Genomic DNA, 144,179 nt, shown 5'->3' with positions numbered 1-144,179 from the left:
TTCATCAGCACTATGTAAATGCTTATCAGTGCCATCCCCCAAAACCCGAATGTTATCCAGGTTGCTGTTCGTTATCATCGCAGCATTACAAATTTTATTTCCCTGCATTGACAATATATTTCTGTCCCATCTCTATTAAAGTCATGATGTTGGTACAGGTATCCACGAAAAGAAAGAAGTGGCTTACCCTTCTGTGATGGCACTAACTGAGGATTTCGTTCCATCTTCAAAAATTTCAGTTCTGGTTAAATCTGTACTGTTATTTAAAGTTATCTTGAACCTCCTGAGCGGGGACAGAGGGAAGGAAGCGCGTAACGCAGGTGGAGCCAACTGAATTGTTTGCGCATGCTCCGCAGCATAATCTCTTGTCAAGAAACATAGAACTATTTCCTTCACTGCGTACCAGTAGTGTTACCATGGAGCAACAACCACAGGGTAGTAATTATGGTGAAATCACACCACCGCGGAGGAAAAGTGACGCTGTTATCCACAGCGGAGAAAGAGAAATTATCGCAAATATAGGCCTAATTAAGTGTTGCGAGGAGGAAAAATTAAACAAATATTTGCTGGAACATCTTGCTAAGGAATATGAAAGAGCGGCTAAATACTCTGGCAAAAGTATTAGTTCCGTGAAGAGAATTAAGAATAATATTGAATTACAACCGAATGAACCTCACACTACTCCGGGAAAGAATAGGTATGTAATGTTTAGAAATTATTGCTATAATAGTTATGTACAATAGTGTGTGTATTGAGAGCGACATAATGAATTGCTGTTGCAAATTATTATTTTCTTATAGTTCTACTAAACATATTATTTCATTCCAGAATTAGACTTGTGTAAAGTTGAAGTGGACGACTTCGATCAACATGTCATTCGGGATCCAATCGAAGAATTCTATCGTGTTCAGAAAGTAGTACCTACGATTAAGAAGATAATTCCAAATGGATGATGCCATTGGCGAAATAATTAATTTTGGAACATGCGATGATGGCAGCAATGATAGGGATATGGATTGTGTATAATTGTAAATTAATGTAAATTCAAATAATAATCCTGTAAAATATTGTTATAAGAATATGTACATATCAGCTGAAGGTGTGAGTCATGCAGGCCTATATAATGTACAGAAGTAACTGTAGTAACCCCTCCATTGCCGGTTCCCAGCCCGGATGAGAGAGGAGTGTACACACGATTATATTTAAATAGTTACTCATTACAGAGTAATTAAAGCTTGCTACGAAACTATGTTATCCTCTCAAAACCGGAGTATCGAGAGGAGATGATGTCTGTATTGAACCAAGTTCTTTTACAGTAGAGAGCCGTAAGGTAAAAGAACCAACGTTTTTTGAAAAGAGTCACGTTACCCGAGGGAGGGGCATCCTTGCCGTGCCGTTACGTTGATGAGTACATGCCGTACCGAGCAGTTCGAAAGACAGACTTAGGGGATGTAAGGTTCAAGATAACTTGCAATGACAGTACTTGAAAAGTTTTACATAGATTGCTATAACTACCTTGAACAATAGATATAGTGTACATCATAGAGCTATGGACATTATAACTCTGGACATCAGAGTGAAGTGGACATTATAGAACTATGGACATTTTGACTCTGGACATCACAGTGAAGTGGACATTACACTACTATGGACATTTTGACTCTGGACATCAGAGTGAAGTGGACATTACACTACTATGGACATTTTGACTCTGGACATCAGAGTGAAGTGGACATTACACTACTATGGACATTTTGACTCTGGACATCAGAGTGAAGTGGACATTACACTACTATGGACATTTTGACTCTGGACATCAGAGTGAAGAGGACATTATACTACTATGGACATTTTGACTCTGGACATCAGAGTGAAGTGGGCATTATAGAACTATGGACATTTTGACTCTGGACATCAGAGTGAAGAGGACATTATACTACTATGGACATTTTGACTCTGGACATCAGAGTGAAGAGGACATTATACTACTATGGACATTTTGACTCTGGACATCAGAGTGAAGTGGACATTATAGAACTATGGACATTTTTACTCTGGACATCAGAGTGAAGAGGACATTATACTACTATGGACATTTTGACTCTGGACATCAGAGTGAAGTGGACATTATACTACTATGGACATTTTGACTCTGGACATCAGAGTGAAGTGGACATTATACTACTATGGACATTTTGACTCTGGACATCAGAGTGAAGTGGACATTATACTACTATGGACATTTTGACTCTGGACATCAGAGTGAAGTGGACATTATACTACTATGGACATTTTGACTCTGGACATCAGAGTGAAGTGGACATTATACTACTATGGACATTTTGACTCTGGACATCAGAGTGAAGAGGACATTATACTACTATGGACATTTTGACTCTGGACATCAGAGTGAAGTGGACATTATAGAACTATGGACATTTTGACTCTGGACATCAGAGTGAAGAGGACATTATACTACTATGGACATTTTGACTCTGGACATCAGAGTGAAGTGGACATTATACTACTATGGACATTTTGACTCTGGACATCAGAGTGAAGTGGAATTATACTACTATGGACATTTTGACTCTGGACATCAGAGTGAAGTGGACATTATACTACTATGGACATTTTGACTCTGGACATCAAGTGAAGTGGACATTATACTACTATGGACATTTTGACTCTGGACATCAGAGTGAAGTGGACATTATACTACTATGGACATTTTGACTCTGGACATCAGAGTGAAGAGGACATTATACTACTATGGACATTTTGACTCTGGACATCAGAGTGAAGTGGACATTATAGAACTATGGACATTTTTACTCTGGACATCAGAGTGAAGAGGACATTATACTACTATGGACATTTTGACTCTGGACATCAGAGTGAAGTGGACATTATACTACTATGGACATTTTGACTCTGGACATCAGAGTGAAGTGGACATTATACTACTATGGACATTTTGACTCAGGACATCAGAGTGAAGTGGACATTATACTACTATGGACATTTTGACTCTGGACATCAGAGTGAAGTGGACATTATACTACTATGGACATTTTGACTCTGGACATCAGAGTGAAGTGGACATTATACTACTATGGACATTTTGACTCTGGACATCAGAGTGAAGAGGACATTATACTACTATGGACATTTTGACTCTGGACATCAGAGTGAAGTGGACATTATAGAACTATGGACATTTTGACTCTGGACATCAGAGTGAAGAGGACATTATACTACTATGGACATTTTGACTCTGGACATCAGAGTGAAGTGGACATTATACTACTATGGACATTTTGACTCTGGACATCAGAGTGAAGTGGAATTATACTACTATGGACATTTTGACTCTGGACATCAGAGTGAAGTGGACATTATACTACTATGGACATTTTGACTCTGGACATCAAGTGAAGTGGACATTATACTACTATGGACATTTTGACTCTGGACATCAGAGTGAAGTGGACATTATACTACTATGGACATTTTGACTCTGGACATCAGAGTGAAGTGGACATTATACTACTATGGACATTTTGACTCTGGACATCACAGTGAAGTGGACATTATACTACTATGGACATTTTGACTCTGGACATCAGAGTGAAGTGGACATTATACTACTATGGACATTTTGACTCTGGACATCAGAGTGAAGTGGACATTATACTACTATGGACATTTTGACTCTGGACATCAGAGTGAAGTGGACATTATAGAACTATGGACATTTTGACTCTGGACATCAGAGTGAAGAGGACATTATACTACTATGGACATTTTGACTCTGGACATCAGAGTGAAGTGGCCATTATAGAACTATGAACATTTTGACTCTGGACATCAGAGTGAAGAGGACATTATACTACTATGGACATTTTGACTCTGGACATCAGAGTGGAATGGACATTATACTACTATGGACATTTTGACTCTGGACATCAGAGTGAAGTGGACATTATACTACTATGGACATTTTGACTCTGGACATCAGAGTGAAGTGGACATTATACTACTATGGACATTTTGACTCTGGACATCAGAGTGAAGTGGACATTATACTACTATGGACATTTTGACTCTGGACATCAGAGTGAAGTGGACATTATAGAACTATGGACATTTTGACTCTGGACATCAGAGTGAAGTGGACATTACACTAGTATGGACATTTTGACTCTGGACATCAGAGTGAAGTGGGCATTATAGAACTATGGACATTTTGACTCTGGGCGATTTAACATGTGCATTTTCAACGTGGACATTATTCCATGGACATTTTGACGTATGGACATTATAATCCTGGATTTTATGTCTGGTAACACATGTGTGGGACAATCTTGGTAGGCGAATTCGGAGACGAGAAGCACCTCTGGAAACTCTGGAAGATCTCCGAGAAGCTCTCATATCAAAATAGAGGAATATCGATCAAGAAGAGATTGCTGTCGTCATCCGCAGCATGTCTCGTCGCTTGGGAGACGTTATAAGAGCCCGAGAAGGAAATACACGATATTGAAAATAAAAATCGGAAGGAAAAGACGACACCAAAAAAAAAATAATAAAGGCATAAACAACGTTAATTTGATGTAATTTGGTTATCAAATAATTTAAAACAAAAACAAATGAAAATGTCTGTACTTATTCTTTCGTTTTCTACGTACTCATAGTTGTGTACGTAAAACGTTGTGTATAAAGTGCAAATTAAAATTAGGGTGACATTTAACCATAAAATTTACTTAGTCTTACGTTAAGAAGTGTTAAAATTGTTTAAAAAAAAAGGTATATACCTTCGACAGACGGCCCGTTTCGACGCTATGTCACGTCATCCTTAGTGTCTCTTGAACAGTGTGTGGTTCAAGAGACACTGAGGATGACGTGACATAGCGTCGAAACGGGCCGTCTGTCGAAGGTATATACGAGTACCTTTTTTAACAATTTTAACACTTTTTAACGTAAGACTAAGTAAATTTTATGGTTTTAACAAAGTGTTAACGAGAACTTTAATCAATGACATTTAACATTTAATTTTTTAAGGTGACATGTATTTATTTAGCCTGACGAGTTACTCCCTTCGTTTGAATTGTAAATTATTTAAAAATAGCGTATAAGAGGGCCTTAGACTAGAAATGTTTAGCTTAAATGTAGTTCTGTTTATAAGTATGCATAAGGATGTAATTATTTGTCTTATTTGAACTGTTGTATCAGTGAAGCGAGGTGAGTCAGTGAAGTTATGGTTTTACAGTGCAGTGAATAGTTCCGATCAGTGATAATTTATAGCGTCAATGAAATCTGTTCTATAGTGTCAGTGAAATGTGTCCTATAGTGTCAGTGAAATGCGTCATAGTTACAATGTTACAAGTTACAGTGAGTGAGATGAGAGTAAAGTGAAAGACTATTGAAACTTATGTACGGCCTATACATATGTAGGTTGTATTGTAAAATTAGGTTATTTTATGTTTTATTATTAATTGTAATTATTGTGTTAAATTATATAGCGTATTCTTATTGTATTGTGTATTGTATAATTGTATTGTGTACTGTAATTTTATTGTGTATTGTTGATATTGTGTTTTCCACTGCCACCGGGTGCTTGCCCACTTGCAGTGTAAATAAATAAATACATACATACATACATACATACATACATACATACATACATAGCTAATGATTCATTATGCCATATCAAAATTCCATATTCGAAGCGTAAAATACAGTTGAGACCGAAAATATGAGGTGTCCGGTTTTTCTGACCAGTAGCGTATTATGTGAAAGCAGACACCAACAGGAAGCACGTGTCCCAGGTGTTGTTCAGTTGTGTCAAAGAGAGTAGTCTGTTATCAAAGTAACCGGAAGTACGACTCCCGTCAGCTCTGGGAGATGTGTTGGTGGACGAAACAGCCGTGGAGCATGTTTCCTATCACAACTTCAACTCCCATCATTCCTCTACTGGTCCATTGTCATCACCATATCTTCAACAACCTTTGCTGCTGTTCAAAAGTATCTGCTCAATGAATTCCTGAAGTGAATGTGTCACAAACCAGCCATTGCATTCGTTCAATTTAACAGAAAGTGACTTGTGTATGTAATCAACAAAAAAGATAAAAGAATGAATGCTGGATCTTCCAGGACATCAAGGTCTTTGAAATGTCCAGAACCCACTTTCACGCGATTAAAAATAAGACGTTTGAAGATTCACAAGTGCAGCTACAAGTTACAGATGTAATAATAATAATAATAATAATAATAATAATAATAATAATAATAATAATAATGTTATTATTCGGTTGAGAAGCCTTTGTCATGTAGTCCACTTTAAAAAAAAACTTTAAGTTAGAATTTATAAAACAGTTATATTACCGGTTGTTCTGTATGGTTGTGAAACTTAGACTCTCACTTTGAGAGATGAACAGATGTTAAGGGTCTTCGAAATAAGATGTTTAGGGAAATATTTGGGGTTAAGAGGGATGAAGTTACAGAAGAATGGAGAAAGTTACACAACGCAGAGCTGCACGCATTGTATTCTTCACCTGACATAATTAGGAACATTAAATCCAGACGTTTGAGATGGGCAGAGCATGTAGTACGTACGGGTGAATTCAGAAATGCATATACATTGTTAGTGAGAAGGCCTAAAGGAAAAGACCTTTGGGGAGGCTGAGACGTAGATGGGAGGCTAATATTAAAATGGATTTGAGGTACAGAAGTGTGAAAATTATTAGAATAATCTTAGTTTTAAAGGTTTTTTAATAGTTCCTTCACAAATATTCATTGAATTGATGAATATTTGTATATAATATTACTATACCGATGTAGGATATATTTACTACTAACAATGCCGGAAAGCATTGTTGTACATTGGTATTTTTCTTATTTTACAATTGTTATGGGAATTCAGAAATTATTATATTATGTTGGCGGAATTGGAAACATAAAAAATTAATTAAGAAATGCTTTAAACAAATTGTTCTTTGCGTTTACATTGTTGTGAAGGTTCAAATGAACGTATACATCTGTTTTGTGCATATAATTTTTTATGTTTCCAATTCCGCCAACATAATATAATAATTTCTGAATTCCCATAACAATTGTAAAATAAGAAAAATACCAATGTACAACAATGCTTTCCGGCATTGTTAGTAGTAAATATATCCTACATCAGTATAGTAATATATACCAATATTCATCAATTCGATTAATATTTGTGAGGGAACTATTAAAAAACTTTTAAAATTAAGATTATTCTAATAATTTTCACACCTCTGTAGTTGGGATATGATGGTAGAGACTGGATTAATCTTGCTCAGGATAGGAACCGATGATGGACTTATGTGAAGGTGGCAATGAACCTCTGTGTTCCTTAAAAGTAATTTGTGAGTAATTAATAAAAATAAAAAAAATGAATGATTCTCCCTCTATACTTGTGAAAATACATATCGTGTATTCATTTCAAAACCTCCAACCTTGAATAAGATAAGGAACATGATTCTGAAGAAAAATACGTCGATTTAGTTTTCGAAGGAGAATTTCAAAACCATTGTTGATTGAATTTTCTTTCCACCCGTTCACTTCCACGTTTAAATTTTTTAAATTGCACCCCCTATCTTCAGACACATCATTTTAAAGGAGATTCTTTTTACTTAGTTATTTAACGACGCTGTATCAACTACTGGGTTATTTAGCGTCGATGGAATTGGTGATGGCGAGATGGTATTTGGCGAGATGAGGCCGAGGATTCGTCAGATTACCTGACATTCGCCGTACCTTGGAAAAAACCAACCAGGTAATCAGCTCAAGCGGGAATCGAATTCAGCGCAACTCGAGATCAGCAGGCAAACGCGCTATCGCCTGAGTTACGCCGGTGGCTTAAAGGAGATGTTAAACCCCAGCCATCTACCATAAAATTAATTTGGTCCATCCATTTCTGAGATAGAGGCAGAAATGTATCATTTTAATGAATTAAAGTTTAGTTGATATTAAACCGTATTATGAAGATACTGTGCTATTGCTGTGTGTACTAGAAAACAAATTATTGTTTGCCTGGAGTTCCTGTTGTCGTGGACGCGTCCGGTGGATTTTTTGAAGTTTATTTATACACTCTTAAAATCTTAATTCAAATTGTGTTCAGAATTTTTGGATATTTATCAGCATGCCGTAGGGGAAAAGTGGGTACAGTGAGACAGGGAGAACAGTGAGACATTTTTATTAGATGGTAAATTTTGATGTTGAGATGTTGGTAACAGTGGAGTTGTATGTTGTTTGAGTAAAGTAACAGTATTTTCATACACGATTTGATTCTAGTTATAAAGGTGAGCGATGAAAAAATAATTCATAATTTTTCACTCTAGAAGTAAAATTTTGGCTTGTGTTTAATGAAGGTTATATTGGATATACAAATGAGATATAAATATGAATGTTTTGTTACCTAATACTATGGTATTTGAGATTGTGTTTGGCAAAGTTTCGTCTTTCTTGTTTTAATTTTGAAGTGATGGCGTCATTTTTAAATTAACTATGCTTAAAGGGAACAGTGAGACATGCCACTGAAGGGTACACTGAGACGTCTCACTGTTCCCATGTACCAATGATTTGCAAAAACAAACTGTAATTATATTACATTTACCGGTAACTAACATTAAAAATGAACATAGTAGTAACCAATTTAGGAACTGTAGCTTAAAATAATGGATACATTACATTTTAATGGTTTCATAAATAAAAAATTATTCACAAAATTTAAGAAAATGTTAAAAAAATAATAAAGAATTACATTAAATTCTTATAATTATAAGCTTTGTTGTCACCAAAAATTAATTTCATTTTTTCGCAAAAATTTGAAATGTCGTAGAAAATTCACTTTTCCAAATGTTCCAGATGTTTCAATGGTTTCGAAGTCAGACATCAAAATGATTCTAAATAAGCCTACAGAACATGTCAAGATAAAGAGACAGCAAGTTTTTGTTTTCTTTTGAAATAAATGTATTTTCTTTTGAAATAAATGTAAATCATTTCAATGTTCGTTAATACAGTAGACACTGTGGTGTCTTACTGTACCCTCCTGAATGGGAACAGCGAGACATTTGCATTTTTTCTACAAACACGTATTGTATATTATGTCCTTTATCTATTAACATTTTTGTTTATATATTATTATACTCCATGTTTTAATGTCTATTTCTATTGCACTTGATTTTAAAAATACTTGAATTATCACTTGCATACATATGTCTTAATATTTTGTGTCTCATTGTATCCACTACTCCACTACACTATTCTTCACATTCTGTTTCTATTGTCATTTGTTATAAATGTCTTGCATTGATTCTAACCCCTGTAATCGTATTAAAATTGCTATTCATTAAACGATACGTTTTTGACTTTATTTCAGGAATGGACTGACCGAATTATTATTTGTTTTATTGACGGGTAGGATTTTTTCACCCCCTTTTAAGTATCTGAAGATAGGGATCCATTCTGAAATTCAAAGTGCGAGTTGGGGGAGTGAAGTGCTGGAAGAGAAAATTCAATCGGCAATGGTGCTGAACTTCTCCCCTCCAAAATTTTTACGACGTGTCTGCACATCTAAAATTATCCAAGGAGGGAAGTTTTGAGATGATCAAACGGTGTAACATTGAAGTGATTCCTCACCAAGTGATGTTTTGTCGATATCAAATTGTAGAATCACGAAGAGTTCCCATGAGCCGAACCAAGAATGCGTGTGCAAATTGTGCAAGAACCCTTGTGAACGATACCACGTCGAAAAGTGCGCTGAAAGACGTTCATCGCTTAATAAGTTTTGCTCAGACTAATAACTCACCTTATGCACATTTGTGCGCATTTAATCTCATTCAAATTGTAGAATCACTCAAGGCTAAATGGTCAATTACTCGTATTAGGAAAATTTTAACACAGCTGATGGATCCACCGCTGTGGAGTAGCGGTTAGCATGGCTGACCATGAAAACGAGCGGGTCCGGGTTCAAATGCTGGTTGGGACAAGTTACCTGGTTGAGGTTTTTCCCCGGGGTTTTCCTAAACCCATCAAGAGCAAATGCTGGGTAACTTTCGGTGCTGGACCCTGGATTCATCTCACTAGCATTATCACCTTCATCTCACTCAGATGCTACATAACTATAGCAGTTGATGAATGGTCGTAAAATAACTAGAAAACATAGCAGATGTATTTCTTGCACAGATAACTGTGTGAACACAAAGAACTAAATTCGCGAACTCCAACTGCATGATATTGTAAAGCCACATAAATATGCAATTTCTAGCTTATTATTAATATATACTAGTGGCTTATGCAGCAAATGCTGCTGCAAACTAAGTTCGTTAGACGTTCAAATAAATTTTTTTCAGATTTATTTTCAATGAAGAATACTTGTCTTTTTAGTAGTTATTTGCTTCCATAATAATGAACATACTCCCTCTGAATGGATTTTTTTAGGCCAAAGACTTTCTCTTGAACCTATCCACCTTCAGTTTTTGAGTTTCAACGCGAAAACGCAAGTATCAATGTCAGGACGATAGCAGTAGCTATTTCAGGTCATTGTGGATTGTAGGCGAAAGTTAAAAAAATGTCAGGTTTGCTAAGCTTTCGAACAATAGCATTTTCGTATAGCTGCTTCATGTAGAACTTGAAATGTAGAGCGTAAAATCATTTTATCCTACTAAGAGATCTTGCTGAAATGATCTGGAGACTACAAAATTTTCTAGGCCTCTTGTTTTATCAGTAAGTAATACCTTTTGATCTTTCCTTAGGAACTGTAATTTTTGCGCTCTCTCGAGCCAATACTGAAGGCAATGACACATATCAATATCTACACTACCCCGCCATTAAGTATATGAAAAAGACCCAACCCCACTGGGCTAATAAGTATAAAAATATTTGATTTTTAATAACAATATTATCTTACTTAAGTTTTGTAGTTATATACAGCAGCCACTCAGTAAATTATAGAAATGACGATCTAAATTAAGATATTCTCTACATTTACTTACATAACCTCAAAACGTTTCACTTTCATGTCATCAATATAGCATCAATATTATGCACAATTAATGAAAAATAGATCCATCATGATATTAACTGTAATAATATTTAATTTCTAATGATAATAATGTCATCAAACCACCTCAAGTTTCGTAGATTTGAATATCCAATACACAGCAGTACTCAGAAAATTGTTATACACTGCAGAATCAGTTTTTAATAACAAATTGAATTGAGCTCTAAATATGTCGGCAATCCTGCAGGTCATGGCCTTCGTGTAATAGCCTATTGTTTATTGTAGTTTGTGTTTTGTTCTGAAATTCAATCAAGTCGGCCGTGATTCGATAAAATTAGTTCTCAAAACTGACAACAGATGGATTTTGGAAAATAGGAAAATTATGTAGGAAAATTGACATTTCACTGAAAACTACTACTTTTCCGAAAAACTTTGGGTTCCAAGCTTCAAAATGAGGGGCCATTTATTAAAATCCGTTCAGCCGTTTTCCCGTAATTTCCGTATATATCGCGAGCTTGGTTTGACAAGGTTCTGACAAAATCGGTGAAATTGAGATTGTGTACTCATAACCTTCCATTCAATCAGATCTTTATAGGAAACTGACTTTTATCGTTATCTGTTGACAAACAAAGAAATTAGTACTGTGCCATAGTTCTATCTGCAATGAAATTGGTTATTTTTTTAATTTGACAAGGTTGTAACTACAAAACCATAGCTCATATTTTTGTTCTGCTGTGTTGGCGGTTTAAAAGCACATTCCTGTTACTGAAACGTTCTTTGTTATCTACTCATTGTTGGATACTCGTATAAATAATTTTTCCTGAAGTGACTTTATTTATAATCTGTTAGATTGAATCTTATAATACAGTCATGAGTGAAAATAAATCCGAGCAAGATATTTTCTCGAACAGTGATTCAGATGATTTCGTCCCACCTACTTCTACCGAGACCAACCAGTAGTGATGAAAATACTGCTAAGTAATAAATTGAATTATTTCTGTAACTACAGTGTGTCCAAAAAATCGAACCAGTTAACAATATTCGCAAGAATTAAATTTGTATGAGTATCATAGTTATCCATTAGACATTGTTGTCACATACCACATTCCGGAATTAGTTTTTTTTTAGAGTAACCTTTATTATGAACCCTTTCTGCCATATCGCATAATATTATAATTGTGTTATTTAAAATTTTGTATACACAATGAGCTCAATTAATTATTTTTATTACTATTTTCTGTTGCTGTTATAAATGTGTTACTTCTTGGCTAACAGGAACATAAAACTCAGAAAGTCTGTGGGCCTATAAAGTAAGTAATTTATAATGTTATTTTAAACATTAGAGGAAGAACGTAAAAAAGAGTTCATGACGTAAAAAAACTAAAATTTCCTACATTATGTGAAGATCTATTCCTCAACCATCGAATATTTATTGTGCGACAGCAACAGCAGAATATAAAAGTAACATTACAACAAACAGTTTTAAAACGGATGTTGATGAAAATTAAGTAGAAAGAGGGAGTACGATTGGAATTGAAACTAATTCAAATCGTGAACCACTTCAAAATACACCAAAGAAGAAGAATGTACGGAATGTTATGGCCAAGCCAGTATCGTGTAAATGTAATATGCGGGAGAAAGAACATCAGGAAGGTAAGGTGTAGACTATGTGAAACGTAGAGAGGAAAATCTGTTTCATAAGAAACTGTAAATATACCAAAAATGTCAGACAAAAAGCAAATATAAACGTAGCCAAAAATACTCACAAAGAACAAGTAGAGTTTCATAGAAGCTATTATTTTCTGCAGTCTGCTACTCTCCAATAGATCTAATAAGACTGTTAAAGCAGGTGAACAGTCGTAACTTTTATCGGGTAATACAAATGAGAGCAGAAGATATCAAGGATTTTTCAGTAACTGTAAAGCTATTAAATAAGGACCTACAAGACTGTTCTATTCTCCCAAGATACTGTGAAGTTCAAAAACACATATGCCTTATCATGAAATCAAATACAAATTAACCCATGAGGCAGATGAACAAAAGAAGTAGCTAATATCAATTTTAATGAACACAGAGGAGTGTTGAACCCTGTTCCACAGCATCAATACGTATTTTGAATATCAAACCAAAAATTCAAAATAAGAAAATTGAACTCTCACATTTGAAAAAGGACATAAAGCAGCTATCTCTTTCATGGCTCTGCAAGACAAGTTAGTACTCAGCGACCCACTTAGTATAGACTAAATACATTTTTGTTTGAAATAGTGTCACAATCCAATATTGTTTTATAGTTGATACCATAATGTTCTTTTTTCAACATAGATTTACGGTATTTAAATTTTTTTGTCCCTATAATCTGGAGTTGTAACCAACACATTTTTTGAATAGTGATTGAAAAGTTAGTTTGACAAGGTTCTATGTGCACTTACACCTTTGTAACTTTCCTGAAGCGTCAAATTTCAAGTGACAAGGTTCTAACTGCATTTTCGCTACCTCAGATTCTACGATTTAAAAAGAAATTTTTTGAAGAGAACTCATTAAAACTAGTTTCCATTGATATCTAAGAAGGTATATAAAATTATTAGGAAAAATATTCATAAATAAAAAAGTTATAGTATAATGAAACTTTAAACTCAATTTTCTCAGAATAATGGTTTTTGCAGTTAGAACCTTGTCAAACCAAGCTAGCGTTATATAATTTGAACTGGTAATGGAAATTACGGGAAAACGGCTGAACGGAGTTTAATAAATGATTCCTCATTTTGAAGCTTGGAACCCAAAGTTTTTTAGAAAACTAGTAGTTTTTAGTGGAATGTCAATTTTTCTACATCATTTTCCTATTTTCCAAAATCCATCTGTCGTCAGTTTTGAGAAATATGGCTTTCAGAATAAAACAAAACACACACTACAATAAACAATACTACCCGAAGGCCATGATCTGCAGGATTACTGGCATATTTAGAGTTCAGATGGCGTATAAAAATAATTTACAGGTCTGATTCTCTAGTCTGTAGATTTCCGAGTACAGCTGTGTATTGGGTATTAAGAACTACAAAACTTAAGAATGTTTGATGAGATTATTACCATTAAAAATGAAATATTATTATAGTTAATGCAATATTATGTGAGTAGACCTATTTGCCACTAATTACCAGACATCGGATTCTAGGGCAAATGCCTATTTTGTTTCTTTAGGAGAAAAGTAAAAATAATTATTAATATTTGTGTTTCGTGGAAATTGAAAGGTATTCAAAGAGTTTTATAGTGCCCTAAAATGCCCTAAAACGGTTATTAGAGCCTAATTTGTTAATATTCGCCTAAAAATGCCTAACTCACTGTAAAGTTTCGCATTTTACTCTTACTTTTTATAATTTATACATGCATTCACTGCGAAATTTAAGGCATTTAAAAAGTGGAAAGTTTGCTTCACACCGGCCATGAAACCATTGATAAAGGAAACAAAATGTTTTGAATCTCACGACACTCGCAATAGATTTCACCGAATTTAACATGTTTGGAGGCATAAATGCCGACAAAGAACCAACCTTAGTTTTGAAGCAGGCAACAATCACAACATGTGCTGCTACCGATTCAGAGATATACTATACTATAAAAATGACTGTTTTCGGTCTGAAACCGATTAGCTGTACTGCCCTTCAGAGTGTCATAAAATCACAATTTTTGGAGAAAGAGTGTTTTTGAAATATTTATGAAAAGTCGTAAAACTGCGAATTAGTAGGGTAAACCGTTACAAAATATTTAAAAGAATGGCCCTCCTAGTGTTAACACTACCAGGAAATGCAACAATAAGTGGAACTTTGTATTTTTGTCCAATTGAATCTCAATAACAACGGTTCATTTGAATGCTCGTTAACAATTGCTCTTTCCCTCACCTTATTTGTGTTGAGAAGTTTTGAGCGGTAGGACGTTTTCCTGTGAAGTTTAACGCGATAATGCCGAAAAATATAAGTGCAAAATCTACATTGATCTGGCAATAGCTAACAGAATATTCAGAATTCACTTATGATGGAAAAATAATATTCTGCAAGATTTGTAGCAAACAGGTATGTAACAATAGTTGAAATATATAAATTCTATTAATTTTAATGAGTAGGCCTATACATTGACTGAGCTATCCTGAGGTATAATTCTTTTTAAGACCACTACACTTTAACCTTTTAAATTCCGATAGTTAAAGTATTTGCAGGTCATTAAAATTTTGATTGTTCGAACCCACTAACTTTGTGATAGAAATACGGCAATACAACAATTAGGATTTTATTTTAATTCAGTTTACTTTACATTTTTAGATTTCGCAAGAAAAGAAGTGCCACCTAAAGCAGCACGTGCAAGGAGCGGCTCATAAGGCTAAAGCTCAGCAGAAAAATCAATTGCAACAAACTTTACTAACACAGCCTACTTCATCCAATCTCAGCAGCAATTTCTATGCTGATTTAACCAGAGCGTTTGTTGCTGCTAACATTCCCTGGAATGCAATTGAAAATCCGGTTTTAAGACAGTTTTTACAAAAATACTGCAAACAAAATACCCCATCTGAGTCGACCCTAAGAAAAAATTACTTAGACAGAATATACAATGAAACTTTAGCTTCCATTCGGGAGGATATAGGTGATTCTTACATATGGGTCTCTGTGGATGAAACCTCAGATCCTATGAATAGGTATATAGCAAATATGGTAGTAGGAAAACTTAGTCCTGATGGACCTTCGATTCCACACCTCGTATGTGTTAAGGAACTTTCGAAAGTGAATAGCCAAGCCATTGCTTATTTTGTAAATAAAGGCCTACAGTCTTTATACTCAGGTAATATAGACGATTCTAAAGTTCTGTTGTTTTGTACTGATGCTGCCTCATACATGGTTGCTGCAGCTCCACTTCTTAAAACATTTTATCCTAACCTCACGCATGTAACCTGTCTAGCACATGGCCTTCACAGGGTTTCTCAAACAATCCGGAATGAATTTCCTCTTGTCAATTCGTTTATTTCTAACACAAAAAAATGTTTTTGTAAAGCCCCATCCAGGATTTCAATATTCAGAGAGAACTTTCCAGATATCCCACTCCCACCTCAGCCAGTTGTTACACGATGGGGAACCTGGATTCAGTCAGTGGTGTATTATTCTAAGTATTTTAAAGAAGTGGTCACAGTTATTGATAAATTACCTGAAACTGATAGTGCAGCGTGTGTGAAAGCAGTGAAAGATTGTCTGAATGACTCACGAGTGAAAAACGATATTGCCTACATAACATCAAACTTTTCTTTCATACCTGCTAGCATTGAACAATTAGAACGTGAAAAACAATCTCTTTGTAGCCAAATAGCAATAGTAAAGGAAGCTCAAGTGAACATACATTGTGCTTTGGGCGAAACTGGGAAAAAAGTTAAAAATAAGTGGGACAACGTATTAAATAAGAATGTAGGATTTTCATTGTTGGAAAAAGTATCAAGAGTGATATCGGGGGAAAGTGTAAATGTTCCAGTAAGTATTGATGTTTCTATTGTACCTAATTTAAAATTTGCGCCTCTCACATCAGTTTCGGTTGAAAGAAGTTTTTCTCCTTTCAAAATGATTCTCAGTGACAAAAGGCAAAGGTTAACTGTGGAGAATTTAGAAAAAATTCTGGTGGTGTACTGTGCAGATAATTATAATAAAGTCTGAGCATGGAACTGAATTTCAGTAACTTAAAATGAGTAATCTTGATATCAATAATCATTATTTCATTAGTTTCAATATATTAAATTTGTGCAGCTCTGTTTATAAATATAATATAGTATTCTTTTTTAATGTTTAAACATACTTTTTTGTGCGTATTTTAGTGTATAACTAAAAATTTCAGTGAAAGAAATAAGTATGAGACCTTGATGTGCCTAAAATGCCTATTTTCATTAAAATAGAGCCTAATTTTACAAATTTTGAGCTTATTTTAGGCGCCTAAAACTGCAATTTTTAGTGCCTAAAAGTCCGATGTCTACTAATTACACACATTAATGCTATATTGATGATATGAAAGTGAAACCTTTTGAGGTTTTATATAAGTAGACGCAGAGAAAGAATATTTTAAATTAGATCTTTATTTCTAAAATTTACTGAGTTACAGCTATTATATATATATTGTTACTGAAAACTATAAAACTTACGTAAGGTAACAATATTGTTATTAAAAATGAAATATTTTTATAGTTATTAGTCAAGTGATGTGGGTTTTTTAATATATTTAATGGCAGTGTGATGTAGATATTTATATGTGTGATTATCTAATTTTCCTAGGTAGTAATGAGTCATGCTTCCTATTTTAGCTGCGTCTTAAAACTAAATCAAAATTAATTTCACATTTATTTGGTTTAATCAAACCTGAAATTTTCTTAACTCTCACCTATAATCCGCAATGACCTGAAATAGCTACTGCATTACTCCCACATGAAAAATTCCCTGATCGTCCTAACATTGTTACTTGCGTTTTCGCATTGAAACTCAAGAACTGAAGATAGATGGGTTCAAGGAAATGTATTTGGCATAAAAAGCATTCAGAGGGAGTATGTTTCACTATTATGGAAGCAAATAACTTTCAAAATGTCTGCTATTCTTCATTGGAAATAAATTTGAAAAATTTTAATTTGAACTTCTAATGAACTTAGTTTGCAGCATTTGCTGCACAAGCCACTAGTTATAATATATTCGTGAAATAGCCTAAACAAATACCACCCGGGCTGATAAATCAGCTGCTCGTGAATTTATCGCCGAATGAAATGCACTCGTGACTACCTATGATAATAATATTATCTCAAAGCTTGACTGCTGCACTTTCAAGGTCAGTGCAACAAAAGTACTACATTCTGAGAGGATTATAATTCATTTTCTACGTGAAAACTGACTTGCCGTTTTGATAATGAGGCAAAAACGTGTATACTGATAGCTTGCAGTTCTGTTCCTTTTCATAGTCTGTTATCGAACTGTGCTGACGTATTAAAAAGACATTTCTTGCAGACGTAGTCAACTCGTCAAAAATGTTGTTTTCCTACACTAACGCTGTTCACTAGTTATTATTCTACAATTACGGTTCTAATTCTTAATATGTCCTTCCTTGCACTCGCTAAAGTTCAGGTTTTAAGGTATATGTACATCTTTACATACAAAAAATTTCGTTTTGTATAATTTTGCTCTGTAAAGTTTTTATACAATTGAGAATGGTACCAGAAAGAGAATGAAGTGAACAGATCCCTTGAAATTATGTCTAAATTGTTTTTAAAAATTATTTTGTTTATAATTTTGACATACAACTTGAAACATGATAGCTCATGCAGGTTTTAAGATAGAGCCACAGTTTTTTCACTGTTTTATAGCTAAAACTATTCTTTAGTGCCTGACATAGAGCTATTTTTTATTTTTATTTACATTAATTAAATATTACCATTTATGTAACTCACAATAATATTTTACGTTGCATAAATCATGTAAAAAATCCATAGAGTAGGTTATTTTACGACGCTTTATCAACAGCTTCGGTTATTTAGCGTCTGAATGAGATGAAGATGATAATGCTGGTGAAATGAGTCCGAGGTCCAACACCGAAAGTTACCCATTATTTGCTCATATTGGGCTGAGGGAAAACCCCGGAAAAAACCTCAACCAGGTAACTTGCCCCGACCGGGAATCGAACCCGGGCCACCTGGTTTCGCGGCTAGACGCTCTAACCGTTACTCCACAGGTGTGGACAAATCCATAGATAATGATTAATTATATTAATGTTATTTTACTCATTGTCAGGCACTGGGGGACATTTCAAGCTTCAAAATGACGCCAATATCTTCTTGGTATCACCATATTTGGCTGAGATATGATTTTTGAAAGAATTAAATATTCTAAAATTACTATTTACAGGAAATGAGCCACAAAGTTTCAGAGCCTAGAAGACTCCATCATCATATGTCACCCTTTAAGCAGCTTCATGTCGGTCCAGTTTCAGCTTCTTTCTGCCTCTCAAATACCTCCGCCTTGTTTTAACTTCAGGTGTTGAATTTTTTTTTTTTTTTTTTTTGGCATTTTTGTCCCTGCTTCCATTGATGCAACAAATCCTGCGATGGTGTTTGTCCCAGGGTTTATGCCCATTCTCCTCAGAATTGTAATTTCTACTTTTGGACTCATTAAAATGACGTACAACATCACTGACACACAAATTTACAGTTTTATGACTAACAGTAAAAGATTATAAATTACTTCATTTTGTAAAGAAGTTTTTTCAATCTAATGATCATGCCCAGATATCTATGCATCTATTTCGGGACTAGAAAGAAGTTTATTTTACAAGCAATGCTGGACGAGGGGATTGACTGCTACGAAGATCACTCCAAAAGTAAGTGACCGTGGCTGATGACGCAGCATTTTGGAAAATGGGACTTATCTGAAAAACCATAAGGCATAAATCGAAAATTCTTATATCAAATTAAAGAGGAGAAAATTCTCTATTAAAATAGTTATATTTTGAAAATTCTAATTTTTCATCATTTTTTGCGTTTTGTGGGTGTACATATACCTTAAGTTGCTTGTACAGATCAAATTTTTCTTTCACTTCAGTACTTTAGAACAGCGGTGACCAAAACTGGAATGGCAGTGATTACAGCCGAGAGACAGTCTAAGAAGTAAGGAGACGGGGGAGAGGTACTTGGCATGAAAACTACAACCATTGGTGGTTCGTGCACTAACACTGAGTTCATCAACCCCGCGAATAAAAATCGCAAGCTCTGCTGTATCAGTAATGTCATTACTATCATCAAGAACCAATTTAAAATGTATACAAATTTTGTTTTTAATATTTATAAAAAACAGAAACAGAAAAATATAAACATAACAATACTGTTTTTCTTGTTCAGGAAATCATTCCAACATTAAGTTTTTTATTTAATAAAACACTTATAAAGTATGTCATTGGACTTATGTTTGGTGCGCGAGGAACAATTCCCAAATTTACATTGGAGACCCTCAGAAAATTAAAGGTTCCTGATAAGACTCTTCAGACAATTGCATCAACCATTTTAAAATCTTCACTGAACATCATCAATCACCATCTCTATTCATCTTTATAATATTCAATGTATATTATTTATTTTCAATAAATTTGTATCGTTTTGATTGCTACCACATCTTGTCGCAGAATATTCTTTTTTAAAATTTCATTACATATTTTTTATCATTAATTTACATTTTATTTTTTGTTCATTTGAATTGATTAGGATGCCGATATTTTAAATCCAAGATTTGGACGGCTATCATTTCGATGATATTCTCTCTTTGTACAGTTGATAAAATGAATGAAGCATGATTTCATATACTTTTTCTCAATTAATGTGTGTACATATAAAATGTTCTGCAAAAAGTGGATATGTCCAATTTTTTTCTTCCAAGAAATCATATAAAAGAGAACAGTGAAACTTTTTACCGAAGTTGGTAGATGTATGAGATATGTATATAAAATGTCAGATTATTATATTGCATTAGAAACGTGAGGGACAGTTTTCTTTGTTTTCTGAAAAATTAATATTTTGGACTTGTCCGGTTTTTACTATATTTATGAAACTACAGTACATCATTTACCTTCTTATATGATTTCTAACAAGACAGCACTTCAGATGATGTTAAGAATAATATCAAAATATAAAATTCAGTCACAATGGACATCCCCCATTCCATTTCTCCATTATATTCTCCGTATGTCATAAAAGGATGAAATATGTTCAGTGATTATACGCATAATGGAACACTTGACTGACGCTTTACAAATCCAAATATGCAGCCCAACCCATCCTTGGCCGCCTGCAAGGTTAGTCATTTAACCCTACCTGGCAGGATATTCACTCCCCCCCCCTCCCTGTTGTCTGTAGCCCTTGTTTGTGTATAATTGACAAACTGAATTCTGCCAACCGATACATGGAGTCAGCCTGTCTCTCAGAAGTCAACGTGCTGTGCGTATGCTGGGAGCGTGGTCTCATGCCCCGTGTAAATCAATACATTAGTCAAATTGTTCCACTAAATACGTGGGGTAACAGAACGCGCTTACATCGTCAACTGTTCATTATTACGTTCACGTTACCCGAGGTAAAAGGAAAACTATTGTGACGTCGTACAAGTTTTCGGCATCTCTGATACGAAAAAACGGTTTTCAGTATGTCGTTAATTTACCTGCGTGTAAGAGTTTCTCGCTGCTTGTCTATGCGGATGACGTGAATATGTTAGGAGAAAATCCACAAACGATTAGGGAAAATACGGGAATTTTACTGGAAGCAAGTAAAGAGATAGGTTTGGAAGTAAATCCCGAAAGGACAAAGACTATATGATCATGTCTCGTGACGGAAATATTGTACGAAATGGAAATATAAAAATTGGAAATTTATCTTTTGAAGAGATCGAGAAGTTCAAATATCTGGGAGCAACAGTAACAAATATAAATGATACTCGGGAGGAAATTAAACACAGATTAAATTTATGGAAAATGCCCGTTATTATTCGGTTCAGAAGCTTTTATCATCCAGTCTGCTGTCAAAAAATGTGAAAGTTAGAATTTATAAAACAGTTATATTACCGGTTGTTCTTTATGGTTGTGAAACTTGGACTCTCACTTTGAGAGAGGAACATGGTTAAGGGTGTCTGAGAATAAGGTGCTTAGGAAAATATTTGGGGCTAAGAGGCATGAAGTTACAGGAGAATGGAGAAAGTTACACAACACAGAACTGCACGCATTGTATTCTTCACCTGACATAATTAGGAACATTAAATCCAGACGTTTGAGAAGCTTTTATCATCCAGTCTGCTGTCAAAAAATCTGAAAGTTAGAATTTATAAAACAGTTATATTACCGGTTGTTCTTTATGGTTGTGAAACTTGGACTCTCACTTTGAGAGAGGAACATAGGTTAAGGGTGTCTGAGAATAAGGTTCTTAGAAAAATATTTGGGGCTAAGAGGGATGAAGTTACAGGAGAATGGAGAAAGTTACACAACACAGAACTGCACGCATTGTATTCTTCACCTGACATAATTAGGAACATTAAATCCAGACGTTTGAGAAGCTTTTATCATCCAGTCTGCTGTCAAAAAATCTGAAAGTTAGAATTTATAAAACAGTTATATTACCGGTTGTTCTTTATGGTTGTGAAACTTGGACTCTCACTTTGAGAGAGGAACATAGGTTAAGGGTGTCTGAGAATAAGGTTCTTAGAAAAATATTTGGGGCTAAGAGGGATGAAGTTACAGGAGAATGGAGAAAGTTACACAACACAGAACTGCACGCATTGTATTCTTCACCTGACATAATTAGGAACATTAAATCCAGACGTTTGAGATGGGCAGGGCATGTAGCACATATGGGCGAATCCAGAAATGCATATAGAGTGTTAGTTGGGAGGCCGGAGGGAAAAAGACTTTTAGGGAGGCCGAAACGTAGATGGGAAGATAATATTAAAATGGATTTGAGGGAGGTGGGATATGATGATGGAGAATGGATTAATCTTGCTCAGGATAGGGACCAATGGCGGGCTTATGTGAGGGCGACAATGAACCTCCGGATTCCTTAAAAGGCAGTAAGTAAGTAAGTAGGTAGGTAAATATTATTATTATATTCCTTATCTTCACATACGAAGGTTGGAACATAAAACATGGAAACTATTGTTTACTTACTTATGGCTTTTAAGGAACCCGGAGGTTCATTGCCGCCCTCACATAAGCCCGCCATCGGTCCCTATCCTGAGAAAGATTAATCCAATCTCTACAATCATATCCCACCTCCCTCAAATCCATGGCAAATTATTAGAGGAGACGGCCTCCAGATATGGAGGATAGCTGCGAATATATTGAATAAGCAATCGCGGAGAGCCGATGAGGGGTGGTCCTCTAGTTGGGGGTTGGGCGAAAGGCTAACAACCCATCATCGTAAAAAAAACAGCTCGTTACGAAACCCCAAAATAAGCCTCGAAAACTATTGTTTACTTTTTAAAAAGTTAAACGATATCATGAGGTGTATATCGTATGGTATCCATATGTCGTTACATCACTACATAGCAGTATGATGTATGATTATTGCCAGAGCGCAATATGAATTCAGTTGTGAGTCGACCGCCGGGCCGTGCATGCATAGTACGAGTATGTGGTCGCATCATTACGAAGATGGCAGTGTGATGTGGCTATGGCACAGAAAGCGACGTTACGTGTAATGCGCAAGGCAGTTATGAGTCGACCGCCATGCACAATAAATGAAACCCCATTAGTTTTTAAGATGGATGTGTGTGCTGTGATGCTATTCCAACTGCCGTAATAAATATGAGTAGCATGATGATGTGTCGTTTATGAATGTTTGATCCCTACCCTAACCCACTAGTACACATACTTTCCTTTCAAATAGCACATGCACGTAATTACCCTGTCTTCTCAAGTAGCATGATGCTGTGACACTACTAAGATTTATTTAAAATCATCCGTCCTCAAGTGAGGTTGACCACTGGGATCCGGAATTAACAAACAAAAGATAAAGGGAAATGAAACGAGCAAAATAATGATTTGATTTGTATGTTAAAATAAAAATTTACGTGTTAACATATAGATGATGGTGTAGAATTTGAAGAGAGGCCTTCATAATTTCCATTACAATCTTCTGACCCTCATAAAAGGGAATTTGAAAGGATTTAAGGATATTACATGTAAATTTTGGTAAACAACCCCTCGCTCCAAATAGTAAACCTGGAACATCCCAGTTGTAAAGCGAAATGCTATATTTTTCACTGAGGTATGGAAGACAAGGTACATATTTAGCTCGCTTGTCATCATTTATCTGCAGTGCTTGATTCGTGTCTCGTTCAAAGCAAATCGTAGGGTCTAAGACCATCGCTTTCTGGGTTCTTCTATTGATAGCAATTATATCGACTCTTCTATGAGAATCATCTTCAGACACACAATGAATCTCCTCATGTACTTCCCATCCTCTGTTTCTTAGCAGGTTGGCAATTGCTGTACGGGCACGATGATGTCTGTTGTTACGTAGTAGCTCTCCCTTCTTACAGAACCCCAGTACGTGGCCAAGTGTTTCAGTCTCGCTGCAGCCGGGATGGCGACAACGGCTAGTACTGAAGGTTCTGCCAGGGACAGATCTCACTGCGGTGACGTTGCAAGACATCTTGATGGTATTGATGTTTTCCGAGGACGAAAGACACTTGATCTTTACCCTACTGGTACACATACCCTGCCCTTTCATTTTCACAATTCAAAATTTCGAACCGCGCCCGCATTATGCCCCAGCCCTCGTATATTCATGTGGGAATTTTGCACATTTAATATATGTACAGGGATGAACGGGCATTATCTGGGAGGGAGGAAGGCACAAAATAGCGATATATAGGGTGAGGCAGAAATATCTCCCCATTTTCAACTGCACATAAAATTGAAAATATTGCAGTCAAATATCAAACAATAATATAAATTTATTCCTTATGGTATTCCATTTAATCCTTCAGTTCAGTTCCGCACACACTTTCAGATTCCACGTCAAGAACGTGTTCCTAGCCGCAAGACCATAAAATTGTGGATTGCGTCATTTCGGAATACGGCTTCATTGTTCTATATACACTTTTACCACTTATATAATCACCAGGCTCCGGTCCTGGGCACAGAAACGCATGAAGTTCAGAACGCACGAACGATAGTGTTGTGTTGGTCGAGTGGAGTGGGAGATGGAGCGCGCCGTTACTACGTGTCTTAACATGTAAACAGTCCGTCACAGTACGGCACAAAATATATTTCACCCTGTACAGATGCAGTACATACAGTACCGCAGCCAAGCAGCAATATGTCTACAACAACGGACCCACCTGTGCTGCTGTTGTCAGGTGACTGCACACGGGTCATGACGTCATTTATACTGCGTGTACTCTAAACCTCATACTGGTTACTCTGTGTCCCTTGGCCGAAGCCTGATAATCACTGATTAACTTTACAACTTCTTTACTATGTTAAATTTTTAGGAAATTACTTGTTTGACTAGTTTCGAAGTGATAGTCGTCATTGTCCGAAGCCTAGTGAAGATCCCGCGCTATCTTCTGGTTTCCTTTTGTGTGGAGTGTGTTCATGATTTTGTCGAAAACGGTGTCTGTTTTGAAATTGAGTTTGAGTATATACGTGATCAGGGGTTCTACGTATTGGTCATAATTTAATCGTCCATTGTAACTTATTTTGTACAAGCCGATCTCTATTACAAAGACGGTACGGGAAACATTCTACAATAACAAACAGTAAATAAAAATAAAACAAAAGTGATGAAGTGTGTTCGTGTAGTTATAACTGCAGTTCTCTATTTTAATTCTCTCTTCAACCAAAAAATGCTATTCATTGACGATAAAATTAAACGATGGTAGAATTAAATTGTAAAAATCATACCACACACGTGTTTTGTTCATTATTATTAATTTCTAGCGCAATAATTAACAATAGATCCCTATTGAAAACAACAACAACCAAATTTCTTGGCTTAAAAATCGATGTGTTAAATTGGAAAAATCATATTAAAGAAATTACCCCCAAACTAAATTCAGCTTGTTTTGCTATTAGATCTGTGCAAAAGATAGTAAATATCAATACCTTAAAAACAATATACTTTGTGCGAGATCGTGCTTGGTTTCCGCACAAAACCAATCCGCGGAAAGTCTAAAATTCCACATTCAGTATTCCCAATCTAACACACATAACAATTTCCCTCTTCTTACCGCTTAAGTGACATATTGATTTTACTGCTTTAGGCTTTTAACATATTATTTTTAAAGACGTTCAATATAGTAATAATTATAAATTGGAAACTTACCACTACAATTTCACCTAAATTCCACTATTAATTATTGTTTTTAAATATTTGCAAAAATTAAGTAAACTCTACAATCCCACTAAAGTTACTGCATTCGTGATGCAAGTAACATTAAGGAACCCCTGAAAAAATCAACAAGATTTCAGACTCATCATAGACGGGCGGGGGGGGAGAGAGACGTATATATAACAATGTTGAAGATAGATATTTTTGTTTTGCAAATTTGCCGTCATTGAACAGAAACCAAGATGGAGATTTCATTGCAACTAATTAGAAATTCCTCTTTCAGGTATGTAATAAACGATCTTCGCACAAAATAATGTACGATACACGAGCGGTATGTTTTCTTTCAATTCTCGGAAATTAAAAAGCTCAACTACGTTTCGCTTTTTCAAACTTTTCCTCGAACATGAAAACTTCAACATACCGCTCTTGTAACGCATATTACTATTACAATACTTCCACTCGGTAATGAGTTTTGTAATAATATTCTGGGGAAATTCCACAGATAGTAACAGTATATTTCTATTACAAAAAAGAGTAATTAGAATAATAATAGGTGCCAAATGTAGGGAATCTGTAGGACTATTTTAAAAAAAACTACAAATAATGCCCATGACTTGTCAGTATATCTTTTCACTAATAATCTTCCTCGTTTGTAATCGTGAAAACTTTGTAACTAATTCAACAGTTCATAGCATAAATACACGTCAAAAAAATTACTTTCATACTCCATCGGCAAGTCTATCGTGCTATCAAAAAGGAGTGCGTTATATGGCAGTAACAATTTTTAATAGCCTCCCTATCGATATAAAAAATAAAACTCAAAACATAAGATTATTTAGGGCCAAATTAAAGACGTACCTAATTTCTCACGCCTTCTATTCTGTAGGTGAATTCATGACATGAAATTGATACTAAAACTTCGTGTTGTACTAGTAGACTATATTGTAAATCTCGTCTGTATATATTTCATCTAGACTGTTACTATAAATTAAGACTTTATAATAGTATTAAGTTTTTTGACTTGTTCCATATTCTAGCTGTAAAGCAATATATGAATACCATGGAATGTTAATAAATACAATACAATCGTATAGAAATATCAGGACTCAAATGTTGGTGTTTTTGGTGAATGGCTTGTCAGATGCCTGACCTACGGCTACGCTATTTATCATCAAATTTTACCTCACATATTTTCACATATATTCTTAAAATTATGGTGCGTCGTATGTTTTAATATTAGGATATAAGTAGACAGGTGAACTACCTAGTCTTTTTGTGTCCTTTGAATCAGGTGACATGCCATCGATTTTTTAAGCTCACAGACCCATTCATTCACTGTCGCGGAAAAAAATTATAAATGTGTTCATAGAAATGTTCAATGTCCTCTCATACAGTTACAGAAAAAAAAAAGTAAGTTGTTATGCCATGAATTAATGATGTACTATAAAGAGGTGCAGTAACCTAATCACATCAGGTCAAATTACAGTTATTAAAACACTTCCCGACAGTTTCTTAATTTGGAACAGTTCATGGTAAAACAGACATGAATCTATAAAAGTTGTTTGGTAGCGGTCATTGGTGACCATTAAAATAAGGCGATATTTACACGGATTTTATAGCAAATTGGAATGGATCAGGAATATAAAATGGCTGCTTACTGAAGTGGTAATTTCGCCCGGTTTACTGTAAACATAGCTTAATTTGATGGTCAAAACAACTTGAGGTTAAACATCTGGATTAATAACAATTTTACTTCCAATAAACCATAATTTTTTATCCTTTAATAGGATATGAAAATGAAGTAAGAAAAGACGTATGACTGCAGTCTGAAATTTTCAGACTGCCCTTGGGAGGGGGGACACTATTCGAGTGGAGGGAGAGGCTGGGCGACCAGCCTTATTATGTTATATCTTTAGGGGAAGGAGGACACAAAATATTCACAAAACTTCTTTCAACATGAAAGAAGAATTCTGTTAAATCATATACCTACATATTATTAGAGTTGTAAAGCTGCGGTATACTACCATAGAATAGGGTTCCCAGACATATTGGAAAAAAATATGGGACACTTATCAGTTATCACTGAGTAAGTTTAGTATGCGCACCCATCAAATATGCCAATCTTTCAAAGTATGTGTGTGGTAAAGTTTACTACACAAACACTTTACTAAGGGTAGCCTAAGCAACAAATAGTAAACAAAATTGTTAGGAAGCATATTTGCATTAAGTTTAAGCTTCTTTATGTAAGCTGCCTTCAAATTGCTTTTACCAAGTTATTACAGAAATAGCTACAAAATACTCTATTCAAGTGGAAATTACGGGAAAACGGCTGGACGGATTTTAATAAATGACCCCTCATTTTGAAACTTGGAACTCAAAAGTTCTTCGGAAAAATAGTAGTTTTCAGTGAAATGTCAATTTTTAAACATAATTTTCCTATTTTCCAAAATCCATCTGTCGTCAGTTTTGAGAAATAGCTAATTGCATTCACGGCCGACTTGATATTACCTTCGCTTTTTTTGTAAAGGAGAAGCGAAGCGAGCATCAAGTCGGCCGTGTTGCATTTCAGAATAAAACAAAACACACACTACAGTAAACAATATTACACGAAGGCCATGATCTGCAAGAATTCTGACATATTTAGAGCTCAAAACTTAACTTACTAAAAATAATTTACAGGTTCGATTCTGTGGTGTGTAATTTTCTGGGTACAGCTGTGTATTGGCTATTAAAAACTACAAAACTTGAGGTGGTTTGATGACATTATTACCATTAGAAATGAAATATTATTGTAGTTAATGCCATGATGTGACTATTTTTCATTAATTATACATATTAATGCTATATTGATATGAAAGTGAAACTTTTTGGGGTTATATAAGTAGATGTAGAGAATAACTTAAATTAGATTTTGATTTCTATATTTTACTGAGTGGCGGCTATATATTATATATAGTATATGTTACTGAAAGCTATAAAACTTACGTAAGATAATAATATCATTAAAAATCAAATATTTTTATAATTATTAATGAAGTGGGGTTGGGTCTTTTTCATATATTTAATGGCGGTGTGTTGTAGATATTTATATGCGTGGTTCTCTTCAGTATTGGCTCGAGAGAGAGTATCTTTCATTGTTATGGAAGCAAATAACTTTCCGAATGTCTGGTATTCTTCACTGAAAATAAATCTAAAAAACGTTTATTTGAACGTCTAATGAACTTAGTTCGCAACATTTGCTGCACAAGCCACTAGTATTCTTATAAATCAATCTGCCTTGGTGTTGCAATATTTCTCTGAAGAATGAATTTCACTTAACAATTGTTTATTTCGAAGAATCACGTCATGAAAAGCAACACAATCCTCACTCAAGAATGATTTTACAACAAGCATTAATTTTACTGTTTTTACAGACAATTTATTTTTCTCATCATCCATAATGCGTTCATGCGTGAAAATAATCTTTCGACACACGCATTTGTTCCAGGGATACACATAATGAACTCCACTGCCCTCTTCAAATTTGAGAGTTCTTCTTCAGTACTTTTAAAAAGATCCACCCAGACTTCACCTACACAATTGGTGTTGCCATTACGCCTTGAGGAATTAATAACTCACAATAATATTCTTTCATAATAGCCCATCTACATTCTACAGCCACCTGCACTGATGAAGTGCGACATTTGGAATTTGTAAATAAATATTGTAACGTTTCCGTTTTTTTCTCAGTTTAGAACTCTAACATTTAAAATTATGATGTATTTAACTATGCTCGCAATTGCAGAGGTTATATCAGCGTCGCCGATGTGCCGGAATTTTGTCCCGCAGGAGTTCTTTTACATGCCAGTAAATCTACTGACATGAGCCTGCCCCATTTAATCACACTTGAATACCATAGACCTGGGCCGGGATCGAACCCGCAGCCTCGAGCATAGAAGGCCAGCGCTATACCAGCTACGCTAGCGAGGCCAACAACTCTAAAATATGGGACCGAAAGCTGACCCAAAGTCTTTTCTCGGGACAACGGGACGCATTACAGAAAAACGCGGCGATCCCATAGAATACCTAATGTCAGTGTAGATTGTAAAATACGGCAGTGTTTTCTTAGTACTATCTGGAGTAGCTTTCATAGAATACAATGCAACTTTAGATACATCAAGGCTCTGCTAGTTGCATAAACAACAGGCGATGTTATCCATCAATGCTGTTAAAATGACGATATAATAAGCAGATTCTAAAGCATGTCATACCGCTTCATGATCTAGCTGCCACCCACCATTCGTGATTACAAATCATGAGATTCCGGGTTCGATTCTCGTTCTGAGCATGGACATTTGTCCTTAATGATACTATTTAGTTCTTCCACTGGTAAAAATCTGTAAGCTGGGTGTATACCCATATAAAGAGTTTCTGTAGGCAGGATCACCTCAGTGTTCAAATAAAGATTCTAAAAGTGCGTCGCAGCTCTAAAGTGTAGGAACTGTACGATAGGCTACAAAAACGATCAACAAGAAGAAAGGCAAATGCAAATATTGCGTATTGATTTACCATAATACAGTGGCAACTGAACACTTACAAATTATTACTTCAAAAATATGTATTATTATTATTATTATTATTCTGGTGGTGTTAAGGCCATCAGGCCTTTTCTTCCACGTCACCAGAAATATGTATAGGCCTACAGCAGAAAAACAAATTAGGTAATAATGTTGTTGTTTTCTAATGCCAGGCATTTGACAATAAAGTCATTTGACCTCTTGCACTCCAATATTTTTCAAAGATATTGTCATTATCAGCCATTGAAGCATAGATTTGAGGTGTTAATAACGTTCATTCAAATAAAACCAAAACGTTTACAATGACAATAACACAAAACAAAAAAAGATAATGCAAAAACATTAAAAATTTTGAATTTGTATAAGTACTGTTAAAGAAAGCTTAAGATCTATATTAATATTATTCATCTAAACAAACGAGAAAGGGCAATTGATAATGTAAATAAGAAACACAATAATAAGTGAATATCTGTAATCGACATATCTAGTAAATTATTAATAATAAATTTCGTTAGACAAAAAATATGGATGAAATGGAATTTTGCCAATATTTCTATTTAATTCAATTGAAATATTTCATGCTGATTAATTTCTATGAAAGTTCTCATTTATTTTACTATGCTGTGGTATTTGTAACGTCAAGTGTTTCATAAAAGTTGTTCTACAGTATAGTGGAATTATTTCTTGATAATGCTGTATTAAAGAGAAGGGCAGAATGCCATAAATGATCTGTAATTTCTTAAAAATTCACAATGGGAAATACTAAGACAACGTATTATTCGTACGCTTGAATGTGTCGTCCTAAATCAGATCTCAGATTACAATTTTATCATTGATATAGATGGTAGATTTTAGCAAATTAAAAATTAAAATTTAGCACTTTAAAAATCATATTTAGTATTTTATAGTACTTTTAATGTTGAGATTTAGGCCTAGCATTTTGTCGCGTTTTGGGATGGATAATTTGTTTATGGAAAGTTTGGTGGTAGAAATTCAATGTCATTCATGTGTTAACAGGTGCAATTTCTAGAGATTCCGGTTTAAATTATTGAAAATAATAAATTTGCAAAGGAACATAAAATTACAGTGAAAGTGTGAATTTTAAGAATTATGCCAAAAGATATGGTGTGATTTTCCCAATCCATCTTGTTACTTGATCGTAGTTAACTTATTTCTGTTTGAACACAGGACCTAAAGAGATACTATAGGCAGCCAGTATTCTACCACCAGCACCAGACAGATTGATTTACAACTCAAGATAATGGTACAGTTAACATCAAAGAGGGTATCAGGTAGGTCACATTCCTGTGCTATCCATAGTGTAAAAACTAACATGGAGGAGTGATCAAAGCGTTTGAAAAAAAAATTGTAAGAACCTATAGTGGCGGAGCCTTTTGGTAGATTCCGATTATTTCTTTTACAAAAAAAGAAAAACAACAAATGCCTAATAAAATGTAATTTCGCTTTTATTTCGCAGAAACACGTACATTTCGCGGATTAAAAAACTACTTAACATATTTTTAAACATAAAAATAAGCTACTACTTTTTGACAGCATTTGGGCAGATTTCGCATTTATCGTAATTGCCGAAAATCTATCATCTGTAATTATTAAGGTATATTAAAATCATTTTATTTTATTGGATCCTATTTAACATATAAGTTAGGCCTAACAGAGGTGAACATGACATGGTGCCTATCTGGAAATCAACATATTACAACTTCCTGAAAATCAGACACACGTTTATTTTATCTTAAAATGTAAGTATTAATAGTTTCGCTATGCGTTTCAATTTGCCATGGTCCTTCTAGCAAGTAAATAATAAATTGTGTGGCCTAAGAAATAATTTTACATATTAAAAAGTAGCCTAGGCTAATCGATGTGCATGTTCCGAGTGTTTCAAGGCTTCTAGTAATTTCTTTTGCAGATCTAGGTACAGTATGAGGGCATGAGTATATATCTGTGTAATAATAAACTATTTAAACATAAAGAAAATGTAATCCCTCCTCTTTTTTAGTGGCAAAAAAGCTATGATCTGGCTGCAAAAACTGATGGCAACCACCAGAGAACATCAATCTTATTGTACACAAACTTCTTGACAGACCACTGCATTTACTGTAAGTTTGCCAATACTCATAAGGTACACTGCATGAGTAACAGAATTTGGATCAGTACCTCTTTTGCATAACTCGATCAAAATTTATGTAATACCTCTGCTAGGTTACATAGAAAAAAAAACATATGCAAATTGTACTAGCACGAAATGGAAGCAGTACATACGAGGTCGATCTTTTAACATTTCATTATGATATTCCATACAATATTTCATGAACGACAACTTATATGTGTAAAACTAATGATCTATCATGAAGTATCTTGTCACAATAGGCATACCTCTTCTATTGAAAGGCCGTACTCGCACTGCAACTTTTATTTTATCAGTCGCCATTTTGCTCCACAGTAAAAGAGTTCAATAACTAAAGTAAAAATATATACACCAATACATTAACACAATATCCTTGATAGTTTCACATATTCACCCCATCTCAAAACTGAATAGACACGAAAATTTCACCATACACAGCCCGCATATAACAAGACACAATTCGCCATCTTGAAACTGTACCGACTGTAGCCGAAAAATCAGATGAGTAGTCGACTACGTCATAGCATGAGCCTTGTTTACCAACTGAAAGTCCGACCAGGGTATCCAAGTAAAAGTTAGACAATTTGCCACCAGGAGCTCTGTCAACATTGTGGCACTGTCGGTAAAATAGGAAGGCACTCGACTAACAGTAACAGATGTTCAATACACCCTGCACCGAACAAACTCCGTCTAAAATATAACCCTGTGCATTAAATAAAATGTAATGAAATAAATGTTGAAATCAACGGACCTTAATAATATCTCTTAACATAATAAAAAAAAAAGAGAGTACTAAAACAATAAAAGATGGTTTATTTATTTTGCCTTCTCTCTGTACTCTAAAGACACATACTGAATGATAACTATACAACTAAAAAAGAAAAGACTAAAACAGTAAAAGGTAATTCGCCATCATTAGGCCTGAGAAATATATGCCATTATACTACCAGTGCACTTCGTGTGCCTCTAACTTTGAGTACCGGTACGTCTCAGAGTTGGGGTGAGTTAATGCAGTGTCTTTCATTCGTTTGAACTCATGCTTATCACGGTAAGTCAGTCCTCAGCATTTGGGTGGTTGAAAGCCACTCCTTTGACTGCGATGCACAACTATCTGCTAAAGAAAAATTTAAAGACATCATTTTCTTTGTTAAAGAAAAATTGCACTATTTTAAAGACATTTTATTTTCTGTCTGTAGAAAATACACCTAATATAACATTGACAACTATCAGTCTTATTATTTCACTATGTTAATATGATAGTGTATTACGTTTTTGTTTTACATAATTTTTCATTTCATATATTGTTGTAATGAATAACAAACCACATTTTCAAATTTTCAAAGGAGAATGATTGCCTGTTGCTAGAAAACGCAGCCTTACAGCTAGAAAAATTTCGTTCCACATCAGCAGAAACAATGAAGACATATTTGAAATATTTTACACAAGCATTATCTATCTCAAAATCTGTATCATTATTATAAATTTCCTCATTTGAAATTGTCACAAATTATACATAAGGTACATATCCATAATGTTTATCCAGTATTTTTTCACCTTGTTTGCTACATTTTTTCCTATTTCGTGTTCCAACTATTCAGTTTCGTCACAATATCATTGACTACATGCTATTTTATGTCTGTAGAAAATATACCTAATATAACATTGACAAGTATCAGTCTTATTATTTCACTATGTTAATATGATGGTGTATTACGTTTTTGTTTTACATAATTTTTCATTTCATATATTGTTGCAGTGAATAACAAACCACATTTTCAAAGGAGAATGATTGCCTGTTGCTAGAAAACACAGCCTTATATCTAGAGAAATTTCGTTCCACTTCTGGGGGAGTATTTGAAATATTTTACACAAGCATTATTTATCTCAAAATCTGTATCATTATTACAAATTTCATCATTTGAAATTCTCACAAATTTCGCAATGTAACGGCATGCAATTCTTAACGCTAGTCATCACTCTTTACTCTGAAGACACAGACTGAATAATAATAATAATAATAATAATAATAATAATAATAATAATAATAATAATAATAATATTAATATTAATATTTTATATTATTTATTTATTTCGAATATTAATGTGCAAAACAACAGCATAAGGCGAATTACAGTTTAGCACAAAATAAAAAACAAAACAGAACAAATGATTATGAGAATGAATGACAGAAAATGGCAGTGAGATAAAATAGAATCATCTAATAGTCAACATTAATCATTCACCAAATGCAACAAAATAAATGACAGTATCTAATAATAATAATAATAATAATAATAATAATAATAATAATAATAATAATAATAATAATAATAATAATAGTAATAATAATAGTAGTAATAATAATAGTAGTAAAAATAATAGTAGTAATAATAATAGTAGTAATAATAATAGTAGTAATAATAATAATAATAATAATAATAATAATAATAATAATAATAGTATTAGTGGTAATAACAGTAATAATAATAGTAGTAGTAGTAATAATAGTAAAGGTAAAGGTAAAAAAGGTAAAGGTATCCCCGTAACATGCCATGAAGGCACTTGGGGGGCATAGAGGTAGAGCCCCATGCTTTCCATGACCTCGGCACTAGAATGAGGTGGTGTGGTCGGCACCACGCTCTGACCGGGAAAGACCCGGTACTCAATTTTATAGAAGGCTGAGTGAACCTTGGGGCCGTTCTGAAAGTTTGGCAACGAGAAAAAATCCTGTCACCACCTGGGATCGAACCCCGGACCTTCCAGTCCGTAGCCAGCTGCTCTACCAACTGAGCTACCCGGCCGCCAGTAATAATAATAGTAATAATAATAGTAATAGTAATAGTAATAATAATAATAATAATAATAATAATAATAATAATAGTAATAATAATAATAGTAATAATAATAATAGTAATAATAATAATAATAATAGTAGTAATAATAATATTAGTGGTAATAATAATAGTAGTAATAATAATAATAATTCAGGATAGGGACCAATGGCGGGCTTATGTGAGGGCAGCAATGTACCTCCAGGTTCCTTAAAAGCCAGTAAGTAGTAGTAGTAGTAATAATAATAATTTATTTATTTATTTATTTAGAATATTAACGTGCAAAAACAACAGCACAAGGCCAATTACAGTTTTGCACGATACAAAACAGAACAAAACAACAAATGATGATGAGAATGAATGATAGAAAATGGCAATGAGATGAAATACAAACAATATAATGGTCTACATCAATCATTGATCAAATAATAATTATAAAATTATAAAATTAGTACAATGAGAATTGAAATAATGGAATGGTCTACATGAATCAATAGACCAAATGCAAGAAATATATGGACAAATAATTATTAAAATTAGATCAGTGAGTTAAAACTCAAAGATATACTACACATTAAATGGATCCAAGTTGAATCCATGCAAATTAGCATATTTAATGCATCTGCAGACCGGAGAGAGAGATTTAGGATTCTTATTATAAAACAATTTATGAAATCTTAAACCATTAGCAGGAATACGAAGACTGATATTGCTTATGAAAGATTCACAATCAATATCACCCTTAATGACTTTGCAAAAAAATAAATAATCAAGATCCTGACGTCTGGTGAACAAACTACCGCAATTGAAATAATTGCATTTAATCTCATAGTTATAATCGGAATTTGGTAAAAATCTATAAGAACACAAGGAAATAAATTTTCTTTGGATATTCTCCAATTTAGCCGAGTCAGTGGAAGTAATGGAGTTCCATACAACAGATGCATATTCAAGCTTGGATCTAACCAACGTATAGTATAAAATTAATAAACACATAGGAGTGGAAAAAGAATAAGTTATAGACCTAATTAGACCAAGCATTCTTAACGAATGGGTATAAATATATTGCACATGATCATGGAAATATAATTTTGAATCAAGTAGGACACCAATAATAATAATAATAATAATAATAATAATAATAATAATAATAATAATAATAATAATAATAATAATAATAATAATAATAATAATAATAATAATAATAACAACAACAATAATAATAATAATTAGAATCGAGGGCTTGAGTTCCAGATGGTAGCATACTCTTCATATGTATTGCACCATGTTGCTTTCTGAAAGGAAAATAAAAACTTACCTCCTCTTTATATGTGGTGTGTCTTCTGATCCATACTTGCCTTGTGCTGTTTAACCTGTTGCTATGCGTCACTAACTATATAGCTGAGAAGCTCCAGTATCTGTTTTTAGGATGGATTCACAACTCTCACAAGGACAGAAGACAGAATAAGCCAGAAAGAAGATGGTGTAAAGTAACGTCAAACAGGATGAAGAAAGTACTAACAGAATTCCATTTCAAGTCTGCAACAGAGTTGAAGAATCTCCATTGCCATTGCATGAGGGTTAGTTACATGACTGTCGAAACAGTTTTCATGTTAAAAATTTGAAGGTCATCATCATACGTAAGCTGAACCTATGTCTCAAAGGACCTTATACACAGGGCTTTCACTTCAGAACTTCCCAGTCTAAATAACTATTTATTTCAATTAAATTTAATTTACACAAAAACACCTCAATTTAGATACTGAGGCGAAAGTTTAAAACCAATATTAATTCTATTTTAGATTCACCCCCTCACCCTCTACTCGCTTTGAAAATTCAAATGGCACCCCTATATTGTAATTGTATTTTTAATCTTAATGTTGTAATTAATTGATGAACTAGTGGACTTACTCGCGTTAAATATGTAATATTTGTCAGGCTTACAGCTGTTTCAGTGCTTCACGCACCATCATCAGAGCCTACTAGATCGTGGCGTCATCTCGAACTTCTCTGCCTATTAGGAGGGCGTGTTTTATTGTTGGAAGGTGTTGGAGTGTGGAGTCGAATAGTGTGTGTGTACTGAAATTCATCTGTGTGTTCAGAATTTGATCAGGGTGTGTTTTGGTGTGTTTGTATATTTCGTATTGTTCTAGTGTGTTGAGTTTTTGGTTCTTGGGTTGTATGTGTAGGATTTCCATGTCCGCATTTATGTTATTGTATGTATGGTTAGTATTGGTTATGTGATCGGCGTATGTAGATGTATTGTGTCCTCTGGTTATAGCTTTAATATGTTCTTTGTAGCGTGTTTGGAATGATCTGCCTGTCTGTCCTATGTAGAACTTGTCGCAACTATTACATTTGAGTTTGTATACACCTGTGTGGCCGTATTTATTTGTTTGTGTTTTTTGTGTGTTGAGATGTCTTTGTAGTGTGTTTTCTGTTCTGTATGTTATGTTGTATTTCTGTTTTCTGAATGAAGATGCGATCTTATGTGTGCTTTTGTTTTCATATGTTAGTGTGATGTATTTCTTGTGTTCTTGTGTTTGTGTTGTGTTTTGTGTATTTTTGTGTTTGTTGAGTTTTTGTTTTGTCTTCCTTATGATGTTGTCTATTATGTTTGGATTGTATCTGTTTTCTTGTGCTATGAATTTGATTGTGTTCACTTCTTCATTGTAGTGTTGTTGGTTCATGGGTATGTTGAGTAATCTGTGTACCATTGTCCTGAATGCAGCATGTTTGTGTTGTATGGGGTGGTTAGATGTGTTGTGTATGTGTGTGGTGATGGTGGTTGGTTTTCTGTATATTTTGAAGGTGTGTTTGTTGTCGATTTTTGTTATGGTGATGTCTAGGATATTTATGGAGTTGTTGTTTTCAAGTTCTAGTGTGTATTGAAGTTTTGGGTGTAATTTGTTTATGTATTGGTGTAGTTTGTGTATTTGTCTTTTGTTTCCTTTGTATAGTATGAGTATGTCATCTACATATCTGTGCCAGTATATTATGTTGTCTGCATACTTGTTGTGTTCATTGTTGAGTATGTATGTTTGTTCTATGTTGTGTAAAAATATCATACTCAACAATGAACACAACAAATATGCAGACAACATAATATACTGGCACAGATATGTAGATGACATACTCATACTATACAAAGGAAACAAAAGACAAATACACAAACTACACCAATACATAAACAAATTACACCCAAAACTTCAATACACACTAGAACTTGAAAACAACAACTCCATAAATATCCTAGACATCACCATAACAAAAATCGACAACAAACACACCTTCAAAATATACAGAAAACCAACCACCACCACCACACACATACACAACACATCTAACCACCCCATACAACACAAACATGCTGCATTCAGGACAATGGTACACAGATTACTCAACATACCCATGAACCAACAACACTACAATGAAGAAGTGAACACAATCAAATACATTGCACAAGAAAACGGTTACAATCCAAACATAATAGACAACACCATAAGGAAGACAAAACAAAAACTTAACAAACACAAAAATACACAAAACACAACACAAACACAAGAACACAAGAAATACATCACACTAACATATGAAAACAAAAGCACACATAAGATCGCATCTTCATTCAGAAAACAGAAATACAACATAGCATACAGAACAGAAAACACACTACAAAGATATCTCAACACACAAAAAACACAAACAAATAAATACGACCACACAGGTGTATACAAACTCAAATGTAATAGTTGCGACAAGTTCTACATAGGACAGACAGGCAGATCATTTCAAACACGCTACAAAGAACATATTAAAGCTATAACCAGAGGACACAATACATCTACATACGCCGATCACATAACCAATACTAACCATACATACAATAACATAAATGCGGACATGGAAATCCTACACATACAACCCAAGAACCAAAAACTCAACACACTAGAACAATACGAAATATACAAACACACCAAAACACACCCAGATCAAATCCTCAACACACAGATGAATTTCAGTACACACACACTATTCGACTCCACGCTCCAACACCTTCCAACAATAAAACACGTCCTCCTAACAGGCAGAGAAGTTCGAGATGATGCCACGATCTAGTAGGCTCTGATGATGGTGCGTGAAGCACTGAAACAGCTGTAAGCCTGACAAATATTACATATTTAACACGAGTAAGTCCACTAGTTCATCAATTAATTATATTCAAGTGTTAAAAGTGGTGTACGCAAGATTCAAAATGGATTAATGTTGTAGTTGTAATCCCCTGGTAGAGAGGAAGAGAAGGCCTGATGGCTTTATCTCTACCAAGAAATACTAAATATTAATAATATTATGATACTTAAATTTGAAAGGGTATATATTCAATTGAAGCAAGTAAAGCGATCGGTTTGGAAGTAAATCCCGAAAAGACAAAGTATATGATTATGTCTCGTGACCAGAATATTGTACGAAATGGAAATATAAAAATTGGAGATTTATCCTTCGAAGGGGTGGAAAAATTCAAATATCTTGGAGCAACAGTAACAAATATAAATGACACTTGGGAGGAAATTAAACGCAGAATAAATATGGGAAATGCGTGTTATTATTCGGTTGAGAAGCTTTTATCATCTAGTCTGCTGTCAAAAAATCTGAAAGTTAGGATTTATAAAACAGTTATATTACCGGTTGTTCTGTATGGTTGTGAAACTTGGACTCTCACTCTGAGAGAGGAACATAGGTTAAGGGTGTTTGAGAATAAGGTGCTTAGGAAAATATTTGGGGCTAAGCGGGATGAAGTTACAGGAGAATGGAGAAAGTTACACAACGCAGAACTGCATGCATTGTATTCTTCACCTGATATAATTAGGAACATTAAATCCAGACGTTTGAAATGGGCAGGGCATGTAGCACGTATGGGCGAATCAAGAAATGCATATAGAGTGTTAGTTGGGAGACCGGAGGGAAAAAGACCTTTGGGGAGGCCGAGACGTAGATGGGAGGATAATATTAAAATGGATTTGAGGGAGGTGGGATATGATGATAGAGACTGGATTAATCTTGCACAGGATAGGGACCGATGGCGGGCTTATGTGAGGGCGGCAATGAACCTTCGGGTTCCTTAAAAGCCATTTGTAAGTAAGTAAGTAAGTATATATTCAATTGTATATACATCCCATTCATTTGTTTTCTATTGCCACCTGGCAACCTGGATTGTTATTATTGTTGGTTACAGCTGAAGAGAATGAAACTACAGCTTATTTCAGGTAATAACACAAACTAATATTAAGGAATATTATCGTTGTGTATTATGAATCTATTCTTTAAAAATTTTAAACAGAATAGAGGATAATTGAAACCGAAGTCTAGATTTATATTATTTGTGGTTTTAAGATTATTTCAATGCACAATGTACAGGAATTCCGAAATAGGCTATATTACTGTCTAGCCAACAATGGAACACATTTTGAACATTTTAGTAAATGTAATTACATTTAGGGAAGTAATCAAAATAAATTGTGTTTTCAACCTACAAACAATTAACAATAACACCAATCCAGATTGCCAGGATACAATAGAAAATAAAAGATGTGAGAACAAATGAATGAGATGTATAAACAATTGAATATTCTTTCAAATTTAAGTATCATATAGGAGTGTCCTTTGAAATTTCAAATTAACATGTTCTTTTTTATTAAATAAAATGTTGTTGTTTTCTAATGCCAGGCGTTTGACAATAAAGTCATTTGACCTCTTGCACTCCAATATTTTTCAAAGATATTATCATGACCAGCCATTGAAGCACAGATTTTGAGGTGTTCCGAATCCATTTCTTGGTTTGAGTTGCACAATGGGCAGTTAGGGGACTGATATATTCCAATTCTATGCAGGTGTTTAGCCAAACAATCATGGCCTGTTGCCAATCTAAATGCAGCTACAGACGATTTTTGTGGTAAATCGGGAATTAACTGTGGATTTTGATGCAGAGAGTTCCATTTTTTCTCTTGGGATTGTGTTATCAAATTTTGTTTGTTGAAGTCTAAGTATGTAGATTTAATAAATCCCTTCACAGAGTAATACGTAGATTTAGTAACAGGTCTGTAAGTAGCAGTGCTGCCCTTCTTTGCTAAAGCATCCGCATTCTCGTTTCCCAGGATTCCACAATGGGATGGTATCCATTGGAATACAATTCTTTTATTGAATAAATAATTAAATAAATTAAATAAAATAAATAGTTATTTAGACTGGAAAGTTTTGAAATGAAAGCTCTGTATAATCAAACTTGCAATAGCGTATATTTTATCTTTGTCAGATAGCTTGGATAGCTTGCATTCCATACTAAAATTATGAAGTTGATAAAAAGGCAGAGTCAAAAAATAAATTCATTCTGTGGGGTAAGAAAACTGAATATGTTTTAACTAAACTTAATTTAAATTAAACTTAAAGGATTAATAAAATTATCTGCTTAAGTTAATGAGATGGATGCTAAATGGACTCGTCTAATAGCAGTCACTATTTAAAAATCAAATTTTAGACTGTGACTTCTTATAAAAGATGCCTCAAATATACTAGTGCAGGGCGGAATTCATAGTCGTCACTTATAAATGAGTGAACCCTTAAGTGGTTACTTATACTCATTTCTAATTCATAGTTGTCCCTCATTCACATAATGAGTGATTACTTAAGTGATTACTTAAGTGAGCTGAACTGTACCCTTAAGTGACCACTCATTTTCAAAATGTATACTGAGAATGATTTTAAGGATTTTGTGGAGTTTGTTGAACGAAATGAGGAAAATATGTGTCCCAAAAAGGTATATTAGAGACATGGAGAATCCTCTGGAAATGTATAGTGAACTGAAATTTAAGAAGCGATATTGTTTTCAGATCAATTCGAAGTTCTTGCTCTAGCCAAATTGATCGTTATTCATTCATTCATTCATTCATTCATTCATTCATCATTTATTTATTTATATAACAGGGCAAAGCCCCAATTACAATAGACAGTACAGATATTTGTTAAAAAAAACATAGAATTGCATATAACATGAAAAGAAGAGATAAAGCAGATACAAGGTTAATTACAAATTAAAAATTAAAAAAAAAACAAGTAGACACTACCTAAATAAAAGACACAGATCTAGATATAAATGAAAAATACTAAATAAAAATAAATTAAAAGGGGTTAAGTATAGATATCATAGCCAAAAATGTAAAATGTAGCTATAATTGGCAAATTATAGAGTAAATATAACACTATGTTAATAAATTCAATATACAGTATTATATAGTAGGCCTAATAGGCTTAATTAATTTATTTAAAAAATTCACTACTACAGAACACGTGTTCCAATTAGTAGGATATCTGATTATAACTATGACTAACACGCAACTAGAATTTAACATATCATGAAACTATTGCTGTATATAACTTATTCAGTACAATAATATTGATAACTCGTTGTTATAGCAACTCCACATGCAGAGCTGCTTTCGATTAGTTCAATGAGAGTCAGCTTTTGTTATGACGTCATGTCCGGCAGCTATAAGTGAGCACTCATTACGTGAAAATAAGTGTTGTCTATGAATTCGGAATTGACATAAGGGTTCCCTTATTATAAGCAAACACTTATTACTTAAGGGTTCACTCATTTTTTAAGTGACGACTATGAATTCCACCCTAAGTATACACAGTCTTATATGCTGCCCATATGTTTCTGAGAGCTATAAAAGCTATATGTTACAATGGTCCATTCTTAACAAATAGAAAGATAGTTGAAGAAACTAAATAATGGGAAAGCAAGAATGGAGTTTAAATCAAAAATTGGCCTTGGGAAAAACTAACTACATATCCTGCTTTTTGTTTTATATATCCAGACAAGGAAGAAACAATCTGAAAATAAAATTTGAACAATTGAATTCTCCAATGTTAAAAGGAACTAAGTCAAAAAATACAACTTCTCAGGAGAGACAAAAAACATTGCCATTTTGAGTTTATTTGGTAAAACAAAGTATTGTTTTGTTATTTTATTAGAGGCCTATTAAACACATTTTTTGACTACCCTACCTGTTAAACACCCCTAATGTTTCCGAACTTACATAACATTTTAAAACCATGAGAAAAGTGAAAAATGCATTATTTTGACCTAGTTCCTTTTAACATTGGAAGATTCAATTATTAGTGTTAACGTAAGGAATGGTGTGAATCTTTCTTGGCAACTAAGGCTGACAAATGCTTCACGTGGAAAACGATTTAGGCAAGACTGAACTCAAGTGAAAAATCCAATGCATCTTTAAAACATAAAATAAGACATCAATAAAATTAATTTGATATTGACTTGAACAAATAAAAAAGTTAGTTGTAGTCAAATTTAATTTATATGTACAGTTAAGCACCAAATTTTTATTTATTTTGTGAATTAGATTTTGCTATATGTGAACCAAATAGTATGATAGTAATAAAAATAGCAGGCATAACTATACAGTAATAATTAAAAGAAAAATTGAGCAAGTACACACTTGATCCAGATGAAATATTACACCTCGTCCACCTATTTTTTTCTTTTTAATTTCACTTCAAGTCGTAACATTTTTTAATTGGTCATTTTACGACGCTTTATCAACTGCTAAGGTTATCCAGTGTCTGAATGAGAAGAAGGCGATAATGTCAACGAAATGAGTCCAGGGTTCAGTACCTAAATTTACCCAGCATTTGCTCTTATGGATTGAGAGAAAACCTCGGAATAAACCTCAATCAGGTAACTTGTCCCAACCAGGATTTGAACCCAGACCCGCTAGTTTTAGTCAAGCATGCTGTTACTCCACAGCAGTGGTCCCAACTCGTAACTATATCGTACATTAACTACTTCTTTTATTTCGAGAAAGTTCCAGTTTTCCCATAGAATAATATTCCCCCCCCCCCCAAAAGGTTGTCTTTCGACATTTCTGGTCTTCTCTCCTGGCCGTGACTTAGTTGTAACCCACTTCTGAAATTGGGGCGCCTGGAAGGCAGAGTTACATTACCCCGATGATGTGTTAGGATGATTATGATAATGTAGTGCCAGGAGAGTCTTAAATCTAAACTTAACCTAAATTCCAGACCATAGACGAACACAGGAATAATCCCCTTTAAGGAAAAATTCCTGTGCTCTAACCGGGAATCGAACCCGGGATCTCATGAACTATAGCCAGAAGCTCTGACCACTAGACCATGAGGCTGGTCCCATAGAATCATGTGATTATTAATAATTAAACCATCTATCTTCCCAAATTCAGTTGGGTTTCCATCTGTTTCCAGCAGGCGTTAGTCCATTGTTGTGACGTCTTCCTTAACCCTTTCCACTCGAATGAGTCCATTTCGTATCCTCAGAAGTAGTTTCGTTCTTTACCAATAGAGTGCAGCATCCTCCAGTTCCTTGGCCAGCTGTTATTAGGAAGAGAATTGCTTTGTTTTTTTCGTTTCTCCATGATGTCCCTATGACCTTATGCACCCATAATTGTGGAAAATCAAAAACAAATTCACGTCAGAAAGGGTTAAAGAGGGTGCATATAGGTGAATCCAAAATTCCGTTATGTAAAATGGTCTGCGAGTTGATCATGTCCCGCTAGAAATTCCCTGCACTTCACAAAACTATTCGGAATCAAAACATTAAGAAATGTGGAATTACAATATCAGATGCTAGGAATGGCAAGGGACGCCCTCTGAGCTCGAGATAGATTTAGTGATCAATTGTAGAATACAGAATCATTCTATCCAAACTAATGAACAAGTGTACTGAATCTCTAACAATTCAGAATGTTGCTAATAAATTAATAATGGTATTGTCTCTCGGGGGACATATTCTTCACTGCATTATATCAGAATACACTGTATTTCGTACTTTGTTATATTGGGCTTCTACTGTATTATAATTTCCTGTACATTTCAAATTGCATTGTTAATTTATCTGTTTTGCGTCCCATCCATTAAATAAAATACTCCTCTTGAACCTCAATTATTTTATTATGCATATTAAGATAACATATGTAAGTAATCTTATTATATTAGGTACACAGAGTAGATGAAACGAAATGCCACTGTGGTTCAAGGAAACGAGTTGTCTGTGAGCCTGTACCTACTCATGGGTTTTATGGTAACCCTACCTCAGTTCAACATTCAACTAAATAATTATTGGAATTACAACAGGACAAAACCTGTGTAGTCCATCAGCATTGCTCCCAGATATTGTCGCTAGGATAAAGAAAACATTCAACAGTGAAAATGAACTAGGCCTATAGAAAGTGTCCGGGAATGTGCTGAACAGATGTGACACATACCTGAATGCAGGCGACCACCATTTCGAGCATTTACAATAACAATGTATGCTCTTTTATTTCAGTTTATCTTGAGCCAAATTACGATCACATTTTGTGGAAGGCAGGCTATCCCTAAAGCATGCGGTAGAGTGGTGGCATTTCGTCTCAACCACCTAGTACTTCACAGCATATCATTGCATTACAAGGTTGGTGATACAAATTTACATGAACATGTCGTCATAGTCACGTGATGTGGATTAGATGCTCCAAATCTGATCCTGGATGATCTCTTCTCCAACCAATACCTGGAGAACCAAATATGGATCAAAACAAGCATCTGGAAGAAAGAAAAAAAGAAACAGTTCAATATCTATAATGACCTTATAACAAGGTGATAGATATATATGAGGAGGTCTGTTACAACCATATTAAGGGGAGAGGACGGTACTTTTTAAAACTTTTTTCCTATTTGGTGTAAAATATTAATTTTTTGTATGTAGAGAGCTCATGGCTATAGCAACTCATCCAAATATAAATATTTTGAAAAAAAAAAATTATTTGGGAGCCAAATTTGAAAAAAAATATATAGGCCTACACAATGCAGGATTTTACTAAAATCGATATATCTAAGCCATTTTTAAAGATAAATTCAAACAGTTTGTTACAATTTATTTGTAAAAGCATGCTCTACAAACTGTTTGTAACAGAATTTTGATATTATTCCCTACATTTGTAAAATGTAGGGACTGGCCCCGATAACATTCATTCCGAATTTTTTAAGCATCTGGGGGAAAAGCCAAGTCTGTACTTTTATCCATTTTCAATTTATCATGGAACACCTCAGTTCCTGCAGCTTGGAAAAAAGCAATCATTGTACCAATTCACAAAAAAAGGGAAACCTGCTCATGATGTTAATAGTTATCGACCAATAGCACTATTAAGCATGATAGCAAAAACCATGGAATCCATGATCTCCAACAGATTAACTTGGTATTTAGAATCCCAAAATCTTTTATCACCAAGACAAGCCGGCATTCGACAACTACACTCTACCAATGAACAAGTTATACGCCTTGGCCAAGAAATAAAAGACAGTTTTAACAAGAAAGAAGATAGGTACCTTGGCAATATTTATTGACTTTCAGCTAGCATATGACTCTGTTTGGAGAAATAAATTATTACTAAAACTCCAGAAATTAGGTATCTCCGGCAATATGTTCAGATGGATATCAGAATTCCTTAGTCAACGATTCATTGCCACTAAATTCAATAACTCACTTTCTAGTTACAGACAAACATATCGAGGTCTACCTCAGGGCGCTGTCCTCAGCACAACTTTATTCAATATTTATACAAATGACTTACCCTCCCTATTAGAGGAATCAAACATGAAAACAGCACTATTTGCAGATGATATAGTTTTGTGGACTTCCGGATCTTACAGACATAGAGACAAAATTCAAAATTCTGCTCTTAAAGCTCTAAATCAACTACATGAATGGAATACATCAAATTTGATGACACTCAATTTAAGCAAAAGTAACTACCAAATATTTTCACTTGGTAAAAAAGAAAGAGAATTCAATATCCAATACAATGGCCAACACCTTCCTAGGACTTATGAATCCAAATATCTTGGAGTTATTTTCGATAGTAAGTTAACATGGAGCAACCATTTGAAATGCATTTCTGAAAAAGCTCGTAAAAGATTCTCCATTCTAAAAAGACTAGCAGGAAAGAAATGGGGATGCTCTAGGAATACTTTGAACATACATACAAAATGTTTATACAGCCAGTGCTGACATACTGCGGAGAAATTTTAATTACTTCACCTTTCATAAACGACATAGAATATGTTCAAAACCAAGCTCTCAGACTCATTACTGGTGGAATTAAAACAACTCCAATAGATTCTATGAGATTCCTCACTAATATTAACAGCATCAAAATGACAATAGAAGAAAAAGCACTGATTCAATATGAAAAACTTATCAGATTACCAGGAAACAATTGGCATTCATACAGCCCTCTCTGTAGATTGAAAACTCAAAAAAGTTTCATATCCATTGTTCAAGAATTAAAACAGAAAATCAATATCCCGAATTTAAAAGAAAACTTACAAATTAAACCAAACCCTTTAACTCTATTAAATATGGAATATAATCTAAATTTAACAGAAGAAATACTGAAATCAGAAGTAAACACTGAAATACTGAAACAATTGTCTTTAGAGACAATTAATATTAGATACCCTCCACAAAACTGGCTTCATTTATACACTGAAGGATCCTTGATCTCCAGAGAACAAAATGCCGGTGCAGGTGTTACGTGCTGTCTCTTCTCACTTTATAGATCTCTTGGGTATGGAACAACAAGTTTTGATGGAGAAATCATTGCAATAAGTGAAAGTCTCAGGAATCTTCTATGCCACATCAGTAAATTTAAAAATGCAGTTATATTGTCAGACTCCAAAGCAGCTATTCTATCAATAGTCTCTAAACACACACCTTCATCTCAAACAGCAGAAATAACTAAAATGCTCTCTCAATTAATATCACTCAATAAAAGAACTGTATTCCAATGGATACCATCCCACTGTGGAATCCTGGGAAACGAGAATGCGGATGCTTTAGCAAAGAAGGGCAGCACTGCTACTTACAGACCTGTTACTAAATCTACGTATTACTCTGTGAAAAGATTTATTAAATCTACATACTTAGACTTCAACAAACAAAATTTGATAACACAATCCCATGGGAAAAAATGGAACTCTCTGCATCAAAATCCACAGTTAATTCCCGATTTACCACGAAAATCGTCTGTAGCTGCATTTAGATTGGCAACAGGCCATGATTGTTTGGCTAAACACCTGCATAGAATTGGAATATATCAGTCCCCTAACTGTCCATTGTGCAATTCAAACCAAGAAATGGATTCGGAACATCTCAAAATCTGTGCTTCAGTGGCTGGTCATGATAATATCTTTGAAAAATATTGGAGTGCAAGAGGTCAAATGACTTTATTGTCAAACGCCTGCCATTAGAAAACAACAACAACAACATCATTTGTAAAATAAACAATTAAAATTTAATAACATTTTTTTTTTCTTTGTTGCAAACAGACAAATTTATTTTTAAAATGAAATCAATTAGGAAAATTCTGTTACAGAGAAAAGTTTCCTAGTAGTCTAGAGAATGTGTATTCTAAATTTCATGCATGTATCTTGAACAGTTCAGAAATTATATCGATTTTTGTCTGGCAATGTAGCAAAAGAATGAAGTTTCAGAAACAGCAATCAAAGGGGGTGTGATTTAATAATCCACAGCGCACGAACTTTAAAAATGGCGTCTCAACATCCAATAAGAGCACTGATACCCACAAAATGTTATACAACGTATTCCACAAACATCACAGAGTATTTTAAAGAAAAATTTGGTTTTGAAAAAAAAAAAAAAAAAACTGAAGTTCTGGAAACAACAATCAAAGGGCGGTGTGATTTAAAAATCCAGAGTGCAGGAAGTTTAACAATGGCGTCTCAACATCCAATAAGGGCACAAATACCCACAAGATATTTTACAATGTATTCTACACATATCACAGAGTATTTTAAGGAAAAAATGTTATTTTTTTTAAATTCACTCATTTTTCACCAAAAATACCATCCTCTTCCCTTAAGTCCACTGATGTCATTTTTCAGGAGAGAAGAAAAACTGCAAATCAAGATTTTCAGGTATAACTCCCTGTAAAGTTGATTTGAATAATTTCGAGGGAAAAATTGTTCCGGAGCCGGGTATCGAAATTGGTCCCGGGTTCGATACCCGGCTCCGGAACAATTTTTCCCTCGAAATTATTCAGAAGAAAAACTGTTTATGTGCCAACTATGGGAGATATATTAAAATACTAAAAATATGAATTACTGGAAGAACTTAATTTGTCAGAATCAATTATATTTGAAATCACTTTTACATCAAACTGTCCTGAAATTCAGGAAATATCATGGACATAAAAAAAAAAAAGTAATTTTTTCCTCTATATTTGTAAAAATTCAACCAAAGTAATTATGTAAGTAACAGGTAACATTCTTTGATTACTCCTATGTAATATTGAATCACAAAGGTAACATTCATTAATGTTAACGATCTTGATCAGCTTTCTTTTTTTGTTCAGTAAAACCCTTTCCTTGACCCTACTTACTGTATATCATGTGTGGGAATTGCACAACAGTGACACCAACTTTCCCTACGCTGGCACGGTGGTTCGAACAGTGTTAAATTAGGATCCTTATCAATGTTTCTCCAGATTGAAACAAGAATGCCCTCTTGTACATTACATGATTATTGTAGAAAACAGTTTTTTTAATGAAAATAAGCATCCTAACGCCTATTAATTAAAAATATAGTAAAAATCATCATACCGAAGTTCACTTCCTTGCTGTCGTGCTGTTTTCTTCTTTATTCTCTTCCTGCTTCCTCTGCTAGTCTCGCCTATAGGCACTTCTTCCTCCATTTTCACGGATATCATATCCACAACTGGACTCCAGCGGCACTGAACTGATACAAAGATCGACAATAAGTCAATACTGTATATTGGCACTAGTGTTTCTCAATGCAGGAAACTTGACACGCATACTTACAATGAAAAATATTACAGTAAAACCCCAATAAGACACTATTCAAGGGACTGGATGTACAACACGTATTAACCGGGACCGCGTATTAGGCAGGTATACTAATTTTGACTTATATACAGTATCTATTAGCATTTTTCTTTAAATAATTGATTAAATAGCGATCTTACTCGTGTTAATTATGTAAGCATGTGCAGCTTACAGCTGTTTCGGTGCTACTTGACACCATCCTCAGAGCCTACTAGATCTCGGCGCTATCTCAACTTCACTGCCTGTTGTGTGGGTGCGTTCGTGTGATGAAGAGTTGTGTCAAATAGTGTGTGTGTTCTGAAATTGATCTGTGTGTTGAGCGATAGTGCCGAGATGTAGTAGGCTGAGGATGGTGTCAAGTAGCACCGAAACAGCTGTAAGCCGCACATGCTTACATAATTAACACGAGTAAGATAGTCATTTAATCAATTATTTATATTCAAGTGTTAAAAGTAGTGTACGAAAGATTCAACATGGATTATCATGACATTTTTCTTTATTGAAATACATGATTCATGAAAGGTAATACAGTATTACTTCATTATGTAATTTCTGTACTGTACATCAAAGACATTTACAATATGTACTGTACTTAATTCTTTCGAAAAAAAGAAAGCCATTTATAGTTGTTTGCCATGTGCGTGTTCTCCAAGTCCTCATGTTTACCACACTTCAGTTTCCTGTGATTACATCCTCCCGACGTTGTAGCTGTAGTGATTGAGTCGCGATTTTTTATTATTGTTCTTAAAGTCGATGATGAGATTCCTAATGAATCAGAGAGTAAGATTTCCAATTTTTCCGACACAGAAAGGGCTTTTTGTTTAACACTCATTGTAATCACATTCACAGACACTTCAATACACAAAAGGACAACAAACTGTCCAGCAAAAATTTCCAGAATTTTATTACGGCTGAGTGAGGAATGCTGTTTGAGAGAGAGAGGGTTAGCAAGGGGTGAGGTATTGTAACTGTATGTAGGCTTTAACCACGCAGATAAGGAGTCGAATAAGATATCATAACAAGAGGGTGGGGTATGCTAAGGTATGAAGTATGAAGGTTTAAATGTGCAGGTAAAGGGTCGAATACCAATACTTTTCAGGTTAATGTCACCAGTGAGTTCAATGACCAAGATGTTTCATTGCTGTTACAGTACATTGCTGAAAATTACATCGAAAATATTCCACAAAAACAGCGTATTATGCAGGACTTGAGCGCAACAAACGGGGTGTTTTATAAAGGCGTAATAAGCGAGCGTGTCTTATCGAGGTTTTACTGTAATTGGTTTTGGACAGAATATGGTTTGACATGGACAAAGATGTGGAGCATAATACAGTTTGCCACAAACACCCAGTTTCATGCAATCTTTTGAAGGGGATTTAATACAGTTAGACCCAAACAGACTTCACAGCATGATAGAGCATGTTCAGAACTATAAGAAATCATATAAAACTCAATTTCGTCTGTGGGTGGACTTAATATGGTTTAGAACGGACCTCCTTATATGTGAATGCTCCCAGTAATTCTTGTGTGTGAAATAATTTTAGCTCTAGAATAACTCTTCTCGGGTTCTCAGCCAGGCGAGTTGGAGATTTGCCTCCAAGCTTTCGATGGCTAGCCATGCCATCTTCTGTAGAGAATGAAGTGATGCGGGACCAAGTCTAGCCGGTATATATGCAATATATGCCCTACTATTGCATATATACCGGCTAGACATGGTCCCACATCACTTCATTCCCTGAAGAAGATGGCAGTGCTAGCCATCGAAAGCTTGGAAGCAAATCTCCAACTCACCTGGCTGAGAACCCGAGAAGAGTTATTCTACATCAAATGCCGGGAAAGCCTCAAGTCATACAATTTTAGCTCTATGCACACAAGAAAGTCTAACACCTTACACTAGCACCTGATTTACAACATTACCAGAATGGATGAGGATATGCAGCAGATGTAGAAAAACTCAAGTCTTTTTCTTAGTGTTTTCTTAGGCCTATATTACACCATCAAATCTCTGTGTCACAGAATATGATAAAATTTTTGATCAAATATATATGATCAAATGTAAGATTTTGACTATATTACACTATGTCAAAGCTTTTATCATATCTTTCATCGCAGTTCTAATAATGGGTCCACAATAGTTCTATGCTTGTTGAAACTGTAAAATATGCACTAATTGTTATTGCATTAATACTAGAGAAGAAATAAAAAATATATATATTTCGTCGGCTTAGAGTGTAAACCTGCTAACCAATAAAATGATAATTTTACAGGGAAAACAAAAAACTGAATATAAATTAATTCTGAAACTTTGGGCCAAATCCAAATTACAGGTGGTGAAGTTTCAGAGTTAATATGTACTCAGTTTTTGGTTTCCCCTGCAAAATTTCCTTTTTGTTAGCAGGTTTACACTCTAAGCCGACGATTTAGGTTAGAGACTGGGATAGGGAGAAAAGATACAAAAGGAATCCATCAAACTCTACTGAGAGAACTTCAGTGTAAAGATGTGAAATTCTATATATATCAAGTATTTAATAATGGATGATAAAACATTTCATGTGACTCCTAATGTGATATTGAAAGTTTTTATGGTTTTCACGAACCATGTATACTTAATTACCGCCATTTTCTTTCTTCTCAGTCACAGATTTTATCAAAGGTATGATGATGACCATAACTTTTATCACAGAACTATGTCACAGCTAGAAGTGATCATATATGCTATATTACACTGTAAAAGATTTTATCATATATATTTTATCACATTTCTGTGACACATAAATTTGATAGTGTAATATAGGCCTTATTTACATCAACTTTGAAGGAATTTGTGGTGGATTCTATGAAACTATGCATGTCTTAATTTAGCATTTCTGATTGATTCAGTGGTTTTATTATGTAGTTATTTGTAATAGTTCATGTTAATGTAATTTTTATTCAGTCTGAGCATAACGAATAGAAAGAAGTAGTGGTCGCACTCTGTTAATTCAAACGGCCAATACCACGCGGCACTAGTGCAGAGTTCGCTCAGTCTGTTCCGTGTGTAAGTACGTAAATACATTTAACGTAAGTTGCACTGTTTACCTTTCGCTCCATATACGTACGTAACTGGCACTGTACTTACAACATTAAGACTATTTGAAAGAAAAACACATTCATATACATCACACTGTAAAACAAATAATAGTTTAATATGTAAAACTTAACTTAGGGCTGCTTGTAGGCATGCAATATGTACTCACCAACACTTACTTGTCCGACACTTTGGAGAATTTACGAGATGATTTGGCGGCTCTCGGAGCTTGGAGTTCTCGTCGGATTTGTTTCGTCCGGAAGAAGAACCAACATTTCATATAGTGAAAAATTAGTTTCGGTATGATATCCATGGCATGATCCAAGCAGCATCCTGTTCCCGGTGGCTGAATTACAATTGAGGTAATACTGTCTATGCACTCGTGAAATATGTCGCCCCACATTCCATCGCTCAATTTTTCTTTTATTGTCTGTTCTGTTTGCATAAGCAAATGAAACACACACGCCCTACAACCCGGAACAAAACATGAAGGTATTGCTTCAAATATAACACGACAAAAACATAATAATCTCGTCCTTTAATAAATAAATCGTGAGAGCTACTCACTTGTCACTCGTGTACGAATAATTGCAGATTAGTGTATTGGCACTTAAAGTATTTAACACACTTAATTACACTAAAAAAGCAAACGAAATGAACGAACACTCTACTGCTTCTTTTATGGATATTCGCTTCCAACTGAGCAATACCGATCGCAGCGCCACTAATTCTCTTGGTCACCGTCGACAATGCTGAACAGATAGGAGTGCGCACACTTCTTTTTTCTATTCGTTATGGTCTGAGTTTAAATTCTATAAGATGTGTTTCTTTCAGACATAAAGTTACTACATGTAGTGGTATTCATCCGGGGAGCTGCATGTCTTTTCAAACATTTGGTCTTTTCAGGAGCATGCCTGATGTAATATAAGTCATTTAATGCTTTAACTATCTCACCTAACAGTATGTGTGCCAGGGAAGCTGTTTATTCTCAGCGGTAAATCTCCTGCATATCACCTTCAGTGCCTTCACAGCTCCTGCAAATCACACTGAATTCGCCCATACATGCTACATGCTTTGTCCATCTCAAACGTCTGGATTTAATGTTCCTAATTATGTCAGGTGAAGAATACAATGCGTGCAGTTCTGTGTTGTGTAACTTTCTCCATTCTCCTGTACCTTCATTCCTCTTAGCCTCAGATATTTTCCTAAGCATCTTATTCTCAAACACCCTTAACCTCTGTTCCTCTCTCAAAGTGAGAGTCCAAGTTTCACAACCATACAGAACAATCGGTCATATAAATGTTTTATAAATTCTAACCTTCAGCTTTTTTTATAAAAGCTGAAGTTTGGATTTACGTTATTTATGTATGGTTTTCATACCATGGCAATGCTATGTACAGAAGTTTCGAAATAGGCTGTATTGCTGCCTATACATCAATGAACATTTAATTGAGTAAATTTAATCAAATTTAGGAAATTACCCAAAATAAACTGTGTTTTAATTCTACAACAAACTGACTTATTCTGTATTTGCTACAATTTAAACAGTTTCAGGTTGTCAGGATATGATAAACAAAAGATGCGAGAGATGTAAAAACAATTGAAAACTATTTCAAATTTAAGTATCATAAAATAGGGTACTATTTAAATTTTTAAAGTACAGGTGAGGGGGTGAAACCAAATATGCAATTAATACCGATTTTAAACGTCCCCCTCAATATCTCAATTGACTTGTTTTTTGTTTAATTAAACTCAATTTAAATGATATAGTTATTTAGACTGGGAAGTTTTGAAATGATATGTCCAAAGTCTATTTATAAGAAACTGCAAACTCTCAAAGTTTCTGTGATATAAGAATGGTTTGAGAGGAGAACATACCTTTTCATTTGCAGGTATTTAACCACAGCTCTCTGCTCTATGTGTTCCAATTTTACACCACCACGTCATTTTTCACTCTAACGGGTACTAATGTGAACATGTGTAGTCCTGAAATTAAACACACAGGTTAGAGATATATCAGATATTTGTATGCCATAATATAGGAATTTTAAATCAAGTAGAAATGAATCCAGAGTCTAGCAAAAGGATCAACCCTCGTAAAGCCTACTGCAAAGTTATACTTTCAACTGTCTGCAGCAGTATAACAGCTTCCGTCATGTAGCTCACAATGTAGTCGCAAAAGAATCTCTTGTATTGCCCTCATTACTACTAAATATTATTATATGCAAAACAAACATAAAATACACATGAATTTAAATACTATTATAGTCACAATCATGCCATGGTATGAAAGAAAAATTACACAACCTCGAGCGGGAATCGAACCTGCGACTTCCTGTTCTCCGGTCAGGCGCTCTACCACTGAGCTATCGAGTTCGTCTCACACCAAAGGCTTGGCTATGGACAGTACTCTATAACAGAGTCGCCAGTATGAAAGGATGATTCCAAGTCTTTGGCGTGAGACGAACTCGATAGCTCAGTGGTAGAGCGCCTGACCGGAGAACAGGAAGTCGCAGGTTCGATTCCCGCTCGAGGTTGTGTAATTTTTCTTACATACCATGGCATGATTGTGACTATAATAGTATTTAAATTCATTAATATGTCACATCAACGGACGTATATATGTCACCAAACATCGTAAGATGTAGATTAAAAATACACATATTTAAAAGTGATCCACCACTTTGGAGTAGTGGTCAGCATGTCTGACTGCGAAACTAGAATTAAACAACGGCAGAATTAAATTAACATTGTGCATATTTTGAAAACACAATAAGGGAGTCATTTCCCTGGACCAAAAATACAATATGGAGTATCTCATGTACTAGTATATTGCTGCAAATTTCCTTATACACTGAAGTAAGAGGACACGAGAATTAAACAATAGTAGAATTAAATTAGCATGTAGGTAGTATTTTCAAAACACAAAACGGGAGTATTTTCAATGTACCAAAACAAAATAAATTTCAGCATCCCTAATACTGAGAATGCACAGTGCAATTCTTCTAGTTATTCATTATTGTAGAGCCTTATTCTCATATTTATGTATAAAAAATCCAGAAATCAGTGTGTGCTAGTATTTCCCTCAGCTGCAAACGAAATTCGTAATCATCAGTGGCATAGCATGAAATTTTGAGCAGGGGAAGCTAACTCAAGTTGTCTTTCATGTATGAGGAATCGTATTGCAAAAATATAGCCTTAAAATAAATAGTAGGTAACGGTAAAGGTATCCCCGTAACATGCCATGAAGGCACTTGGGGGGCATGGAGGTAGAGCCCCATGCTTTCCATGACCTCGGCACTAGAATGAGGTGGTGTGGTCGGCACCACGCTCTGACTGCCTTTTACCCCCGGGAAAGACCCGGTACTCAATTTTATAGGAGGCTGAGTGAACCTCGGGGCTGTTCTGAAAGTTTGGCAACGAGAAAAAATCCTGTCACCACCTGGGATCGAACCCCGGACCTTCCAGTCCGTAGCCAGCTGCTCTACCAACTGAAAATAAATAGTAGTCGATGTCAAATCAGTAGTCCAAAGACTGGTTGGAACCTCATAAGTAACACCAATAAGGCATCACGTCAGATGGTAGTAAAATATGATTTCATAGTTTACACATACAGTATCTCTAAGAAATAGACACATAGCCTACGTATAATTTAACATTAGCTCACTCCTTGTCATATTTAGAGAAATCACAATATTAACAGTCAATAGATAGTGTTAGTGTCCACACCTGTGGAGTAACGGTCAGCGCATCTGGCTGCGAAACCAGGTGGTTCGAATCCCAGTTGGGGCAAGTTATCTGGTTGAGGTTTTTCCCGGGGTTTTCCCTCAACCCAATACGAGCAAATGCTGGGTAACTTTCGGTGCTGGACCCCGGACTCATTTCACCGGCATTATCACCTTCATATCATTCAGACGCTAAATAACCTAGATGTTGATACAGCGTCGTAAAATAACCCAATAAAATAAAAAATACAGTGTTAGTAAAATTACGTCAATCAACATTAAAGTCTTTATCAGAAGACTATTTCTGACTACATAAATTAGTGTCAGAAACTGTCACTTCACTCATTATTTATTATATCAGCCATAGTGTACACTAACACTTCAACTGAACACAACCAACGAAAGGGATAACTGGAAAACTAAATTCTTTCCAATGCCAAAGCTAGCTTCTTGCGACCAGGGTAGTTTAGTTAGAAATGTATGGAAAATCTTCATGGTGAGTTACACAGAAGAATGCGTGAAAGAAACGAGTCTGTGGAGGGGATTGGAAGCTGGTGTGTGCAGGCTTCATGTTTATTGCTGTATCACAAATCATCCTGAGCTGCCGCATCACAACATTTAATAAATATAGACTGTATTAAAATTAATAAATAATTTTGCTCATAAACTGCAGGTTTATTATGAAGTTATTAACTGGGGAAGCTGAACTTTTTAGCTTACACATTGACGCTACACCACTGGTAATCACACTGTGCAATACCCCTTTTGTTACTAAATGATTTTCCTCAGAGTGCTTTCCTCCAGCTATCCCAGAGTATGTTATTTGTTCTGTACAGTGTCTTTCACATTCCCCAAAGATTAAAAATCATAAAAGGGTACCTAGGTCCAGGGATGGAGGTGACAAGAGTCCTTGGCAACACAGGAGAGAAAAATAAATCTACTTAAATAATATTCACATTCCTCGATCTCATATCACTTAAATAATCCCCTCGACTAACCCAGTAACCTTGTCACGTACCTCGGCTTAATGTAATTTAACTATCCCCTCATTTAATCCATATGAATGAATGAAATAGCCCAATATGTCCCATGAAGGGCAAAGGCCTCCTACCCTTGGGTAGGGTTAGCTCAGTTTTTCCTAACTTGGCGAGCTACTCCATGTTAGGTTCAATGCTGTTCGTTAGGTATAATGTTGTTTGACACTACACTTTTCACTGTTCTCTATTAAACTTCCCTCAAACAATGATGCTTGCATGTTGCTGTTCTAGTCATTGCTCAGTTGTCTGCCTAGCAACTTCCACTCGTCTCTGTCCCTTGCTATCCGTGTCCATTGGTGCCCTGCGTGATCTTTGAAGATGTCCTCCCATCTGCGTCTTGGTCTGCCTTGCGTCCTTTGCCCAATCCGTGTGTCCCAAACAGTACTTTTGTAGGTCCATCTGTTGTCTTGTAGTCTGGCAATGTGTCCTCCCCACTTCCATTTGCTTTGTGTGGCTGTTTGTCCGACGTCTGTTGTCTGTGCTAGTTGTTGGATTGTGGTGTTTGGTATCCTGTCTCGCAGGGATATTCCTAAGATTTTGCGCTGCATTTTACGTTGACATATTTGAAGTTTGTTCTTTTGCTGTGATCTTAGCGACCATGTTTGACATCCGTATAATAGCACAGGATATACACATGTTTCTAGGGTTTGAAATTTTATTTTCCGGCTTATCTTTCTGTCTAGGAGTATGAACTTGAAGCCCCAGAACGCTTTCCAGGCTAGGCAGATTCTCCATCTCAGCTCCATTTAATCCATAAAGAAACTTAAATCAGAAGACATCAGTCCCGTGTGCGGTGATATTGGAGACTGGCCATATTTGAAAGGTTAGGTGAAAAGAAGTGACATGTGGCCAAGGACTATGAAAACGTTAGTGGGCTAGATGATACCATGATGGTAATTATGCATCTACCCAACAACATAACATGGAATGGGTGTGCTTCCGAACAGGGGCAGCGGCATTTCCCCTAAGGTTAGAGCCCAGTTTAGGTGTGTGTGTGTGTGTGTGTGTGTATTAATCGAAAATTAGGGGCTAGAAATATTGAGAATAGGACGCATGTTTATATGACACTTTTTTCGATTAATACACACACACACCTAAACTGGGCTCTATCCTTAGGGGAAATGCTGCTGCCCCTGTTCGGAAGCGTGCTCCATGGAATAAACGTAAGTGTTTATTTATGATCATTGACCTATGTTTAAATCAACAACGTGTATCAGTGGTTTATGTGCCGATACTCGACTGTGCACTTCCTGGATGAATAATTACGTTGCCGCTTTCTTGAATGGCATTTACCTGCTCCTTCCATTTTAATACACAAATATAAATACTGTAACTACAATTTCACATGAATACTAAATGAAATAACTTCCTAATTAATAAATATGTTATATAAAAGTGGACATGTTATAATTACACAACCACGCCAACTATTTTTGTAACAAACACCACGTAACTTAATTCAACCGTGTTACTTACTTACAAATGGCTTTTAGAAAACCCAGAGGTTCATTGCCGCCCTCACATAAGCCTGAGCAAGATTAATCCAGTCCCTACCATCATATCCCACCTCCCTCAAATCCATTTTAATATTATCTTTCCATCTACATCTCGACCTTTCCAAAAATCTTTTTCCCTCTGGCCTCCAACTAACACTATATGCATTTCTGGATTCGCCCATACGTGCTCTGCCCATCTCAAATGTCTGGATTTAATATTCCTAATTTTGTCAAGTGGAAACTACTTCTGCATTGTGTATCTTACTCCATTCTCCTGTAACTTCATCCCTTTTAGCCCCAAACATTTTCCTAAGCATCTTATTCTCGAACACTCTTAATTTCTGTTCCTCTCTTAAAGTGACAGTCAAAGTTTCACAACCAGTAATATAACTGTTTTATAAATTGTAACTTACAGCTTTTTTGAAAGCAGACTGGATGACAAAACCTTCTCACCCAAATAATAACGGCATTTCCCATATTTATTCTGCGTTTAATTTCCTCCTCATTTATGTTTTGTTACTGTTGCTCCAAGATGCTTGAATTTTTCCACCTTTCCAAACGATAAATTTCCGATTTTTATATTTCCATTTCGTACTATGTTCTAGCCACGAGACATAATCATAGACTTTGCCCTTCCTGAATTGATTAATTCAACTATGTTGCCAACTGAAGCATATGGAAAGTTCTTAGATTCAAGGAGCCTTTTAGATTCCTTATTATCTAGAGGAAGTTTTACTTTTGTCATTACAGAATATTAAAATAATTGCTAAATCACTATTTAAGGAACAGATAAGTTAATACAAATTGTTTCCCTAAAAAACAGTTGAAAGTCGCTGAATTGGCAACACTGCTATGGGTGCTTAAGCACTGCATTGTCATTGTGACTTTGTCACGTATATTTACAAACCCAATCTCATTGCAATCCATTGCTTTCACAGAAATAGCTCCTGTTTCTTGGTGTATTTCTAGCTTCAGCCATTTTTTTTTTTAATATAGAGACAACTTGGCTATTTATAGTACCTCACTCTCAAATAAAAAGTGGAAGAAATTGGTATCTCTTAGGGTACGTACACGTTGGAACAACGATAAACGATAAATGAAGCAGCGATGCTATATTAGAGAGAATTGAAGCAGGCATTGTCATTGAGGTGTGCATATTGGAGTAACGATAAAAGCGACGAAAAAAAAATTTCATTTTCTTCGCTCTTGTCGTTCATATGATCTCTGATTAAGATAATATTCATCTGTATAATTACCAGTGGTTATCAATATATCCGAATATTAATCGATTTATCATTATTTCGGCGTATTAAAGTAATTATTGTACATATTGGCAAATTGATCAGTTGTGTATTTATTCGTCATATGTTATGTGATCACAAGAACCAATCACAACACAACGAATTTATACTATCTTTGGGATGAGAAACGGGTTTAATTTTGTACTAGTTCATCAATTAATTAATTTTTAAAGAGTACTTTTTGCAAAATATATTAACTGCTTGAACTGAGTGACACTCTGCCCATACTCATCCTTTAAAGAAGAAACAATTATAATTTATCTAAGAATTATCCTGCCTTGGGTAGAGAATCAAATTCATTGCTATTGATTATATACTTTGGTTCTGAGATTTCTGTTCTAGGATCAATTGTGATGACACTGCACTATGAAGAAGAAGAGTTGAGATGACAGGCAAAGATTGCTTCTTACAGCTACAACAAACATAAGTTATCTTACTTATTCTGGGTTTGATGAAGTTTCATACCTGCAACTCTCCTTCTGCTCACTTTCAAAACGAATTGGGTAATAACTATAAATGACGGGAAAAGCAACTTTGTGAGCTTCCAGGTAGTTGACAACTTGCCTCACTCAGTTTGTCATCATTTCATTGAAGAAAACCTGACCAGGTTGTCTATTACGTCTGAAATAACTCTACTTCTCTATTTCCGATGAAGTTTCATAAATGCAGATCTGCTCGTAATCACTGTCAGGACCCATTTTGTTTATTACGTCCGAAACAACTTCATCTCATTAACAGTACTAATTTTGTATCATTTCCATTTGCCTACATATACAATCCAAACCAGCAGAATGATTTGATTCAAAACAGTTTGTAATTTGCAGTGATTTACCACTAGGAGATGGATGATGATAAAATACCATTATTTTTCGATTGTTAAAGATGCCCTTAATACAAGGATTCGTTTTATGATGTAACAAAACAAAATATGCATTTTGTTATACACTCTTTTAACTTACAATCACTGATGAGTTGTTAAGTTACTGAACAAATAATTACTTCATTGTGTTAATATAATAATAATTCAATCTTCCTCAACTTGGTGAGGTTGCCAAAGACAAAGAATGTTAAACAGTAACATTTAAAATGACATTAAAAATGTCTTACAAGAAATTTGTTTACAAGGAACTAAAATTTGCAGTAGATAATATTTCACATAATGAAAATTTATTAAAAAAAAAAATACAGATAAAAAAATAGACAGAAAATTCAACTGTAATTTGAATTGAAATACAAATGTCGCCGTAAAATCTGCAGAGAACCCTTCAAAGCTATCATTGAAATTTCCTTAATTGTTGTTGTTGGGACTCCAAATTTATGACAGAATGACACAAATTGTTTTGTTATGGTTCCTCTAGCACCCACCATTAATCCGATGACTTCTATATCCCTGAGTTTATATGATGTTTTGTAATAAGGGGTAGTGGGTTCATAAATTCTCCTTTTCTCTAGATTAACATCCTCAGGTTGATTCTGATGCATCTCGAATCTGATGGTCGGATCCAGAATATAACTTTTTGTCTCTCCAGGTTTAAATGTTATAACATCAATAAGCGGATGACTTCCAGTATCTATTCCATGGACTTCTTCATAGGTAGTGTAGCCACTGGACTTAATGCATATTGCGATTACAGACCTGATCTTGTGATGTCTGCTGTTACGAAGAGTTTCGCCAAATGGGCATGAACCCAAGACATGAGCCAAAGTTTCAATCTCACTGTGGCATCGCGTACAGTGGTTATTGTCTTGAGTTCTGCCTGGAACAGCGCGTACAGGAGCAACATTACCGGTCATCTTCAGCGCATCTCTCCACTCGGAGCTAGAAAGGCCTGTATGATGTCTGACCCAACTGTTTGAGAGAGTGAAGTCTTGATATAAGCTGAGTCTTTTACCTTTTTGTGGTAGCTGACATTTATTAAATTCTTCAAATCGCAAAATTTTCATGAGTTTCCTTGAGTCACTTAGACCTCTTTTGTTCTTAATGGTGTCTGGGGAGATCAAATTGTTATCCAAAGGTAACATGCCGAGGTTAGTTTTCAGTTCACTCTTTAAATCTCTTGTGTCGGCAATATACTGATTATCCGATCTCATCAAAACAGTAGCGGCTCACCGTAAAAGAAATAGGTGAAGTGCTGTTCACATACACAAATGCATGAACAGTTTTACCAATATATGAGTAGGCCTACTATTCGTAAACTACGTACAATTTTAATAGTTCTTGAATACATGCAAACAGGAGAATTAATTTATTTCAGGACTCCCAATTTCTTGCATACCAAGTCAATCCTCCTATATTTTAAAGCAGCAAACCTGTCGATGATGTCTGAGTTTAACTGAGGGTGGACAGTATATTTCTATGCAAACCTACAGGGCTAATGATAAAAGTTCTCCTGTGATGTAGCATTCAGAGTGAAATTTTCAATCTTTTCAAACAGAAAAGCTTCTTTCATTGGAAGAATTTTTTTAAGTTATTTTATACAACGTCCCGTGTCGTGGCGTCGCGGTCTAAGGCATCATGCCTAGGACTCGCGTTACGGAATGTGTGCTGGTTCGAGTCCTTGTGGGAGAAGAAATTTTCTCATGAAATTTCGGCCAGTGTATGGGACCGGTGCCCACCCAGCATCGTGATGCACTTGGGGAGCTCCGGTTGCGAATGCCAGCTATAATGGCTGGGGGTATCATCGTGCTAACCACACGATACCTCCATTCTGGTTGGATGATCGTCCACCTCTGCTTCGGCATGTGGGTGTGAGGCTGGTCGGTCTAGGCCCTTCAGGGGTTGTAGCACCACGGATTATTTATTTTATACAACTTCTCTATTTTCTTATCACTTTATAAAACAAATAACAAATGGAACTGTAGGTCGTCCAGAATTTAAAACATCTTTTTTATCCTCATATTTAAGTCTACAAAACTGCATTTCTAATAAATTACAAAACCGTGTCATTTTCGGGATACAAATTTCGCACTCATTTATCAACATTTTCTATGTATTGGTACCTAAGTATTTCTGTAATAGCATTATAGTGATTAAACATATAATATACACTATGATGTAGGATTAATACACTATGTACACTTATCACTAATATACTCTAAATACATTAAATAATTGTCAATTTATATTAAATCTGTATTTTTCTCTCTTTTTCTCTTTCTTCTTTATTCTTGCTCTTGTGTTGTATTTATTGGTTTGAATTAAGTTACTTACTGTATTTAGTAAACTGTCCTTGTAAATGTTATGTTATATTATTGACTAAGACCACACCATACACGAGCCTGGCTCTTACAGTAGTGGCTAGAAACATTTTTGTTTTATAAATGTAATTTGTACTCACTAGCTAGCTAGTTGAATGAATAAATGAATAAACGAATAAACGAACAAACAAACGAACGAACGAACGAACAAACAAACAAACAAACAAACAAACAAACAAACAAACAAACAAACAAACAAACAAACAAACAAACAAACAAACAAACAAACAAATAAATAAAATAAATAAATACGTACACAATATTAAACTACATGTGTACAGTTACGCGCATGTTTATACTTTCAAATACAAGAGCTGGAACAAAACTGGCAAGCTCATGAGCTGATGGGTGTATTCCTGATAAAATAACATAGAGCCAGCTAATTTACCACTGCCGGGGTGGCTGCTTGGAAACAAGGAATGAGGATACTATTCTCGAGTCAGGTAGTACTTACATACTGTAAAATTTCTCAGCCCTTAAACAATAGCCCCCAGCCTTGGAGACCAGCTTCAACCCTTCTCTATTATTAGTACTGTTAGATCTGCAAACTGTTACTCCACCTACAAGTCTGACAGCTGACCGCCATAACTGAAAGACTCAGAAACGCACTTCACTCACACAATCTTTCTTTAGTGCGTGACGTCATGTTACCATGGAAACCAAGTGCTGTATGAGAATGAGAGCCCAAATAATTTCACCTCTACAGCATTGTAATTTCCAATAGTCATCGCTCGGTGCTCGTAACAGTTGACATTATTCTATTCAGCGGACGGTTACAGGTACTATTTATACAACTAAACACTGTTCATAACGACTGAAAAGAATCGGTAATAACTAGAATTATTAATAGGAGATAAAATTGTGTTTTACACGTAAATAGGTGAAGTGGCACTTCACCTACTTCACCTGAATAACCGCCCCTGCATCAAAAGTTGACAACTCAGGGGCGGCTCGTCCATAAGAGCTGCGGAGCTGCAGCACTCCCTGCTTTGACAGGAAAATAAAAATAATATTTATTGTAATTTGTAGAAAAATTCTTACAGCTTTTATTGGTAAATTGCTTTATATTTCATCTGGCTGGGAATATGTACTATTATCTTATGCATTATCTTTTTACGCGTCGACTGTACTGGAATTGACACTGCATTCAAAGTCGTCCTGGGATCTGCAGGGTGGGACAGATCACAGAGCGTGTGTCTTGCATTGTCAGGGGGTAGAGGGGTGAAGGGAAGCAGAGGGAAACTGCTGCTGTTTAAAACCCATATTTCGCTGCAGTGGCTTGCAGAGCCAGGCTACAAGGGAAGATTTTTCCTCCCCTCCCACACCGCTATTGTAATGCTACGTCTATTCCCTTGAAACTTAATGACAAAATTTGTATTTTCTATTCACATACTTATTGTTGTAGAATCTTATCGAGTTAATATAACGAAATTAATATTCTCTTTTGCCTTTTTATTACGTATATATCCAGCCTCCAGCAGAACCTAATATTTGCCTTAACTCAAAATGATTGCACGAGTATAATCCTTTTGATATAGCACGTAAAATACGAAAGAAACTTCTTTTCCAGTTTTAGAAATTGTTGACCATCAGTATATCTGAGTGTTGCTTTGGTGTGACGTTTTAGTGCCGTAACTTAACCAGTGCAAATGTGCAAGCATGAGTGTGTGTGAATTACAGAATATTAATTTTATTTTTCTCAACTTTCCCTTGTGGAGAAAATTGATGTAATGAAGTGAAATTAAAGAGTCGTTCGTTACCAGACTTAAATCTTACTCAAGCTTCATCCAGCCGAAATAGTGCATATATGTAAGGAAGTATAACAATGAAATTTACGCTGAGCATTTGTGGTTGCCTCCTCTTCGGTGGTGATACTGCATAGACTAGGAGTGGTGTCACAGATTTAGGACATTTGCTCCTAAAAATTAAAAAGCACGAATCTTCGCAATCTCACCTGAAAAATGTTGTTTCGTTGGCTATGTTATGCAACTCATACTGCTGCGCAATTAAGTGAATCGAACAGAACAAACATTCTCAAACATAATCAAGAAGTGAGAAAAAAATCGTGAAATTATTTTAAAAAAAATATTGATTGTATCAAATTTTGTGACTAATATGAACTTCCCTTTAGGGGACATGATGAAAAAAATGATTCAAAGATTCGTGGGTTGCTACAGTTCGTGACTAATCTAAACGAGCCTCTCAAAAATCATTTGGAACATGCAACTGTTTTAAGGTAATTCTAAGACAATTCAGAATGAACTGGTAGATTGCAAGTTGAGTGTCTGCCGATCAGAAATTCAGACTGAAATCGATGATATTATTTTTTTTTTAAGCAAATCATGCCACAGACATCTCCCAACTAAATCAGAAAGTTTTGATTTTTCGGTATGTAGTGCATTTATTTTTGTCCTATACTTATTAGCACGGAAAGGATTTATATGTAAATACATATTTACTTATAAAGCTAATATAATTTATATTTTGCATTATCTTTATGTTTCACAATGTGTAGGGTTGAAAAATCCTACTTTTATTTTCCATATTTTTCCATATTTTAGAGTTTAGTACATATTTTCGTTAATTTCCATATATTTTCCATATTTCATATAAAACAGTCCATATTATATTAGGTTTAACAATAAAACAAAACAAAATTCCATTAACTTTTAAAAATACATTTCAACAATAGAGATTTAAACACATGTTCAGTAATCCCTTTAACATCAGAGTTATTTGAAAATTAGCAGTCCTATCAACAATGGGAAAGTAAGTTACAAAACTGTATTAATTTAATTTAAAATTTTTAACAGACTTCAGTTGTGCAGCTCAACAGTTAAATGCCAGTCAGAGTACACATAGGTTCAGTTTTGTAAATCATACTATAAAGACGGTAAATATGCCAAAAGTACGTCATTCAGTCAATTTAAAATCAAAACTAACAAGTTACATTTCAGAATTTAAAGAAGATGGTTTATCAACTGACAATAAAATATTATTTTGTAATTTGTGTCAGTGTGCAGTATCATCTACACAAAAGTTCCTGGTGCAACAACACATTACAACTAGTAAACATCAGGCCAACAAACAACTAAATTCCAAGCAGAGACAATTGTTTTTAACACAACCAACAACATCGAATGTAAGATCTGAGTTTAACATCGACCTGTGCCGTTCTCTCATCTCTGCTGATATTCCTCTCTACAAACTAAAGAATAAGGTCTTCAGGGAATTCCTTGAAAAATATACTCAACATACAATCCCGGATGAGTCAACACTTAGGAAGACGTATGCTCCATCCATCTACGATGAGACAATACAGAAGATAAGAGATGAAATTAAAGATAGTTCAATTTGGGTTTCCATTGATGAGACTCCCGACAAAGAAGGTAGACTTGTTGGTAATGTAGTTATCGGTTTGTTAAGTGAACAATATTCTGAACGAATTCTTTTACATTGTGATGTTCTAGAAAAGTGCAATAACAAAACTATAGTTAAACTGTTCAACGAAGCTATGGGTATCCTGTGGCCAAAGGGTATTATGTACGATAATGTGTTATTCTTTATTAGCGATGCTGCCCCTTATATGGTCAAAGCTGGACAAGCATTATCTGTTGTATATCCTAAATTGACTCATTTTACTTGTGTGGCGCATGCATTTCATCGTGTGGCAGAAGTGGTCAGAGACAATTTCCCTAAAGTAGATTTGTTGATTTCATCAGTGAAAAAAGTATTTCTCAAAGCTCCCAGTAGAGTTAACGTGTTGAAAGAAATGTACCCTGAAATTCCATTGCCACCAAAGCCAATTTTAACTAGATGGGGTACATGGCTAGAAGCAGTTGAATATTATGCCGAACATATAGACTCTATTAACAATGTTCTCCTTGCATTGGACTCTGAAGATGCAGTCTCAATTGATACTGCGAAAACAGTTACCTGTGACATAAGTGTGAAGAATGACTTAGCTCACATTCAGCATACATTTTCATGCATCATAAAAACGCTCAAAAGTCTCCAAAATAGGCACCTTTCACTATCTGAAAGTTTTGAAATTATAAATAGTACTGTGGAACAACTGAATCGTGGTAGAGGTAAAGTTGCAGATGCAGTAAGAGCTAAGGTGGACACTGTACTTTCAAAAAACCCTGGATATGAAGAACTACAAAAGGTTGTTGCTGTGATGAGTGGTGAATCAACAGTGAAGATTAACTTGGACTTATCCCCAGCAGACATTGTGAAATTGAATTATGTACCAGTTACTTCTTGTGACGTCGAACGCTCTTTTAGTCAGTATAAATCTATCCTCAGAGACAATAGAAGAAGATTCACTTTTCAGCACTTGAAAGAAATGTTTGTAACCTATTGTTATGGTAACAGACAATAAAAATTGTGTTTTGTTGAAACTACATTGGAAGATAAGGTACGTCCATTATATTTTTTGTTTAGTTTGATTAAAATGTACCAATATTTAACGTACATAGTCATTTTTTTATAATTTTAAGTCCATATTTAATTCCATATTTTGGTAAAAATCCATATTTAATTCCATATTTTGGTAAAAATAACTACATATATATTTACATATTTCATATATTTTTAGTCCATATAAATCCGTTCCCTGCTTATTAGTAATGGTGTCAAGAAGTGAAATTTGTATGTACCAAAATCTACTGCAGCTCTCCCAATCCACAAGTTCACGAGCCGCCACTGTGACAACTGTTAATTTGTTGAAGGACTGCCTCCCATGTATTCGAAATAAACCAAGGCCTTTATATTTACTGTCAGAGTAAGTCACTGAATCTGGAGTATCTGTAGGTAAACATAGTATTTCTTTCAATGTTGTGTTCATCATTTTATCTGCATCTTACCTTAATACCTTAAAAACAATATACTTTGCATACTTCCACTCGGTAATGAGTTTTGGAATAATATTCTGGGGAAATTCCACAGACAGTAACAATATATTTCTATTGCAAAAAAGAGTAATTAGCAGGGAACGGATTTATATGGACTAAAAATATATGAAATATGTAAATATATATGTAGTTATTTTTACCAAAATATGGAATTAAATATGGATTTTTACCAAAATATGGAATTAAATATGGACTTAAAATTATAAAAAAATGACTATGTACGTTAAATATTGGTACATTTTAATCAAACTAAACAAAAAATATAATGGACGTACCTTATCTTCCAATGTAGTTTCAACAAAACACAATTTTTATTGTCTGTTACCATAACAATAGGTTACAAACATTTCTTTCAAGTGCTGAAAAGTGAATCTTCTTCTATTGTCTCTGAGGATAGATTTATACTGACTAAAAGAGCGTTCGACGTCACAAGAAGTAACTGGTACATAATTCAATTTCACAATGTCTGCTGGGGATAAGTCCAAGTTAATCTTCACTGTTGATTCACCACTCATCACAGCAACAACCTTTTGTAGTTCTTCATATCCAGGGTTTTTTGAAAGTACAGTGTCCACCTCATTCTAGTGCTGAGGTCATGGAAAGCATGGGGCTCTACCTCCATGCCCCCCAAGTGCCTTCATGGCATGTTACGGGGATACCTTTACCTTTACCTTTTACAGTGTCCACCTTAGCTCTTACTGCATCTGCAACTTTACCTCTACCACGATTCAGTTGTTCCACAGTACTATTTATAATTTCAAAACTTTCAGATAGTGAAAGGTGCCTATTTTGGAGACTTTTGAGCGTTTTTATGATGCATGAAAATGTATGCTGAATGTGAGCTAAGTCATTCTTCACACTTATGTCACAGGTAACTGTTTTCGCAGTATCAATTGAGACTGCATCTTCAGAGTCCAATGCAAGGAGAACATTGTTAATAGAGTCTATATGTTCGGCATAATATTCAACTGCTTCTAGCCATGTACCCCATCTAGTTAAAATTGGCTTTGGTGGCAATGGAATTTCAGGGTACATTTCTTTCAACACGTTAACTCTACTGGGAGCTTTGAGAAATACTTTTTTCACTGATGAAATCAACAAATCTACTTTAGGGAAATTGTCTCTGACCACTTCTGCCACACGATGAAATGCATGCGCCACACAAGTAAAATGAGTCAATTTAGGATATACAACAGATAATGCTTGTCCAGCTTTGACCATATAAGGGGCAGCATCGCTAATAAAGAATAACACATTATCGTACATAATACCCTTTGGCCACAGGATACCCATAGCTTCGTTGAACAGTTTAACTATAGTTTTGTTATTGCACTTTTCTAGAGCATCACAATGTAAAAGAATTCGTTCAGAATATTGTTCACTTAACAAACCGATAACTACATTACCAACAAGTCTACCTTCTTTGTCGGGAGTCTCATCAATGGAAACCCAAATTGAACTATCTTTAATTTCATCTCTTATCTTCTGTATTGTCTCATCGTAGATGGATGGAGCATACGTCTTCCTAAGTGTTGACTCATCCGGGATTGTATGTTGAGTATATTTTTCAAGGAATTCCCTGAAGACCTTATTCTTTAGTTTGTAGAGAGGAATATCAGCAGAGATGAGAGAACGGCACAGGTCGATGTTAAACTCAGATCTTACATTCGATGTTGTTGGTTGTGTTAAAAACAATTGTCTCTGCTTGGAATTTAGTTGTTTGTTGGCCTGATGTTTACTAGTTGTAATGTGTTGTTGCACCAGGAACTTTTGTGTAGATGATACTGCACACTGACACAAATTACAAAATAATATTTTATTATCAGTTGATAAACCATCTTCTTTAAATTCTGAAATGTAACTTGTTAGTTTTGATTTTAAATTGACTGAATGACGTACTTTTGGCATATTTACCGTCTTTATAGTATGATTTACAAAACTGAACCTATGTGTACTCTGACTGGCATTTAACTGTTGAGCTGCACAACTGAAGTCTGTTAAAAATTTTAAATTAAATTAATACAGTTTTGTAACTTACTTTCCCATTGTTGATAGGACTGCTAATTTTCAAATAACTCTGATGTTAAAGGGATTACTGAACATGTGTTTAAATCTCTATTGTTGAAATGTATTTTTAAAAGTTAATGGAATTTTGTTTTGTTTTATTGTTAAACCTAATATAATATGGACTGTTTTATATGAAATATGGAAAATATATGGAAATTAACGAAAATATGTACTAAACTCTAAAATATGGAAAAATATGGAAAATAAAAGTAGGATTTTTCAACCCTACACATTGTGAAACATAAAGATAATGCAAAATATAAATTATATTAGCTTTATAAGTAAATATGTATTTACATATAAATCCTTTCCCTGGTAATTAGAATAATAGTAGGTGCCAAATCTAGGGAATTGTGTAGGACTATTTTCAAAAAACTACAAATAATGCCCATGGCTTGTCAGTATATCTTTTCATTAATAATCTTCCTTGTATGTAATCGTGAAAACTTTGTAACAAATTCAACAGTTCATAGCATAAATACACGTCAAAAAAATGACTTTCATACTCATCGTGCTATCAAAAAGGAGTGCGTTATATGGCAGTAAAAATTTTTAATAGCCTCCCTATCGATATGAAAAATGAAACTCAAAACATAAAATTATTTAGGGCCAAATTAAAGAAGTACCTAATTTCTCACACCTTCTATTCTGTAGGTGAATTCATGACATTCAATAACACTTCATGAAATTGATACTAAAACTTTGTGTTGTACTAGTAGACTATATTGTAAATCTCGTCTGTATATATTTCATCTAGACTGTTACTATAAATTAAGATTTTATAATAATATTAAGTTTTTTTACTTGTTCCATATTCTAGCAGTAAATCAATGTATGAATACCGTGGAATGTTAATAAATACAATACAATACAATATAATCACTTGATCTAACTGTCAACTTTGACTGTGTTATCCAGGTTGTAGAACTGTAACTTGCTATGTAGATCTCCCTTGTAAAAACACATATTCAAATTTCATGTTTATGCTGTCCCTATATCCAGAGATAGTCAAAATTCCAAAATTTTCTGATGCTAGCCCCTTTGTCACCAAATTTTACTCACACGTGCAATGAAAAAACCATTCAAGTTAAGGCAAAGATACATTTCCTAAATATATTAAACAATATTATAACTAGACATCGGATTTATACACAAATGCATATTTAGTTTGTTTTTACTTGTAATATGGAATTAACTTTCGCAATATGTTGTTCTGTTTTTGTATGTGAAATAATTGCTTATTTCAGATGTTGCTGCACATTTCATAATTTTTCCATGCATCAACCATATAATACATGCATTTTTAAATTTCTAATTTTAAAATTAATATTTAAACATGAATGGCAACATAACAAAGTCTTCACTATGGAGGCACCTGTAAGGAGCCTCTCCAAACGCTACTGACAAAATCACGTGATGTTACTGGGAAATAACATTCATATTTACAGTTGGAAGCAGGAGTGTTTGCGAGAACCCTCCAAAGTTAATGCTTACGAAGAAAAAAATTACAGACCTCCCATTACCCCCAGAGCCAATACTTACCTTCTGGTGTATATTGATTGAAGCTATTCTCTCTATTTAGATAATTTCAATGCAGTTAAAGAATTCATTGGTGCGCTAAATGCAACTGAACCTTTGTCAGTTCAACATTAGAAGACTTTCTGATGAATCAAGAACATTTACAAAAATGTCCAGCTTGGAATCATACTGCTACCACTGCCACCGCCACCACTACCACTACCACTTTCACAGAATATTTTAATACCGAATATTTGCAAAGATACTTGCTGTAATCAAGGCACATTTCAGAGTTACAGCTGAAGCCACAAAAAAAAACCGAAAAAAATGTGGTTTGTCTTTACATGAATCTTTATCAATTCTCAAATAGGTTGAGAATAAACTTCAAGGTACTTCTTTAACTTGTGCAGAAAATGTAATCTTCATCTTACGATGTTTTGGTGACATATACACATCCGTTGATGTGACATATCATGGCATGATTGTGACGATAATAGTATTTAAATTCATTAATATGTCACATCAACGGACGTGTATACGTCACCAAAACATCGTAAGATGAAGATTATATTTGTAAAGTTTCTTTCAAGCCATAAGCAGTGCTGACTAGATCAGACGCTATGGACAGTACTCTATAACAGAGTCGCCAGTATGAAAGGATAATTCCAAGCCTTTGGCGTGAGACGAACTCGATAGCTCAGTGGTAGAGCGCCTGACCGGACAACAGGAAGTCGCAGGTTCGATTCCCGCTCGAGGTTGTGAAATTTTTCTTTCATACCATGGCAGAAAAATTAAGTGGTATATTATACGCTGTTTTAGGGAGAAATCCTGACAAAGTGTTTATATTCTGTGGATAAATACAGTATCGTCAAGGTGAAAATGTGCTTCCAGAAGAAATTTCCCCAGAACTAGTAAGTGCTTTCAAATTTTGTTCAATAACATCTGTAGACGTGGAAAGGTCCTTCTCAGCATGCAAACTTGTGTTAAATGATAAACGTCATAAACTTACCACCTCAGCATTTGGAGAAAATTCATTGTGTACTTCAAATCTAATTGCAACGACCAGAATGATGTCTAAGGAAGAATGTACATTGTAAGTACCTAAATGCGTAAGCCTAAAATTAAAACTTCAGTGCACGTTTTCGAAATGACATAGCATATTTTAAAGATTTTGACAGCATAAATGCATGCACATTTTAGTGTATATAAATCCAATATCTAATTAGAACTAGTTAATAAAAACACATTACTCACTCGAACTTCTTCCTAGGACCGTTTTTGTTAACATCATGTATCAGTCACGGCAACATAAAAGAAATCAAAGTCTTAAAATATTTTTGAACTCGACAAAAAAACTCATGCGACACACAAAACTTTATAGGCACCATGGTGCATAGAATTTCTTTGCTCTTGCCTAACAATTTCAGTGCTACAGTAGGATATTCATTTGAGTTGACTTATCTGCTGTGTGTTATTGGGTGTGACATATGCCAGCCGGACAGTTGAATGATTTAATGTTTCTGTCTTTGTGAAACACAGTAAAACCCCATTTTAACATTCTGGTTTTTAAGGAATTCCCGTTTTTAAAGAATGATCTACAGAGTCTGAGCCAAATTACCATAAGAATAATTTAATTAATTCCCACATTTAAGGAAACGCGATTTAAGGAAAATCCCGCTTTCAAGGAATATTTTTCAAGTAGATTTTGTGATGATGAAGTCAGAAATATCGATTTGATTTTCAATAAACAATAGTACCAGCATATTCGATAGCACACCTCAATCGATAGTAATGTGGTGCCATGTGACGACAGTTTTCTGCATCGTTCTTTATGGTCTTGCTTTGCGTTGCTTTCACAGAGTGGTTGCTTTACTTGCTTTGTTCTCGCGAGTTGTGCGGATCCTGTTTCCAAGTTTTTTGTTAGTTTATGCTGTTTACACATTTTTATAATGGCGGCTAAATGGAAAAAATTTACTAACAAACAGAAAGTGAAAATAATAAGGGCTGTCGAGGTTAATCCTCAAATAACACTATTGTATATATGGCAAAAAGGCATGGTTTGCCAATTATTTCATAATGGAGAATATTGAAGAAGAAAGAAGAAATTTTCAGTGCCTAGTTTCAGTGTGGTTCAGGTTTAACCAAACACAAGAAGATTCGTGTTTCACCACTGGAAGAGTTTATAATAATTTAATTAGGCCTACAATTATTATTTACATACATTTCATTATAACATTTTATAACTCTTCAACTGGTGAGGCACAAATATTTTTCCATTTGACTGAACCCAAACCACACCGAAATTAGACACAGAAATTTTAGCGAGTCAGGAACATTACATGAAAAGAAGCAAAACATGAAACACCGGGTTTTAACAGAGCAGAAACAAGACGAGATAGATGAATGATTAAAACATACACAAACAAAATCACTTACAATGTCTTGCTCAAGAGATTGGATTGTCTAAATCTTTAGCATCTGCACGAAATATCACAAAATTGCTTATAGATGAAAACCATATAAAACAACTTCAGTACATCAAGCTTATTTCTAGGAATAAAGGCAGTAGATTAAATTTTTGTAGTTTAATTTTGCTATCAGTTGAAGATAATGAGTGTGTGCGTGCCAAAGGGATCATTTTCAACATTTGCTGTAAATAAGGTAACTGGATAAGTTGCTCTTATAAGTGGCTCAACCTAACACTGTTTGGCAGCAAACAGCAGCGTAGTTATGGTGAACGACTGGAGTGAAAACTGCCAATCAAACAGATACTGTACGGCTGAAAGTGTACCCAATTCTACTATTCACAATGCCTCAGATGGCGCAGTGTTATTGCATCCTGTTTGTTCCAAATTTGCAGTATTAACTGTTCAACTTTTTCTCTCATCCATTAAATAAAATATTCCCCTCAAGTCCCAAGTTACTTTATTCTCGAAATTGGGGTGATAATATATAAAATCAGTCTTATTCTGTATGTATACATTTCAAAAAATCTTCTCACCATTTGTGGACCTGCCACAAAGGACAGAATACTTGGCTGATAATAATCTGCATCAGATGCTCCGAATCTTATTCCTCTGGGATCTCTTTCACATCAATATTTGGAGGACCAAATGGGTCAAAACGAGCACCTGGAGGAATACTTCCCCTGAAAAAAAGTGCCGATATCAGCAGTCTTTTGATATAGTACATATTAGTATTTATTTAACTTCGGAAAACGTATTATGTTCCTTTCACGTGTTAAATTTAACACGTGAAAGACATAATACATTTTCCGAAGTGATGTAGTGTTAAAAGTTGTGTAATCAAGATGTATATTTATTTAACAATGTCAATAAGAGCATTGGAACACAAAAAAACCAGACACAAACTACCTTTCAACTAATGGACACTAAGAAAGCAAAAACATGGGTCACCATGACTTATAATGGGAAAATAAGTAACAAATTAAGTAACTTCTTTAAGAAAGAAAAATGTGGCACACAAAACATGCAATAAGTTAAACATCGTCATTCCGAACAAGCTTGGAGAAAGTAATGCTTATTTGAAAGGTGCAATATATAAACTCAGTTGTGCAAATTCCGAATATTCTGTAATTTAGCTATAATTAGTAATCATTTGTACCCAACAAAATTTTTCTTGTAAATGATTTCCTATGTTTCCTTATCTTAATGTTTTTTTCTTTCTCCCCAAGTGTCACAAAATTGTTTTGTTTACTTATTATTCTTTATGAATTGATTAGTAGGCCGATCTTTCGAACCCTTATTTAGGGCGGCTTTTGTTTATACAAATTATCTCTCCCGCGTAATAGACGCAATTTTTTTTTTTTTATAACAAAAAACTGGGATGCGTCCTTTATGCAAGGAAAAAATTTTGGTGAGAAAAGAAAACCGTGTATTAAAGGTGCGCCAGCTCGAATGCTGAAATAATCGATAGAATACATAATGATGTATGGGCAATGACTAATTCATATATCGATTGCATCGCACCAGTGGCGGCCGGTGAGACATTCTGGTGATGGTGCCAAAAATGAAGAAAGTTTTACGCAAATTACCCTAGTGAAATTAATAATCGCAGTTCACATTTGCATTATATTAAATAAAACACATTAATTAAACCAGATATTTTATCAGGCGTACAGTTAATAATGTATCTAGTAACAGTTACAATAACATTTCCGAAACTAATAACGAAATTTACAGATACAGATAATGCACAACTTTCACAGTATTGTTAGTCAACTATAAATAACTTTTATAACTAGTAAAATTACTGGCAAAAACACACGAGATAAACAATGGCATAGATAATAAACAAACACGTTTGCACTTTATTTAACAGGCCGATGAATCCAAGGCAGCGGCCTGAATAACACATGTTCATGTCCTGCACAGATCTCATGTATCGTTAACAGAAGCATCAATACTATAGCAACGTGTAGCGATATTTAGTTGCCGCAAAATGAAACAAATATTACACAACGTTAACAAACAGTTTTACATAATATGAAAAAATAATTTATCTTTCTAAAAAGAACCATGACTATCTCTGCGTTCAATATAGCTAAATGGATAATAATTTACACATTCAAATCCAAGTTATGTGCATTAGTTTTGAATTGGCAACATTACATTAACATTTGGCGCGGAACTCTAACTCATAGACAAATAACGTCTCCAACAACCCTGCCATCTAGCGAAATTTCTGCATTACTGTGCTCTAGCAGGCGGAATATTAACTACTGAGTCAAATTGAATTCGGCTCAAAGTCTGCCATAAGAAACGCAAATAAACTAGAAGCAGTAGCCTTTTGTACAGTGTTATATGGACGCAGGTAGTGCAGCAGCGAAGTGGCTCCAACATTCGGAAAAACGCTGCAAGAGTGCATCCGGATATGTGCGTGCGCTCGTTCAAATGAAATACAAATAAAATGTATAAACTATTACAACTGCTTTCTAGGATATTATTTTTGTTTCTTTCATTGGTGGTGCCATGGCACACTGGCACTACCCCAAAAGCCGCCCCTGCATCGCACTTAAGACGATCGATAGTTAGCAGTAGTTGTATAAACAGATAACTTGTAACAATGAATACAATTTTAGAGAACTGAATGAGACTGGCAGTGTACAAGACGAAAACAATCGTAGCAGACTGCATGCTTTGACCTAGGAGATTCTAGTGAAAAAATGACATTTTTAAATAAAGCTATGTGTTTTATTTATATTTTAATGTAATAACTAGACTTCGTTGAATTGCCACACGCAGCATGCTATCAGGTTGCCGATGTATGGTAGTATAGAGGAGGTGAGCGACCACCCGGTCTCGTAGTATAAGCAGTTTATGTTAAGAGTTGTGACCGGTCCAAATAGATAGAGCAGCTACAGCTAATGTATACCTATGTGAGCACTTGTTTTTGCATTACTGTGGTTGGAATAGTCAAAGCTTAACATTTGTTCAGTGCAGACAAGAATTCAATCAAACATACTACAATGAGAGTGTTGCTGTTCCAAATAATTGCCCCTGGAATACCCTTACCCCCGCAGCCAGTCTTGACCCGTTGGGGAACGTGGTTGGATGCCGTTCATTATTATGCAGAATATTACGGCAAAATAATGGAGGTAACTGATGCATTGGATAGCACAGACAGTTCCGCTGTTGCAGCTGTAAAATCATTGCCTTCTGAACAGCTATTGGAAGATATTCTGTTAATTGAGTCTAATTTTAAAATCGTGTCCAAAAGCATCATCCTGTTAGAATCGTCTAAACTACAATTCTCAGAAGCCCTTAATATAGTGTACTGTATAACGTATCACAAACCGTTATCCAAAATAACAATTCACTAATTTCAGAAAAAGTGAAATGTAAGTTGGGAACATTAGTGCTAAAAATTCTCCTATTCACAACTTCGTATTATAAATGACATGCTATCAGGTCACGACAAGATGTCTGAAGTTGGTGTACTAAAAAGTAGTGACTTTCGGTTCTTCAAATATGCACCTACTACATCGTGTGATGTTGAACGTACATTTTCCCAATATAAAAAGTGTTTGAGTGACCATCGGAGGTTCACTTTGCAGTCGCTCAAAATGTACGTAACTGTTCACTGCAATGCACATATTCAAGGATGATGTGAGTATCTTACATTACATTTTAAGAGTTAATATATCTCACTACAAAATAATTGTGTATTTACATGTTTAGACATTTCCTACTTCAATGATCATTCATTATATTTCTTGAATGCAGGATACAAGTTTTATTGTAACCGCAGTATACTGCTCAGTATTTACATTAGAGGCATACCGGTACTCCATCCGTTGCACGTCCTCTTCTCATACAGTCTATACTGCGTGCATAGTAAACCATACGATTCTCGTGGCAATTCCACGAAAGTCTAGTAATAACAATCTACAGTAATGAGTGACTCTTCTAGAGACTTTTCCTTATCAGCAGATTATGCGACAGAAAGTCAGTAGCACAACTGCAGGCTTTAAAGTTTTAAATCTGTGTATGTGTTTGTTCATTTCAGACACTCCATTAATATTTACTATGCTAAAGCCTTTGACAACAGTGAGAGAAATATTTTCTTTAACTATTACAAAATAAAAATATTCGAAATATATTATTACAACAAACCAGGTACTTTCTGACAATATTAGGAGAGATATTTTCTTTAACATATTACAAAAAAAAAATACATTAGAAATTCATTATTACCAATATGATGATGTTGTTCAAATGCCTAGACGTTTGGCAACAAAGCCATTAGTTCTCTTGCACTCCAGTATTTTTTTTTACGTACAGAATCTCCTTTTGTGCGAGATCGTGCATATTTGCTTGTTTACCGCACAGAACCAATATGCAGTAAGTGTGAAATACCACATTCAGTATTACCAACGTAACACACATAACAATTTCCCCTCTTCTTACCGCTTAAGCGCGACATTCATTTTACTGCTTTAGGCTTTTAACATATTATTTTTAGAGACGTTTAACATAGTAATAATTATAAATTGGAAACTTACCACTGCAATTTCACCTAAATTGCAATGTTAATTATTGTTTTTAAATATTTGCAAAAATTAAGTAAAGTCTACTACTCCACGAAACTTATTGCATTCCTGATACAAGTAACATTAAGGAAGCCGTGAAAAAATCAACAAGATTCCAGATGCCGATGTTATTACTGCAATATGTTATATAAATAATATTGTTAAAATATTAAAATGAAAAATAAATCATTACATAACCTTACCGTTTGTTTTAAATTCGCATTTATAGACTGGGGGAAAAAAAAGACAGACGTATATCACGGCCTGCTGGAGTATAGTAAACACACAAAACATTTTATAGCAACAATGTTGAAGAAAGATATTTTGGTTTTCCGAAGTTGCCGTCATTAAACAGAAACCAACATGGAGATTTCATTGCAACTAATTATAAATTCGTCTTTCAGGTATGTAATAAACTATCTTCGCACAAAATAATGTACGATACACGAGCAGTATGTTTGTTTTCATGTTCTCGGAAATTAAAAAAGCTCAACTACGTTTCGCTTTTTCAATCTTTTCCTCGAACATGAAAACGTCAACATACCGCTCTTGTAATGTATATTACTATTGTAGGGGTCTATATCTTCATAAATGTTCTAAGTTCACAGGTTAATTAGAATTGCATAAGAACACACAAAAGGAAGAGTTAAGTATTACAATCTTGTGTAGATGTTCTGCCAGACAGTCATGACTTGTAATTAATCAGTACATTGCAACTGCAGATTTTTGCGGTAATTGAACAATTCCTGGATTACTTCTTGCCTTCAGCATTGTTTTTGCAGTTCTATATGTGCATTCATTGAAATTTTCCCTTGATTAGCAGTTTTACAGAATAGTAGGATAAACTTCTTTGAATTTTTTTGCAGGATTTCTGTGCAGCAGATTCATTTTCAATCAAACCACAATGTGATGGGATCCATTGAAGAATAAAGTTTCGTTTTAATTTTCTTACATGAGATATCACTTTTCTGCATTCACAACAAATATACAAATGCAAAAATAATTTAGTAATACTGCAGTTGCTTCTTTTAAAAGTCCTATACCTAGATATCGCATAAGATCTAGGTTCTAATATGAATATTCAAAGTTCAGCTAGTTACCTCTACTTCCGTTTTGTTCTGGAACATGAAGTACAACCAATCAATTCCTTATATAGGTTTTGGTTAAGAAATTTTTTAGTGAACATCCAGTATCATTACTTCAGACAGGATTTTCATGCACTATCAAATCGTAAAATACAGTAGCATGCAAATTAATCTGAACAACGTAATTACTTATGCAAAAACACTCAAACGGGATAAAAAAAGAATCTAAGACATACCTCAGTAATCTATTTGGCCTCCCTTGTTCCTAATAACAGCTCTGAGACGATTTGGCATGGATTCCACTAATTTCCCACAAATATTCTTCATTTCTTCATCGCGAAACCATACACCAATGAGGGCAGAAATCATCATCTTCATTTTTTGCATTCTTCTTTTGCAAATTGACCACAAGTTCTCAATGGGGTTGATGTCGGGTGAGTTGCCTGGCCAGGGGAGTACCTGAATATTCTTCTTGTTGAAGAATTCTGTAGTTTTTCGAGACGTATGGCATGGTGCCAGGTCTTGTTGGAACACACCTCTGACATTCGGAAATGATTTTTGCAGCTGGGGTACGATTCTGGTTTCCAATAAGTGAATATATTTGTCAGAATTCATCATTCCCTTGATAGGTATTAATGCTCCAGGCCCTTCATGTGTAAAACAACCCCAGAACATTACTTTGGGGGGGGGGGTATTTGGGTGCTTGTTGGAGATGAGCTGCTGTTACTTTTTTGGATCCTTTCCATATGTAAGAAACACGGTGGCAGTGGACCTCGAAATGAGACTCATCGGAAAAAAGTACATTCTTCCAGTCATTCACTGTCCAGTGTTGATGTAATTTTGCCCACATTAAGCGTTTTTTGCACATAACAGGGGTTAGCAGTTGCTTCTTAATAGGCTTACGAGCCCTTCGTCCAGCTTCCAAAAGCCTACGCCGCACTGTTGTGACGTGAATATTCGCCCCAGTGGTAGCCATTAACTCGCAGGTTAAGTCGACAGCAGTTAGTCTAGGATTTAATTTACTTTTCCTGACAATTAAACGATCATCTGCAGGTGAAGTCTTCCTTTTCCGGCCACAGTTTCCTTTTTTCTGGGGTGTGATGGATCCAGTCTCCCTGTATCGTTTTATGATCGAATTAACAGTAGCCAAACCGATGTGACATTCTGCAGCAATTTGCCTCTGTGTCATAGAAGAATGCTCTGCTAATGTTATAATTTTAGACCGTTTTCGTGGCGTTGTAACCATTTGTGAAGACGACAGAATGTACACAGGATTGCAGTATTAAGTTTCCAACACAACTGAAATGCTTATAAGTACAAAGCGACAGGCAAAATGTCACATATTATAAAAAAAATAATAATAAATTTAACAGAAGAAATACTGAAATCAGAAGTAAACACTGAAATACTAAAACAATTGTCTTTAGAGACAATTAATATTAGATACCTCCACAAAACTGGTTTCATTTATACACTGACGGATCCTTGATCTCCAGAGAATAAGGTGCCCGTGCAGGTGTTACGTGCTGTCTCTTCTCACTTTATAGATCTCTTGGGTATGGAACAACAAGTTTTGATGGAGAAATCATTGCAATAAGTGAAAGTCTCAGGAATCTTCTATGCCACATCAGTAAATTTAAAAATGCAGTTATATTGTCAGACTCCAAAGCAGCTATTCTATCAATAGTCTCTAAACACACACCTTCATCTCAAACAGCAGAAATAACTAAAATGCTCTCTCAATTAATATCACTCAATAAAAGAATTTGTATTCCAATGGATACCATCCCATTGTGGAATCCTGGGAAACGAGAATGCGGATGCTTTAGCAAAGAAGGGCAGCACTGTTACTTACAGACCTGTTACTAAATCTACGTATTACTCTGTGAAAAGATTTATTAAATCTACATACTTAGACTTCAACAAACAAAATTTGATAACACAATCCCAAGGGAAAAAATGGAACTCTCTGCATCAAAATCCACAGTTAATTCCCGATTTACCACGAAAATCGTCTGTAGCTGCATTTAGATTGGCAACAGGCCATGATTGTTTGGCCAAACACCTGCATAGAATTGGAATATATCAGTCCCCTAACTGTCCATTGTGCAACTCAAACCAAAAAATGGATTCGGAACACCTCAAAATCTGTGCTTCAGTGGCTGGTCATGATAATATCTTTGAAAAATATTGGAGTGCAAGAGGTCAAATGACTTTATTGTCAAACGCCTGGCATTAGAAAACAACAACATAAAAAAATAATGACAGACCTTCAACAATGGAATTACACGTACTACAGATGTCAATTAAAGCGGTATGAGCAGCTGTGAGGCCAACAATGACAGAAAATGTAAAAATATGTCGTGTTCGGATTAATTTGCACGCTACTGTAAGTCAATATTTTGATAATGAAAGTTTTACATAAGCCTATATTTCACTCATTTATTTTTTTTTTTTTTCTTCTTAATGCCATGATGATCTAGAACTAGTGATTTTATCAGATGAACTGACTGCCTGCATGCCAAGCACTGACCAAGTACACCAAATTCACATGCAATATGTTCAAGGTTGACGGAAATAATGTTTTCTAAAATAGGCCTATATTATCCTAAATATTTAATTTGTACTAAAAGTAGTAATATTTACATATTCACTGCAACAATCACAATAAATTACTTCACCATCTGTTCCAAGATATTCTTTTCCCTTGATCCACTGTGCCGCAAGATCTCTTCTCGAACATTTAGTCGGGGGCATTACAGCACTTCACAGATCACCACAAAACACAAATACAGTAGCTCATTCACAAAACACCTGTACATGTAGCCTACTACAGACCTTCTACCTATCCACCTGTCCAAATTAAAGGCATGTTAGGGGAAAGTGTTAAGCCTCATTCACAATGAAAATTAAACATAACGTAAACATTAACATAAGCACATAAACATATGCCACAAACTTAAGTAGCCAAGGCCCATTCACAATGAAAATTTAACATAACGTAAACATAACACTTGTGTGGAAACAAACACACTGAATGAACAAAACTACAGAATCTATTACATAAAAATGGAGAATTGCACAATGACTGACGATGTAGTTATTCAATTTATGTTTCTAATAACTACAATGGCATCAGTATATGGCTTTCAATACTTGAAATCAAAGAAACGGAGATGTAAAATAATCAACTTTTCGTCATATGATTCCATGTTGTGCGCCTAGCTATCATCACGGCCAATAGATCAAAATATTGCCTGTAGGCAAAGCCCATGAGATGTTAAACAAAAAGTGAAAACACGCTTTCCGCTTGTGTACTGTTTCCAAATCGCATAAACATAAGCATGGAAGTTTGGAGTTTGCAAACTTTCATGTTAACGTCTTATGATTAAGATTAAGTTTATGCTTATGTAATTCATTGTGAATGCTTTCATTAAATAACATGGACACAAGGTTTTATGCTTACGTTATGTTTATGTTTAATTTTCATTGTGAATGGGCCTTTATTGTCGCCAAACTACAAAGTATGGAAGGGAGCAGAAGAGGCACCCTTCTAATAATAATTTTAGCCTCAGGGTAAGATTTGTATAGGACAGGAGTGTGGAATTCCAGTGAATACAATGAGAGGATTAGCTGGTAAAGTTCAAAGTCCTCAGGTAGAAACCCTGCAAACCGTTAGCATTTCACTAATATTTTTCAGTACCTACATATACTCAAATACTGTAAGCTCAGAAACACCAAACTCTATGAGGCAACATTTATAAAATGCAGAATCATGCGATTTAACATAAAATATGCAATGAAACTATAAAAATGGACGTAATATGCAACACAACAATCAAAATTAATATTACTTACTGATTAGGTTCTCGTTCTGAAGCCCCGGCAGGAATGTAGGTCATGTGGTGAGCAAGCAGCAGTAAGAACCCAAATTAAGTAAAGCTGGTAGGAATGTAGATCATGCGGTTAGTAACAATAAGCCCTGGTTCACACGAGCGGAATGTCTGCGGAATGGCAGTCGCGCGGCGGCCGCACTGTTATGAGGCCACACGAGCGGATAAAAGACGGACGGAAGGATTTGAGATGGACAGTCGCCATAGATGCTAATCACCATGCAGTACTAGTGTACTTCGAAATGCAATTATTGATAAGAAAAGTAAAGATGAAGACATTGAGTACATCCAATAGTCAACAGTCCTTTATTACAAGGAACTTTTCATGTGTTGTTTAACTAGTTGCGCAAGGAGGAATCAGTTTATTTTAATTAACTTCAAAATGACATTTCCCAGCTTCGATGAATTTTATTGTATCATACTCTGAAAAATGCCTTCAGAAAGAATATATTAACGTAAGACTGGCTATATCTCCAATAGAATGCTTTCTATAACATTTATGGCGAATTAATGCCAATAGTTGTATGCATTTAATTGTTGAAATGAATAAGTAATAAGTGTATTTAATTTCGTATTCACTTTGGAGAAAATATATTACTGTACGTGTATTACTGGTACTTTAGTAGAAGGGGATTAGAAGGAATTATCAATAATAAATATAGTTTACTGGAATGAAATATGTTAAGGTTACCGTTTCTTTTATTTTCAGGAACTGAAATGTTATCAGCGTTATCACTTTTTATTAAAAAGTACATAGAGAAATTAATAAAGTAAAAGGTATTATTGTATAGGCTTATGCGACAAATATTTTTTTTTTAGTAGGTTATTTTACGACGCTTTATCAACAGCTTAGGTTACTTAGCGTCTGAATGGGATGAAGGTGATAATGCCGGTGAAATGAGTCCGGGGTCCAACACCGAAAGTTACCCAGCATTTGCTCATATAGGGTTGAGGGAAAACCTCGGAAAAAAACCTCAACCAGGTAACTTGCCCCGACCGGGAATCGAACCCGGGCCACCTGGTTTCACGGCCAGACGCGCTGACCGTTACTCCACAGGTGTGGACTGACAAATATTTGACAAGGACTATTTATTAACACATTTCCTTTCTGCGTTAGAATGTTCCAAGAAAGTGAGAAACAGTACACAACAAATTTCAAACAAAGCTGAACATTTTTTGTTTCTGTCCTTGTACTCTTCATTTTGAATGTCCTAAATATATGAGCCGTTCAGAGCAGAAGTGGTGTAAGTTAGAAATGGGTAATGAGGTTTAAAGTTAACATTCTGTAAAATACAGCACAAAGTAGCAATTAATATTCAGTTTATTTAAACTATTAGTAGTCAGTGGATAGCACGAAGGACATATTAATTGCTACTTTGCGCTATATTTTATAAAATTTCTACTTTAAACCTCATTACCCAATCTTGACTTACACCACTTTTGCGCTGAATGGCTCAAATAGCCTTTTCTCATTCTCGATCACCTCAACGTCAACTTTCTCTACATCTATATCACTCATCGAATACAATCACAATGTGCAATTCACCACTACAAGTTAAAAAAAATGCAACAGCCAGTACTACAATACATGTGTGATATGTCGACTGTGACTCAAGCAGACGTTACAGAGGTTTTCTTGGGGTACTCCCATTTCCCTCTACCATTCCACCAACACTCTCACTTTCCTCTCATCTATCATTTGCAATAGTAAAAGGGCTTACAGATTTCCGATGCTGATATAGGAAAGGTTTGGGGGTCATATAGGATGTCTGTCAGCCGACGATGACAAGAAGGGCTTGGGACTCCGGTCCCTGAGACTTATCAGGCTACTTGTTCGTGAAATGGGACCTAGCTCTATTAGGGACTGATGCAGGATGGCCTACCTGTCAGCATCAGATTCACGAATGTCAGTCAGGTCACCTGTCAGATTTGGACAATCGTCGGATATAGGCCTATAGACATACAAAGGGCCAAAGCATGCCTAAGGTACCGAGTCCTGCTCTCGTAAAAGCCAAGATATGTCATCTGGACACTCGCCGCCAAACTGCCGCGTCCGCTCGTGTGATTGATACAATATAATTCAATAGCCCGTAGCGAACTTGCGGCCACCATGCGGCGTCCGTTCCGTTATGGGCGATGCGGCTGGCATGCGGAGACATTCCGCTGCCGCAGACTGTCCGTCCTGTGTGAACTGTTACATTTAACTTAGTGTGCCATAGAAAATGGTGCGGCTGCCGTTCTGCAGACATTCCGCTCGTGTGAACCGGGGCTAAGGAGGCACAGATGATGTGATGATTATGATGCTTTTTCATGGTGTGCTTTGTTTCAGTAATTTTCTATATGAAATGAACAAGAAGGTGTTAAGAAAAATATGAATTACAAATAGCAAGCAATTTGTTTGGAACGAAGTATTTCTTCTGCTTTCTAACGGTCTTACTAATAAAAACTCTTATACAGACGTTTAACTGTTCTTGTTTATAAGTCGTGTATAAATTCCTTACTACATACATCATGTATAACAATACAACTGTTACACGGCTACTTCATAGTTTCATCATCATTTTATTACAAAAGGTAATAAATTAACAGATTCTCTATAAAATCCGATGGTGTGTGCTAGTGTGCCGCACTAAGTATCAATAGTACAACTGGGTCTGATCAATTACAAAGCTACAGTCGTGGACAAATTATTATCAAAATTGAAGATTTTTATGATAATTCTGTTTACAAAATTTGACTTTTCAATTTAGACTACAGTTGACAATTTTGCATATTTCCATCATTATAGTAGACAGAAATATGCAAAAAATGGCAACTGTAGTTTAAGTTGAAGAGCCAAATTTTGTAAAAATACATAATAATAAAACTCTTTAATTTTGCTAAAAATTTATAAATATGCAAAAATGTCAACTACAGTCAAAATTGAAGAGTCAAATTTTGTAAAAATATAAAATAAAAATCTTCACTTTTGATAATAATTTGAAAATATCCAAAATTTGCACTGTAGTCCAAATTGAAGAGATGAAGTTGGCAAGAATATATAATAAAAATCTTCAGTTTTGCTAATAATTTGTAAATATGCAAAAATATAAAATGTAGTCCAAATTGAAGAGTCAAATTTTCTAAAAATATACAATACAAATCTTCAATTTTGCTAATAATTTGGAAGTACGCAAAAATGTCAACTGTAGTCTGAATTGAAGAATCATATTTTGTAAAAATATATAATAAAAATCTTCAATTGTGCTAATAATTTGTCCACGTCTGTATATTTTGATCAGAGTACAGCTAGAAAAATATTATTCTAATTATTCTGTGCTTTTTGTTTTGTTCTTCTGTGGTTACAAGGTAACCATCATCATAAAATGACAATTTATATGAACAGCTGTGGCCATTTTTTCTCTATATACAGCACGTAAACAAGGGGTTTTGTGTGCATTACTGCAAAGCAATTCCCATGTATAGTTACACGCTGCATATTCATCCATTATTTATGCATGGTTTATTAGTAACGTTTCCTGTAACAATTCTGTATAAGTCTCGTGTAAAAATTATACACTGTTTATTAGTAAGACCGTTAATGCATTACATAAATGCAGTATAGAATAAAATGGAACAAATATGAACATGAAAAACAATCAAGCAGTTTATTTCTACTGTTGTAATATTTGTTGAAGTGCACTGTACTGCTGTCATGTTCAATGTTTATTTATTTATTTATTCTGGTAGAGTTAATGCAATGAGGCTTTCTCTGCCACACTATCAGAAGTGAAATATACATTGAAACAATAGTAATAACAAAAGTAGTAAAATTAATGGTAATACTTAAATACTGGGTGTTCATTTCAAAGTGTGTCATGACGTCACTGTTGTTGGGTCACCGATTTGAAGTGAGTTTCAGCTGATATGTTAGAGAAGTTGCCTATTATTTAAGGTGTTCTTCAATCTGAACTTGAGAACGTGTACGGTATAACTTGAACGTCATAGCAACAGATAGCGGTCTCTACGGTCTGTGTGCTACCATAGCCTCTTTCGAACTGTGTTTTGCGCCGGCAAGTCGTACGCAGGGTATTTGTTATCATCGGTTGCGAACGGTAACATTCCACAACACAAATCAAATGCTCCGTGTCCATGTTGACCGTCGAAGTTAATGTCAACAAATACATAAGTAATCGTCTTAACCCTCTCCCCATATCCCGACAGTACGTATTTCCAAACAGTTCACATTCCTGCCACTACCGGCGTTATCGTACGTATCGGTACGTACTCTTCAGAATGAACGCCGTACTTGCTAGCCATCTTCTCTGCCTCTTAGGTTATACACCTGAGCTGCGGAAGTGTAGGAAGATTGAATTCTATAGGCTCATCAGCTAGCCACATGACGGCATACAGCGAGCCAAGACACATTTTGAACTGAACACCCAGTATAAAATCGTTATCATGCACATTAAGGAGCATAAATAAAATGAAATATTGAATAACAATTTATACAAACAAACAGAATAACCTATAAAAATCAGCTAAACTCACAAATCAATTCCATGTAAAAGTAATTCTTAATTCTTAATTTAAATTGATTAACTATTCGGCAATCCCTGACATGACGAGGTAAAGAGTTCCATAGGCAATAAACTGACATGGTGAAAGATAAGAAATAAAAAGAGGTATGGTGACGAGGAATGGATAATAAAGTCTGATGTTGATTTCACAATGTTGTAAGGTATACAAAGCGACTTCAGATACTTTGAAGTAGAAGAGAGTAATATTCTAAATAGAACAGATAAAGAATGTGCTGTTCTCCACTCCTTTAGATGGACCCATAAAAGAGCTTCAAAAGATGGTGTTAGATGATCAAATCTACGAATACTGCAGATGAAGTGGACACACATTACGAATACGTTGTAGTCTTTCAGTTAAATTGGTAGTCATATTTATCATGAGAGAATCGCAGTAACCAAAATGGGGCATCCCTACCAATTGAACAATGTTTCTTTTTATGGAAAGAGGCAGACAATTTCGCAAATGATTTAGAGAGTGGAACAATGAAAATACTTTGTTACAGATGTGAGTCACTTGGCTATTCCAATTTAGATCTTTGTCCATTAATAATCCAAGATTTTTACAGTGTTGCTATAATTAATAAATGACCCATTTACTGTTAGTCTCGGTATGGTTTTGTCGTTAATTTTGTACTGAGCAAGCGCTGATGTCCCATTACATTGCCTGCGATTTTCCTAGGTTTAACCTTAATCCGAACTTCTGAGCCCACAGATAGAGTTCAAGTCTTCAGTCATTGTGGCCACCGCATCAGTTAGTTCATCAGGATGAGAGTGAATATAGATAGATCTCTAAATCGTCAGCAAACACGTGTGATGTATTATGTTTGTCAAGTCCTTAATATACATCATAAATAATAGAGGACCTAGTACAGACCCTTGAGAAACTCCAGACTTGTGATGCGCCATTCAGAAGAGTAATCACCAACTAATGTACACTGCTGGAGGTCATGAAGGTAAGATTGAAACCAGGCGACAGCATTGTCAAATAGATTTAAGTTACTCAATTTACACAAAAGGAGTTCAATATCAATGAACGTTTGTGTGAGGAAAAAAAATGTAATTAGTTTTTACAACTTCTTGTTAGAATACAGGGGTTGAAATGAAATTTTAAGCATTATACTCTATTTTTGTAAATTATATTATATTATGACTTAAAATGTAGGCTATATAATTCAAGCCATATCACCACAGTATAGGTATTCATACACTAAGGAAACTTCGCCATTTTTTCTGCTAGACAGACATGAGTGTGCATACAGATAGCGATCCCACTACTACTAACATTACTGGGAAACTCAGTTGTTTACATGTTATGGTGATGAACTGATGATACAGGAGCAAAAGATTTATTAGAAGAATGAGGGTTTCAAAAGGAATCGTATTTTTCAGACTTTAAATTGCAGGAACAACAAAGGACGTTCTGTAGACCTCTGGAAAAAGAACTAAGGAGTGCTTTGTATGGAGTGTGGCATTGTATGAGACAGAAATGAAGCGAAGCGAATAGAAGCATTTGAAATGTGGATATGGAGAAGAATGTAATGTGTGAAGTGGACAGACAGAATAAGAAATGAAACTGTGTTGGAAAGAGTGGGTGAAGAAAGAATGATGCTGAAACTGATCAGGAAGAGGAAAAGGAATTGACTGATTCACTAGCTGAGAAGAAACTGCCTACTGAAGGATGCACTGGAAGGAATGGTGAATGGAAGAAGAGTTCAGGACAGAAGAAGATATGAGATGATAGACGACATTAAGATATATGGATCATCTTTTCTCAATCGTACTATCAGGGACTGGAATGCTTTACCTGCAGACTTACTAAAGGCTTTACCAACAACCAAAAATGCATTTAAAAATAGGCTTCAGGACCTTACTAATAGACGGTAATTATACACAGTAGTTAAAGGGTGTAAATGATATGTTGTTATTAAAGTGTTGTATCAGTGAAGAATTATGTTGTGTCAGTGAAGTGTGTTGTATCAGTGAAGAAGTATGTCGTGTCAGTGAAGTGTGCTGTGTAAGTGAAACGTGTTCCTGTCAGTGAAGCTTTATAGTTCATAGTAGCAGTGCAAAGTATTTGAACAGTGAAATGTTTTTGAAGTGTTAGTGAAATCAGAATAGAATCAGTGAAATGTGTCGTAGTTCCAGTGCAGTGAGTGAGTTGACAGCGAAATGAGTGTAATGTGGAAAGGTATTTGTGCAGATATGAACATATACTCGGGGGTTTTAGTTCGATCTTAGTTTTAAGATACAAATTAGAATATTTCAAATGTTATTTTAAGTGATCGTTTCATTTAATTTAGTGTATTCCCTGTTGTTGTTGTTGTTGTTATTATTATTATAATTATTAGTATTAGTATTAATTATTAGTATTATTATTAATTGTATTTTTAATTAATAAGTTTATTATTGTCATTATTGAGTGTAATTAGTTACCACTGCCACCGGGTATATACCCATTGCAGTGTGAATAAATACATACCTACATACATACATACATACATACATACATACATACATACGAGGAGACAAAGAAGAAGGCAGAAAATAGGAAAGATTGGAGAAAGTTGGGTTTGCGATGAAAGACCTACCCTTGGGCAGAACACTGAATGAATGAATGAATGAATGAATGAATGAATGAATGAATGAATGAATGAATGAATGAATGAACGAACGAACGAAGAGACGAAACCCAGAATTGCATTTTTCGCTTTCTCCAAATATCCGAATTTTTATATTTCTATTTCGTTTAATCGTTCGGTTAAATTCTGCTGTAATTATTCCAGATGTAAAATGTAGTTTATAAATATTCGGCAAGAGAACTTGCTAAAATAAAATGCAAAACAGAACACTTCTAGAACAGCCAGTTTATGAATTTCAATAAGGGCTTATTAATTAAAATTGATATAACCGAGTAAGAGTAATAATAAATCAATCCTTATAAAAAGAACTAAACTGCTGTACCAACAGTATTCTTGGACTCTCGTATATTTACACTTCCCAATTGGAGCATTGAATACAAGGCTTTTATGAATTTTTAAAAATCCTAAACTTAAGTGACATTTGAAATTAGTGCCAATTCGCAAAGTAAAATTCTGTGCTTTCCATACTGTTCCTTTGTTTCAATTTGTTTAAATTTAAGGTATCGGACATGCAATAATGTGCATTGTTTTATTTAATATTGCATATTTTGTGATGTGTTTATTTATTTTTCCAAGTTAATATATATGGTCAGTTTCTATCTGATGCTTTTTCCAATTCACTGCGGGCTAAAGCAGGGAGATGCACTATCACCTTTACTTTTTAACTTTGCTCTAGAATATGCCATTAGGGAAGTCCAGGATAACAGGCAGGGTTTGGAATTGAACGTGTTACATCAGCTTCTTGTCTATGTGGATGACGTGAATATGTTAGGAGAAAATACACAAACGATTAGGGAAAACACGGAAATTTTACTTGAAGCAAGTAAAGCGATCGGTTTGGAAGTAAATCCCGAAAAGACAAAGTATATGATTATGTCTCGTGACCAGAATATTGTACGAAATGGAAATATAAAAATTGGAGATTTATCCTTTGAAGAAGTGGAAAAATTCAAATATCTTGGAGCAACAGTAACAAATATAAATGACACTCGGGAGGAAATTAAACGCAGAATAAATATGGGAAATGCGTGTTATTATTCGGTTGAGAAGCTCTTATCATCCAGTCTGCTGTCCAAAAATCTGAAACTTAGAATTTATAAAACAGTTATATTACCGGTTCTTCTGTATGGCTGTGAAACTTGGAACATAGGTTAAGGGTGTTTGTGAATAAGGTGCTTAGGAAAATATTTGGGGCTAAGCAGGATGAAGTTACAGGAGAAAGTTACACAACGCAGAACTGCACGCATTGAATTCTTCATCTGACATAATTAGGAACATTAAATCCAGACGTTTGAGATGGGCAGGGCATGTAGCACGTATGGGCGAATCCAGAAATGCATATAGAGTGTTAGTTGGGAGACCAGAGGGAAAAAGACCTTTAGGGAGGCCGAGACGTAGATGGGAGGATAATATTAAAATGGATTTGAGGGAGGTGGGGTATGATGATAGAGACTGGATTAATCTTGCACAGGATAGGGACCGCTGGCGGGCTTATGTGAGGGCGGCAATGAACCTTCGGGTTCCTTAAAAGCCATTTGTAAGTAAGTAAATTAATACATATGGTGACCATGTAGTTATAGTTATTCGCCACCAGTTGCACTAGTCATGCTCGGCTAACATGTTGTCTTAGCTCTATTAACGCAAAGTTTTCTTACTGTATGAATATATCACCATCACAATGGAAGTTGCGGTATCAACCACAGGCATAAAGTTCTATTATGCTTTTAATGTTTTATGGTTGCTATACCCATAATAAAATTATAATGAAGTATAAAAGGGAACTTACCTTGGCAGACCATCGGGTACGCCAGCACCAGGATCCTTAATTTCTCCTTGATGTCCAAAGGGACTAAATATCATGCCACCTCCGCTAGTGAATGCATCCAAGTCAGATCGGCCCACAGCCATGGGGTCACTGTTTGGATCCCTGAAAACCAATAATTTTCTTATAAGTAATTGCATCCTTTTTTCACAAACACTACTAGTTTAGATTGAATTCGTGAAACAAAACAATTATTTGTAATTTTAATGGTTTAATGATAAGAATAAACAGAATAACTGATCATAGGAACAGTTTTAAATATCTAGGATATAAAATTACATTCAATGAAACATAAAATTTTTAAGGATAAGAAATTAAACTCTCTCCCCTTCTATCAGAGATGTTACAGTGAAACAAGCAAAACTGCACCAACAGAAGCAACGATGAAAAATACAGTACATACATTTTATCTTTCCACATTATGGTTCCTCAATCATCTGCTTCAGTTGAGAGAAGCTTTTCTACTCTCAATTGGATTTTGAACTCTAAGGCCCGGTTTCTTCAACCTTTGTTATAATGCACCTAACATAGCGTTAATTAACTGTAAGTTAAAAGTATGAATTGCTGTTAAAAATATTGCGTTTCTTCGACTTTACATTTCACATTTTAACATTCTGTTTGTTAACTCTCTGTTAGGACCAGAGATTCTAGAGTTTAACCATAACCTATAACCAAGTATAGGCTCACTTCTGTTTTCTGAACTCTGACAATTGCGATTCTCGCTTGTTTCTGTTGTTTGATTCAGAGAGAATAGAAGTCTCTCTATTCTCTCAGGTTTGATTTCTGCTTCTTTCTTCGTCTGTATCACAATAGTGTGGAGCGGCGTATTGGTATTGCTGTTATGAAATAGAAAACACTGGAACAAAAAGAAATCGTGGGACTAATTTCTCTTCTTTCGAAAGAAGCCTTCTGCTGGCAATTATTTCCCAGTATAAACCAATTAATGAGAATAAACAAACAAACGGATCTAAGTTGAAAGCGAAAAGTGAGGCTTGGCAGAAAATAGCCTATAAATTTGTATGAACTTCTGGTCTGTCAAATCACAGAAATCATCCGCTCTGTTTATGTATTCATGGATATCATTTTCTAAATAATGCAGATATATAAGTTCAGCATCTAACGCACCAGCCATATTGGATACTTCTATGCTAACAGAAAGTTAAATGATTTAACTGCATGAAATTGGGCAGTTAAATTAACATAGGTTTTAACAGCCTGTTAGTACTAACAGTAGTTGAAGAAATGTTTCAACTGTTAAGTTTACAGTTAAAATGGAATAACACACTGTTATAATTTAACAAAGGTTGAAGAAACCAGGCCTAAATGGTCATGTCTGACAGAAGAAAATCTAGTCTCACTTACAACTTGCAATTAATCAAAATCAACTTCAAAAGGGTGTTGTTCATCTGGAGAGTGAGAGTGACAGTCACAAGGATGACTGGATTTTCATTCATTTCATGACTAGATTGCTTACTGTGTATTCTTTTATAAACTTAATACCTATCCTGCAAACTAGTGACAAAAAAATTCAGTTTAATGATATACATAAACAGTATTTGACTTAAGTTTATTGGTATAAAAGACATTATTCGTATTATGTTAAAAGAAATTTAAAATAAAACATAATAAAGCGTAATTTGAAAAAAGATTAAGCATAATTCGCGAGTGCTCGTGTAAAGGAGGTTAAGTCAGATTACAAGGTATGTAAACTTCTCTCCTTTGTTACTGAATAAAACCCCTTTGTCACAAACTATGGAGCACTGTAACTGTATCATAGATGGAAGAATAACTTAACCCCTTTAACACAAGAGAAAAGTAATTGTGGATAATTCAAATCTGTACTTATTCCAGTTTAGCCAATTCATACTTAACCCCCTTTACACGAGCACCCGCGAATTTTCAAAAAATAAGGCATAAAGTGGGTTGCTCTAGTAATAATGCTGAATATCAAACCCCATGTCTTCCCTTCTACTTGCCACTGCAGGTCGAGAAAGACAATTTTAAATAAATATATTGAGTCTCTCAGGACATATTCTGTCAACTGCTACAATGGGGTACTTTTTAACAAACTCAATGTTCACATTAGGACTTCATATCCATTAGAATTTGCTGTGAAATTCAATAACTAACCCTTACAATGTTTTCAATATTTACACCGGGAACCTTATCATCACAATATTTCAGCTCTTCTAGCTATGTTGTTCGTGTCTTTCGTAAAGAAAATCATGATTATAATAAAATTATTATTGTAGAATATTTATACAGGCAGTCTAAAATACACTAAATTTATTACATGTTTGGTTATAGATTTGTATGTCACATATCTGGCATTATGGTGTCCTTCCCAAACATAAAAATTATTTTAGTTCTTATGCCTTGCGGAAACTGTAGTGTGATAGACTTTTCATGATAAGACTGCCTTATACAATTTGTCACGGAGCCATGGTTAGAGCAGTGGCGAAGCTACGTGGAGGCAATTGAGGCAATGCCTACCCAGAAAAAATCTCAAGATAAAGAATTATAAATAAGCCTACTAATATAAATTTGTCGACCTTAATAATTGTTGTGATTGAGAAAATCAGCAGTTTATACAGGATTCTTCGCTCATCAGCCGCTAGATAATGGCACATGTCAACGACAAAATCTGTCTGTTGTGCTCGGCCAGGGTGATGGGCATCTGCGGGTGAGACAATTTCTCGCTTGCCTCTTCTGCCACTTCAACAGGCTTTGGCTTTACGACAGGGATTGGAGGGGACGGAAAATAGCGTGAGGTTGTTTGAATTTCTAGCAACCCCCTCCACGTCTCAAGGAGGCATGTCTCACGACCAACCACAGTGACCAACAAAGAATATTCAAACTTTCTCTCGCTTGCAGTTATAGTGTTGTCAATTCATGGTAGCTAGATCTAGCTATTTTTAACTACTTTTCAGCGGCAACATAGATGAAAGTTTTGTATTGTATTATTTTTTTGTTAATTTAGCGAGCTTTTAAAGCCCTCTTAGCGTCAGGAATAAAAATTTTCTCCATTGATAGCATATTTATAGTGAATTTTTACTGCTGTTTAAGGACTTTATCACAAACACTGTTAGCAACACTGCTTTAGTGGGAAATGCTCCTTTTGATTTAGTCGGCTCTAAAGTTACTCAAGACCATTTTTGTTGTTAGAATTAAGTGTGAGTTTACTAGATTGTGAGCGAAATAATGAGAGAGTGAATATCATTTATGTATTATTTTGTGAGAATTAAGGTGTATTTGTCCCCTCAAAGACTTTTAGATTATATTGTCCTATATGGCCTGAAAAGTGTATAATATGTGGAAGTGTTCAAATTAGTTCTTTTTTTTTTTAACGTTTCCTGTGACCACAGTCTCTTCTGAAAGGAGTATAAGTACTTTGAAAAGAATAAAAACATACTTACATAATTTTGATCAATGAAAGACTCAGCTGTCTTAGTACCAATGCCATTGAGAAAAAGCTAGTGAAAGAACTGATGAGTGACCAGATGTTCAAGGATCGTGTCATTGACAATTTTGCCACCAAGAAAACTCGCCGTTTGGAACTACTGTACAAAAAAATTTAAGGTAAGACTTTCTGCCTACCCACTCTTTAAATACTGGCTTCGCCACTGGGTTAGAGGAGACTGGGGATATATGATACATAATAAATTTTGGCCCGATCATTGGGATTACTGTTCTGTGATTCATATGTTCTAATAATCACTTCCTGTTGATGGTTTATTGACATTTGTAGCAAGTGTGGAGTTGAAGATCTAGAGCTATAATTGCAATCCTGACCAATCAAAGTAAGTATTTTGAAAAATATTCATCATTTTCCAATAATATGGATAAGATTTATCAATAGTCATTTTGTGGGATTGCAATCTACATAACTTTAAGCAGTGATGTCCGGTAGTCATGGAACTTCGATTGTCCTAATCCCTTTTCTAGTAAAAGTAAAATGTTCATGTGTTCCAAGGGGATGCGTGATACAAGTGAACAGGGGATATGTGACATGTGTATCAGTCATTCCTCTATGAAACTGCATTTTCATTCATTACAGACAGACGAAGACCATGGTTGTCGGAAGAAAAATAAAGAAGGTAAACGTGCGAATACTAAATGAGGCAGTAGGGTAAGTGAATAGCTTCAAATACTTGGGATGTACTATAAGCAGTAACATGAGCTGCTGCCAGGAAGTCAAAAGGAGGATAGCAATGGCCAAGGAAGCTTTCAATAGAAAAAGGAGCATCTTCTGCGGACTTCTAGGTAAAGGTAAAAGGTAACATGCCATGAAGGCACTTGGGGGGCATGGAGGTAGAGCCCCATGCTTTCCATGACCTCGGCACTAGAATGAGGTGGTGTGGTCGGCACCACGCTCTGACCGCCTTTTACCCCCAGGAAAGACCCAGTACTCAATTTTATAGGAGGCTGAGTGAACCTCGGGGCCGTTCTCAAAGTTTGGCAACGAGAAAAAATCCTGTCACCACCTGGGATCGAACCCCGGACCTTCCAGTCTGTAGCCAGCTGCTCTACCAACTGAGCTACCCGGTCTGCGGACTTCTGGAAAAAGAAATAAGGGACTAGTGAAGTGCTTTGTGTGGAGTACGGCATTCTATGGAGCAGAAACATGGACATTACGACGAAGTGAAGAAAAGAGACTAGAAACATTTGGAATGAGGATGTGGAGAAGAATAGAGTATGTAAAATGGACAGAGTGGGTGAAGAAAGAATGACACAAACTGATCAGGAAGAGAAAAAGGAATTTGGTTGGGTCAATGGCTGAAGTTTTCTAAAAAATATCATAAGTTCAGATGAGGTCATTGCATCAACGAGGTTTGATAGAAGTGCTGATGACTTTTGGAAGAAACTGAAGAACCATTTGAAGAGAAGGTGGAAGTAGGTGACTGGGTCCTAGTTTCAAACAAAGGTAAAAAAAAAACTATTAGTATATCTGTTGGATGCATTTTAGAATCAGCCTTTAGGACTGTGAAATTCACATGACATGTAAGTGGTAGAACATTTAAATGGCCACAAACGATGACATTTCTGTGACTGGCAGTTCTCAAATTGATACTGTACTTTCACAACCTACATTTATAGACAAAAATGAACGTTTAATTTGTTTTTATGTTAAGTTGTCAACCCTAATTATATTTTCGATTTTCATTTGGCGGCATTTTAAAAAGGTTGAGGAAATGGTTTTCTGGTTAATATTCAATTTCCACGTGCTTTCTGAAGTGTTTTCTTGATACTTTTATTTGGTGCACAAAAAAGTACAGAGCTGTAAGTAAAATAACTTTCAGTTCAAAATGAAATATAATATTAATATAGTGTTGAATTTATAATTAAACAGTAGTGTGAAGTATAGTGTTCAATATCCTTATATGAATAGTCATTATTTTTAAATTATAAGTGTATTTTTTCTACTGATTTTGAGTTTTTTAAATTTTGGGGTTACTTGCGCCATATGCAGTATAATGTTGCAATGAGAAATTAGATCAATATTTTACATATTTCAGAATTTATAACCAATCAAAAATGCAGTAATTATTAAAGCCTTACTTTGTATAGTAAGATAACATTGTCAATTTTTTTTTTTTTATCATGCCCCGGAAACATGTTAGGGCACCAGGAAGTAGGCCTTATGCAGATTACTCCCAATCTGCTTTGGATGCTGCCATAAACGAAGTGAAATCTGGGAAGCTATCCATAAGAAAATCTGCAGAAAACATTTAGTTGATAGGAGTACCCTGAATCGAAAACTGAAGGGCTTGCACATGCAATCTTTTGGAAGACCAACAGCATTGTCATCCGAGGAAGAACATCACCTTCTACAAGGAATTATTACTGCTGCAGAATGCGGTTTTCCACTGACCCCATTTGATGTTAGATGCAATGTAAAGCAATATCTTGATAAGAAGGGAGCTACAGAAAAGAGATTCAAGAATAATCTCTCTGGAGATGATTGGTATCGCTCCTTTCTTCAGAGGCATAATGGTGTTCTTTCTTTGAGGCTGAGTGAAAATATTAAACGCAGTAGGGCTCAAGTAAGCAAAGAAGTGCTGGTGGAGTACTTCAATAATCTAGCAATTTCACTTCAAGATGTTCCACACGAATTTAGTCGACGACCCGGGAAGAAGCAAAGTGCTGGTCCACAAAGGATGTAAGCATCCTGAGTGCATCCTGGACTCGAGTAAAGTCAGCCATTCTGTGATGTTTGCTGGGACAGCAAGTGGCACTCTTCTCCCACCATACATAGTAAACCATTGTACAACTTTGAAATACCTTCTCAAAATGGACCATTAGCATTGTAAACCAAAATCTCATTTAAATTTTGTGAATTTTGAATATAAAATAACTATTATATATCCGGAAAAAGTGTATCACATATCCCCATGATGGAAATTGATTGTTTTTTGTGAGTTCAAAAAAGTTTTTAGATTGTGTATTTTGGTAATATTATCAATAAGTTCTATGTAACTAAGTAGTTGTGTAAAGAAAGCTACAGAAAGCATATTAAGGCCACAATATTAATTTTTATTGGTGTGTATCAAACATTCCCAGTCTCCCCTACCTCATTCTATCTACTTGTATCGGACCAAAATATTACTGTCTTAGTCAGGGAAGATAAGAGTGGGGAGTTAAGGGATAGTTGACTAGAGTCATTTGAGGTATTAAATAATTGATGAACTAGTGGACTTACTCGTGTTAAATATGTAATATTTTTCCGGCTTACAGCTGTTTCAGTGCATCACGCACCATCATCAGAGCCTACTAGATCTCGGCATCATCTCGAACTTCTCTGCCTGTTAGGAGGGTGTGTTTTATTGTTGGAATGTGTTGGATTGTGGAGTCGAATAGTGTGTGTGTTCTGAAATTGATCTGTGTGTTGAGGATTTGATCAGGGTGTGTTTTAGTGTGTTTGTATATTTCGTATTGTTCTAGTGTGTTGAGTTTTTGGTTCTTGGGTTGTGTGTGTAGGATTTCCATGTCCGTGTTTATGTTATTGTATGTATGGTTGGCATTGGTTATGTGATCGGCGTATGTAGATGTATTGTGTCCTCTGGTTATAGCTTTAATGTGTTCTTTGTAGCGAGTTTGGAATGATCTGCCTGTCTGTCCTATGTAGAACTTGTCGCAACTATTACATGTGAGTTTGTATACACCTGTGTGGTCGTATTTATTTGTTTGTGTTTTTTTTGTGTTGAGATGTCTTTGTAGTGTGTTTTCTGTTCTGTATGTTATGTTGTATTTCTGTTTTCTGAATGAAGATGCGATCTTATGTGTGCTTTTGTTTTCATATGTTAGTGTGATGTATTTCTTGTGTTCTTGTGTTTGTGTTGTTTTTTGTGTATTCATGTGTTTGTTAAGTTTTTGTTTTGTCTTCCTTATGATGTTGTCTATTATGTTTGGATTGTATCCATTTTCTTGTGCTATGAATTTGATTGTGTTCACTATACAAATATACAAACACACTAAAACACACCCCGATCAAATCCTCAACACACAGATTAATTTCAGTACATACACACTATTCGACCACACAATCCAACACATTTCAACAATAAAACACACCCTCCTAACAGGCAGAGAAGTTCGAGATGACGCCGAGATCTAGTAGGCTCTGATGATGGTGCGTGATGCACTGAAACAGCTGTAAGCCGGAAAAATATTACATATTTAACACGAGTAAGTCCACTAGTTCATCAATTATTTATATTCAAGTGTTAAAAGTGGTGTACGCAAGATTCAAAATGGATTGAGGTATTAATGTCTAGGACTGGCCTAGTTATTCCCCAAAGGATTTACATAATATTTATATTGTAATATTTGGTAGGTTGTACTGAGTACAACCTTGTTTAACATCTACAGCAACAATCTCCCCCCGGCTGTTTCAAGTGCAGAAATAAAGACAGCTCTTTTTGCAGACGACATGGTCATGTGGACATCTTCCCCACAAATAGTCAAATCCAAAACTTCAATGGAAAAGGCTTTGATCCTATTATAAAAGTGGACTGACAACAACTTGATGGCCATAAATACTGATAAAACAACGTTTCAAATATTTAGCTTGAAGAAAAAAATCCCAAAACTAAATCTACAGTTCAAGAAAACAAACCTGAGACAAACATATGAAACGAAATATTTAGGGACAATTTTTGATTCAAAATTGTCTTGGAGAAATCATATTGATGCAGTAGTAAACTAGTCAACAAAAAGACTTCCAATTTTAAAGAGATTAGCTGCAGCAAAGTGGGGTAGTAATCGGCAGACTTTGAACATCACGTACAAAACATTCATCAAGGCAATACTTCTCTACAATGCGGAGGTATTAATTACAGCAAATAATTTCAACCTGACTCGACTAGAAGTATGCCAAAATCAGGCCCTGCGACTAATAACTGGTGCAGCAAAATCAACCCCAATCACGGCAATGCAAGCTCTAACCCAGAACCCTCCAATATAGCTCACTCTAGAGGAGCAGGCACTAACACATCATGAAAAAATGCTACGGTTAACAACAACAAAATGGAAAAAAAGACTGTTACAACCAACCAAGTTGAAAACACAAACAAGTTTCCTGTCCAAAGTCACGGAAATAAAAACAGAATTGAATCTCCCTAAATCTAAAGAAAACATTTTAAGCAGAGAAAACCCTCTAACCTTCGAACCAATTAACATTCAACTAGATTTAGAAGAACCAGTTACAAAATCTGAAACTTCCAAACCTGTACTAAAAGCGCTAGCATTAGAAGCTGTGAACAATAGATACCCACCAGAAGAATGGTTACATATCTACACAGATGGGTCTACTATCGATAACAACTCAGGATCAGGAATTACGTGTGCGTTATTCTCATTTTATCAACCAGCAGGATGTCATACAACAAATTTTGATGCGGAAATAATGGCTATTCATATCCCACTCCAATACCTACTGTACAGAATAGATAAATTTCAAAATGCTGTCATTCTCTCTGATTCTAAAGCAGCATTATATGCAATAAATTCATATAAAATGATGTAAATCCAAATTAAAGAATGTCACAAAATGATCCAACAACTTCAAAAACTACAGAAAAGAATTCAATTGCAATGGATACCTGCACATTGCGGAATTGCTGGAAATGAAACTGCTGACTTTCTTGCCAAAAAAGGATCCAATTTAATTCAGAATACAAATACAAGCCTACCTTTTACATCCATCAAAAGACTAAATAAAAATAAATATAAAATCAAGCAAAACCAAGCACTATGTACCAAAGCCAAAGATAAAAAATGGAGCATTTTAATAAAAAAAAAAACAGAAATTATTCCAGAAATCCCACGTAAATCTGCAGTAGCAAAATTCAGACTGCTTACAGAACACGATTATTTGGCCAAACACTTGAATAAAACAGGAATTTACACAAATCCAAATTGCCCTCTATGCAACAAAGAAGAAGAAATGACTGAAGATCATCTACAAACCTGTGAAGTTCTTCCTGATGGATCCACCACAGAGAAATATTGGAGAGCAAGACCGCTAATGGCTTCGTTGCCAAAGCCCGGCATTAGATAACAACAACATATTTGGTAGATAGCACTAAATTTGTTAAAATGTACTTGAAGCATATGTTTTAAAATCTTGCCAAATCTTTAGCAATATGAAACAATCTTTGGAAAATCTTTTTCAATACTGATCAATCTTTGACAAGTTCTCTTGTGAAGTATTGAATAGGAAGAAAAATTTGATCGTGTACGAGCAGCTTTATGTCAAGTCGTTTTCAGCATTTAAGTGCCACGGAATATTTTCGACGAAATTACTGTGGTGTTCAAATTCTATTAAGTACAGAGGAGGGGCTTGTAGATGTATTATGCTTGAATGACTGGGTAGCCGAATGGCTATGCTCTTGTACAAGTACAGCACGCTGCACCATGAACTTAACACGGACTATAGTATGTGAATTAATGACATAACTCGGGCTATGGTATGAGAAATTAATGATGGCATAACCCGGGCTATGGTATGAGAAATTAATGATGGCAAAATGAGTCCGAGGTCCAACGCCGAAACTTACCCAGCAATATTGCTTCAATTGGTTGAGGCGAAAACCCTGGAAGAAACCCCAACCAGGTAACTTGTACCAACCAGAATTTGAACTTGGGCCCACTTGTTTCACAGTTAGACATGCTAACTGCTACTCCATAGTGATGGACTAAATTCTATGTTACGGTACTCATAACTCATTAACAAAGTTAGAGTTAATTTATTTCTAGACAAGAAGTAAGTTAAAAATTCCTGTGTGTTAAATGCTGATAAACTGTAGCTGCAGCATTGATAATACTCAGTGGCGGTTCCTCGGGGGAGGGAAGGGAGGAAAGTCCTCCTCACATTTTCTTCTTTTGAAAGTAAATACCAAATAAAATATGTGCCTTGAAATTCGAGGAAGATTCGATAATTTTTAAGTTCACAGCTATAACAAAAACTCGGTTGATCGAGTTTTAAACGACACGCAAACATGTGCTGTAGAAAACTGTAAGATTGTCTGTGTGGAGGAAAGGCACTCCATTCCTCCTCTACTGCAGTTAACACACATAGACAACAGCGCACTAGCGGCCAGAGAAAGAAGCAGAGTTTTAAAGCGAGTAAATGAACGGAGAGGGAGATCCTCCTCTGAATCAGTCATGGGCGGGAAATAGAAACCGACTGGTCGTGCAGCAAGCTCGCTACCGCAGCACCTAACGATGTTGCATTCAACCGGACTATAACACATCTAGGAGGAGACACAACAAAAACAGTTTTAACGCAACGCTATGAAAGACACCATGCAAACTTTTTTTTTTAAATTATAAATCGAAAATATTATTCATTGCACTTTATATAGGCTACTATTCATGGTTTTCAATTTTCCTGGATATTTGAAAGTTAAAGTCGGGTTTATGTAAAACAAAGAGGAAGTAGTTTTACGTAGTTGGCCCCTGAAATTCACTTCTATTCATTGTTTACTAGACAGGGCAACAGCCAAGTTGTCAGTTTTGTACAAATATATTTGAAACTGAAAGTAGGTACTCCAAACTACATCATTTTTAACATAAAAATTAGTCGGCCACCGGCATCTTTGAACAATAATGATAGTATGACTTTACATGAACTGACATTCTTCAAAAGCATGTGATACTGAACGTGTACATGTGGCAACACAGACCACGTGGGTGGGTGCAGTGTTCTCGCTTTCCTCAGATTATTTCCCATTCCCATTTCCATTTTTCCGTAAAACGGTTCCGGTTACGAGTTAGTAGCTAGTCTCTTCCAATACGTGTGATGCTGTAGTGTACTAGAAAAATGCTACGAGATTGTGAATTTCCTTGTAATTGTTAATTTGCGCAATTATTCAACAATGAATGGAAGTGAAAACATAATATATTTTGGACAATTTAGGAAACTCAGTTTACAAGAACAGATTATTGCTATACAGAAGGAAGGCCAATCCCAAAACTACCTGGTCTTACATGTATGCATGTAGGCTAATTTGTAGCATGTTTCATTCAAGAAGGTGTCATTTAGTGCTGTTAATTTCTTTTCTCCTCTTAAGAAATATGCAGGAGCCGCCACTGATAATACTTCATTCAATGATATTTCAAACTACAAGGGTAATTCAGCATCATAATTCAATGTACACTAGAAATTTTTTGTGCAGCCCTGTATTGCAGACAGGGTTCTTTTACGTGCTATAATCTACGTCACGAGAACAATAGTCCTACTCACCTTCTGCAGAAAGACATGCAAGTCTAATTGTCCAATCAAATCCATCACTCTCAGCTAGGTTTGAACCTGTGGACCTCAGATATAACATCCAGCATGACAGCTGCTCAAGCAGCATTTGTATACAGGTAATGCAATATGCCATGCTCAGCAACTGGAATAGTACATTATGCAACGAGCCTATAATGATAGTAATTAAGACGCAAGTATGGATGTTTATGAAACGAGCGCTGAAGACTTTGCAGTTGGCTGCAGTGTAATGCCTAAGTATTTGAATTTATTTACTAGTCGCATCGGTTCTTTGCCTAGCTTGAGGATGTCACTTGCCGCTACTCTTCCACCTCTCCTGAAGACCATTTGTACTGTCTTGTTTTTATTTATCACGAACTCATTTTCGGATGCCCATCTTTGTACTGCGTCTATGCCGTGCTGGATTGCCTCTTTGTTTGCGGAGCCGATGGCCATGTCGTCCGCATACATTATCAGCGTGCTTCCTTCCATTGCCTTCCCAATGTCTGCTGTCATTATATTAAATAGCAGCGGGCTAATTGGGTCTCCTTGCATTATCCCGTTGGTCTGTATAACCTCATCTGATGCTGCCACTTCATCGCTTATCTCGAGCCAATTTCGCCTCATTATGTCTTCCACTATTCCAGCAATGGGGTGATCGTTCCCAATCATGTCCAAGCTTTTTCATAATCTATGAAAACTACATAATACCTTCCTTTCGGCTTACTAAGGGCTTCTTCGATCTCACTGCTCATTATGTAAATAGCCAAAACCCATTATGAACAAAGAACACATTCTGATTTGCCCATCGATACCAATAAGTAAAATAAATGCTGATCCATCATAGTAAATAATAAAATAATATTGGGATGCGCTAAGAAATGGAGGACGTTCAATTTCGATCAGCATCAACAACAACACAAAACATTTTCTGCAAGATTTGTAAGTCATAAAATACATACCAATTGGAATCAAATTGAGCACTTCCTGGACGATCAAAGTCATCTTGGAACAGAGGTAAGGTAGACTTTGACGACCCAATTGATGGTTTGGCCATCTGCATAGTTGCTTCTTCTTTGATATCAGTTATTACAGGATCTAGCAATTCCTTCTGAATATTCTCAGGCATGTTCATGTAAACTGGTACGAGATCTTTAATATCACCTCCCTGGTTCTTCACTGTGTCTTTCACTTTATGATAGACTAATGAAAGTATCTCGTCTAGCACTCTGAAAAACAACAAATAACATTTTAAAAAATTATAAAATGAACAAGCTATACAGAGTGAATAAAAAATCCCGCTATCATGCTACACACCCTATTCTGTACCACGTACTATTTACGTTTTATATTTATTCCATGCCCACTCGACTGCAAGATGATCGAGATAAGAGGAAATAGACTAAATATTGAATTGTGGCTTTTTGTTTTGAATTGTTTGAATGTTTTAACACCAGTAAATTTGTTTTGTTTATGCCACGAAAGATATTTTTATTGAGAATAAAATCTTTTTTCTTTCCATTTGCAGCCACAATATCATAATGATAAAGTCATGGCATAAAATATTAATGAACCTGATGTTAATTACTAAAATAATCGTAAAAGAGAAAGGAGACTTTATGTATAGTTTGTATCTCTCAAAAACAGAACAAAAAAGAACATAAAAAGCACGAGGTTGTAGTCGAACGCAGGACCTCATGAATAAGAGGCCTGAATGCTACCATTATGCTATCGAATAACACACAGAATACTTCAATTATAACTGTAGATATCAGGCAATGTGGTCCAACAACATGTAACATCGCCTGTCTCCGAATTGTAGCGAAGATACCCGAAGGGAACTTTGTTTCAGGAGACCGGCCACTTTCTTTTGACAGCTGTACAAGAGCGGGTCGTTCAGCTATCCAAGCTCGCTTCGGGTCCCTCCTCTGTATTTATAATTTAGCATTAATTTTAATTTGATTAGCATGTGAATTGTTTGATGTTATTTTTACGACTAGTTTAGTCCTGATGTTCCATAGTTACCGTATAATTTTCCTCCCTTCAATTTTTTGAGAAGGGGAAATTATGGGAATAAATACGGAAACCTATATAATATACAGAAAAATGACATATATGATATATTTTTACAATTCTTTGCTGATTTTCTCATTACACTCAGATATTTCCTCTGATTGAGGTTCTGGCTGATTTGTACAGTAGTGGCAAAAAAAAACGGACCGACCCTTGTAGCTGATACAAAAGAATCCTGTGCTGTGTATTGTGTCAAACTGTGGTAATTTCAATATGGATAGTGAAGCCAAAGGTATGTACTACTATTTAATGTAAAAATATGCAGTTGTCTTTGCCGAATAGAAGTAGAAATGTAATATTGATGCCACATGAAAATACAAAGTTTCTTCGTCTGTAAGTTTAAGGTACCTACTGAAGGAAACAAAAGACGGTAAGAATCGAACAAATGCAATAAATTTCATTGTTACAATTAATTATACAAGATGGATGTGTTTTGTGACTAGCAAAATTTGAATCTGTGACTCTGAAATCAGCTACAAGGGTCGGTCAGTTTTTTTTTTTTTTTTGCCATCTCACTTGACAACATGTGTCAGAGAAAGAACAATTGTTTGTATGTATCTGAAGTCTATGGTGTATGCAAAGGAGGGGGAAAGGAACTGGCCACCCTACCCCATTATCTCCTGGCCTAGTTTCCTCATAAATGGCGCCTTCTTCGTACTATATCACTTATGAGATTCAGACTTGTCATCGTACAGTTGACTAACAAACTCTCAGATGTTATGTATCACAGTCATCACCTTCACTCGTCCACAAGTTGTGACAGTTGCACATCAACGGAAGCAAATACAGGTATAGCCAGAGCCTTCTTTAGTTACAAGCCATACGTCGGCAACACTGTAATTAACTATCAAACGGAGGCCTACTATCCAGGACACGTTTTTGTGCTAATGCCGATTTTCAATGTAAATTAATGTTACAATATAAGTGTGTGTTGATGTAATTATGTTTGCGGTCGTACCAAACGTTAATTGTTGATATATTATAAACTAAATGCGCGTCGGTGATAAAAAAAAAAACAAGAAAATAAATGAAAACAAAATGGTTGCAGTCTTTGGGAATTTTTACGGTTATTGATGACAAAGTAATTAACTATTCTACTAAATATTAAATATTGTATAACTACATCTTTATAGTCTTATTTGTGGTTTGTGGGTATCAGAATTCTAGCCAAATTGTTGAGTCTCGCCTTCTATATCAATAAAGTTACGCCGTTGGTTTTCAAATTCATTGTAAACAGCTGTTTTGTGATCCCATAAATGTTGCAGTTTTGTTGAAGATTCGGAATACCTGCTATACGTCAGAACTACCTATAATTTGTAGATGCATATAATCACTTTGTTGGTTTTCAAGGTTTGTTTATTAATATTATTTATTTTGTAATAAATTAGGTATAAACATGTTTCTTTTCACTTCGTATTTCTTTAGAGGATTTAAATTTCACCGAGTTTACGCTAATTGACACATAGCTACACGTACTTAATGATAATGTTGCGCTTTGTTACGTATTATGTTGAAGGTATGTTTTTTTTCATTTTTTCATAGATTTTTTTACTTGGCGTAACTGTATTTACATCCTCATACTTTATTATAATAGGTATGTCAATAGTTTCTTCTGTTTACATTTTATTTTAGGCCTATTTGCATAATTTACATTCTTAGCTTGTTTTCTGTAGTTATATTTATTTAAAATTATATTTTAAAAAGTTTATAACAAATAATTTAGGATAACAGTATTATCATGGTGACTGGCCAGGTTCAAACTAAAACTGGCTTCCTGAACATCTGAAATATTTATAGAAAAACACGACATAATCACATGAAATTAAAATGCATATGATATCCTACACCTTTCACGTCAGAGTGAAACAACATTAAGCGGCAAAACATTTTAAATTTACTATAGCCACAAATTTGTTAACTGAATGGAACTTAAGAATACTGCATAGGAACTTACGTCTTTATTGCACTATTGATTTTATTATTTTCGGTGCAAGGAACAAATTCTTTTTTATATATTTATTTATTTACCTTCATACTATCAATAAAAACATGTTTTTTGTAATTATTTTAAGTGGCAGCCTTTGTATGTAAGTAGCCTACTTACGCCGTATTCTGAAGTATAGCTAATTGATTGCAATAAAACACTATTTTCGAACCCGTAATAATTTACATCACTACTCTGAATCTTGATCTTACCTTTGTGCATGAAGTAATATTGAAAAAAAGCGTTACGTATAACGAAAGCAATGAGCAAACACAATATCACTTTAAAATCTCCCGCCTCCACTCTGCGTTGCCAAACCTACCCATGCTCCGGCTTGTAACTACTTCAAAACACCACAGATTGGCAATGCTGGTCACTATCTTTCTCTCTCGTTATCTCTTCTCTTTCCAAGCGAAATGTCAGAGCAGGAGACTGGCCCAGTGTTGCCAACTGGATGGAAATTCCGTCAAAACTGACGGAATTTCAACGTAGCGGACGGGAAAAAAAGGGCTTTGACGGGTGACGGATTTTCTGGCGGAAATTACGATTTATATCATCTTTTGACATTTTTTTCGATCCCAGGTGGTGACAGGATTTTTTTCTGGTTGCCAAACTTTCAGAACGGCCCCGAGGTTCACTCAGCCTCCTATAAAATTGAGTACCGGGTCTTTCCAGGGGGTAAAAGGCGGTCAGAGCGTGGTGCCGACCACACCACCTCATTCTAGTGCTGAGGTCATGGAAAGCATGGGGCTCTACCTCCATGCCCCAATTGCCTTCATGGCATGTTACGGGAATACCTTTTTTTTTGTCATTTTTAATTCTTTAATTTTTGGGAGATTTTACTTTTTATTTGAACAGCCCTGTCTGTTCCGTTTAAGAATCCCCTGTTCAGATTTCCTCGTAATCAAGTTATATCTTGACGAATTATTATTTTAATCAGGATTGGTAAGTAAGCTGTGTTAAAATTTTCTTTATATATTGGGTCTTATTTATTTATTTATTTTAATTTTGACGGATTCTGACGGATTTCCAGGTGTTATACTGACGGGGGATATAATTTATGTGTTGGCAACACTGGACTGACAGGCTGTAGTTTAAAGAAGGCTCTGGTACAGCGAAAAGCAGGATATTACCACAGTCTAATAGATAGTCACGCAACTCATACTTATAAAATATGCCAACATTTGACAGCTGGCGCGACAGTAGCCCTCTAGCGGCAGGCAAGTTAAAAGTGTGCACACTACGTATGATAACACATCAGAAAACGGGTTTTGCATAATTTATTTTATATTTTTATGCTATACAATAAATGTATATGGTTCTTATTAATTCTACTTTAGAATCCTGGAAGAATTTCACACGCAGTTAATCTACGTAAACGTAATTCTTTCTGCTCCCTACAACTGAATCATGGCCCTGATCACGTATCATGGTTTGAAATAATATAATTGTTCGTGCGTGGTCGGTTAATTCAATTCATTCCTAAATATATTTATGAATCATTGGAACTTTGTATTTCCTGTGAGAAAAGTAAAAATTAGTAGCTTCAAAATTGTAGGGCGTATCTCGTAGGGTACATCGCGTGGTGAACTCCTCTCCCAATTTCCTGAGAAATTAACGATTTTGCATACCGCAAATTGGGGTAAACTCGGCCGCTGAGGTAAAAGGTAAGGGTAAAGGTATCCCCGTAACATGCCATGAAGGCACTTGGGGGGCATAGAGGTAGAGCCCCATGCTTTCCATGACCTCGGCACTAGAATGAGGTGGTGTGGTCGGCACCACGCTCTGACCGCCTTTTACCCCCGGGAAAGACCCGGTACTCAATTTTATAGAAGGCTGAGTGAAGCTTGGGGCCGTTCTGAAAGTTTGGCAACGAGAAAAAATCCTGTCATCACCTGGGATCGAACCCCGGACCTTCCAGTCCGTAGCCAGCTGCTCTACCAACTGAGCTACCCGGCCGCCCGGCCGCTGAGGTAAACTTGAAAATAAAAAAGGGGAAGATTTAAACATTAATATGAAGTTCATTAATTTTCCATTCCTTAAGAACCGGTATTTCCTTTATTATTTTGAGTCACAAATAGTGCTGATATTATGGTTTAAATTTTTATAGCAAGTTCACCGCATTTTACATTACATTTCCAGTTTTCACACATAATGCCTAATTTTAACTTATCCTACCTATATAATACTTAATTTACATGCACTTACTGTTAATATGACGTAGGTGAGAACAAATAAATGAACACACAATTTTGTTGAAAAAATTGTAACTTCAATTAACTCAGAAAATGTAGGCCTAATTTTATTTTTCAGAGCAGAAGTGGTGTAAGTCAAAAATGGGTAATGAGGGTTAAAGTAAACATTCTGTAAAATACAGCGCAAAGTAGCAGTTAATATTGAATGTATTTAAACTATTAATAGTCAGTGAATAGCACGAACGGCTCAAATAATCACTGGGAATGTAAAATCAACACCAATAACAGTCATGCAAATTATTACAGAAAAGATTCCTTTTTATATTAAATTTAAAAAAGGTTCTTTTATTTCTTGAGAACTTAATACGTCTGCCACATGAATCTGCACCAACACATCAGAAATTTATCGACACAGTCTGAATTTATTCAAGAATTGAATATTTTGTGAAAGGATTACTATACTCCATGAATTCTTGCAAAATTAACACCATGATACCTACTTGCACGCAATATAACATTCAACTTTTGAAAAATATAAATGAAAAAACACGAATACAAAAATTATGGAATTACTTGCATTAAAAACTGTAGATACATTATCCAAAATCGGAATGGTTACACATTTACACATGATCTCTGCAAAAAAGTAATATACTGTAACAGGTATTTACTTTGTTTTTTATTTAAACTCTCCTTCCTGACATACAAGTAGGTAACTGATAACTAATAAATGTTTTATAGAACACAATACGTAGGCTACCTACAGCGTGGATTATAGGTTATGACTGAGTTATGATTTTCCCTTGGTCTTTAGGGAATCTGAAGAACGACAAATTCGGAGATTTAAACTTGTTGTTACTGCAATTTTCGTCATTGCACACATTGCCTTTATTCCGACGCATGATTAAAACGTTATTATAACATCTCGCATACTTTTAAAGCACGTGCTGGCTGTATCAACCCTATGACCAGTGCCTTGCCTGCCGCTTGGGCGCTAGTGTCGTGAATGTTGGCAAAAAAAGTGTTGAAGTTGCGTGACTGTATCTATTAGACTGTGATATTACTATCTTTCCTTCCTGCGAAAGTCATAAAAACAACGCCTCGAAACAGCTCTTATAATATCGATGGCTAAGAACTGATATACCTTACATCTGATTTATAGATTATTATTATTATTATTATTATTATTATTATTATTATTATTATTATTATTAATTGTTCCTCATAAAATTACTTGCAAAAAACACTCCAAAAATAATATACACTTATGAAAAAAATAAATAAATAAAACATTATTTGATTAACAATAATTTCACAATATTATTATTAGTTTGTCCTAGAGCAGAAAATCTTGCAAATCAGAAAAAAAAATATGTATAAAGTTTGTACTGAGAAAAATTAACATTTTATTATTCTCCTGTAAATTTAAATATTCGATCGAAGTGCACAGTTCCAACTGCATCCCGATAATATTTCATTCATGTTTTGTATTGCACATTCGTTTAGCGATTATTACGGAGTCTCTACTTATTTTAAGGTAAAGGTATCTCCTTCAAATGCCATGAAGACACTTGGGAGGGTATGGAGGTAGAGCCCCATGCTTTCCATGACCTCGGCACTAGAATGAGATGGTGTGGTCGGCACCACGCTCTGACCGCCTTTTACACCCGGGAAAGACCCGGTACTCAATTTTATAGGAGGCTGAGTGAACTTCGGGGCCGTTATTTTAAGAGTCGACGCAAATGGTATATGATGGAACTATTCATAAAAATGACGTACCGGTACTGCTATAAAAAAAAGGTTTTGTCCGAGCGAGTTAGCTCAGACGATAACGTTTGAGACTCGCATTCGGAAGGTCCCGAGTTCAAACCCCGTGAACGACCAATCTGACTGTGGTTTTTCATTATGGTTTCCCTCAGTCACAAAGGCAAATGGCGGATTGCAAATTTACATGTCATGATTCATCACCGCCTCTATCACCAATATCATAAATATTAATCAAAATCTAAATCAGTTACATGAACACAAGACACCTAAAACACACAACAGGAACAGAAAATCAACAACTGTAAAAACGGCCTATTAATTATACCGGTACCCAAAGATACTACACACTCGATATCACCACATGTTGAAGCGTGTAAAGAGTCGGCGTTTGGCAATTTTCACACATTATAGTATTTCTAAGACTATTACACTCTTACTACGTCATACTACTTTTGACCAATAAAACGGTACGAAAGGACGTATTTCAACCAATCATGGCTGCTTATCGCACAATTTTATCGCGTCCCTAGCATTTGTTTAATTTTATCGCGTCCCTAGCATTTGTTTCTTTGTTTGCCAACATTTGAAACTGTGCTGGTCTGGACGTAATATATATATATATATATATATATATATATATACACACAATTACAAACTACTCCAGTCGATGCATAGCAGTTTCAAATATGACTCGCATTGGCATTCAAGAACAAGAATTAATAAAAATCACTGATCATACCTATGCATCTTCTGAAATCCGATTTACAAATAAATGAAGAGCACCATTCGGAAATCCTGAATAAGTTGAATAAACCATGTAGGCCTAAATCAACGAGTTCCACTTCTATTACGCACACGTCCAATATAACATCAATTGAACCACCAACCACATTCAAATTTGAAAATTATACACTCAATAATTATTCCTTTTAAAATTATTCATTCGGAAATCCTGAATAAGTTGAATACACCATGTAGGCCTAAATCAACGAGTTCCACTTCTATTACGCACACGTCCAATATAACATCAATTGAACCACCAACCACATTCAAATTTGAAAATTGTACATTCAATAATTATTCCTTTTAAAATTATTCATGTTTATTTTTTATGTCATCGTCGTTAATTAAAACTTTTCTAACACTTGTGTACAGTATATTAGTTAGGTTATGTTATAGCTTCTGCTATATGATATTATGGATAGTCATGCATCAGAGATTGCTTAATATTAAGATTTATTGAAAATCATCTGTTAAGTGACGTTGATTACTGGGATTCGGATAATTGAAGTGGAATGTTTCATTTTAATGAAAATTAAACTGAATCAACAAAGCCTTCTTGACTAGAAACATTGCCATCATGTATAATAGATCGAGAACTTCTCGACGAGGAGGCATTGCTCACTACTGCCATCTGGCATGCATCTAGCGTAATATTTGTAATGTTGAGATGGTACAATAATATATTTGAAGACAGTTGTATTTTCGTAAGTCAATTAATATTTTATTGTATTGGAGTACTTCGTTACTTGTAATCTTTATATGCTTTCTTCTGATCGTGTAATAGTCAATTAAATCCCACTCGAGTTTTGATTTTCTCTAGATAAATCAAAACGTCTAGTGAGATTACTGTTGATAAAAAAATATGTTTACTTTTTAACACATTATGTCACCTTGACCTCTTGGGACACATAATGCACGAACGTTAACAAAATAGAGCGAAGAATTCGCATATTTCCTGTCCGAAAAACTTACTTGTCGAAATAATTCATGCATATGCGATCGGAGTTTCACAGTTCGAACTACATTCCGGTAATTTTCCATTGACAACCGGTCGAAAAACTGTTTGGTTTTGCAGAAATACTGCCCCAACATTAAACAAGAGAAGTACGTTTACCTTACAGGTGTAATGCAGTACACCAATTACCAAATTATCACTTCAATATACTTTAATTTAGTTGTAACTTTTTTGATATGGAATGTGTATCGTTCCTCTGGTGAGACAGTTCCCAGGCACACTCGTTAGTAAACTTTTCTCAAATGCCACTTGTGAACGTAGACACTAGCCAAACACGATAACCACACTCTGCGAAGTCTCAAACTTGAGTAGTCGCCGCTGGAGACCTGGTCTGGCCCGATACGAGCGCCGCTCAAAGCGCATGTCACGAAACCGGGTGTATTGTCTGGAACCTCCACCAGATGGCTCTCCATCTACGACAGGCTGGCATAATTTAATATTAACTGAGAAGATTTATTACACATCTTTTAACAATTTGAAAGACATGAGGCAAAGGAATGGCAACATAATCATAATAATAACTACTTCCGTATGTATACATCATGAACATATTCACTAATTGACGCTAATTTTAGTCACTGGTAGATGCTTATGTTGGTAACGTAGTATTGAATCATTAGCTACATAGATCATGACATTCGTTTCGATGAAGTTACGTCAACAATGGATATAATAAAATTTTGTGACTAGCTAATAACATTATATTAGTGATGGATATTATTTCATACCAGTAACGTTATACTTAGACCTACATGAGTGTTCCTATTATTGACAGTAATAGTTTGTACATTGATATTGATTTTGGTTTCCAAATTGGAATTTCTAACTGTATCGGTTTAATATAATGTCTCTAAATAAGTGAAAGAAAACATAACCTCGGCTACATAATAATTACCCGATTACATTGGTGTACAGCTAGCTCTTGGATCTAGCTATGAAAGAGCGATTGAAAAGGTATAAAAATTCATATGAGCAATGACCCTTGCCCGTGTAGTAACATGCCGTAGTTTGAACTCCGTGAATGCATTATTTCCTGATTCGAGGCTTGTATAGAGATAAGTAATTAGTATACGTATGAAGGAGTTAAAAAGTGTCAAAATTTACATACATAATGATTTTTGCCCATAGTAATAACGCAACTTTGCAAGAGAATTGTTTTCTGAGTTCGACTATTACAAAATTATAAGACGTAATTAGGGTTTGGTGTAGGCTCTTGTGTCTAGCAGTGGAGTTAAGAATTTGTATCACTGACTACAAAAAATCCTTTACGAGAATGGAAGAAGGTAAGAATTTGTTAATTCAAATGTGTTGTTACTGCAATATATCTTTTACGAAAATGGAAGAAGGTAAGAATATTGTAATTCAATCGTAGCCTAATATTGTAAAGGAAAAGTGAAAGAAGTTACCGGGATTTAACTGTTGCCAGTTAAGCATTGTCCACCAAGTGCAGCAATCCATAATTATTTAAGGATTACGTACGTAGTTATGTGATAAAAGTTGCAGTAGATAATTATTAGGCCCTCTTTGTACATCTAGGTAGTTAGGCCTACAATTAGTAGCCTACATCGGATATATAGTGAACACACATTTTTAATTATAACAGGTTACCTAGAATTCTTGTTTATTTATTAAATGTTTCCCTGATGTATGTATTTTACAACATATTGTGATCCAAGATGAAATGCAATGGATATGAAGAAACAGAATAAAACGGTAGCACTTCGCTAATAGTATGTTTTACTTCAATCATGAACACTGCAATTTTATATGTATTTTGAAAAGAAAAAGTGAATTTTCATTAGACCTACAAAATAAGACACAAATATCACTACAGAACAAAGGAATAATTACAACAGTTGATACAAAGTTTCATCTGAAGGTTTAGCATGTCTGAACAGCTTATCGCTAAAATCAGCTGTTAGCTCTGCCGTTACTAGCGACATGGTTGGATTCATTGAGAACTAGACTTCCCTGAGCTTGATTTTAGTACCAACAACATCAAAGGTGCCGACAAGAGTTGTCTTTACTGTATCTTCTTTATACTGTGCCTAGACGTCGAGATCACGTAGACAGGTCTAGACCTACAATCACCTACAGATTTATATACTCTCGAAAACAGATGGCTACACGTTCCATGGTTCAGTAAATACAAGCTAAAAAGAAACGAAATAGTTTTAATTAATAGATTGAGGGTAAATCATACACTAAACCCGGAAAAATTATTTCTTTTTAAATTAACTTCAAATCCTTATTGTCATTGTGGAAATAGGGGGCCAAATAATCAACATCTTTTCTTTGAGTGTGAATTAAATAATGGACATAGGGAAAAAATGTATGAGGAATTACAGCAAAAGAAGATACCTTTACCGACTAATCTTAAAACATTACTAGCGTCGGCAAATATGGACATTATAAGTATATTAATCAAGTTTATTAGACGTAGCAAAATTAAAGTATGAGGAATATTGAATTTTTTCATGAAACCAAAGAAGATATTGTACTTCACAGAGGATATCATGATAAGTCAGAGACTATAGTATAAATAATTTGAGCTGGCTACATGGACACTTTTTGGTGACCGAGGCCATAAAAGAGAAAAAAAAAAAAAGTCTAGACCTGCCAGTGGAAGAAGGAACGCTAGGAAAATCGCCATGGTGACTACACGCGAATAGGACCGAACTTACGCCGCCATTGTTATTCCTTTTCAACACGCTAGGGATAGGAATATTTGAAGTAAAACTCAGATATTTTTAATTTGAAGGGCAAAAACGTCTAAAGGATCTTCTCACATTATAGAACATTATTATCAGTCAACATACTAATGTATAAAAACTTCATTTAATAATTATTACAGCATAAATACGCATTTAAGTGTTCAATATACTCCATAAACATCACAGTTATAGGTATTACAGCAGCATGAACTTAATAAATTACAAGTAACAAATGAAAACAACAATTTTGCAAATAAAATAACAATAAATCTAAACATTTCCAACTGCATTCCTCGTGCAAACTCTCCGGCTTCCGCATATAAGGGCACACTATACTGAAATTTCTCGAAGTTTATTAGTTTTAAGAGTTCACAACAGTGAAACCAATAACTACCATACTTACGAAGCTAGATTCACCGAATTTTGATCACTGGTATATCTGCTTATTAGTGACAAGTGTACAAAATTGCACCCGCCTATGATACGTGGTTCGCAGTTTATTATTTGATTAAAATATTGAACCGCTTCATATAAAAAGTCGCACTACAACTGACATTATTCTTAAGTGATTTTCACTTACATGGCTCCTTACATACATGGAATCAAAGCTTACTATAAGGTTTTGCTGTAAAATTAATAAGTAAATTGCTAGAATTTTTTAGTAAATAAAAAAAATTAATAGTCATAAAAATTCCTAGTAATTTACCCATTTGCTGTACAGAAAATTCCAATAGTAATGTTTGTTTCAATGTATATAAAGAATCTTACAAGTGAATATCAATGAAAAATAATGTAAATTGTGACGCAAGGGACTTTTTGCATTAAGCAATACACTATATAATTAAGTTATTAATAAAGTGCAAACCACTTATCATAGGGAGAGACGAAAGTTTGTATATGTGTTATTATCAACCAGATATACTAGTGATAAACATTTTTTGAGTTTAGCTTCAAAAGTATGGAAGTTAGTAATTTCATTATAATGTCCCCAAGGATACACTGATGTGAAATTTTGTCATTTTTGGTAAAAAAAATCGTTTCTTTGTTTTTATCTTTAAAAATTCATTTATGATCTAAAGATGCCCTCTGCCAATTTTCATGACCATACGACCGGTCTATCAGCTGTTTAGGGTCACATTTTAAACGGCTGCGGGCTCTGGCTGTTAATTTAAATTCTCCGTCCACGACCTCCACTCTGAATTCTGCGACCATTTTGGAAATTACGCTATATTTCATACATTATTTATTATATAAGATTTCCGATTGAGCCAGTGTAGCTTCTTGACTTCTCGAAATATTTCTTCATAGAATCCAACAGGTGTTAGACCTACTTCAAAGGAGAGCACAACTCTTATCTAAAGGAAAATTCCACTTGTTGCTAGTAGCCATAACAACGTGTTTTCCATGCTTGGTTTTTGTTTGTGATACAAGAAATATTTGCAAGCTTCTAACAGTTTTATTGTTAGTGTTATAATAGTGTCTATAGTCCATAGTGATTTGTTTTTTTAGTTGGTTATTTAACGACGCTGTATCAACTACTAGGTTATTTAGCGTCGATGAGATTGGTGATAGCGAGATGATATTGGGCGACATGAGGCCGAGGATTCGCCATAGATTACCTTGCATAGTGATTTGTAAATAATATTTATCTATTATAGTGTTTTCATAAGATTACATAATTTTTTAGTCATCTTTATTTACTAGTGTCGGTTAGGTGTGCACAGCGTGGTGGTGTATATAAGGATAAGTTCTGTAATTAAAATGATAGTTCTATGTGTTTCAAAATGCCTAGAAAATAAAAAAGACAGAGACCTGGTTAATTATTATTATCCCAAACTTTTGAAGTCAATTTTCTCCACTTTAATTTTCTGTAAATTTTGCATTGCTAAAAATGCTACTCTTCCTACAGATTCTGTACTACATGCATGATTTTTTGTAGAGGTTTTTGAATATGTTCTTAACAAAACTTACTATCAGTATTATACCTAACACTCATTTTTTTTTTTTTTTTTTTTTTTTTTTTTTTTTTTGTTCTTGTTGTTTAGTCAATTGTCCGAAGACAGATTTGAACCTCATAAGTACCACCAAAAGGCATCACTCATGAGAAAACTAGGCCAGGAGATAATGGGGTAGGGTGGCAAGTTTCTTTCCCCCTTCAATGTATACTTCGCCGATTAGCTACATATTCCACTAATCAGGCTTCAGATACTTACAATTATCTTCCTCTGACACATATCGTCAAGTGAGATGTACTGCCTGATTATATATTCTATGCATATCAGCCAGAAGAGGTATTTTTTAATATTAAGTTTTTTACGCTCGAGTTGAATTTTTCTGTTTTTACACTTTTAGTGCATTAAATGTGTTTAATTATTTTTTAGTAAAATAAATAGTAAGTTTCGTTTCTGAAGGTCTGACACGTATGTAGACAAAAATTCTGGCCAAAATAGTAGCAATTTTTGAAAACCTAAATTTGCACAATTTAAAATTACAAATTAAAAGTACAAAATTTCATAGATCTACTTAGAATAGTTTAGAAAATTGAAATTTCACATCAGTCTAACCTTAATAGGGTTTCTAGTTTCTACGGTCTTTGTATTTTCTAATCGAGCCAAACAATACAATCTTGTCTCAAGAATAAATTCGGAACTTCACAAATATATTTTGTCATTCTTGCAAATAGCAAATAGGATTAAATTCAGAAATGCTTGATTTGAAAGGGAGAAGATGGTAAAAATTTGACACTGATACTAATTGGTACGTGACTTTCATTTGTTTTATGTAGAAATATCATTGCTGAATCAACTTAAATTCTAGATTAGTTTTATAAAAATATTTTGGGGCCAAATTTTGAAAAAATAAATATCAAAATACAGTCAGTCATTAATCTCACAATGTATGCTCGCTTAGGTAGCGGATCGTTCCTTTTTATATTTATAGTCACTTCTTTCCTTTTTCCTTATTTCTTTAACCTTGTCACAGAGAAAACAAATGTGCGCTTTTTTCAGTTCTCTGTGAACAGTTCTGAACACAGTAGCATTGCATTTTTTCGCACTTAAATTACATTTTCCCTATACAACTGTATACTGCATAGCGCACGCTGGACTAACAATGGCGGATTTGTCGGCATTTGCCGGCTCAAACGATTGCGGTACTCTGGATATCCATGGACTCTTGGCAAAGCTCGCTACCGCTGCCATCTAACGATGCTGTATTCAACTAGACTATACCACATCTAGGAGGAGGCACAATAAAAACAGTTTTAACGCAAAGCTATGAAATAAACCATATAAACTTTTTAAAATTATAAATCAACATATATTATTCATTTCACTTTATATAAGCTACTATTCATGGTTTGAAACTTTCGAGGATATCTAAAAGTTGAAATTTGATTTATATAAAATAAAGAGGAAGTAGTTCTACGTTAGTATCGCAGAGCTTTTTCGCCCCTGAAATTCACTTCCATTCATTGTTTACTAGACAGAACAACAGCCAAGTTGTCAGTTTTATATAAATATATTTGAAATTGAAAGTACTCCAAACTACATTATTTTTAACGTAAGCAAAATTAATCGGCCACCGGCAGCTTCGAACAATAATGGTAGTATGACTTTACAAGAACTGACATTCCTCAAAAGCATGTGATACGGAACTTGTAAAATGTACATGTGGCAACACAGACCACGTGGGTGGGTGCAGTGTTCTCGTTTTCCTAACAGATTATTTTCCATTCCCACTTCAGTAAAACGGTTCCGGTTACGAGTTAGTAGCTGGTCTCTTCCAACACGTGTGATGCTGTAGTGTGAGCGAAAAATGCTGTGAGGTTGTGAATTTCCTTGTAATTGTTAATTTGTGCAATTATTGAACAATGAATGGAAGTGAAAACACATTATATTTTGGACAGTTTAGGAAATTCAGTTTACAAGAACAGATTATTGCTATACAAAAAGGAAGGCCAATCCTAACACTACTTGGCAGTGGCGGTTCCGCGGGGTAGGGAAGGGAGGAAAGTCCTCCTCACATTTTCTTCTTTTGAAAGTAAATACCAAATAAAATATGTGCCTTGAAATCCGAGGAAGATTCGATCATTTTTATGTTCACAGCTATAAGAAAAACTCGGTTGATCGAGTTTTAAACGACGCGCGCTCATGTGCTGTAGAAAACTGTGAGAAAAATGCGAGATTGTCTGTGTGGAGGAAAGGCACTCCATTCCTCCTCTACTGCAGTTAACATACATAGACAACAGCGCACTAGCGGCCAGAGAAAGAAGCAGAGTTTTAAAGCAAGTAAATGAACGGAGACGGAGGAGATCCTCCTCTGAATCAGTCATGGCGGGAAATAGAAACCGACTGGTCGTGCAGCAAGCTCGCTACCGCTGCCACCTAACGATGTTGCATTCAACCGGACTATAACACATCTAGGAGGAGACACAACAAAAACAGTTTTAACGCAACGCTATGAAAGACATCATGTAAACTTTTTTTTAATTATAAATCAAAAATATTATTCATTGCACTTTATATAGGCTACTATTCATGGTTTGAAACTTTCGTGGATATTTGAAAGTTAAAGTCGGGTTAATGTAAAACAAAGAGGAAGTAGTTTTACGTAGTTGGCCCCTGAAATTCACTTCTATTCATTGTTTACTAGACAGGGCAACAGCCAAGTTGTCAGTTTTGTACAAATGTATTTGAAACTGAAAGTAGGTACTCCAAACTACATAATTTTTAACATAAAAATTAATCGGCCACCGGCAGCTTTGAACAATAATGATGGTGTGACTTTACAAAAACTGACGTTCTTCAAAAGTATGCGATACTGAACTTGTAAAATGTACATGTGGCAACACAGACCACGTGGGTGGGTGCAGTGTTCTCGCTTTCCTCAGATTATTTCCCATTCCCATTTCCATTTTTCCGTAAAACGGTTCCGGTTACGAGTTAGTAGCTAGTCTCTTCCAACACGTGTGATGCTGTAGTGTGCTCGAAAAATGCTGCGAGGTTGTGAATTTCCTTGTAATTGTTAATTTGTGCAATTATTCAACAATGAATGGAAGTGAAATCATAATATATTTTGGACAATTTAGGAAACTCAGTTTACAAGAACAGATTATTGCTATACAGAAGGGAAGGCCAACCCCAACACTATCTGGTCTTACATGTATGCATGTAGGCTAATTTGTAGCATGTTTCATTCAAGAAGGTGTCATTTAGTGCTGTTAATTTCTTTCCTCCTCTTAAGAAATACGCAGGAGCCGCCACTGATATAATATATATATATAGACCTCTTGGTCCCCGCCGAACATCTCAACAAACTACCTTCCCTCGGGCTCTTGCAGACGTACAAAACAAGACGCCAGCTGCAGATAGTCATAAATGAAAATTTTAAAATAAAATTATATTTTTAATAGTAACAAAGCCGGGAGATTAGGAACATTACTGGGGTGGGGGTGTACAAACCTGCAACCCCCTTGAAAAGCCGCCACTGCTTCTCAGGGTGGAATATTCCACTCTCCAACATGTCGAACTGCTGTTAGTTCTCATCTTCTCCACAGAGGCGCTGATAGAGTGATCCATTGTTGCCGTGGGAACACAAATCTGCCATCATATACGCAAGATTTGCTTGCTTATTGGTTTTGAATTAAGGTATTTTTATCCTCTCAAAACGTTCCGCTCTTTCATTACAAATATTCTTTTGCAATGGAACAGATGCATTATAGGGGCCACATTTAAAGAACAAAACTAAAATGTATTAATAATGTATTATCATAATACAGTGCTCCTTAAAGGAGCAGTCCGCGATAAAATTCGAAATTTTGATTATATTATAGGATGTTTACCTAAGTAATCCTTAGATTAACGGCGTTTGTCTCATCTCTCTACGCCTTTTAGTTTGTGAAATATTAAAGATCTTACTGCAAGCTCTGACGTCATAACCACTGATCGCTTCATAAGAGTGCAATTGTAGTTCCGTTTGACTAGTGTAGACCGAGTAAATACAAATTCATGTTACAGTCAGTTATTATTAACTCACTTAGGACCTATCACATGCATATACTGTAATAATAATAATAATAATAATAATAATAATAATAATAATAACTTACCCAAACTCTATCCCACTTTAAATCCCGTGTACAATGCATTCTGTTCCATTCTGTGATTAGAACGACTTGGGTCTGATAAGGGTTCAAACTGAAAAGGTTTAATATTTTGATCAATTATAACCTAAGTCAACGTCTTCACTGAGTGAATGAATGTATGTGAGACGTGAAATATTCGTTATGAAGGGACTACAGATACGTGTTTATCTCACGTCAGCAATAAATTAGTACATGGTTTATATTATTCTATTGCACCATAGTTGTTGAGTCACACGGTTTAGGCACCGGGGCTATGTTTGAGAGAACTCTAAAACATGTGCATCATCGAAATGCAGTAGTGGATAACCACGAGCTACTTCCAACACATTTCTCTGTATATCTTCTCTTCATGCGTTTTCCTTCCTGCTGTATGTTTTCTTTTCCACCCGTCGTTTAGTGACTTTAGGGTACTGGAGTCTGGAGTCAGTTACATCTCTTTTCACGTTGTAATTATGGCCCACTATCGCAATCATAGTTCTTGTTACTATTCCATCATATGGAAAGTGTTTTCTCTTAGGAATGTAAATCAATCTCTCGTTATGATATGATTCAAGTTTGCTGGTGTGACAAAACTGATTAGTCTGCTTTAAGTCTTTTAAAGGGCAGGGTTGCATACAACATTTTTCAGAGCATTGTAATCGTTGGGTCCAGGTTCGATCCATTCCCTCTCGCTATTGTATGGGTGAATGTGTGCACATTTTTTATATGTCTCTGTTCGTGTATATTACATTCATTAATTAATACAGAAATGAATCTGTCTTCTAAGTCGTCAGAATCACCATGAGTGATTTATGATGCTGTCTTTCCACATTTGTATTTTCTCATATGTTTTTTGCGGCGGCTTTAAGGTTTTTAAATAAGCTTTTTGCAATGTGCCAAATGTCAAATTGATGGTCCACCATTCACATTTGGTCCTCATGAATTTCCTAATTCCTCTATTGCGGTCCGACAGAGAGAGGTAATGTTCATTTTTTCTTTTAGGCGATCTAGAACTTTTTCGCATGCTGCTTTTTCAAGATTGCCTACAATTAGGCCCTTTTGCAGAACTATGAAGTCTATAAGATTATCTGAATCGAGATCCATTACACTGTAAGTCACACGAAAAATCACAACACCACGGCATTTTAAACTATATTACGATACGATTTTTTCTGTTTAGTCTACTGTAATTCAAAGTCGTTCATATAAAAGAAAATATGCCCTACATAAAACCACAACGTTGGTATGTGCTGTTTTGTGATTAAATGAAAAGCAAAATATAACTTCACTCAATCACAACTAAGTCCGAAATTCTGTTCACGTGTACTACGGCACGAGAAGATTATTTAATACAGAGCACTGCACTCGGGATGTTCTCTGCCTGCTACGCAATCACACAAGTTCAGTGGCTGTGACGTCATAAGTATTTGTGCGGAGTCAGTAACTCAAGAACCATGCCTCGCATTGACATGCGGTAAATTACATTCTACTTAGATTGAAAAACGTGTTTGATTAAAGCCAACTTAATTTTATCGTGGACTGCTCCTTTAAGTTAACTCTGGGTATTGCGAATTAAATCAATGGCTTTCCCAAACATTCTATGAAATGTTTCACATAAAATAATTTTATCTCGAAAAGGAAGCAAAAACAGTGAAAAATGTATGCAACTTTTTTGTTTGAAATATCTCAAAGAATAACCCTCTGAAAGAAATTACATTACTTGCGGTTCATCTGGTATAGAGTTATAAAATATTGTGATATATGTATGTATGTATTTATTTACACTGCAAGTGGGCAAGCACCCGGTGGCAGTGGTATATACAATATAAACAATACACAATAAAATGATAAGCAATACACAATAAAGTCCACACCTGTGGAGTAACGGTCAGCGCGTCTGGCTGCGAAACCAGGTGGCCCGGGTTCGAATCCCGGTCGGGGCAAGTTACCTGGTTGAGGTTTTATCCGGGGTTTTCCCTCAACCCAAAACGAGCAAATGCTGGGTAACTTTCGGTGCTGGACCCCGGACTCATTTCACCGGCATTATCACCTTCATATCATTCAGACGCTAAATAACCTAGATGTTGATACAGCGTCGTAAAATAACCCAATAAAATAAAAATAAATACACAATAAAATTTACAATACACAATACAATTTTACAATACATATACAATTTTATACACAATACAATAAGAATACACAACACAATTTCACACAATAATAATAAAACATAAATAAAATACCTAATTTTACAATACAACCTACATAATTATGTATAGGCCCTACATAAGTTTCAATAGTCTTTCACTTTATTCTCATCTCACTCACTGTAGTGGCACTATGACGCATTTCACTGACACTTTAGCACACATTTCACTGACACTATAGAACACATTTCATTGACGCTATAAATTATCACTGATCGGAACTGTTCACCGCACTATAAAACCATAACTTCACTGACTCACCTCGCTTCACTGATACAACAGTTCAAATAAGTCAAATAATTACATCCTTATGCATACTTATAAACAGAACTACATTTAAACTGAACATTTCTAGTCTAAGGCCCTCTTACACTCTATTTTTAAATAATTTACAATTCAAACCAAGGAAGTAACTCGTCAGGCTAGATAAATACATGTCACCTTAAAAAATTAAATGTTGAATGTCACCTTAATTTTAATTTGCACTTTATACACAACTTTTTAAGTTATTGATTGAGAGAAAAAGGGAGATGTTCAGATATCACACGATAAACCTATGGAACCATATTCGTATGTTAGGTCTATGTAAACAAATCATATGGAAAATACAAAAGGAAGGCAAGCAAGTCGAACGAAAAATAGCCTACAGTCATTTATATTTAAAAAAAAAACTAAAAGTCATACCTTCAAATAAAATAGTTATTGATGAATTCTACAAATATATAGGTACGCCTTCAATTTAATTTATTAAAACCGGTACTATGAAAATGAGCCTTATCTTGTGTACTTATTTATGCTTACATTACCGTTACTCACAAATAAATAAGGTCTTGCGTATTTCTTTAAATGTGTCTTTTTCTTGTATACCCTTTCAATTTTATAGTAAAAATAAATAATAATGAATCTTGTCTTGTGTAATTCATGTTAGAACTACAACTGTGTCTTGTCCATTTCTTTAATTTGTCCTTATTAATCAATGAAAAAAATATGTTTATGTAGTGTACACCTTCAATATGTCTTATTGACAACTGGAAAATATCTCCTGTTATTTATTACTATTACCAGCCGTACCCGTGCGCTCCGCTGCACCCGTTTGAAATAAATATAAAGTAATTACATAATTAAAATACGACATTTGATCCAGGGAACATTCGTGTTTGATAGAAGGATAAATCGTTTAATATGTTACTTAATTTAAATTGTATTTAAATAATTAAAATGCGGTCATTTTCGTCCAGAGACCACTCATTTGCTGCAATGACAATTCCTTTAACATGTTTCTTAATTGTTATTACATGCAACCATAGTTTAATGAAGATTGACATATCATTTAGTTTTAATGTGTATACTTTATATTACTTGCTATATGTTTCAGAAGTTACTGTAATAACATTGTAGAATTATGTCCATCTAGAGAAACTACACTTTCCAATGGTGAAATAATAATTAAACAATTAATTAGCTTCCGATATTACTTCATACAAACACAGAAACATTCTCTGTAGGCTATGTTTAATAGCTTTCGATTACTGTTGTCCAAGGCCCCTTATAGACGAAGTCATTTGTTTTTATTTTAGTACAGCGCCTTAGACGGCGTTGTTATTGCAATTTTAAAACTCATTTATCTCATTAAATATCAGTCCTATGAAAATTTTGTATAGAATAAAACTTATCGGAAATTAGTTTTAAAGAAACTTTTGTTATGTAATATTTTTCATGAAAATTAATAATAAGGGAGATATTTCGATTTATTTAATTCAAGCCCCCTTATAACCCCCCTTTTAAATAAAGTATTTTGAATGCCATATAGCCTAAAATCTAAGTTACGAACTTAATTTGTATTCTAATTTTCATTAAAATCGGTTCAGCCATTATCGCGTGAAAAGGTAACAAACATCCAGACAGACAGATAGATAGATAGACAGACAGACAGACATACAAACAAAAGTTAAAAAAAAAAAGCGATTTTCGGCTTCAGGATGGTTAATTATACATGTTAACTCAAATTATTTTTGGAAAATCGAAAATTACCAGAAAAATTTTGGCTACAGATTTATTATTAGCAGGGAAAGGATTTATATGTAAATACATATTTACTTATAAAGCTAATATAATTTATATTTTGCATTATCTTTATGTTTCACAATGTGTAGGGTTGAAAAATCCTACTTTTATTTTCCATATTTTTCCATATTTTAGAGTTTAGTACATATTTTCGTTAATTTCCATATATTTTCCATATTTCATATAAAACAGTATATATTATATTAGGTTTAACAATAAAACAAAACAAAATTCCATTAACTTTTAAAAATACATTTCAACAATAGAGATTTAAACACATGTTCAGTAATCCCTTTAACATCAGAGTTATTTGAAAATTAGCAGTCCTATCAACAATGGGAAAGTAAGTTACAAAACTGTATTAATTTAATTTAAAATTTTTAACAGACTTCAGTTGTGCAGCTCAACAGTTAAATGCCAGTCAGAGTACACATAGGTTCAGTTTTGTAAATCATACTATAAAGACGGTAAATATGCCAAAAGTACGTCATTCAGTCAATTTAAAATCAAAACTAACAAGTTACATTTCAGAATTTAAAGAAGATGGTTTATCAACTGACAATAAAATATTATTTTGTAATTTGTGTCAGTGTGCAGTATCATCTACACAAAAGTTCCTGGTGCAACAACACATTACAACTAGTAAACATCAGGCCAACAAACAACTAAATTCCAAGCAGAGACAATTGTTTTTAACACAACCAACAACATCGAATGTAAGATCTGAGTTTAACATCGACCTGTGCCGTTCTCTCATCTCTGCTGATATTCCTCTCTACAAACTAAAGAATAAGGTCTTCAGGGAATTCCTTGAAAAATATACTCAACATACAATCCCGGATGAGTCAACACTTAGGAAGACGTATGCTCCATCCATCTACGATGAGACAATACAGAAGATAAGAGATGAAATTAAAGATAGTTCAATTTGGGTTTCCATTGATGAGACTCCCGACAAAGAAGGTAGACTTGTTGGTAATGTAGTTATCGGTTTGTTAAGTGAACAATATTCTGAACGAATTCTTTTACATTGTGATGTTCTAGAAAAGTGCAATAACAAAACTATAGTTAAACTGTTCAACGAAGCTATGGGTATCCTGTGGCCAAAGGGTATTATGTACGATAATGTGTTATTCTTTATTAGCGATGCTGCCCCTTATATGGTCAAAGCTGGACAAGCATTATCTGTTGTATATCCTAAATTGACTCATTTTACTTGTGTGGCGCATGCATTTCATCGTGTGGCAGAAGTGGTCAGAGACAATTTCCCTAAAGTAGATTTGTTGATTTCATCAGTGAAAAAAGTATTTCTCAAAGCTCCCAGTAGAGTTAACGTGTTGAAAGAAATGTACCCTGAAATTCCATTGCCACCAAAGCCAATTTTAACTAGATGGGGTACATGGCTAGAAGCAGTTGAATATTATGCCGAACATATAGACTCTATTAACAATGTTCTCCTTGCATTGGACTCTGAAGATGCAGTCTCAATTGATACTGCGAAAACAGTTACCTGTGACATAAGTGTGAAGAATGACTTAGCTCACATTCAGCATACATTTTCATGCATCATAAAAACGCTCAAAAGTCTCCAAAATAGGCACCTTTCACTATCTGAAAGTTTTGAAATTATAAATAGTACTGTGGAACAACTGAATCGTGGTAGAGGTAAAGTTGCAGATGCAGTAAGAGCTAAGGTGGACACTGTACTTTCAAAAAACCCTGGATATGAAGAACTACAAAAGGTTGTTGCTGTGGTCAGTGGTGAATCAACAGTGAAGATTAACTTGGACTTATCCCCAGCAGACATTGTGAAATTGAATTATGTACCAGTTACTTCTTGTGACGTCGAACGCTCTTTTAGTCAGTATAAATCTATCCTCAGAGACAATAGAAGAAGATTCACTTTTCAGCACTTGAAAGAAATGTTTGTAACCTATTGTTATGGTAACAGACAATAAAAATTGTGTTTTGTTGAAACTACATTGGAAGATAAGGTACGTCCATTATATTTTTTGTTTGGTTTGATTAAAATGTACCAATATTTAACGTACATAGTCATTTTTTTATAATTTTAAGTCCATATTTAATTCCATATTTTGGTAAAAATCCATATTTAATTCCATATTTTGGTAAAAATAACTACATATATATTTACATATTTCATATATTTTTAGTCCATATAAATCCGTTCCCTGGTAATAACTTAATTTTAACCCTTGTTTTCTACGTCTTCAGTAAATGGCGCTTGGCCCACTATGGTTCTGAACCCTTCAAATAACTTAAATAGTGATACAACATATATAGTGATATGTAATTATATTTCTTTCTTTCGAAAATGTAAGAGTTCACGATCTCCTATGTACCATTGCCATGGAATGAATAAATGTGTTTTTTTCTTCATACTCAAAAATTTATATTTTGCACATAGGAGTTACTGCAGGAACAACAACGCTACAATCTGAGGCGGCGGTGAAAATGTATTGTATTGTGGTTTTAAAAGTCTTGTATATCATTAAATATCAGTCCTATCAAAATTTTGCATAGAATAAAACTTATCGGAAATCAGTTTTAAAGAAACTTTTGTTATGTAACATTTTCCACAAAAAGCAATAATAAGAGAGATAGCCTATTTCGATTTAATTCAGGCCCCTTTAAATAAAATATTTTGAATGCCACATAATCTAAAATCTAAGTTACAACGAAATTAATTTATATTTCAGTTTTCATCGAAATCCGTTCAGCCATTATCGTGTGAAAAGGTAACAAACATCCAGACAGACAGACAGACAGACAGACAGGCAGACAGAGACATGCAAACAAAAATTAAAAAAAAAAAAGCGATTATCGGTCTCAGGATGAATAATTATACATGTTAACACCAATTATTTTTGGAAAAGCGAAAATTATCACAAAAATTTCGGTTACGGATTTATTATCAGTAGGCTTATAGATTATATTATATTATATTATATTATATTATATTATATTATATTATATTATATTATATTATATTATATTATATTATATTATATTATATTATATTATATTATATTATATTATATTATATTATATTATATTATATTATATTAAGTGTGTTGATAACGGATGTACTCCGATAAGTAAGTTTTTGATTTGTTGTGTGGGCTCTTAAATCTCAGGAGGGAAAACTTTTACAACAGCACAACATAATCTGCTTGGCTCATTACCCAAATTTTTGCATTGCATTTATTGCATATGTATTTTAACACGATTCAATTGACCATAGTTAAAATTTGGATTATAAAATAATGGAATGCTAAGATAACATATTATTACTGCATACTAAATCAATACACTCTCGTTGTTCGTTAATTCTCTGAGTTGAAAATTAATGTGTACATAAACATTATTTTAAGAAATACAGGAAACGAATATACAGAATAGCCTATCTAGATTTCTGTGCATAAGAAGCTATTTTAATCTTACCTGTCCTCGATTCACTCAGAAGCTACTGTAATAACATTATAGCATTATGCCCATCTAGAGAAACTACACTTTCCAATGATGAAATAATAATTAATTATACAAATCGGTTAATTTAGCTTCCCATATTACTTCATACAAACACAGAAACATTCTCTGTTAGCTATGTTTAATAGCTTTCGATTGTTGTTGTCCAAGGCCCCTTATAGACGAATTCATTTGTTTTCATTTCATTACAGTCCCATAGATGGCAGTTATTTTAATTTTAAAACTCATTTATCTCATTAAATATCAGTCCTATCAAAATTTTGCATAGAATAAAACTTATCGGAAATCATTTTTAAAGAAACTTTTGTTATGTAACATTTTTCATGAGAATTAATAATAAGGGAGATATTTCGATTTATTTAATTCAAGCCCCCTTATAACCCCCCTCCCTTTTAAATAAAATATTTTGAATGCCATATAGCCTAAAATCTAAGTTACAACGAACTTAATTTATATTCCAATTTTCATATAAATAGGTTCAGCCATTATCATGTGAAAAAAGAAACAAACATGCAGACAGACAGACATACAAACAAAAATGTCAAAAAAGCGATTTTCGGGTTCAGGATAGTTAATTATACATGTTAACACCAATTATTTTTGGAAAATCGAAAATTACGAGAAAAATTTTGCCTACAGATTTATTATTAGTAGGCTATAGATGATATTGGTTTTCGGGAGGCAGCTGGCTTGTTCGCGTGGGCGCCCGGTTAGGTTGTGTAGAAGTTTCGTCGCAACGATAATGTCAAAGTTTAGGGATTTGTTTGGTTAATGTCAGTTTGCGGGTCAGAGTCAGAGGAAGAACAATTGTTTGTATGCATCTGAAGTCTGACTAGTGTAGCCTAATATGTAGCTAGTCGGCGATGTATGCAATGGAGGGGAAAATGAACTGGCCACCCTACCCCATTATCTCCTGGCCTAGCTGTCTCATAAGTGGTGCCTTCTTGGTATCACTTGTGAGGTTCAGACCTGTCTTCGAACAGTTGACTAAACAACAATCTGTCACATTTTCTTTTACAAGCCAGATTTTCATTTTTGAAACTCCTAATCTGTTCATTCCTTTTCCATAACTCACCTTTTCCATTAATCTCAATCCTTTTTTTTTTTTTTTTTTTTTTTTTGATACTGAGCATATAATTGTGTTCCGCACTAATAGTATTAGAGACGTGTGAACAATTCGCAATAGCAGTTACATTGTCTGGTTCTTAGACTCCAGTACTTCTTTTCAGAATCCTCATAGATGTTTTCCTACCTAAAAATAATATTATTTACTTACTTACAAATGGCTTTTAAGGAACCCGAAGGTTCATTGCCGCCCTCATATATGCCCGCCATCGGTCCCTATCCTGTGCAAGATTAATCCAGTCTCTATCATCATATCCCACCTCCCTCAAATCCATTTTAATATTATCCTCCATCTACGTCTCGGCCTCCCCAAAGGTCTTTTTCCCTCCGGTCTCCCAACTAACACTCTATATGCATTTCTGGATTCGCCCATACGTGCTACATGCCCTGCCCATCTCAAACGTCTGGATTTAATGTTCCTAATTATGTCAGGTGAAGAATACAATGCGTGCAGTTCTGCGTTGTGTAACTTTCTCCATTCTCCTGTAACATCATCCCGCTTAGCCCCAAATATTTTCCTAAGCACCTTATTCTCAAACACCCTTAACCTATGTTCCTCTCTCAGAGGGAGAGTCCAAGTTTCACAACACACGAAAAAAAGAAATTCTACTAAATAGTTTATACTTTCAAATGGTGAAGTTCAAGCCAATGGAAATTAGGTCTACGTGAACTTAACTTGTTTGAACAATGAACCTATCAGCATAAGATGTTTTGAAAAATTAAAGAGGAATGAAACTTCGTGACTTTCCTTTTTTTTCATGTGGCTTCCGGAAGCAATCTTCTGTGAAATGTTCGGAATACAATTTATGTTGTGATAATTTGTTCGAATAAAATTATTTCTTCTAATGGCAGAGAACCAATCGCAACAGTATTTCTGCTTTTTTTTTTTTTAGGGGGAAAGCTAGAAATAACACATTTTATAATAATGTTTCCATCATATTAAAAAAAATAGCAGCAATAAGTTTGCCGAAATAGTTTTAGTGTAAGCTAACGGAATAATTCAATCTACATAAAAGTGATATTTATTGCCTGCATTAATTACACCTTGAACTATTAGATGCGTTTAAATATCGTTATTTACGCAAGAAAAGTGATGCTGTAGCCTTTCCTGAAGCGATTTGTGCAGCTATAAGCCTTACAAAAATGCATCATTATGATTTATTCATCAAATGCACACTGGATATACTCGCAGTCATTATCACAACTAACTGTTAAATGCCACACTTGCCACAATGATGTCGATGCCCGAAGAGTTTCAATTTTGTATATAACTATAACGTCATTGTGTCTGCCCCTGCAACGTCACCTCGCGATGACATTCCTCCAGATGCCGGCTGTGAGACCATTCTCAAGCAGTTTTATTTATATCTACCAATCTCGAGGATAGCCCTGCTCGATGCTATAAGGCAGTTTCGCAAGAGATGCATTCTTTGGATATCACGTATAAAGTAGTGCAGTCTAACCTGGGCGGACTTCAGCGTCATTCATACACAAGTTTGCAGTCTAATATGGGCAACTTTTAAACTCGATAACGATATCTGTATGAAAAAAAATAAACAGACCACACGTTGTCGAACAGTATAGGGCATGCACTACATGCTTAGCATGCTATAAATATTCGCCACTCCAATAAGGGGGCAAATACAGGAACATCATTTTATTTTTACTAACGTTTTTAATATTAACTTGTCTATACCTTTGGACAAACGCCGTTTGCTACCCCCTTCCACGACTGGCGTAATATACAAACAAATCACTTTACTAGGTATAGGAGGGAAGAAATGTAGTTCATCCATTTACGTAAACTAGGAAATATTGCGCTTTTGAGTTTGATCATTTTCATTAGGTTTTTGTTTAATCAAAATATAGTACAGTATTAACAATGAGTGTTTTTACTCACAAACTGAGCTATTCATTCGGACTTATTCATTATGCAGTGTATATTATACTGTCTACAGCACATTAGCGTACAATATAGAGGATGAAGTTAAATTGAAAAATAATCATATGTATATTTAAACACATTTTTTTAAATGGTGGCCGTTCATTTCGATACAGGCTTGAATTCTAATGTGCGTATTATCGCACTATAGACTATTGTACCTAATTCCAATGACCAATTTCGTATTTCGTACTAGAAACTGATGTTGAAATAATTCTGTACCTACTCCATAAAAGAGTATCTTACGTACTGTAAATTCAATCTTCATTTCTGCCTGATTCGAAAAGATAAAATTACTCAGACATGCTATCTACTGTCCGTCCAAGTGGTTATGTCGTAGGGTCGTAGGAAGGGAGGAAATCACGTGACAGTTAAGTGCTTAACGAGGCCCTTTTATTTAAGTTATTTTAAACAGCTGTATAATATTACGTAGTCGTCCAATTCCTAACAGAAACTAATGTTTTCAGAAAAGAGCTGAGATAGCCCGTGTCTCATGTCCTGAACCGAGAGCTCCCTAGTGCTTATAACCACGCCCCTTAGGTCTGCTCGGACCGGCACGGCAGTTGCAGCGTGTGGCACGGCAGCATATTACATGTGCTGAAAACATTATCCTATGCCATTACAGGGGTCTTTACTGTTTATAATACTGGATACTCTAATCGTGGTTACCACTATCGCTATTATCTCTGATGGCGATGGCGATGTAAGTACACACTAGGCCACTCTTCGTTCAGTCTGGACAATTGCTGAATTACCATAGAGCAGCATTTCTCAAAGTATGTTCCGGGGTTCCGTGAGCCTATATGATTTTAAATTTTATTTTATGCTTTTTAACTACACTGTATCAACTACTAGGTTATTTTGCATCGATGGGATTGATGATAGCGAAATGGTATTTGGCGAGATGAGGTCGGGGATTCGCTAAAGATTACACGACATTCGCCTTAAGGTTGGGGAAAACCTCGGGAAAAAAATCAAACCAGGTAATCAGCCCAAGAGAGAATCGAACCCGCGCCCGAGCGCAACTCTGGATCGATAGACAAGCGCCTTAGCCGACTGGGCTGCTCCGGTGGCTATTTTATACTTAGTGGATACTATAAAAATATATAAATGTTACGAAAATATGAATCAATAATAACATGAAACTGGTGATGATGATGATGATGATGATGATGATGATGATGATGATGATAATAATAATAATAATGATAATAATATTCCAAGAATATGCGTAATAATAATATTCCAATAATGTGCGTAATAACAATATGTTTAGGCCTAATGAACATCTAAAACGGAAATACCCATAATACTTATCACTTTCAACGCTGGATTCTCTGCGTATGTGTCCACTAAAACAAAATACCGAAAAGACAAAATGCAGAAGTAAAGCATAAATGAGACTACAACTTTCCGCCATAAAACCAGATTGCAGGCTTAAAAAGCAAATACATTCGTCCCACTGAACAGATTTATTGAGATATTAGCTCTCACTTGTCTGTTAACTATTAAATACTAATAAAATATTACAAGGATTTCGCAGTTACGCTTTAGGTTAAAAGGGTTTTGCGGTGGAAAAAAGTTTGAGGAACACTGCCATAGAGGAAAGAATTTACGGATGTGTACACGTGACAACCGTAATCGCCATTAGGTCGATAATCTCAAGTAAAGACTGTAGTCTACCATTGGTATTAGTGTTTAGTTACACGAATTGATAAGTAGGACATAATTTGTTTTGTGAGAGGATAGCCTATACATTCGCTTGTCCATGGCTGATCTTGCTCCATGGCTGACGAAAGGAAACCTGAAAAGGCCGATGTGTTGAACGTAGGGTAGTAGACACATGCGGTACCCAGGACCTCCCACTCACCCCCTCTGCCTCTCGCCCCGCAAAGAAACAGCTCAGGAAGTGAGGCACGGGCAGTAGCTACTAGACTTTACAGAGGCAAACGTACGACAGTACCTGTGCGAAAATATGATTCAATATTGAAAGCTCTTTCGTCACTGGAAAACGCGAACATATTACTGGAACGTACTATACTCAGTAACTCAGTACTGCTTACGCGCCCTCGGCTCTGTGTCGTGGACGGTTGGAAGTTTACTAGTAGAAGGGGTGGGAGTGAAGTACATTCAAAAACCCAGGTACAATAAAAATTGAAGTAAAAATAAAATGATGTCCTTGTACAACAAAGCCACTAAAGCATTAAGCTAGCTAAGCGGCATCAGATGAACAGGGTGTCACGCCTACATACAGCTATAGTCCAGATCAGCTTACTCAATACCGTAAGGGTGAAACCTAACCATTTCCCCCGCTATGCTAGTGGATTATAGTGATTTTTTAGCTCTCAGGTTGAATTTTCTTTTACGTACTTCGAATTTCGGGTATTGATAAATACTAAAATTGGCAGTTATTTTCTAATTGTTACGTTGGCAGCAATAATTTCAGTTTGCAGTCAAGGAAACTGATGAAAATGCAAGTACCTAAGCTTGTGAATTAATAATTAATTAGTAATACCGGTATTAATATTAATATCAATACACAATTCAGTTCTGTTGTGTTGTGGTTGTAATTGAACTCTATTTTCTTCCCACCATAATCTCAACACACGCTCTCGTCATGAAACAATACTAACAATACTATGATATATGATATGATATATGATTTGATATATATATATATATATATATATATATATATATATATATATATGATATATGATATGTTATATATTTCTCAAAATCTTCGGTCCTGCTGGCCCTTCACATTTCTGTATTCGGGCCAGCATTCCCTTACTTGCACTATTTACAACTTTAAACAAGACGTATTTTGACACTTGAAGCCTGTTCTTGCTATGTCTTTCATGTCCCTTCACTTTCACTTGACCATCCTTTTACTTTAACCAGGGGCGACTTTCGAAGGGGAGCAGCGGAGCTGCAGCACCCCCAGACATAGGTGACTCTTGTCTCGTTTTATGTTGTGAAATACATTTATTATACAGTCTCTATTTAGCGGCTCGAATTTTTAAAAATTTCGCTCTCATTGACATGCACGCAAACGTTAGTGAAGTCACTTCCTCCCCTGGTGATGCCCGAGCGAAGCCAGAGACAAGGACTATGGGTGAAGCCACTTCCTCCCCTGGAGCTGCCAGTCTCGTCTCGGATGCTTTTGCGCGTTAGTTTTACCCCTCCTCCCTGCTGCCCCTCGCCATGAATCCAGAGTTTCCAGGCGCTGCAAAATTTCCAGCAGCTTCTCAGTAGCGCGCAGTTTTAAATACATTTTGTTTAATGTTTTGAGTATAACAAGTGTAACGATGTTTAATTCTGTACAATATTTACAGTCTATTCAGTTCAGTACCTTAACAATTCAGGAGAAATGTGAAATTAAGTGCCCATCAGTTGAATCTCATAATGGAAAGAGCCCCTAAACAAAATACAAAGGCTCGCATATTTTTTTGCTGATTTATCCAGTATCCCTGCTTTCTTCTCTCGATCTCCACACAGCCTGTATTAGATTAATGTGTTTCAAAGACAATTCCATCAGCCGGGGCAACAAGATGGATTTAAAATAAGAACAGTAAATGTTGTTCATGAGAAGGATCCATTGCCAGAATGTTTTCAAATCATAATGGAATCTGAAACATCTAAAAACATCACAATAAATGAGGAAAGCGCCCTGGTGCGTGCTCTTGAAGATCCTGAATTAAATTTCTGGCTGTTGTTTTCATTTATTGATGTATCATGTAGATATATTATACAACCAACTACAACATCGCCAGTTAGATATTTCTAAGGTTTAAATCTGCATATAAAAATTAAATTATGGTTTATTTAACCACTCTCGCAATTGCAGGGGTTATATCCGCTTCGCCGGTGTGCCGGAATTTTGTCCCGCAGGATTCTTTTAAATGCCAGTAAATCTACTGACATGAGCCTGTCTCATTTAAACACACTTAAATGACATCGACCTGGGCCGGGATCGAACCCGCAACCCACTATGCTACCGAGGCCGACTCTGCATATCAAGCTTTGTTAATGCCATATAGACGATGCGGAACAGTGCACAGTTGAGCAGCGAGATCTGTGATAATGAAACCCTAAAAAGCGTCGTAAAGTCGAAGGGATTCAGACAAGGGTTGCAGCAGCCAAGGAAGTGTGAGACCTCATTTTCACACAAGTTAACACCCGATTCCAGTTCATAGATCATCTGATATTATCTTTTCTTCTGTGTCGAGAAAAATTTGAATGCCACAAAAGCTCATTTCCTGAAAATGACCTAAATGTATGTGTGAAGCTTTTTCTAATGTTCGATAAAGACAAACTAAAAACGGAACTCACTGTGTTGTATCAGAGACAAGAATTCAGAAATATCAGTGACGCAGTCAAGCTCTTGCAGTTTCTTCTGAGAACTTGCAGGCCTGATTTTCAGAAGTTGTGGAACTACTACGCATAGCTATCACCATACCAATGACAACTTGCGAACCAGAACGTTGCTTTTCGTGTTTGAAGAGAGTAAAATCCTACCTTAGAAATACGATGAGAGAAGTGACCGCATTAGCTATGTTTTCCATTTTAAAGACTATGTTAAACGACATATCGGATTTTAATAAGAAGATGATTCAAAAGTTTGCAACCTACAAGACAAGGCGCATGCAACTAATCTTTAAATAAAGTAAGTTGCTTGGTTTATTTTTGTATGCAGCCCCCCTTAATTCATTACCCACGAGCCGCCACTGAGTGTAAGTATAAATTAAGCAGCTTTGCCTTATGGGGTTGGAAGGGGCTGGCTTTTGGACGCAGAAGAATGTTTTGTCTATTTATTCATTTTTTCGCTACTTCCTGTCTTTTTATCTCCTCAGAGTGGAATATTCCACTCGCCAATATGTCGAACTGCTGTTAGTATAGTCGGAGGCACCGATTTTGGCAGATGACCTCAGTGACATTTCCAGTAGGCGAGCCAATGTGTTATGAGAACTGTAAGAATGAATTGCGATAAGGCTGTCTGTCGTTGTTTATATGTTCACGCTCGCCTCTCGTATCATTATTAGACTAGTTAATGAACACACCGCAGTACAGTACAGTCCGATTCATGGGCGTGCCGTAAACGACTTTCGTTAGCCTCCTGCATTTTCTAAATTAAGAGGAAAAAAGCATTGCATAACCAGAACCAAGAAATTATTGCAAATGTTCATTACTTCATGAAGCGACAGGCGAAAAATAGATACGAGTTGTGTCGAATTCTTTTCATTAATAACAAACATTCATGAAGTACGGGAATAAGTTGCAGAAGCGACAGGAATCGACACGGTGGATAAATAACCGAAAGAATAGGTATGCTGAAATAAGGAAACATGTAATTCGATAACCTACGAGATTCTATCCGATACTGTGGATTGAGTCTCGGCGTAGCTCAGTGGTTAGAGATCCTAGTGCGTGTAACTGGGAGTCAAGAGTTCGATTTTTCTCAATTAATAACCTGTGGTAATTCGATATACCAAGCAAGAAACCTCATATATATTATTTTAATGTACCGAGGTACATATGATATTTCCATGCAGATATTCTGCGTCATCATACGATGAAAGAGTAATGGAACGGAGAAAAATTCTCTCCGGCGCCGGGATTTGAACCCGGGTTTTCAGCTCTACGTGCTGATGCTTTATCCACTAAGCCACACCGTTCCATTACTCTTTCATCGTATGATGACGCAGAATATCTGCATGGAAATATCATATGTACTTCGGTACATTAAAATAATATATATGATATGCATAAATCACCTCGTGATTTAAGACGGCGCTTATTCCGTCGGATCCCGGCCAACTAGTCACTCATATCGAGTGCACCTCAGCACATGTGTGGACTTCGGTCCTGCGTTCATAGACATCTATGGCGTAGTGCAGAGGGCGGCCACTAGAGGGAACCCAAGAGTTGAAGCTAAATCTGAGACGATTCTAACCGGCGTCGGAGTTGTATCCGGTGTGGCTTAGTGGATAAAGCATCAGCACGTAGAGCTGAAAACCCGGGTTCAAATCCCGGCGCCGGAGAGAATTTTTCTCCGTTCCATTACTCTTTCATCGTAAGAAACCTCATGTTCCAAAAGTATTAATGGAAGCAGATGAATATGAGAGCTTAATTTAATAATTTAAATCACGCGTAGCATGTGTTTACAAGGAATGATAATAGGTCACGAGAAAAGCCGTCGATTCGTTTCTTGTGTTTTTCAGTCTGAGCCAGATAGTTGTCGAGCTTGATGGATGAATTTTTAATACCGTAATAATTCGTACACCTGTCGCATCCGCCGTTCACCGATTTAAATCTTTATTTATTAAACGCTCCAAACGCTTGAAACATGGCCTTCTTCATAGATTATTTTTCTAAAAACCATGACATCACGGTGCAGTACTAAATTAAGAAGGCAGTGTCCTAATGCAGTTTCATTACGAATTATGTGGGAAAGATAAGGGCTTAATATATTACAATAATGTTTAAAACATTGTACAGAAAGTACTAACAATGTCAGTGTTCAAAGTTAACGTGTTATTCCACACTATATTTACATTATTTCACTTCCAAAGCATTTTCAGATTTCATAACCCCAATTGCTGATGAGCACGGAAAGGATTTATATGTAAATACATATTTACTTATAAAGCTAATATAATTTATATTTTGCATTATCTTTATGTTTCACAATGTGTAGGGTTGAAAAATCCTACTTTTATTTTCCATATTTTTCCATATTTTAGAGTTTAGTACATATTTTCGTTAATTTCCATATATTTTCCATATTTCATATAAAACAGTCCATATTATATTAGGTTTAACAATAAAACAAAACAAAATTCCATTAACTTTTAAAAATACATTTCAACAATAGAGATTTAAACACATGTTCAGTAATCCCTTTAACATCAGAGTTATTTGAAAATTAGCAGTCCTATCAACAATGGGAAAGTAAGTTACAAAACTGTATTAATTTAATTTAAAATTTTTGACAGACTTCAGTTGTGCAGCTCAACAGTTAAATGCCAGTCAGAGTACACATAGGTTCAGTTTTGTAAATCATACTATAAAGACGGTAAATATGCCAAAAGTACGTCATTCAGTCAATTTAAAATCAAAACTAACAAGTTACATTTCAGAATTTAAAGAAGATGGTTTATCAACTGACAATAAAATATTATTTTGTAATTTGTGTCAGTGTGCAGTATCATCTACACAAAAGTTCCTGGTGCAACAACACATTACAACTAGTAAACATCAGGCCAACAAACAACTAAATTCCAAGCAGAGACAATTGGTTTTAACACAACCAACAACATCGAATGTAAGATCTGAGTTTAACATCGACCTGTGCCGTTCTCTCATCTCTGCTGATATTCCTCTCTACAAACTAAAGAATAAGGTCTTCAGGGAATTCCTTGAAAAATATACTCAACATACAATCCCGGATGAGTCAACACTTAGGAAGACGTATGCTCCATCCATCTACGATGAGACAATACAGAAGATAAGAGATGAAATTAAAGATAGTTCAATTTGGGTTTCCATTGATGAGACTCCCGACAAAGAAGGTAGACTTGTTGGTAATGTAGTTATCGGTTTGTTAAGTGAACAATATTCTGAACGAATTCTTTTACATTGTGATGTTCTAGAAAAGTGCAATAACAAAACTATAGTTAAACTGTTCAACGAAGCTATGGGTATCCTGTGGCCAAAGGGTATTATGTACGATAATGTGTTATTCTTTATTAGCGATGCTGCCCCTTATATGGTCAAAGCTGGACAAGCATTATCTGTTGTATATCCTAAATTGACTCATTTTACTTGTGTGGCGCATGCATTTCATCGTGTGGCAGAAGTGGTCAGAGACAATTTCCCTAAAGTAGATTTGTTGATTTCATCAGTGAAAAAAGTATTTCTCAAAGCTCCCAGTAGAGTTAACGTGTTGAAAGAAATGTACCCTGAAATTCCATTGCCACCAAAGCCAATTTTAACTAGATGGGGTACATGGCTAGAAGCAGTTGAATATTATGCCGAACATATAGACTCTATTAACAATGTTCTCCTTGCATTGGACTCTGAAGATGCAGTCTCAATTGATACTGCGAAAACAGTTACCTGTGACATAAGTGTGAAGAATGACTTAGCTCACATTCAGCTTACATTTTCATGCATCATAAAAACGCTCAAAAGTCTCCAAAATAGGCACCTTTCACTATCTGAAAGTTTTGAAATTATAAATAGTACTGTGGAACAACTGAATCGTGGTAGAGGTAAAGTTGCAGATGCAGTAAGAGCTAAGGTGGACACTGTACTTTCAAAAAACCCTGGATATGAAGAACTACAAAAGGTTGTTGCTGTGATGAGTGGTGAATCAACAGTGAAGATTAACTTGGACTTATCCCCAGCAGACATTGTGAAATTGAATTATGTACCAGTTACTTCTTGTGACGTCGAACGCTCTTTTAGTCAGTATAAATCTATCCTCAGAGACAATAGAAGAAGATTCACTTTTCAGCACTTGAAAGAAATGTTTGTAACCTATTGTTATGGTAACAGACAATAAAAATTGTGTTTTGTTGAAACTACATTGGAAGATAAGGTACGTCCATTATATTTTTTGTTTAGTTTGATTAAAATGTACCAATATTTAACGTACATAGTCATTTTTTTATAATTTTAAGTCCATATTTAATTCCATATTTTGGTAAAAATCCATATTTAATTCCATATTTTGGTAAAAATAACTACATATATATTTACATATTTCATATATTTTTAGTCCATATAAATCCGTTCCCTGCTGATGAGGTATCCATGTTTGTTTAGTGAACAAGTTAACAATCGAGCAAGCATTTTCGTTTACTAGCTACTACGGACTTGATTGCTACGCACTATGTAGCTTTGGATCATAACTTCTGACGTCACATCCGGCTATTTAGTCAACAATCTAGTTCACTTCAGCTGAAAATGTAGCTTTGAGACACGGCCTAAAAATACATAACCTAGAAATTTCATCCATCGCATCCCCGGTCGAGAAATGAAATTTTTTTTCAGTAGATCACTGCACATCGCATAGTAACAATGCCACAGTTTTAGCTTAGTTT

The 144,179-nt window shown here is 35.1% G+C and overlaps 2 protein-coding genes across 11 annotated transcripts in view; both read right to left on the bottom strand.

The window, feature by feature from the left end:
• Window positions 1-33,142, bottom strand: part of Khc-73 (Kinesin heavy chain 73) — a 734,708-nt gene extending 701,566 nt beyond the window's left edge. For 3 of the 4 annotated variants that reach the window (XM_069822453.1, XM_069822454.1, XM_069822455.1), the window contains exon 1: window positions 32,846-33,142. In XM_069822453.1, the coding sequence (XP_069678554.1) occupies window positions 32,846-32,900 (55 nt within the window). In that variant the 5' untranslated portion in view covers window positions 32,901-33,142. The remainder of the gene's footprint in view (window positions 1-32,845) is intronic. The other variant, XM_069822456.1, reaches the window with a different exon arrangement.
• A 12,271-nt stretch (window positions 33,143-45,413) lies between these two features.
• On the bottom strand, window positions 45,414-115,670 carry LOC138696941 (proteasome inhibitor PI31 subunit-like). 7 transcript variants are annotated; one of them, XR_011331498.1, is made up of 8 exons: window positions 115,480-115,670; window positions 106,526-106,792; window positions 93,776-93,916; window positions 84,757-84,840; window positions 75,764-75,910; window positions 55,323-55,430; window positions 50,135-50,270; window positions 45,414-46,057 (listed from the first exon to the last, which is right to left on the bottom strand). XR_011331498.1 is itself a non-coding variant. In XM_069822452.1 (4 exons), the coding sequence occupies exons 2-4, from the start codon at window positions 106,696-106,698 to the stop codon at window positions 75,832-75,834; spliced, it is 393 nt and encodes a 130-aa protein (XP_069678553.1). In that variant the 5' UTR covers window positions 106,699-106,792; window positions 115,480-115,670; the 3' UTR covers window positions 75,671-75,831. The 7 variants fall into 7 exon arrangements, 1 of the variants encoding a protein (XP_069678553.1); XR_011331497.1 differs by having other exon boundaries at window positions 84,757-84,772; XR_011331494.1 differs by lacking the exon at window positions 84,757-84,840 and adding an exon at window positions 53,614-53,911.
• Between the last annotated feature and the right edge of the window lie 28,509 nt (window positions 115,671-144,179).

This window comes from Periplaneta americana, chromosome 3 (assembly GCF_040183065.1).
Source record: "Periplaneta americana isolate PAMFEO1 chromosome 3, P.americana_PAMFEO1_priV1, whole genome shotgun sequence".
Taxonomy (NCBI): domain Eukaryota; kingdom Metazoa; phylum Arthropoda; class Insecta; order Blattodea; family Blattidae; genus Periplaneta; species Periplaneta americana.
Note: the sequence above shows the minus strand (reverse complement) of the source record. Positions and strands in the feature narration are given on the sequence as shown.

What these genes read in the sequence shown, in the direction of transcription:
- LOC138696941 (XM_069822452.1), bottom strand. Translation starts at nt 106,698, where the DNA reads ATGAACATGCCTGAGAATATTCAGAAGGAATTGCTAGATCCTGTAATA. An exon ending in GCTCAATTTGATTCCAATTG is followed by an intron (nt 93,917 to 106,525) that starts GTATGTATTTTA and finishes ATTGGTTTTCAG; the next exon opens with GGATCCAAACAGTGACCCCA. An exon ending in GTACCCGATGGTCTGCCAAG is followed by an intron (nt 75,911 to 93,775) that starts GTAAGTTCCCTT and finishes ACTTTTTTTCAG; the next exon opens with GGGAAGTATTCCTCCAGGTG.